The 141,139-nt window shown below is 42.1% G+C and overlaps 5 protein-coding genes across 6 annotated transcripts; 4 read left to right on the top strand and 1 right to left on the bottom strand.

The window, feature by feature from the left end:
* The first annotated feature begins 31,641 nt into the window (after positions 1–31,641).
* On the top strand, positions 31,642–43,999 carry esr2a (estrogen receptor 2a). Of its 2 annotated transcripts, none has more exons than XM_087805494.1 (10): positions 31,642–31,769; positions 38,162–38,356; positions 38,455–38,895; positions 39,615–39,763; positions 39,830–39,946; positions 40,063–40,371; positions 40,454–40,592; positions 41,035–41,168; positions 41,800–41,983; positions 42,205–43,999. In XM_087805494.1, the coding sequence occupies exons 2-10, from the start codon at positions 38,313–38,315 to the stop codon at positions 42,380–42,382; spliced, it is 1,695 nt and encodes a 564-aa protein (XP_087661620.1). In that variant the 5' UTR covers positions 31,642–31,769; positions 38,162–38,312; the 3' UTR covers positions 42,383–43,999. The 2 variants fall into 2 exon arrangements, with proteins under 2 accessions (XP_087661620.1, XP_087661619.1); XM_087805493.1 differs by having other exon boundaries at positions 39,612–39,763.
* A 148-nt stretch (positions 44,000–44,147) lies between these two features.
* Positions 44,148–107,907, bottom strand: syne2a (spectrin repeat containing, nuclear envelope 2a). The gene is made up of 74 exons (XM_087806430.1): positions 107,830–107,907; positions 106,729–106,849; positions 106,085–106,671; positions 100,654–100,797; positions 100,447–100,597; positions 100,168–100,326; positions 99,952–100,092; positions 99,782–99,883; positions 99,509–99,701; positions 98,195–98,294; positions 97,856–97,946; positions 97,676–97,789; positions 97,508–97,603; positions 96,581–97,114; positions 94,769–94,897; positions 93,077–93,220; positions 92,808–93,016; positions 90,078–92,058; positions 88,546–88,880; positions 87,615–87,759; positions 87,354–87,554; positions 87,052–87,296; positions 86,729–86,987; positions 85,973–86,104; positions 85,717–85,899; positions 85,525–85,662; positions 84,661–84,846; positions 84,132–84,254; positions 83,413–83,595; positions 83,196–83,249; positions 83,047–83,127; positions 82,420–82,485; positions 82,282–82,344; positions 81,341–81,567; positions 81,186–81,276; positions 80,672–80,755; positions 79,864–80,037; positions 79,639–79,797; positions 79,442–79,579; positions 78,815–79,014; positions 78,648–78,762; positions 78,402–78,584; positions 77,456–77,593; positions 76,290–76,466; positions 76,050–76,205; positions 75,857–75,982; positions 75,001–75,174; positions 74,435–74,568; positions 73,859–74,042; positions 72,179–72,352; positions 72,036–72,119; positions 67,122–67,258; positions 66,872–67,010; positions 66,523–66,596; positions 65,882–66,089; positions 64,717–64,878; positions 61,614–61,718; positions 59,661–59,816; positions 57,968–58,126; positions 56,704–56,870; positions 52,103–52,265; positions 51,797–51,987; positions 51,030–51,180; positions 50,778–50,960; positions 49,485–49,622; positions 48,838–49,029; positions 48,367–48,646; positions 46,851–46,957; positions 46,673–46,793; positions 46,431–46,609; positions 46,202–46,378; positions 45,997–46,125; positions 45,128–45,319; positions 44,148–44,421 (listed from the first exon to the last, which is right to left on the bottom strand). The coding sequence occupies exons 2-74, from the start codon at positions 106,846–106,848 to the stop codon at positions 44,212–44,214; spliced, it is 13,827 nt and encodes a 4,608-aa protein (XP_087662556.1). The 5' UTR covers position 106,849; positions 107,830–107,907; the 3' UTR covers positions 44,148–44,211.
* Positions 107,908–109,765: 1,858 nt separating this feature from the next.
* atp5mj (ATP synthase membrane subunit j) lies at positions 109,766–111,436 on the top strand. The gene is made up of 4 exons (XM_087806095.1): positions 109,766–109,846; positions 110,503–110,623; positions 110,787–110,807; positions 111,321–111,436. The coding sequence occupies exons 2-4, from the start codon at positions 110,503–110,505 to the stop codon at positions 111,332–111,334; spliced, it is 156 nt and encodes a 51-aa protein (XP_087662221.1). The 5' UTR covers positions 109,766–109,846; the 3' UTR covers positions 111,335–111,436.
* A 771-nt stretch (positions 111,437–112,207) lies between these two features.
* On the top strand, positions 112,208–123,741 carry garem2 (GRB2 associated regulator of MAPK1 subtype 2). Its single transcript, XM_087806093.1, has 7 exons — positions 112,208–112,778; positions 115,210–115,350; positions 118,774–118,904; positions 118,973–119,138; positions 120,130–120,968; positions 122,791–122,960; positions 123,094–123,741. The coding sequence occupies exons 1-7, from the start codon at positions 112,667–112,669 to the stop codon at positions 123,650–123,652; spliced, it is 2,118 nt and encodes a 705-aa protein (XP_087662219.1). The 5' UTR covers positions 112,208–112,666; the 3' UTR covers positions 123,653–123,741.
* Positions 123,742–124,976: 1,235 nt separating this feature from the next.
* Positions 124,977–129,730, top strand: hadhb (hydroxyacyl-CoA dehydrogenase trifunctional multienzyme complex subunit beta). The gene is made up of 16 exons (XM_087806211.1): positions 124,977–125,069; positions 125,900–125,972; positions 126,078–126,119; positions 126,241–126,337; positions 126,643–126,687; positions 126,811–126,910; positions 126,983–127,070; positions 127,300–127,487; positions 127,552–127,732; positions 127,934–128,055; positions 128,123–128,202; positions 128,263–128,310; positions 128,375–128,462; positions 128,544–128,618; positions 128,681–128,845; positions 129,485–129,730. The coding sequence occupies exons 2-16, from the start codon at positions 125,906–125,908 to the stop codon at positions 129,518–129,520; spliced, it is 1,422 nt and encodes a 473-aa protein (XP_087662337.1). The 5' UTR covers positions 124,977–125,069; positions 125,900–125,905; the 3' UTR covers positions 129,521–129,730.
* The last annotated feature ends 11,409 nt before the right edge of the window (positions 129,731–141,139 follow it).

The following is a 141,139-nucleotide window of genomic DNA, read 5'->3' as shown; positions in this document are numbered from 1 at the left end:
TGTTTCATGATGCCACCCGGTACCGCTTCCTCCGCCGGCTCCCCGGGCGCCGCTCTAATGGGACCCTCCATTTGTCGGGAGGCCCGGCTCGACTTACGCCGCATTGTGGTGGACGCGCTCCAGGGCTGCCGGTTAAACGAGACTGGGATTGAAACGTTTGTCTTTTCCCTCAGAGACGTTTCTCTCGAGACCATGATGTATCTCATCGTCTTCACGGTGACGGACCCGAGTCTCTCCAACTGTTGACCGGGTTTAACTTCACATCGTTAATACATAGGTGGCGCTACTTTCTAAATATTTCACTTTTGATGGGATGATATTCATGATTTTATAAGATGATAATTCAAAATGTTTGAACTTCACGTCAACAGATCTGGTTCTCCTTGACAAAAGTTCACTCACGCTCTTATTTTGAAAGAGGAAGTGATGGTCGCTAGCATGTAGCATGACGCTAGTTGGTGAGAATGACAAGAAGAAGCAGCACGACTGAACCCATGAGGAGTCATTGCGTTGTGTCCTCGTCATCATGACAACCCAAGTTCAGTTGGTGCTGCAGTAGATGACCAGGTGGTGATTGACGGTCTGGACTCACAAAATGACTGAATCCTGAAAGTTTCTCCTGATGTGAAGTGCCCCCCCCCCCACCCCAGCTCCAGCTCCTCTGCTGTGGACCACAACAGTAGTAGTGAGATGCGACACCGCCTCGTCCCAGACTGCGCCCGAAAGCTGACACCAGAGTCCAGATTTGGCTCCTTCAACCCACCAAGGACACGGCGCTCCTCCCGACACACACACACACACACACACTCTTCCCCCCCAAACACACTCCGGTGTGTGTCCGTGAGCCTGGTGTCCCGACAGCGGCGGCAGCTGTGGGACACGGTTTTAAGTCTTAAGCCTTCGGCCCCTCTAAACACACACAGACCCACAACCTCTGAGGGACACGCACGCTCACGACCTGCAGCTGGTGGTTCTGGACCTTCACCGACCAACTCTACCGAGGACCGTTCCATTTGCAAGTGCATGTCCTTGTCCACCTGGAGGCTCCTCCTGCAAAGGTTGATATCAACTTACATTTAAATCTCAACTCGTCCTTTAAGATCAACTCGTGAATTCATCAGATCCTGTGAAACATTCACGAGACATTTCCGGATTTAAAATCCGAGACCAGAGAATCTTAGTAAGAAACTGATTTAAAACTTTGATCTGACAAGAAAACTGTATAAACATTTTCAGGGAAGTAAACGTGGAAAAGTTGAAGTCATGGGAAAGAAAAGCGTTTTAAGTGGAAAATACGTTAAAAATATATATATTTCATTAGAATGTCCAAAAAAAATGAAGAAAATAAACTAATTTTTAAAAGCTCATGAAGAAAATGTTGGCTTAATGGTAAAAATTAAAATGTAAAATTGTCATTAAAAACAAAAAACATACCATTATAAAAATCCAATATTGAAAAGAGTGAAATGAATCGTTAAAAATTAAAGAAAAAAAGCATAAATATGTTAAAATATTTACAAAAAGGAAGAAAAAAAGAATTAAAATGAAAAAAAAGGTTTTAAGGTGGAATATAGACAAAATAAAACGATGTCAAGAGTAAAACAAGTAAAGAAAAAGTTTTTATTGTGAAAATAATTTATAAATAAACAAGAAATAAATAGGGAAATACAAATGTACAGCAGAACATTAGACGTAAAGAGTCCAATCACTCGAGAACAAAACCATTCTGTCGCTCTGCAGAAAGTATCTGAGTCATTCAAAACACTTGTAGATGGAGAAGTCAAAGGTCAGCAGAGGGTAAAAAAAAGTATGCATATACTGCGTCATCACACGCACACGAGCACAGTGAGATACACAACTTTTCATTCAGGAACAATAACGTGTGTATGTGTGTGTGTCCTGCTACATATTTCATGTTTGCTTTACTCAAGTGTCAGCGTCGGTCGTAACCCGACACCCGGGGCCGCGAGTCTCGGGTCACTCTGCACCTCCAGCCCCGGGTCGAGACCCGGTCCAGAGCCGCGTCTGTGCAGGTTCTGCTCGGGAGAGGGGGTTGAATATTTGATGAGCCGTGACGTGAAGTGTAACATGAGATTCTGCTGCAGAGCAAAAATAGCTGTAAGTTTGTTTGACAGCTGATATGATGAGACTCTTGACATTTCTCCGCCAGAGTGCAGGACTTCTCTCGGAGACACCGACATGTTTCGTGCTTGTGTAGTTGTGTGATTGTTGTTTCTGTCTTCACGTTTTACCAAAATTGTTTTTTTTTTGTATTTTTATTTTATTCTATCATCCATGTCACCTTTTACAACCTTTAGTTTATAGTTTGATTGACATTTTTATTCTTGATTATTTTAACATATTATTAGAAGATTTTAATTTTCTCACTTTTTCTTAATTCTTTGTATGAGTTTCTTATTTTGAAAGACCATCAATTAATTAATCAATGCATTATAATTATAGCTAATTTATTTTATTAGTGTAGTGATTATATTATTGTTTAAATTATTATTTTTTATGAAAATCAGTAGAAAAATATATTATTTTATTTCATATTTTTACTAAATAACATGATGCTTTATTTTTATAAAGCAAGAAAATTGTTTCATCATTATTGACAGAATTTGTACCACAAAATAAAAATGTTTTTACTCTGTTTCACTTCCATCCACGACTCAGAGACACAAACGAGCAACAACTGACGCACAAAGGCAGCTGGACACACAACCCTGAGCGACGAGTGATGAAGTTTCTTCTTGCTGTTGGAAAAGAGAGAAAATCAATCCATCAGAAGCTCATTTGCTCCAAAGATCAATTCTTCCACCTCAACACTTGACCCGCACGACCTCTGCAACCTGACCCCGGGGTCAGATTGTCCGGGTCACACGGGTCAGAAAAAGATAACCAACACGCCGATAGATTTTGCTCGTTTCTCATATTCTTTGTTGGCGACTCCTCTTGATGAGCCGGGGGTCGCGGAAGGTCGCGGCGGGTCAAGCCGGCGCTGAGCGACGCAGCTGCGAGGACGGCGAGGAGGCTCGGCCCGGGCCCAGCGCCGAGGCGACAGCTGATTTGACTGGAACAGACGTTTATTCAGCAGCGCGAGGCCCGGGGTGAGTGACGGCGCCAGCGGCGGGAGACTTGATGGTCATGTGACCCGCGGCTGTCAGACACCTCCACCTGTCAACGCCGAGTGGATTTTTACTTCCCAGTAATTTATGATTTTGACACGACAAGATGGATGTCTCCAGACAGGGATGTGTTGGCAAACAACCGTCTTCAAGGATGTTTGATGTTCCGGCGTTTTGACCACGAGGCTCCGCAGGAAACCAACATGGAGGAAACAAACATGGAGGAAACAAACATGGAGGAAACAAACATGAGTAACAAGAGAACGACAAAAAGACTTGTAAGCAGAGGAAAAATTAACCAGAAAGACACATTTAACCAAAACAATTTGGGTTTTTTTTGGTTTAAATATCAACACAAAACTAAGATTTAACCTAAAGAAATAGCAAAAAAAAAGTTATAAATAATTTAAAAGATTTATGTTTGTTTAAATTGATTTTTTTATTTTTGTTCAAAAAACAAACACCGTATAAATGATAGATATGATAAAAAAGAAAATGTTAAAGGGTATAAAGGTTTGCAAGAAAAGACACTGGACTATATATATGTATATTTATAATCCAGTGTCTTTTACAAAAAGATAAATAAAAATGTAACTAGTAAAATTGTAAAATAAGAAAAATTGCGGCAACAATAAAGTGGAATGAAGAGAGAAAACAAAACCAAATGTAGTTTATTTTTTAAAATTAAACAAACAAAAAAAACACTAAAAAAGATAATAAATAATGTGGTAAATATTTCAATTACATAGATAATTGTTTTTCCTGCCCTGAAACATTTACAGGGAAAAAAAAGGCCTCTGGACTATTTATGTACTAAAAAAAACACACAAAGCAAGGATAAGGCTGATGATTAAAAAAAAAACAACATAAAAAATGGCATGAAAAAAAAGGGAATAAAAACAGAAAAGCGTGATCGCCTCACAGCAAGAAGGTTGCAGGTTCTCTTCCCGGTCAGTAGGGACTCAACTCCATGACCTTTCTGTTTGGAGTTTGTATGTTCTGGGTTTACTCCAGGCACTCCGGGCACTCCGGTTTCCTCCCACAGTCCAAAAACATACAGAGGTTGTTGATAACTGGGGGATATTGTCTGTAGATACGAGGGTGTAGCCTGGAGTAGCTGGGATAGACCCCCCGCCACCCCCATAGGAGATTAAAGGGCAGAAAATAAAGTGAAAGTGATTGTGCTGCAGAAAAATGTTTGTGGAGGCTCATAAAAGTCCATCTCCATAAAGATAGAATTCAAGGTCAGCGGTGCAACAAAGTTGTTCGACGCTGGTGGAAGATATATTTGTAGGAAGATTTAAAGAAACGTCCGGTGAAGTCGAGCTCTGTCTGCACCAGTTCCTGTTCCTATCACAGAGAAGAAGAACCTCTCTTTGTTTTTCACTCAAGACAGACAATCTTGTCACGCCGCTCTGTGTGTGTGTGTGTGTGTGTGTGTGTGTGTGTGTGTGAGTGAGCGTGTGTGTGTGTGGGGGGGGGGGGTGGGGGGGGGGGGGGGTGTGTGTGAGTGTATGTGTGTGTGTTTCCTCGTTTGATAGTTTGATGGGGAAATTGGATCTCGGACCTGAGAGGAGATGTTAATGTGGTTAAAGGAATCATGAAAAGCTGCTGTAACTGGATTTAACCTGCAACTGACTGCTGCCGTGAGGCTGATCATTAGTGTGTGTGTCTGTGTCTGTGTCTGTGTGTGCATCTGTGTGCATGTGTGTTGACACTTTACATCATCAGAAATATTTCTGAAATGTAAAAATGTCTAAAATTATGATTTAAATGAAGTCATTTAATATGGTGTCAATAATTACAGGAATATGTGTGTGATTTTTTAAGAAACATCAATCTATAGCAGCTAGCAAATGTGCAGCTAGCAAACCTGCATTTAGCAAACCAGCAGCTAGTAAACCTGCAGTTAGCGAACCTGCAGTTAGAAAACCTGCAGTTAGCAAACCAGCAGCTAGTAAACCCGCAGCTAGTAAACCTGCAGTTAGCAAACCTGCAGTTAGCAAACCAGCAGCTAGTAAACCAGCAGCAAGTAAACCTGCAGTTAGCAAACCAGCAGCTAGTAAACCAGCAGCTATCAAACCTGCAATTAGCAAACCAGCAGCTAGTAAACCTGCAGTTAGCAAACCTGCAATTAGCAAACCAGCAGCTAGTAAACCAGCAGCTAGTAAAAATGCAGTAAGCAAACCTGCAGTTAGCAAACCTGCAATTAGCAAACCAGCAGCTAGTAAACCAGCAGCTAGTAAACCTGCAGTTAGCGAACCTGCAGTTAGAAAACCTGCAGTTAGCAAACCTGCAATTAGCAAACCAGCAGCTAGTAAACCAGCAGCTAGTAAACCTGCAGTTAGCGAACCTGCAGTTAGAAAACCAGCAGCTAGTAAACCCGCAGCTAGTAAACCTGCAGATAGCAAACCAGTAGCTAGTAAACCAGCAGCAAGTAAACCTGCAGTTAGCAAACGTCAGCTTGTAAACCAGCAGCTAGCAAACCAGCAGCTAGCAAACATCTATTGTGATTAGCTTCATGATGGCGGATCGCAACTTTCAAACTTTTTATCAGGATCGATCATTCTTTGTCCTTTTTACTCCGACATAAACACAACGTTTTCGTTTGATTAAATAAAGTGGTCGACCTGCTGTGACTGGTAAACTCCAGTTAAGCTAGCTAGCGTCACAATAGCAGCCGTTTCTCTTTGAACGCCCTCGACTTTCTTCTTAGTGTTTTCTAATGTTGCTTTTTGTGTATATAATGTAAATATGGAGTTCAAGGAAGTGAACTATCCATAGTTCTGTGTGTTTAAACGAAGAAAGGCAAACATTGAGGTGGTAAGTCAGAATGTACTCCAACAGTGAAGTGAAAACTTCTATAAAGTCTGACATTTAGGGTTGAATGAAAATCTTCTTATCTAAAACATAGCAATATTATTTATTTACAATTAATTATTATTAATGTTTTCACCAGATACCTGCCAATACTTATAATGTTGCACTGAAGTCACATGGTCCTGGAACAATGGTTAGATACTTTGAATGCTTGTGGTTTGGCTTGTTTCCTCTGGACACTCTGGTTTCCTCCCATAGTCTGAAAAAGTTGGTCCATAAAAAAACAAAAGTATGCACCGACCTGTCAGATCCTAAATCCCCCAATAAAAGTGACACTGATGGTGATGATGACGAGATTATGGATGTCGAAGAACACGAATAAAACAAGAAATTGTTTAATTGAGCTTCAAGCAATGAGCAGCTAGCATATGAGCAGTAAGCAAACCTGCAGTTAGCAAACCAGCAGTTAGCAAACCAGCAGCAAGCAATTGAGCAGTTAGCTAACCAGCAGATAGCAAACTAGCAGCTAGTAAACAAGCAGCTAGCAAACCAGGAGTTAGCATACGAGCAGTTAGCTAACCAGCAGCTAGTAAACCAGCAGTTGGCAAACCAGCAGCTAGCATACGAGAAGTTAGCAAACCAGCAGTTAGCAAACCAGCAGCTAGTAAACAAGCAGCTAGCAAACCAGGAGTTAGCATACGAGCAGTGAGCAAACCAGCAGCTAGCAAACCAGCAGTTAGTATATGAGCAGTTAGCAAATGCCAGCTGGTAAACCAGTAGCTAGCAAACATCTGTTGTGATTAGCGTCATGATGGCGGATCACAACTTTCAAACTCTTCACCAGGATCTATTTAACTCATTTATTTAGTGCACGTGTTGTGACCCGGGGGCCAAATCCGGCCACCAAGTCATTTTACGTGGCCAGATGAGATTATGGATGTCGAAAAAACCACGAATAAAACAAAAAAAATGGTTTAATTGAGCTTCAAAAAATGAATTGAAAAAAAATTGTACTTCCTGTTTGTTAAACACACATCGTGATTGGCTCGCGACTTATTAGCAGGATCTGTGTTCACGTCCAAGGTGACTGTACACATGTGTTTGTCCATCGAACAATTTTAATGGCACCTCGTCAAGGTCGGCGCATTCTCTGTGCTATGCGTGGAATGAGCGAAGGTCCTCGCTCGCCCGAGCTCGGCGACTCCAGAGAGTCGCGCTCATTGTGTAGCGGCCGAGAGGGAACAAAGACTTTTCCACTAGAGGAACTTTAGGTTCCTGTCGATAAGAGGCCGTCGTTGTGTGTTTACACATGTGTTTGTGTGTGTGTGTGTGTGTGTGTGTGTGTGTGTGTGTGTGTGTGTGTGTGTGTGTGTGTGTGTGTGTGTGTGTGTGTGTGTGTGGCAGAAACAAGTGGTGGCGGTAAAAATAGAAGCATCAAAGGCCGAGAGAGAATTCCACCGCGGGATCAAGATTCTACTGCTGGAGTGTGTTTACTCCACAGATCTCTTCTGTTGCAACCAAAGGTCAGGTTGTTGAAGCCCTGCCGGGCGAACCTTCGCTTCCTTCGCCGCTTCCTCGTTTTGTTGAGAGTTTTTCTTTTTGTTCCTGATCGCCCCCTACAGGTGGAGACAGCTTTGACCAACAGATCAAGATTTATTGATTTTTTTTGTACCTATTGACAATGACAAGCTGCATTTAAATCCACCCGGAACTCAAGCATACACATCAAATAGAGGATGTAGAAAAACTCCAAAATAAAAGTTCAAAATAACTGGTTAAAAAAAAACAGGAAGTTCGACTCTGATGATTGTTGTCTTCATCTATCTTTATTATCTTCACGTTTCAACTATAACATCATTATTTTTACAGACAATTTTTTCAGATATCATTAGTAGATAAATATCATTTAAGTATTAAATATTTATATTTTAAAAGCCAACACATTTTTTAAAATACATTTATATTTAAAAATAAATTAGCATACAAAAAGTGCTTAAAATAATTGTAACAAAGTTTGAATGGGAGAATTCTTAATGACCTGATATTTAAATTCTTCCTAATTTGATGGTGTATTTACAATAATGTCAACCAATATATGAATATTATATTAGGACTGTATATGAATAACAAATGTTTTTCTTTAAAGATATTAAAGGTTTTTTTCTGATGTAGTTGAAAACACGGTAAAGGAATACATTAGAAAGTTCAAGGGAATATAGAAAATAATAATAATATTAATATATATATATAATAACTGCTCGTATGGTAGCTGCTGGTTTGCTAACTGCTCGTATGCTAGCTGCTGGTTTGCTAATGGTTGTATGCTAGCTGCTGGTTTGCTAACTGCTCGTATGCTAGCTGCTTGGTTGCTAACTAATATATATTTTGATGATTGAATGCAATTGCAGATGAAATTAATAAATAAAAGGTAATAAAATGACTATAATTAAACTGTTTTTAATCATCATTTCATAAAAATACTTAAATTTAAGCGTGAACCATCGATGATTTGAAGATATTTAAGAGACTAAAGGTTAGAAATGTGCTCCGTGAAGACTCGACAGAGGTTTGTGTCTCTGACTCGCGATGGTTCACACAGTGTCTGCTGTCTTTCCTGCTCACTGATCATAATCAACAACAATGTCTGAACAGTTCATTCACTTATCCCGAGAACCTTGTGCAACATTCCCACGCTCGGCCGGCGGGACTTTCCCTGCACGGTGCAAACGGTTCCCTTCGGTCGGACTGAAGCATCGCTAACACGGGGAAATCCTTCACAAATAAAAGTGTCTTAAGATGTTTCTTAAAGGATTCAGTAGATCATCAAACACAGAGGAAGATCGTTCCAAAGCTTAGGAGCAACAGCCTGGAAGGATTTCTCTCCTCTGGTCCGGAAGCGTGTTCAGTCTTAAGTCTGGATCAGATCACTGATAGAAGGTCTGACCATGAATAGATCTGAAAGTAAGAACCATAATTTTAAAATTGATACTGAAAGAAACCAATGAGTTCTAAGGATCGGAGAAATGTGAGTTCTTCTACTAGAGCGGCTCAGAATTCTCGCTGCAGAGTTTTGTATTATCTGCAGGTGAGACAGATCCTTCTTGAACCTAAATAAACTGTCACAATAGTCTAAACGAGAAGACGCAAACACATGGATTATAAACTCCAGATTCTGTTGTGACACCATTTTCCTGAGTGTGGTCCGATGTGTTTCAGACCCTTTGTATAGAAATACTGTAGGCCACTTCAATAGTTCCCTTTACTTATCTTACCAGTTTATTACATTCTTAATGTTTTTTTATTTACTTGAACTATGTTATGTTTTACATCGTATCTTTACTGTTTTGTGTTTTTTACCTTCTTATGTTTTGTCTTTTTCTCCTGTTATAACACTGTTGTAATACATTTAAACAAATATTATTGCACAGAAATCAAGTGAAGAAATACCATTTTTGTTCGACACATCATATCCCTCCAAGTGCATAGTTAGACCCTCTTGGGAATTCAACGACCCACCTCTGTTCTTGATGTATCCATGCCTCTCTGGATCTGAGGTCTTGAGGAAAGTCCTGATCCACTCGAAGACTTTCTTTGCTGTAATTACGATACATTATCAATGACTTGTAGAGTTGATATAAAGTTGATTGACAGGTGGTTAGAGCGAGAAAAGGCATTCATGTTAGTAAAAAAATAAATCATGACACAAAATTAATGTTTCATTTTTCCGAGTGCGTTGTCAGAACCGGCTCCGTGAGTCGTGGAGGAAGTTGATCTTTATCTCGGTGATGAAGTTGTTATTACTGGACTTCACAGCTGAGGTGTCTTGCTTTCATTTATTAGCTTCCTGTAATGCAGCTGGAAAAAAAAAAAAGCTGGGGTGTGAAAAGAAATGAACAAGAGCGAGCGACACCCGACCCACGCCCGACACCTGATAAGGAGCCGAGGCGTCACACGAACACCAGCGCCGCCAAATATACGCTCGCGGCGAGAGGCCCGAGGTGATAGACGCGTGGAAGAGCTGTCTTCACTTGTGTCCTCGAGCTCTCATGATGCTTCATGATGAGTTTGACAAGACTTTGAAACACTTAAAGTTCAACTAATGTGTTGATTTAAGTGTGTCTTAAATAGATGTTGGACTCTATTGTATCACCAGTGTCTGTTTGTACGAAACTCTCTTTTCCTTCAAATTCCATTTGGTTATCATAACCCCGCCCACTCTGCTGTGATTGGTGAAGCACAGAGATCTGTCACCGCGCGTCATCAATCCCAAAGTCTCCACCTCCAAGGGACTCGTTGCATAAACAAAGCGGGTGTGATTACAACTGGATGGAGGAGGAGTGAAGCCATTATTATGTCATAATGGACTCCGCTCTCGTATCCTCTTGTTCGCCCCCAAATTTCAGAGCAACTTTATACAGTAATAAGTTCAAACATGGTGAAGACTTCAACATTTACAACATGTGAGTCACGAGAGTTGAAGTTACTCATTCTTTGACCTAAGAATTGAGTGATTGTCGTAGTTTCAACACTATTTTAAGTTTTGTGAATATCAAGAGTTTCTTAAAACCAAATCTACAACAAATCAGAGATTCCAGATAAATTGTTTACATTGATAATCACCACTAGTTGAAAAACAGGTTCTTACATATCGTTACAGCTCTGTTAGTATTCAATTTAAAGTCATTTGAAGTCTGAAATGTAAGAAAAATCAAAATATAATTCAGTGTTGTATCCCTTTCTTTGCCTTATTTCCTTTCATCTATGTTTTATATTTTCACTTTATTATCCTTTGCAGTTCGTTCTTTTTATTAGCACTTTGTTCTTTTTTTAATGAAACTATCGTCTGCTGTGAACTGGAAACCCAATTTCCCAAAGGAGATCTCTAGAGGGATTAATAGAGGTCTAACTAATCTAATCTAATCTAAGACCCACAAAAAGGTCACAAGGAGTGAGAAGCAGAGAACTACTAATTCCTTGGATTTTGAGTGGCGTCGCAGCATAATCTGAAGTTAGGGATTGATTTCTTCTCCTTGGTTGCCCGGATTTTAACAACGAATTTCTCTTACACCCAATTTCTTACACTCTTTACATTGAAATCTTTTACTTAAATGTTTTATTTTATACATTTTTTTTACACAGATAATATAAATATTAATAATAATTTTACACATTACATTTTAAAGTGATGTATTCATATGTATTGATGCATTGGAAAAATATATATATATATTTGACAAAACCATTCTATTAAACACGGCATGAAATTTGACCTTTTTTTTAAATAACAGTTTGACTTTGATACTGTAAAATATTAGTCTCAGGAATTCATAGAAAGTCCGAATGCACACACACTGATGAGTACAGTAGAGTACAGTAGAGGTCCAAGATCCCTTTAAGACACTTAAATCAACACACAAGCTTCTAATGATGTCGTCCCCCGCCTCTGAGTCGACTGAAGATCGAAGCCTTCACGGCGTCAGAAAGACTTTAAAGCAGCATCAATCTGTGGAACATGAAGCTCCAGCAGCTCAACATCAGCCCATCAATCCTCCTCCCTTCACTGCTGCTATCGATTCTTCCTCCACAGAAGGTGAAGCTCTGCAGCGAAACAGGGTCAGTAAGTTTAGAGCCAAAAACGAGGGAGGAATTCTCCGACACGCAGAGATGAAGAGGAGGCGAGAATTCTAGGGTTTTATTTTTACACGCCGGCCCGGGATGTTAGAGCACGGTGATGTCTGTGGTTGTAGGCTCTCGTGGAGGAGATCCCAGTTTCTCAAGCAATGACTGAACAGAGATACAAACGATGGCTTTTACAGGCGGTTGATCTGAACTCCTTCATCCTTATGACGCTCTGATCCTGTCAGAAAAGGTTGTTGTTTCTGTGTCTGACTTCAACGGTGGATCACGTTATGATGGATGATCCACGCTCGCTTCTAAAGTTTCCTCCCTGTTGCTTCAGATTCTACAGTCTTGTCGATCTATTTAAACGATTCCCAGATGTGGACTCGACATAGAAACAGGACATTCAACGATGAATGGACAGAAAAATCAATACACAAAGCAAAATAATAGAAGTGGGGTTGAGCAGTCTCTCATCATGACCATGTTTTCAATTTATTACTTTATAAAGTTCGTCTGGAATCTGGGCGAACAAGAGGTTACGAGAGCGGAGTCCATTATGATGTAATAATGGCTTCACTCCTCGTCCATCTATCTGTAATAACACCCCGATTTGTTTATACAACGAGTCCCTTGGAGGTGGAGACTTTTGCGATTGATGTCAAAAACTGCTGAAAAACACCTGTGTTTTGACAGAATACCACAAAAACTAAATATCCATGAAAATGAATCTTGACATGAGTTTTAAGGCCCGCGAGCTCAGACGTAGTAACGTCTACACTCACGACAAACTGCAGCGATAGGAAAAAGCAACATTGATTCACAGATTTCTCCAGACACGCCTGACTTGTTGCGTCTTGTCCTCACTCGTCCTCCTCCTTCACGTGCACTTAAAAAACCTCTCAAAAGAAAAGCGGTGGTTTCTACGACCTTTAAGTGATTGTTCACAATCCTTGTTATTATAGTGGTTACGATGAAGAGCGTCCCACCGCTGATGATAGCTTGTCTACCCTGTCATTACGTATTAATAACACCTCCTGCGGAGACTACACTACCCATCATGCACCAGCTGGAAGTCCCTCGTATTATTAGATTACAGTAATGTGATCTCTTCAATTGTGAGTGTGTGTGTGTGTGTTTGTTGGTGTCCAAACAGCTGGAGTCAACAAGGAGATCAGATGCCGATGAATAATTCGATTCTTGTGTCAGTGGACGTAAAAATAGCAATGTTTATTCACCGGAAACAGCTGAGACACACACACACACACACACACACACACACACACACACACACACACACACACACACACACACACACACACACACACACACACACACACACACACACACACACACACACACACACACACACACACACACACACACACACACACACACACACACACACACACACACACACGATGAGACTGTTGTTTGATTGTTTGGGAACATCAGCTTTCATAGACCATGGTTCTCCTTACTCTAGGCTTACACTGACCCCTGCTGTTTACAAGTGGGTACTGCAACCGTACCTTCCTTGTGGACTTGTTCAAACCATCAGCGCCCTCGACTCTAGAGACTTTCTACACGTGACATTAGATCAACATTTAATCTCTGCAACATTTTATAAAGAAATGCTGTGAAAGTTGCAACAATAAACTGAATATTTCCTGTAAGAATCTACTGTCGTTTCAAATCAAAGCTGAGTTCAACTTTTCAGTTTCCTCCGGGAGTTAAACATGTGACCTTTGAGACTCCAGGTCGTGTTCTAGCACCATCTTGGTTCTGTTGTCTTCAGTGACGTCACAAGAAGGACTAAAAACACAGGTTCAGTTGCATCATAACAACTCTAGCGAGTGCTAAAGCTAACTAGAGAAACCATCCTGCGCTTCGAATAGTGAATCCTCGTGAGAAAGAAAAGTCTCAGGAGAACATACAGAGTTTTTTTTTTTGTCTTCATGCTAATCATTAACAACGTCTCTGTGCAAAAAGCACAACAAACGACTAACTCGACGGAGCGTGCGACATTCCGGGCCTTTCTTCTGAAGCACAATGGAAACCATTTTGTGGCTCCGTCGTAAATCACCGACGGTCGTCGTCCGCGAGTTAGCTCCACGATGGCGCCGCGTCAGAGCATGTGCCGAGTGAACGATGCACTCGTGCCCGAGAGCGACTTTCTGCGACAATATTCCAGCTGCGGCCATTTGAACGTGGCTTCAATTATCGCGCACCTGCAGGTGAGACGTAAAGTGCTCTCGAGAGCACTTGAGCAGGCAGGTCGGCGCCGAGCCACGGCAGGTCGTAATCGGGCCTGGAGTTAACGAATCACACAGACCAGAGGAGACCGATTAGACCAAAGCAAACAAAGACGAGTGCAAACATTTATTCAGCTTAGAAACCGAAGAGATGTGAGAATTTCTGGATCAACTCAGTCCCGCGTGAGACTAAACCGTCTTTAGAAAACACATCAATCCATCATCGAGAGTCTTATCATCACGTTGAAAACCCTCTGCTAACATGGCCGCGACAACAATGGATTAGCTTGCGCGCTAATCGAAGATCGGGGTTTTAGACCGACAAGTAGTTTGTTAGAGCTGCTGACTCGTCAAAAATATTAATTTCTTTCCATTTCTTTACATGTCAGAGTTGGGTCTGTCATCCTCATTAGTTCATTACATAACAGGAAGAAAGTGGCATTCAGGAGCAGAGACAGGGACGCCATGAGGTCAGCTCAGCAGGAGGTGAAGCGATGCTTGAAGGAGGCAAAGGACACCTACAGGAGGAGGTTGGAGGAGAAGCTGAGCCGAGAAGAAATAAGAGAGGTCTGGGATGGTGTTAAAACCATCACTGGACACAAGACCAAGGCCTCTCTGACTGCAGTGGACACGGTGGATGAGGCAAATGGACTGAACAACTTTTTCAACAGGTTTGAGCAGGTCACCTCACCCTCACTGCTGCCCGCCTCAGGACCTGCCCCACCTTCTTGTGCCCCCCCCAGCTCCACAGAACCACTTCCCAGCTTCACCTCACTCCAGGTACAGGATGTACTTCGGAGGATTCGTCCAGGGAAGGCTGCTGGTCCTGATAAGGTGTCTGCTCGACTGCTAAAGACCTGCGCTGCTGAACTAGCTGAGCCACTCCAGCATGTCTTCAACCTCAGTCTACGGCTGGGGAAAGTACCAACTCTGTGGAAGACTTCCTGTATCGTTCCAGTCCCTAAAAAGATCCGACCGAGTGTGCTGAACGATTACAGACCGGTGGCACTGACTTCGCAGCTGATGAAGACACTGGAGCGGCTGGTCCTCAAACATCTTACGCCACAAGTCCAGCACGCGCAAGACCCCCTGCAGTTTGCCTACCAGCCAGCAGTTGGTGTGGAAGATGCCATCCTTCACCTCCTGCATCGGACCTACTCCCACTTGGATAAAGGAAGCGGTTCAGTGAGAATCCTGTTCCTGGACTTTTCTAGTGCCTTCAACACTATCCAACCCACTCTGCTGCAGGACAAACTGACTAAGATGCATGTGGACCCTGGTCTGGTCTCCTGGATTACGGACTATCTTACTGATCGACCACAGTATGTCAGGCTGAAGGACATCAAGTCTGACACTATGGTGTGCAGTACAGGAGCACCTCAGGGGACAGTACTGGCCCCTCTCCTCTTCACCATCTACACTTCAGACTTCTGCTACAACTCAGAGCTGAGTCTCGTCCAGAAGTATGCTGACGACACTGCCATTGTTGGATGCATCAGGGACAATAGCGAAGACGAGTACAGGAGTCTGATACGTGACTTTGTGGACTGGAGTGAGAGGAACCACTTGCAGCTGAACACCTCAAAAACCAAGGAGCTGGTCTTGGATTTCGGGAGGTCCAGGACAAAGCCACGTCCAGTGTCCATCAGAGGCGACGAGGTGGAGATAGTGGACAACTATAAGTACCTCGGTGTGTGGATGGACAGTAAACTGGACTGGTCCTGCAACACAGACCATGTGTATAAGAAGGTTCAGAGTAGACTGTACTTTCTGAGGAGGCTTCGTTCATTTAACATCTGCAAGAAGCTCCTCTGCATGTTCTACCAGTCTGTGGTGGCCAGTGTCCTGTTCTATGCTGTGGTGTGTTGGGGTGGAAATGTGTCCAAGAGGAGTGTCAACAGGTTGGACAGGTTGATCAGGAGGGCTGGTTCTGTGGTTGGAATGAAGCTGGACTCACTGGTGACAGTTGCTGAGAGGAGATCATTGAACAAACTACTGTCCATCATGGACGATGACAGTCATCCTCTCAGCACTGTCATCAGTGAGCAGAGAAGCAGAATGAGTGCACGAATGCTCCTACCCAGGTGCAAAACAAATAGACTCAGGGACTCATTCATCCCTCGGGCTATTAAATTGTACAATTCTGAGTTCGGGGGCAGGAGTGGAGTGAGAGTATCTGGATGTTCTGTTCCATGTTAGTCTTTGTATCTTTGTCTTTGTTGTTTTTCTTTCCTTGACCTATGTTCTTTGTCTTTGTCTTTAGACTTAGATTGTGTCATCTTGTTCTTCCTCTTTATGTTCTTCTTATTTTATTTTTTATGTATTATTTTTTATTGTTTATGAAAAATTGCTGGCTATTGTAAAAAAACAATTTCCCAAAGGAGACCTCCTGAGGGATCAATAAAGTTTTACCTTACCTTACCTTACATTGTCACAGATTATATCGTTCATACTTCACTGCTCTGATTCTTGTTGTTATCTGTGTGTGTGTGTGTGTGTGTGCTTTTGTGTGTGTGTGTGTGTGTGTGTGTGTGCGCGTGTGTGTGTGTTAGCGGCAAAGACTTGCACTGTTATTGTGTCTGGAAACATGGTAACATGTCGAGGAGCAAACAGTCATTAAAGTGGATCAGAGATCAGATCAGTTTTGCTGACTCAATAGACCTGAGGCCGGATATTTCTACTTCCTCCACAACAGGTACATCTCTCTCCCCTCCGGCTCCTCCAGCCAGTTGCCAGAACAACAACACACATCAACATGATGGCGTCACTGAGCAGCCGAGACCTTTACTAGATAGTCATCCACCTCTGGCGACTGTCTGGACCTCACACATCTATAAATATATACAAATATTATAAATTCAGAGGCCATGTACATTCGTTTTATTGTAGTTAAAGCAATAATATTTGTATTTATTTAAGTTTTATTGCGTCAATGTTATTTTTATTTGTGTTAATTTGAGATTAAGATGAACTTTGATCTTATAAAAGAAACGTCCTATCGAGTAAAAACAAACAATGTAATTGACAGAAGTGACCACTAGGGAGCAGTGTCGGTCCGCTATTCCGTGCTGTAACCGGGTTGTACAGGTTGAGGCCCTTGAAAAACAAAACGTACATTTTTAATTCATTTTAACAGACGAATGATTAGTCTTGTTAGTGCTGGAAACTCCTCACCCTTCCTTCTGATGGTTTCACTCCATCATTACGTCACATTACCTCTTGTTATTTTGACGCCCGTGTCACAAAATCATTTGCTAACCGGGTCAGAACATTACGAGGCTTATTAACAAGACAAATATTTTTTGTCTTATTTAACAGGCAAAAAAAATGACAGTTAGGTCAAACATTCACAAGTATACAAGGACTGAGTGACGTGTTTTTATTAAACAGAATCTTCAAAATATTGTTCAAGGCAATTATTGTAATAATACAATATTTTTACCATCAAGAGTTTTTTTTGTGTTTGATTATTCGCTCCTTTATTACGAATCAGAAAACGTTTGTTGCCGAATGAAATAAAAAGAGATTATTAAAATAAAGTAAACACTACAATAAATTAAAATAAAATTGGGAAAAAATCACCATAAAATATCTTATAAATAAGTAATGAATAAATGAATATTGTTTACTTAAATCGAATTTATTGTATTATTTCTTAATCTTTATTTACATTTTATTTTATGGCAATGTGTCTTTTCTTATTTTATATTGTGCAAATTCACTGCAACAAACTCCTGTGTTATGTTTACAACGCTGGCAATAAATGTTGAAAGTCTGATTTTGATTTGAAATGATCTCCTTAGCGGAGGTATGTACTTTATTAGTGATTTTCTAGCTTATTCTTTCACATCGACAAAGATACACAGTTTACTTATAGATGAAATATTAATGACAATTGAAAGTGTATTGATTTCTCCTGAGAAGGAGGAAATAATAAGTCATTTCTTGCTGGAACACGACGTCTTCTTTCTTCTCTTCCGTGAGCTAATGTTGTTTTTTTCTTCCACTGTCACGTCTTATCTGCCTTCACTCCGATAAAACTCTCTTGTCCCTTGTGGTCCACACACTCTCGGGGAGTACGAGACTCTAATTCTGACCTCTGCTTGAGATAAACAACATATAGAGAATTGATCAAACAAATCTGGCGCACATGTCCTTGTGAATCACGTCCAAGCGGTGGAACTGCAGCTGGCGATCTTTTAATCTGCCAGAGAGCCGTAAATCCATCAGGAAAATCCAACCCTCGTAAACCCAATTGTCTCACCATTAAATGGCTCTTAATTCTCAGACGTTTAGTAACACAATCTTTTGATTTTTATGGGACTCTTTGAGCCGTTGAAGAGGAGGCAGATGAATCCGACAGGTTCGCTCATACGTGACTTTTAATTCCGACTTTATTCGAGTCTTTCATCGCTGCTGAAGACGGTTTTGTGTTTCATCTGTGAAGTTCATCCAGACACAAACCATCTGTGATCGTTTTGTATTCACTGCCATCTCCGCGCATTGGTGACCCTGGTGTGAGAAATCCTAATTTCTTACTTACATTGTTTTCGTTAGTAGGTCTGTAATGAATTATTATTTATAACACTCCTTTCTCAGACCAGGATCACTAAGCACTCATGGTGGAGCCTGACCATGAATAGATCTGAAAGTAAGAACCAGAATTTTAAAATTGATTCTGAAAGAAACTGGCAACCGGTGAAGAGTTTTAAGGATCGGAAAAATGTGAGTTCTTCTACTAGAGCTTCTCAGAATTCTCGCTGCAGAGTTAATGTAGCAGAACCACAAGAGTGTTTCAGTCGATCATAGAAGAACCTTCACTTACCCAGTCCAGGTCTGTGATACATTTATTACTAGATCGCACAGACAGAAAACAACAACTAATAATAATCTGTTCTATTGAATATAAGTGCCTGAAAAGTAATTCATTTAAAAAAGGGAAAAACAGATTTTACCTAAATAACATCAGCGTGTGACTCTTGCATACATCGATGCTAAACACACAAACAACTTGTGTGTTGTATATACAAGGCATCTCTTCGGAAAGCCAGAGCCAGCTACTACTCTTCACTTATAGAAGCAAATAAGAATAACCCCACATTCTGTATACCTGTGTATTGTATACATTTGTCCCAAACCCACACCTTTTTATTTCTCTCCCGGAGCCCCAGGGATCCACCTCCAGAGCTGCTGCTGATCCAGGGATCCATCTCCAGAGCTGCTGCTGATCCAGGATCTTCACCACGTCATCAGATCCCGAGTTCTCTCCAGCACCCCCATGGACCCTCCTACACTCTCCTCTTTTCTCTCACTATATCCTCCCTCACTCCTCTCCTTATCCATCTGTCTACCCCCCCATCCTTCCTCCCAGCCGGTCAAAGCGGCAGGCCGTCAACAACCGTCTGGTTCCGCTCGAGGTTTCTGCCTTCTAAAAGGAAGTTTTTCCTCGCCATTGCTCACTGTACAGCTCACTGTACAGTGTTTTGTTTCTTGCTCTTTGTTGAATTGCTGGGATCTATTTTTCCTTCAACTGTAGTCTTATTTCAACTGTATAGTGTCTTGAGATAACTTTGTTATGATAAGACACTTTAAATAAAATTGAATTGAATTGAATTGAATTGTTGTAACCAGTCCAGAGCTCCTGCTGAGTCAGCGTTATGGTGAGATGTTTTATTTGTAGTTTTTTTGCAGGTCATGCTGTTGTATTTTTTACTTTTTTCCATCTGAACCGCGGTACCAAAGAGTTGAGGACCGGCTGCCTTCATGGATCTTTCTAAACCTCTTGTGACCAGGAGAGGTTCCTATGCTTGCTACTCCAGGGGGTCTCAGACTTCTTCAGCACTTTCTCTGGCCCGTATGTCGAGGTTGTTCTTCGTGTCCATCAAAGTACAAACTATCTTCAGCCGTCCTTCTTAGAGAGAAATTATGAAGATGTCGCCTGTTTAATGGAACTGTTGCCATTTGGTGTCGTCGCTCACGTAGAAGATGAAGTCGTCTGTAAGAGACGAGACGTTCATCTGAGAGCGTGTTAGCTCAGCTCACCTCTTCTTCAAGGACACGGCATGAGGTTCCTGGTTGATCTGATGAACAAGTGTGGTCATTGAACCATCACTGATGTTGTTTGATTCCATAGTTCCTTAATAACTGACCCTTTGTTTGATCAAGTCCTTGAATCTTCCACGGCGCCTGTTGCTCTAACAGCAGCTCCAGCTCTCGTCACACAATCACCACCTCAGCAACAGAGCTTAAAGCCGTCTCTTCTGCAGCAACAGGCTGATTACAATCGTCACTCCCTGGTATGTACGTTCTCTACACTCTCCTCTTGGATCACAGTTCTTTCTTGTTTTCGTTTTGGTGTTTTTGTCTATCTTGTGCCTGAGCCTACTTTTTGCACTGGTTGAGCACTCATTTTTATAGATTATTTAGTCCGAAAACGAAACTAAAAACGCATAAAATCAGATAAAAGACAACAAAAAAATACAAATTGTGAAAGGTTCCAAAATTTGTGGCAGATTCTAACCAAGGGTTAGGATTATTTTCAGAGTAATCTTCTTTTTTTTTAGAGTTGCAGGCAGAAATGTATGTCCTCCCAGTGTAAAGTACGAGCTCACGCAAGATTTACCCAGAATACTTTCTGTCTGAGTAGCATGTTAGCCTTTTAGCTTCTGCTACAAACATGATTAAATACAGACTTGTTTACATTCCTGAACAGTTTCTCATGTCGAGGCTTTAATACAAGATGGACGTTACAGACGAGCAGTATTTGGATGTTTTTAAGAGTCTTTTTGGACGAAGATGAAGACGAAGACAACTGAGCTCCAGTCGCTACATTAAAATGAACAGCATTTTGGTCAATAACAGATTACTCTAAAAATAATCCCAACCCTTAGTCGACATGAGGGTGAGTAGAAAACAAGTGAAGTTTTACTTCAGAAACTTTCTGGCAGACGTCGGTTCCTGGTACCACAAACCTGTTGCTCTCCTGATCTCGGGATTCAATCTTTCCCTGATAAATTGCCGTCTACTAGAAATGTGAGGAACAAATGTTGTTCATTTTCTACCGCATTATTTCAAGTTCCATTTCTGAACATCACTAATCGAATGCCAGAATTAATCCAGTCTGCCAAACAGAGGAGACATAATTAAAGAACCGAGTAACCTTTCCCTGAATTCAAAATCATTCTGTGGGCTTTTTTTTTTAATTGCCTCTCTGCAGAGCTGCATTACTCCCACATCACGATGTGTACCGGGAGAGAATGAAAGGAACGGAGCTCTGCAGCAATAAATAACCTATTCAGTCCATTTCAGGAAACCAGCATCAGAGAAAAATCCACCCAAAAAATCGGACACACAAACCTCCTCCCGTCTCCCTCGCAAAGACATTTAGTTCCTCACATACGGCAACCTTTTAGTTTCTCTTATTACTCGCCAGTTCCTGTTGTTATGAGATTTTTCAAAAGCAGCTCGTGTGGTCTTGCCTCACATTTTGGAGAATTTGTTCAGTCCAGCTGCAGCTAAAAGCTTCTCTCAATGGAAAACATTGAGGGACGGAATCTAAAAATGGTTGAAATACTTTCCTCAAATTGATACAAGTACGTCAACTGTACCATTAAACTAACTGCACAACTAAATGAACCAAGATAAATGAGGCTCCGAACGGCCTCGACCAATGTCTGTCTGAGAAATCGAATCATTTTACTGGATTTCTTAAACAACTACGTGGCAATGAGCAGACTAACATGTTTCTTTAGGTGGTTTAAAAGTAAATACGTTTAAAATGTTTCAGGTTGAAAAGTTGTTTAAACTCTGTAGGATCTTCACTCTAAAACTCAGTTCAGAATAATAAAGAAGAAAAACAAGTAACCGGAACTGTAAATTGGGTTTCCAGTTCACAGCAGACAATAGAAGGTCCAGAGGTTTCATAAAAACAAGAACTAGAACAAAGTGCAAATGTAAAGAATATAGATCAAAATGCATGGAATCTAAACAAGTGACAATTATTAATACCTCTTTTTTATTGTAACTTAATATTCGACACTTTCATGATCAGATTTGTTACTGAAAAATGAAAGTAATTTTTAGAGATAGAATTGTTTCCATTTGTCGAGTAAATAAAGCATTATGAAGAGTTGGTTCCTATTTTTGAGGTGTCCTTGAATGCAGCACGGTTGTTTCTCTCTGCTCTATAAAAAACTAAAATGTGACACTTCATATTCCTTCATATTTTTTTACCCAGTATTCTTGAATAATGCAAACTTCAATTGTTTATTTTTCATCTATTTTTCCTGTCTTTTCATTTTTGGGTTTGAGTGCACGTTACGGTAAAAACATAAACTTTTACATCAATCACCCTCAAGAAAAAGATAGATGGATTTTATTAATCTCTCTGGAGATCTCCTTCAGGAAATTGAGTTTCCAGTTCAGAGCAGACGATAGAAGGTATACAGGTTTTATAAAAAAAAAACACAAAGACAAAAGAACAACGTGCAAATGTAAAGATAGATCGAAATGCATGGAATCTAAACAATGGACGATTATTAATACCTGTTTTTATTTTATTTTAACTTAATATTTGACACTTTCATGATCAGGTTTGATAAGAAATATATCGCAAAACCTTTTTAACGACTAAAAATAAATAAATATTTTTTTCTGTACATCGTCATAGCAACTTAATTAAGAGCAACAATATGTAACATTTTGATACTAAATAAAATATATCAGTTATTAAATAACTCTTATGAGCTTTTAAATCTTTTTTTTTATCATCACAACACATTTAGTTGTATCAGCCATTAGAGATAAAGAGAAAAGAGAAGTAAACCCAGCTTACGTTTAAAGATTGTATCTATAACTGGTTATATAACTGGAAATATAGAGTGTTTAACTTTAATATGTTCATCCTTAAATACGTGAACATATATTTAGGATAAATGATTAAATAAAGACATAGAGCAGATGCTTTTTTCCATTAAACACGTGTAATAAAAAGAAGTAACAACTGTGACAGGTCCTTGTGTAGTTTCCTCCCGTGAGGTAGTTTCCTGTTTCCCTGAGTGTCTGTATTAAATCATCTTATCACGTTTCAAGGTAATATCTCTATCACGACTCACTCCGGCACCAAGGCTTCGATCCTTCACCTCGACAAGCTTTTTCCCTTTTGTCCGTTGTTAGAAAGACTGAGATTGACTTGTCTAGAGTCATGGTAATATAAATACTCTCGTGCAAATATAATAAACATTTTATGAAGAAAGAGACATTTATTAGAAAATAGATTAAAATGAGATCATTTGATTTTTTCTTCTTTTTTTTAATCCAAAAAGTAAAGAAAAGTTTAGGGTAAAAATGAAGTGTTTGGTCGTGAATGTTGTTCGTCATCATGACAGTCGGTGACTCTGCGACGTTTCCTTTTTGTGTTCACTTCCCCATTTCTGCGGTTTGGTTTTTGGTTTTGACGATTGACTTGTGTATTTCTCACACTCTCGACCCCGACCGCGGCTCCGCTGCAGGATGAATATATTAGAAAGTACTTCATCAACTATTTAAATAGAAAAAAAACTTGATTTCTTTTTAAATTACTTCAACTCTCAGATCAACAAAACTCTACCAGGAGCTGCAGCTGCTCTACACTGAGTCTCAAGCTGATGATTGAAGTGTAAAAGTATCTCCTTCTGAAAACTCCTTCATCAACCTCGACTTCTTTGTTTCTCTCTCAGCTGTTCATGTCTGTGTGTTCATGTCCTGGTTTTTTATTCTTCTTCTTCTTTAGTTTAGTTTCAGTAAAACTAAGATTTTAAACAATCCTACACTAAGATCAGGGGTCCCCAAACGTTTTCCTGTGAGGGCCACACAACTTTTGCCATCTCTGATGATGCTGTGTTGTTTTCCAGAAAGCCACAAATAACCACAAAACTTTTTCTTGGTTTTCGCCTGCAGTTAATACAAAACTCTGCAGCGAGAATTCTGAAGAACTCACATTTCCCAGATCCTTCTTTCAGGATCAATTTTAAAATTCTAGTTCTTAATTTCAGATCTATTCATGGTCAGACCTTCCATCAGTGATCTGATCCAGCCTTACACCCCAGCTCGGGCTCTGAGGTCTGTGGATCAGAATCTACTGATGGTTCCTGAACACGCTTCAGGACCAGAGGAGAGAAATCCTTCCAGACTGTTGCTCCTAAGCTTTGGAACGATCTTCCTCTGTGTTTGATGATCTACTGACTCCTTCAAGAAACATGTTAACAAATTTTATTTGGCTTTCCCTGATTTTCTGTGACTACTGTGTTTGTCTTATGTGTCGTGATCTTTTAAAGTATATATTTAAACTGTGTATTGTTTTGATTGTTAAAGCGCTTTGTGACCCTGGTCTAGAAAGATCTTTACAAATAACTATTACTTACTTACTTCTGTTAATAGAATAAACAATAAGAAAAGGTTCATAAGATTTCAGAATTGCAGGTTCTAAAAAATGTTTATATCTTTCAAACTCAGAGAGCAAAACACGTTTAGAATATAACAAAAAAAACATACTCTTGATTTTTAACTTTAACGAAGCCTTCATGGAAAAACGTTGGTTTCAGTCGTCCAGTAACAATAACCCCCAGATATTAAAACCTGCATTTATGACATTGATTGATTGATCCAGGGGCTTCAGAGAGCAGGTGGAGGGGCCTCAGGTGGAAGCTGTGCAACCAGCTTGTTTTGAGGAATTAAAAGGATTATAAAGAAAAATCAGTATCACTGATCAAAACGTCAGCCAAGAAAATAATACAGTTGTAATATTCAGTGTAACTGTGGTAATTATAATTTTTAATACATCTTTTGTTATTTTATTTCTTAAGTTAAATCGATTTATGCTTAATATGTACAATTGAAGTGGCTTTAATTGTTCGTTTGTTAAGATCTTGTGGGTGATTGTGTGATTGAAGTTGAGCCACAGATAAAAGAACTGAATTTACAAGAGTCAAAGAAGAAAACAACGTTTTCACCGTAAGCACACACAGACACAAGTGGTTTCCTAGCCACTGATTTACTTGTAGTTTGATCTCCACCGTGAACACTTTATATAACAGAAAACAAGAAAAGTAAACATGTAAATGTAACAACAAACACAACAAAAACCTTGTCGAATAAATGCGACTCCACAGGTTCTTACTTTTCACGAGTTGATTTCTTCTCCTTGTTCTTTGATTTACTTGAACTCTTATGAGCGTTTAACTTTAATCACGCGAGAACCCATGAGATCTCAAGAAACCACGAATGAAATCAACTTAAACTTAACATATTAAACATGAATAAACGACTCAACTAAATAAATATAATAACTAAATAAAAAAAAATTGAATAACCACAGTTACATTCACAGACCCTCAATGAAGGAAGTTACATCACGCTAGACAATACTAGAGATTCTTCAGTCCGGTGCTTCTACTCTGGACGCTCCACAGAAGGAGGAGGACAGAAGGGGGCTTCAGGTGAGGTCATCGCTGAGGTCAACGCTAAGGTATTCAGCGTTCATATCAAATGCAGGTGAGTCAGTTAATTTAGGCTGACTCACCACTTTCTTGTGATGCCAGCGCTGTGGGAAAGTCTCACCTCATGTGCCAATAAGGAAAATCAGGGCAAGAACTTCCCACTCTCACTTCTACAAAGCTTGCTCAAAGGTCAGCGTGAACCCCTGACCCGGACCTGACCCTGCCAGGCATGGGATCGCGGCCTCTCCAGGCTTTGCCGTCGCGAGCCCGGTCGAACGGGAAAGTGACTTGATTCCGGTTCCGGCTCTGAGCTGGGCTGTGCCCCGGCCAGCCGGGGCTATAGGTGAGGTGACGCTTGTTAGGGATCATTTAAAATTGGGTTTTTCATCTCGTGTTCCTCTTCGCAAGGATTTCGGGCACAAGGACTTCTGCTTTCTGAGTGCCAGCTGCTTCCGCCCACCGAAAAAAAAACACTTTTCACAACGTGACGTTACATAAATAAACGTCCTGGACAACAACAACAGAGACTCAGGGGGTCAGTGACGGAGCTCTGTCGCCGTCACAGAGGGTTTGTGATAAAACAAGAAGGCCTTCATTAAACAGGTCTTGAAAACTTTTTTTTTTTTTAGAATCTTCTGGCACAGCCTTGGAGTCAATAGCTGAGTCATAGTCAAAGAATAAAATAAATGTTTCTCACGTTTAGACTGTAAGTAAACTCTAGTTCCTTTGGCTTGAGACTTACATCAAGTCAGAACCGGTGCCAACATGATACCCATATAACTATAAGAGATGTGTGGGATCAAATAATTATTATATTGGGGCCACACACGGCCCTTTGACTGTATCAATGCGGCCCTCAAATGTTGTTGACAGCTTACAATTTTATTTTGGATTATTATTGTATTTCCTGTTATTTTAACTTTAGTTATTTTCCTGGCATTTTTTTCTGTCATTTGTCCTTTTTATGAATCAATCGATCTATATTGAGATTATATTGGTTTAATGTTGTGTTTTTTCACCATTTTTCTTTGTCCTTTTTGTGAATATTTATGGCCCCTCGGAAACATTTGGTTGGTTATAGATATCATATTAAAATGTAATAAGTTATTTTATATCATTTTCAATTAATTTTTTTTAAATATGTTATTGGCATGATTTGGTTTACTTTTGTTGCTAAAAGTTTTTTTCTTTGCCTGACAGCCCCTCACTACGATCACACTATATAATATGGCCCTTGAAGAAATTCAACTGCCTGCCCCTGGTTTAGATGTTGGCATTTGGAAGCTAATGCTAATGGTTCCTTTGAGAAAAGTACTCACTATATTTCTTCAGCTCTGATTTTGTTCATTTAAAAGGTCATAGGGAGCTTCGTTCAAGTTCTGATACGTTACAAATACCATCATATTGTCTTTTATTTCATCGTTAAGCAACTTGTTTATGGATCCAGCTTGTTATAATGGGAAGAGTCTCAAAGCCAAGGCAGTTCTAAACTGTAGTGTCCAAAGCTTTTGTTGACCTTAATAACTTGATGCCTTTTGTCAAACATGTTCACACAAATGAGCCCCCCTGCTGATGTTGCCCCCTCACTCGTGATGAAATGAGTTCCTTGTAAACCCTCTCAGTAACTGCACCAAACACTAAAACACTCAGAGTCAAACACTTTCCCCAGGTGGGGCGACCAGTAATCCTCCTTAGCTCAGGTCCTCTACCAGGATGCTGTGCAGTTTTATTGGCTGTTCCTAGGACTGCACTCCATTGTGGTGGTCACTGATCCGAGTGCTCCAATGACCACCATCACTACTGTTGCCTTCACCTTCCATGCTGGCTTCTTTGAGCTCCTGGTATTGTTCGAGTTTCTCAGGTGCTGTCGCTCGTGATTCAATTCAATTCAATTTTATTTAAAGTGTCTTATCATAACAAAGTTATCTCAAGACACTATACAGTTGAAATAAGACTACAGTTGATTAAGGAAAAATAGATCCCAGCAATTCAACAAAGAGCAAGAAACAAAACACTGTACAGTGAGCTGTACAGTGAGCAATGGCGAGGAAAAACTTCCTTTTAGAAGGCAGAAACCTCGAGCGGAACCCGACTCATTGTTGACGGCCTGCCGCTTTGACCGGCTGGGAGGAAGGATGTGGGGTAGACAGATGGATAAGGAGAGGAGTGAGGGAGGATATAGTGAGAGAAAAGAGGAGAGTGTAGGAGGGTCCATGGGGGTGCTGGAGAGAACTCGGGATCTGATGACGTGGTGAAGATCCTGGATCAGCAGCAGCTCTGGAGATGGATCCCTGGATCAGCAACAGCTCTGGAGGTGGATCCCTGGATCAGCAGCAGCTCTGGAGGTGGATCCCTGGGGCTCCGGGAGAGAAATAAAAAGGTGTGGGTTTGGGACAAATGTAGACAATACACAGGTATACAGACTCCGGTGACGGGTGAAGATATATAGAGGGGAGAGGGGGGGGGGGGTTGAAATAGCCAGGCCAGAGGGCACATACCTAGCACAGCAGATCCAGACACAGGGGCCCAAGCCGCGGCAGGAACCCGCGGGAGACCAGGACCCGGCAGGCGAGATAACCACCAGAGCCGACCCCAAACACCAGCGAGAAGGCGGACCACCACCGGGGGCGCGAGAGGGCGAGCACAGGCGAGGACGACCGAGGAAGCAGAGAGGGGGAGGTACCAGGCGCAGGCACCGGGGCAGAGGGGCAGCCAGAAGAACCAGTCAGGGGATAGGGCCCCGGGGCCAGGCCGGGCGACGGAGGACCCCCAGACCGTCAGGCCGCCACCAAGTCCATAGCAGGGGACCGAGTCAAGGAGATGGGGACCCACCACAGCAGCGGCGGCGGAACCCCCCCCAATACCCTGTGGACACGGCCAGTAGCCGGGTTGAGTGCCACCGCATGAGCCTGGGGGAGCAATGGCCAGGCACCGGCCCAGGTCCCCCGGGTCACAGGGGGGCCACGGTTGTGCGGGCAGGGCGGGGGCAATGGGGCCGCAGCCGTCTGGGAACGGCCCCCAGTCTTTGAACTGTAGACGGTCCCCAACAGCCGCAGCCCACCTCCCCATGAGGGAAGTTTGGGGGGCCAGCAGTATTCCATGGGCAGTCCACGGTCTCTAAGGTGCCGAGGCCCCGCCCATCACACGTACTGACCCCCAGCCACCGCCCCCACCCACCATGCAGCACCCAGGGGGACAGCAGCACTTGCATGGGCGGTACATGGTCACTACGGTAACATGGGTCCGCCCAATGCCTCCGCCGTCCCCCCAATGCGGCCCCGCCCAGTGTGGCCCCCCCCACCCGGGAAGCCCCCGAAAGACCGACCAGCCCGGCCACGAACCCCCAGGACCAAGGGCGACAAACCCCCCGACCACGGCACATGCCACACAGGGCGGGTAGAGGACCACAGCCACCGCTGCAGCAGACACCCACCCCAAGACAGGCCCCCCACCACAGACCAGGTGAAGCCATCGGGGCCGGAAGGTCATCCAGAACACCCGGCCAGCCCCAGCCCCACCCCTGACGGTTCACCCGCCAACCCCGTCGGCGGGACCAGCAACCCCCCAGCCCCAGCACCGCCCCCAGCGCAGAGTTTAGGGATCGTAAGGTCCTTGAGGGTTGGTAAGTTTGGATTAAATCTTTAATGTATGTTGGTGCTAGACCATGTAAGGCTTTATAGGTTAGGAGAAGGATTTTAAATTGTATTCTAAATTCTACAGGAAGCCAATGTAGGGAAGACAGTACAGGGGAAATGTGTTCGCGCCTCTTAGTCTTAGTCAGGACACGAGCTGCAGAGTTCTGAATGAGCTGAAGAGTTCTGAGAGACTTTTTAGAACAGCCTGACAGAAGAGAGTTACAATAGTCCAGCCTGGAGGTAACAAAAGCATGGATGAGCTTCTCAGCAGCATCTAAAGGAAGGAAATGCCTAATTTTTGAAATGTTACGAAGGTGGAAATAAGCAGTCCGTGAGATTTGTTTTATGTGTGAGTTAAATGATAAGTCCTCGTCAAAGCATACACCCAGATTCTTTACAGTGGTGCTAGTAGCAGGAGCAAGTCCATTTTGTAAAGCTAGATCATTAGTTAATAATTGTCTGAGATGTTGCGGACCAACTAGTAAAACCTCAGTCTTTTCCGAGTTCAGTAGGAGGAAGTTTTTGGTCATCCATGACTTGATATCTGTGATACAGGACTGTAATTGTGTTAGCTGAATTCTTTCATCTGGCTTCATGGACAGGTAAAGTTGGGTGTCATCAGCATAACAGTGAAAATGTATAGAGTGTCTTCTAATCAAGTCCCCTAGTGGGAGCATATAGATTGTGAATAGTATTGGACCAAGAACAGAACCTTGTGGGACACCATAGCTGACCTTAGTGTGTGTCGATGAGAGGTGGTTGACATGTACATAGTGCGTTCTATCCGACAGGTAAGATTTAAACCAGTCAAGAGCAGTTCCACAAATGCCTAAATGGTTTTCTAGCCTCTGTAGAAGGATTTGGTGGTCGACAGTGTCAAATGCAGCACTGAGATCTAGAAGAACATGGCTACACCAACCACGGTGGCTTTTCTCTGCTGCTTGTCTATGATCATTACCGTCTGTACCTTGAAGCCTGGTCATTCTCCATCACCTTGGTAGAATCCCTCCATCTTAACCAAGAAGTCTCCAGTTAGAAGTGATGTTCCTGTACACGTTACCGGTTACACACTGTTCCAGGAATGCTTTACCTGCCAGCATTGTACACCTGCAGTAAGGGACTGGACGGTTTCAGGGCCATCTTTGCACAGCCTGCATCTGCAACCAGATGCTTTTATTTTGTAACTGCGCTGAACTGAATTTATGAGTTTTTGGAATCCATTTTGGGACGGATATTGATCCAGGGAACTTTTGGAACTTTTGGCTTAAGTAGAAAAAAACCCTACAAAGAAAGAAGTCACCCTTGTGATGGCGGCAGTGAGCTGAGGCCCCGCCAAGACACGTGACCGCACCTTTGTTCGTTACGGGCCATTTTCTTAACGAGGGGTTAAAAGCTCCAATTTGGGGCAAATTACTGGCAAGACCTCCGGAAACCTCTGAGACGCTGCCGCTGCATCTTCAGGCGCAATTTGCACCTCGACTCCTGCCGCTCGCCTGCAAAGACTCAAGTCCATTACTGGCCCGGGAAACAGGGGGCGCCAACACAAGATGTAATCAGCAAAATGGGATTCAGAAGCGAGACACGAGCTGTCGTCATTTCACGTGATTATCTTGGCAGGTGAGGAGACGTGACTCCTTTCTCGCTCGAAAATTGCTGCTGGTTCACAAAGATGTCGACTCTGACTGGCAGATGTGGATAAAATGTTGCGGGCGACTTGAGCGGGTGTCGGAGAGTGAACCTCATGGACTCATTTGCATCTGTCGGTGCCTTGAACTTCTCTCCAGCAGCCGAATGTGTTTTCCTGTAAATGTCATCTAAAACAAACACCCGGGACTGAAAATGGGGTTAAAATGAACTGAATGATGGGTCCAGGAAGCACCAGACACATCTTAGCACTCACAATAATAAAAGCAGGTCACAAATATATTGTCATAAACAGTTGAAGAAACAAACGACACAAACCCAATAAAAGGTTCAGTCTGTAAAATAAAGTATGGAAATGATGAAATGAATGTTTAAGTAATGAAACAAACAATAAATATTCAGGCAACATCAGAACTATATGATCTTAAGTCAAAAAATAAATAATAAAGACAGAAAATAACACTATAAACATATACAGTATATATATATATATATATATATATATATATATATATATATACTGTATATATAAACATTTGATCCGTCATGGATGGATGGATGGGTGGGTGGATGGATGGATGGATGGATGGATGGATGGATGGATGGATGGATGGATGGATGGATGGATGGGTGGGTGGGTGGATGGATGGATGGATGGATGGATGGATGGATGGGTGGGTGGGTGGGTGGATGGATAGCTGGATGGATGGATGGATGGATGGATGGATGGATGGATGGATGGATGGATGGATGGATGGATGGATGGATGGATGGATGGATGGATGGATGGATGGATGGATGGATGGATGGATGGATGGATGGATGGATGGATAGATGGATGAAAGATGTATAGATAGATAGATGGATAGATAGAGAAGGATAATGTATTTAATTTGATATCTATGTATAAAGCAGATCTACTGAAAGTAGCAAAAACCTAAATGAATAAAATAAATACTACTACACTAAATAACCAAAACTAGTTAGGGTGAAGTTATGTAATGATTTTTTTTTTTTTTATTCAGATTGTTTTATTTTGAAGGTCGGACCGGATGCAGCCGCCGTCACTCCTCACTTCTTGACGTCCACTTCCCAGCCTGAACTCGCACAGAGTCGTCTTCGTGATCTTCAGGAGAACTTGGACTCGAGCTTCGACCTCAACTCTCCGCGTCTGACTTGAGCTCGACTCAGGTGAGAAGCTTGTCTCGCTGCTGTGGTGCCTCAGGTTCTCAAGGCTGTTACTGGACAAATGTTGTTGTTCCGCGTGGAGGCCTGCGGGGTTTCATCTCATAATCTGGGTCAGATTAGTTCATAAACATCACCTGAGAGTTGAACCAGTGACGTCGTCACGGTTAGATGATGTTTGTCGGACTTTAACTTGACACATTAAGATTTTTAAGTCTAAAAAAAACCCCCATTATTTTTATTATTAATTTATTGTTCTTAGACTAAAAACGTATAATTTAAAACCTGTAGAAGCTAATTAGCTCTTAGCATCAAACTTCAATACTTTATATATATTTTGATTTGATAAGAAGATGATTTTTGTATTAAAACAAACTATTATTTAACTCTTAAATAATAAAACAAACTTCGAACTCTTGACCTGCCAACAAAATGATATTCTAGGTTTAAATTCTTTCCTTTTTTTTAAACTAATATCTTTGACAAATGTAAACTGAAATGACTGAAACTCAAATGTTTGGAGCCAAAATTCGATCAATAAATCCAAAAGTAACTGAAGAGTTTCATTTAATAATTAAAAATAAGGTAAATTAAGTTGTTATTATCGTGATCATTAAATGCAAATATATTCAGATCTTGTTGACAATATTTTCCGTTTCGATGGCTTGGATCAATAAACGACAATTATTTTTATGATGTTTAACTGTTTGTCTCTCTTTGAGATTGAGGTTGACTTCCTCCTTTGTGTATTTAGTGACTCTGGGGTGTCGGGTCTCGTAGATCTAGTCCGCTCTGGTCCACTTCAGGGCTCTGGTCTTTGTTTAACTGAGCTGCGACATCGACCAAACCAGAGCTCGAAGGAAGAGATTCTCTTCTCCGTTGTCAACGTTTGTAAAAAAAAAAAAAAGAAAAAAATGGACGAGACACACTTTGACGTTGTGTATGAGATAGTTGGACCATCTTGGGTCGTCGTCGAAGTGACATTCTTCATCTGGTCTTGTCGGTGTGTTGAACATGAAGGAAGATCTTCATCTCCTTCAAGTGGGGAAATGAGGAAAAAGGAGGATTTTGTTCTCTCGCTCTTATCAGCTCGTCCAGATAAATGCAATGTTTACATGAACACAACTAACCCGACTATTGACCCGGTTCTGGAGCCGGCTGTTGTTGCAATGATTATATATCTTTGTCATCGTTGTAAACAAACACCATATGTTTCTCTGTATGAATCTTAAAAAAAATAATTCAAATGATTGTCTTAAATACATTTATTTAATTGCATTTCATTATGACTAGGAAACCATTTTAATTTCTGATCGAAATCTAATGTCTTCAGGAGATGATATCAAAACGTGTTTTAGTTCTGATCTGGTTCTGCCAGGATCCGAGGTCTTGGTCCACTTGTGGGTGTAACTCCGTGCACGTTAAACGTTCTCCCGCTGACTCTGAATTCCCTAATATCTCAAAAACACAGGACATCTGTTTGAAGAGTTCTTGTTGTTGTTGTTGCCAACACGGCTGGTTCTGACCTGGTCCCAGATCCATATTCACATTGGATCTGACGTACATAAATGAACGTCACAATGTTCACACAGAGGGTAGGAAGAAAAAGAAAAAAAAGACTTTAAAAGTAAAATGTACAGAAAGATACAATTTATTTTCCATAAAATCGATGGTACTTGGGTAAGAAACACAGAATCAGCCGATGGAACGTTAAAAACCAAACTCTTCTGTTGTCAAGACATAAATAACGTAAGTAAAGTTCGTCCCTGAAGTAAAAAAGAGGCTCAGTTAGTTTTTTTTTAACGTGTTCCACCAGAACAAACTTTCCAAAAAGCGAAGTAAAAAACGAGTTTTTTTATTAATTTTTTCCCCAATGAAGACGTCTTGGCACGAAAACTTAAACCGATTATAAAGAATCTGTCGACATAAATCGAAAGCTTCAGTCGATGGAAATCTGTGTTGACGATGCTACGACTGACCTTTTATGCTACTTTTAGAAGCTGCAGGTGCAACAAGTGTCCACCGGGGGAGGTTAAAAAAAAGAAAGAAATTAACAAGATTGAGTTCCCAAGTGTGAATGAATGAACTGTGCCGTGGAGAGAATCATGGACATTTTTTTTCTTCCATTTCTATTCACGTGGACTCATTATTTAATTCCATTCATTCCACCATTTTCCGTCTCGTTCCTTCCGTCGCTGTAAATAGTCGACTTCTTTTCCGCCCCCCCCCACCCCCCCGACATCCGTGGGACTCGACCCCACGTCTGCTCTGCTGTCCTTGAACCTCCACGGAAGTCTTATAAATAAAATGCTTTTTTTTTTTTTAATTACCACATTTCCTGCAGGGAAGTTCTAAATAATTTTAATAGCAGTTTAAAATGTAGTTTTGTGTTTGAGAAAAATATATATTTGGGGAATAAAGTCAATCACATTATTCTGTAAAAGTTCCAGATTGATTATTAACAAATTTAAACTGAGAAAAAGGTAAAAACAAGTGTAATGAGAAGCAAAAGTTAGATTTAAACGTGTTTAAGTCAATGGAGTTTGTGTAGCTGACTACAGATGACTACTAATAGACTCAATAGAATAAACAAATAGACTCTAGAATAAACAAATAAACTCAAGGACTCATTCATTCCTCAGGCTATTAAATTGTACAATTCTGAGTTCGGGGGCAGGAGTGGAGTAAAAGTATCTGGATGTTCTGTTCTATGTTAGTCTTTGTATCCTTTGTCTTGTTATTTCTTTTGATTTACGTCGGTGGATGTTGTCGTTATTTATGAGCCGTCGCTAACAAGCTAACACATTAACTAGATGACCGTAGCGCTGCGGCTACATGAGCGTTTATCGTCATTGACCAACAATACGGATCCACACCCCAGAACAACACATCGGAACACACGACGACATGTGTTGCTCGCGCACTTTAACACAGCACGGGTGGTGCGTTCAAGGAACCGCTGTAGGCGTAGATTGTGAAAATTGATTGAATCTTCAGGGAAAAACTAAATTATTGTGAACATTTTTACGGTGTTTTAATTGTATATTCCCAGTTTTCCACTCGTCCTCCCTCCACCGTTCTCTCACTTCCTCCTCTGTCCACGTTTTAGGGAGGCAGAGAAGTTTTTTTTACTTTGTTTCGAGGGGGGGGGGCAAGTCGACCTTGAGCTTTTGTGTAGCAGACATGCACTTTTGGCTTGACGCCGGGAACACTTGTGTCATTTTACTGTGCGTCGACCTTTGTGCAGCGTTGTGTGTGTGTGTGTGTGTGTGTGTGTGTGTGTGTTGATATTTACGATCCTGAACTTTATTAATCCGACGTCCGTACGCCCAGAAGTTTTCTCAATACCTCAGATTTAAGGCCTGACGTGGAGCTCCAGATCTCTGACATTTATCCACCAGATAAATTAGTTAAAAAGTCAACCGTCGGTAAAACTGTCACCAAACTGAACCCGGCGTCGCGAACCGGTCGGACCTGGTGAGAGACCAACTAGTAAAACAATAATTTACTGTTTTTATTTTATCTGCTGCCGTCATTTTTATGGTCGTCTTTTATGGCAAGATCATGAAAGTGTTCGGTTTAACACACGACTAAAACATTAAAATGCATTTATGTCATGTTTTTGTTTTTTCTGGTCTCTTTTTGGTCTGTAAATTCTGCAACACCAGAGTCAAGTACTTGACAATATTACAAATATATATTCAGGCCACGATTCGATATTATATATTCTGCTGATATATATTTTAATACACTCGGTTAGATTTTATTGACATATTCTTATTGTTCCACTCCATTGTTGAAATCCAAAATATGTCAAAACATCATCTTTACAAAGCCACTGGAGTCGACTATATCCTCTCGTCCTCAGTCATCGTCGGAATCTTATTGTTCCTTGAGCTGCGGAGGACATAATAGCAGCTTCCATCTAGCGACTAAAAGTGTCATTGCAACACCAAATTAAACAAACACCGCTGTTAAATGTAAATAAAAAATTAAAAAAATCGAATTACCTTATTGAACACAAACCATAAAAGTATGATTAAAACATAACCGAAAAAAAAAAATATATATATATATTTTTGTTGATCTATTTTTAAATAAAAAAAACCATACAGTGCTGTGAAAAATTAACAAGAACAAATGTCGGTTAATAGTTGTTTTTTTTCTCAAAGTATCGTTATACATCGTATCGTGATGCGTATCGTCTCAGAATCACCAGGTTCTTGCAGGACTCGCTCCTCAGTCACCAGAGAAGTCGCTGGTGTATCGGAACAGCTTGTGTTTGTAGAAACAAGTCTGTTGTCAGTGGAAGTAACACTTCAACTATAATCTCTACACACTTTCTGAAGCTTAGCTAATGCTTTGGTGAAAGTCATTCTGGCGGCTGCTCGGTGCGTGTAGAGCCTCTGGTGTGTTTCTCGATCCGGCGCCATCAATCGGACCCGGTGCTATAACCTCGTTCTGTAAACCCGACTTTAGCGCCTCATCAGTCACGGTGTCGTAAACCAATTGATAATCCCGCCGAGAGTGCGAGTCTGTCAGCAGCCGTTCAGAGGAACTCTCCGGCTCTTTATCGGATGCGGGCGCCGGTTCTGCCTCACAGAGTAACGACCCGACCCGTTTGGAACGGCCGTTGGTTCTGGTTCCAGGTGAACGGAGGCTCGGATAACATCTGCTTTAATTAAAACCCTAATGCTGGTGGTAGAATTTGAACTTCTCTGCTTTAGTATTCTCGCTGGATTCCAAGATTCTGATCCAGTCTATTAAAGTTCTGATCTCGCTGCCAAAGAGTGCTCCATTAGGCTGACAGGGCTCTTTATTTGGCACCCCAGGAGCCTCCGACATGATAAATCTTTGAAGTTCGCAGAGGCCGATCACAATGAGAGTACGACGTATCATGCACGCACACATTTGAAACAAACTACACACCTCGTGCCAGGAAGCACTATAACTCAACATACCTCTGCCAATGGCACGTGACTATGTAAAAACACCACAATCAATAAAATCGTTTCACGACTATAATAAAAGTTTCATAAAAATCATTTTTTTTAAGTGTTGGACGAGAACACGAGCATGAACACCAACACGATGTGTGATCTTGGAGCTCGACTTCACACAAACACACACAAACTTGTAGTTAATCTTAAAAGGACTGCGTGATGGGACTTGAACCCACAACTATGTTTTGGGTTCTACCCTCAATTCATCTTTCCGTGTCACGTGGTCGTCCGAAGGTTACTTACAGCTGCGCTCATGGCTACATACAAACACGTTTCACAGATTGCGCGTCATGAGTAATGACGACGTCACGTGTGAATTAATGCGGCAGAGGTCGCTCTCCAGCGTTGTGTTACCACACAACACAGACTCACAACAAACGTCGTCAACAAGTCAGCGTTTCATCTTTGACGGGTCAGAACCGAACGCTCTCTCTCACGGTCGGCTACGATCCGCCGAACCTTCTGCCAGAGAGACGGACTCCTGCCACCCAATGATTAACCATGCGAGTGTGTGTGTGTGTGTGTGTTTATTGATCTAGCAGCTGCGTCTGTCTACGGAACATCATAAATCCTGTTGCTGTGTCTGTGCAGCGATGATATACGTGCGGTGAATTCCCCTCCAGCTCTAATGTTTTAATCCAAATAAAAGCCTGGATTTTCATTTGGCTGCACCACACTCGGGCTCCGTGGTCATGTGATCGCAACAGGGCGTTAACTGGTGTTACTTTAGGTCATGTTTGACTCCTGCAGGTGTGTGATGCCTTCAAGTGTTCTTGAGTATAATGGAGACTCGAGTGCTTCAAAGTATAATTTAATACATGTTCAAAATCAACCCATTGTTTTATTTACACAAAGAGTTTGACTTCATAATAATAGCCATTCACAAATATACGTTCTATATTCCTTACTTTTTCATTTGTAGCCTTTTAAATTCAATAATAAAATGTTTATGATTCATTATTGGCCGAAAGTAACAAGGTCGATACTCTTTGGGAATTTTCTTGCGGCACTTACACATCAACATATTCATTTTAAAGTATTGAATTTAAAATGCTATGAATGGAAAATATATATATATTTTTATAATTTAAATGATCATTTCATTATTGGACGTAGAAAATCAAACTTCATGTAAAACAAGATTAATTCATGTTGAAAATGTTTTTTTACTCAATAAAACAAATTCAACCTTTTTAACATATAAAGTATTGAATCAAATGATTCCAGAAATAATTTTGTTTAAAAAAACATAATATTCTGATACAAGATCTAAGTAATGGTTGAGTTGAACGGGTCTGTCTTCTTACAAAGTTAGCTGCTAGGTGGCGCTGTTTCACAGGAAGTGTCTTCTTTGTCTCACACCTGAGATTCATACAGTTGTTCCTCCTCCTCCAGGCTTCTTCTTCTTCTTCTTCTGCCCGGGGTCCTGGACCTCAGGATGTGAGCCTCATGGTTGGACTCAGATCTTGCTCAGGACCACAGACTCTACCGATCCCACGCTCTGTAGCTCCGGACCTCTCGCTGTCGTCATGACGACGGTGTGAACATGTCTAGTTCCGCAGCCATCTTGGACCTCTCCAGCTCGGGCAGGTAGTTCTGGTGCTGGTGTAGTCCGTTGGGTATCCGGACCGACTCTAATAACGACAATCATAATAATAATCGCAGTTTCTCCAATGACGACGATGTAGTGTTGTCACCGGCCCGTCCTGTCTCGCCGTCATGGCCGCCAACACCCCCCTGGAGGACGAGCAGCCGCTCCTGCAGCTCCAGGAGGTGGACTCCAGCCGAGTCTGCAACCGAGTCCTCTCCCCCATCCTGGCCTCCTCCCCCCCGGTGGTCCCCCTGGACCCCGGTCAGCCCATCTGTATCCCGTCCCCGTACACCGAGCTGGGCCACGACTTCACGCCCATCCCCTTCTACAGTCCCACCATCTTCGGCTACGCCGGCGCCGGGATCGCCGAGCACCCGTCCGTCCACCAGTCTCTGAGGCCCTCGCTCTTCTGGTCCGGTCACGGACACATGGGCGCGCCGCTGACCGTGCACCCCTCGCAGGCCCGGCCCCAGCACGGCCAGCCGGGCCAGAACCGCTGGGCCGAGATGTCCCCGGGAGACGGCGGCTCCAGGACCAGGTGGGTTCATCTGCGGTGATACGGTCGGTCTTTGAACTGGCTCTTGTGATGTAAGTGACAACAGAGTAGGTCAAAGGTCACGGCAGCTGTTAATCGTTGAACAAACTGTCAAAAAGAAAAACTTCAAAGGATTATTAAGCCTTTAACCTTTATCTTAAACAAAGAGAAAACGTTGAATGTTTGAAAATCGACAGTGGAAAGAATAAAAAAAAAAAATTGAAAAATCTGTCAATAAGGTACGATGACGATACCATGTACTGCGATACTATAGGAGCAGTATATTTGTAGTATTGCACCAGTACTTGACTTACTGATGAGTCGATACTGTTTTAAAAAAAAAAAAATCATATATATATAAATATATATCCAAGCATGAGCTTTATATGCTGCCGGAGTCGACTGTATCCCCTCGTCCTCAGTCATCTTCTGGATCTCATGGGATTTAATGTTTTGTGAACCTGGTCTAGAAAGACGCTTTAAAAATAGCTATTACTTACTTACTTCCTGTAGCTGCGGAGGAAGTAATAACTGCTGCCATCTAGAGGCCAGAAGATTAATTGCTGTTAAATAACAATACAGTATCTTGGGGGGGGGGGGGGGGAAGCGATATTTATCTATATTTTTGTCATCTCTAATAAAGGTACAACAAAGTAAAATGACTTCAAGTATTTTACTATAAAAGCATGTGTATAATTGTGTGGACGATGCTGGCGGAGGAGGTCTCAGGAGAGCGACGAGCTGGTGGTGTCGTCAGGCGTGAAGACCGACCTGCACTACTGCGCCGTGTGCCACGACTACGCCTCCGGCTACCATTACGGCGTCTGGTCCTGCGAGGGCTGCAAGGCCTTCTTCAAGAGGAGCATCCAAGGTGAGACCTCCCCGACTGTACGGGACACGTTCCAACGTTCACGTCGGCCATCTTTTTTTTTTCCAGGTCACAACGACTACATCTGCCCGGCGACCAACCAGTGCACCATCGACAAGAACCGGCGCAAGAGTTGTCAGGCCTGCAGACTGCGGAAGTGCTACGAGGCCGGGATGACCAAGTGCGGTGCGTTCTTGACCAAACTCTGTTAAATGCCACCATGGGCCGGACGTTCGTTGTTGGAGGTCCGCATGTGGCCCACGGGCTGTCCCAGAAAAGCTGACTCGGCGTTCCCTCCTCAGGGATGCGGAAGGAGCGCGGGAACTACCGTGGCCAGCAGAGCCGGCGAGTGTCCAGGCCGGCGGGTCAGAGCAGGAGCTCGGTGCCGAAGGTGATGCCGGGACCGCTGCCCGCGACGCCGGGCGACCCGCGACCTCCGTCTCTGACCTCGGAGCAGCTGATCAAGCGGATCATGGAGGCCGAGCCGCCGGACATCTACCTCATGAAGGACGTGACCCGCCCGCTGACCGAGGCCAACGTGATGATGTCGCTGACCAACCTGGCCGACAAGGAGTTGGTCCACATGATCGGCTGGGCCAAGAAGATTCCAGGTGTGGCTCGAGGGTTTGAAACCCTCTGAAGAACCCGTGAGCAAGTCTTCACTTCTCATCCCCGTGTCCCTCTGGCCTGCAGGGTTCGTGGACCTGAGTCTCCTGGACCAGGTCCACCTGTTGGAGTGCTGCTGGCTGGAGGTCCTGATGATCGGACTGATGTGGAGGTCCGTGGATCATCCCGGGAAACTCATCTTCTCTCCAGACCTCAGTCTCAGCAGGTACTGCCCGAGAAACACCTGGAACCAGTTTTAGAGAAACTTCGTGTCTAGTGTGTGTGTTTTTGTGTTTTTATTTTGTGTATGTGTGTGTTTTTTGTATTTTTTGTATGCCTTTCTTCTGTATGTATGCGTGTGTGTACATGTTTGTTTTTTATTTTGTGTGTGTGTTTTTTATGTATGTCTGTGTACGTTTTGTGTGTGTTTTGTGCGCATGTGTGTGTTTTTGTGTACATGTACGAGGAAAAAAAAGTTATTTTAAAAGGCAGAAACCTCGAGCAGAACCAGACTCTGTGTTGACGGAGAGACCAGGGAGGGTCACGGAGATGGATGTGTGTCTTAGATGAAGGATTACACTGTTGCTCCGTCAACAGAGATGCTTGTCATTCAACTGTCATCCCACTGTGTGTGCGTGTGTGTGCGTGTGTGTGTGTGTGTGTTGCAGGGAGGAGGGCAACTGTGTTCAGGGCTTCGCTGAGATCTTCGACATGTTGATCGCTGCCACGTCCAGAGTGAGAGAACTGAAGCTGCAGAGAGAGGAGTACGTGTGTTTGAAGGCCATGATCCTGCTCAACTCCAGTACGTCACACACACACACACACACACACACACACACACACACACACACACACACACACACACCAAACGCATGTATGCACCACACCTACACACAAAAAAACACACCACACACATGTACACACCAGAAACACTCACAATAGTACACACAAGTACACACCATGCACACACAATTACACATCGCAATAACACATAAGTACGCACCACACACACTCACACTAGTAAACACCACACATACACTATAACACACTGCTCATACACACTACGCAACCCACACAAGTACACATCGCAAAAACACATAAGTACACATCGCAAAAACACATAAATACGCACCACACACACACACACAGAAGTACACACCACACACACTCGAGTACACACAACACACACACACAAGTACACACCATGCACACACACACTATTACACACCATGCACACACACACACTAGTAAATACCACACATACACTTTAACACTGCTCATACACACAAGTACGCACCACACACACAAACAATACACACACGCACAGAAGTAGCACCACAAATTACAACACAACCACATGAGTAAAAAAAAAACCTCAAGTACACACAAATACACACACACATCAGGTTCACTGGCTTGTGTTTGTGCGTCAGACATGTGCCTCGGCTCGACACAAGGGGGCGACGAGCTGCAGAGTCGCTCCAAGCTGCTGCGTCTCCTGGAGGCTGTGACGGACGCGCTGGTCTGGGTCATCGCCAAGACCGGCCTGGACTTCAGGCAGCAGTACACCCGCCTGGCTCACCTGCTCATGCTGCTGTCGCACATCCGCCATGCCAGGTAGCGTCGCCGTGGTAACGCATGCTCTGGTAGATAACCATAGCAACTGTGTGTGTGTGTGTGTGTGTGTGTGTGTGTGTGTGTGTGTGTGTGTGTGTGTGTGTGTGTGTGTGTGTGTGTGTGTGTGTGTGTGTGTGTGTGTGTGTGTGTGTGTGTGTGTGTGTGTGTGTGTGTGTGTGTGTGTGTGTGTGTGTGTGTGTGTGTGTGTGTGTGTGTGTCAGCAACAAGGGCATGGACCACCTCCACTGCATGAAGATGAAGAACATGGTTCCTCTCTACGACCTGCTGCTGGAGATGCTGGACGCTCACATCATGCACAGCTCTCGCCTCCCGCAGCGACCCGCCGACGCCGCCCAGCCCGACCCCCCCGACCAGGACCAGGCAGTCGAAGCTCCGTAGCAAACAGTCGCATGGGCCGCCAGGAGGTGTCGCCACCGAGCGAGAGGCTCACAAGGGAAGTTTCTCTCTCGGAAGCAAATTAGGGAACAATTGAGACATTTTGAATTCTGGACCGATTGTTGGGAGGTTCTGAACCACTGTGACCACAGACGCCCCCTGCTGGACCTAGTGTTGCGCGTCACTTAATCTGCCTTTTTTTTTGTCTGTATTGCAACTCAAGTGCCATTATTCCCTCCACCCTCTACTGATGGTGACCCGCATCCTGCTGGTCTGCCTGGACGCGTAGAAGTCCGGTCTTGGTTCTGACCAATGAGAAACGTAGAGTTACGTTGCGCCTTATAATCATTTTCGTCCTTGAAAACCAGAATCAGAAAAATATTTTGATCAAGAATCCGAGCTTAGTTCCAGCACCTTCAGGTGCGTCGTTCCCCTCGCCGCATGACCGCTAGCTAGCCACGCTTTAGCATGTTTGCTAGCAGCTATGACATCATTGGTACATGAAGTTCTGAATGAAGGTAATCCTGCCTCTATTCTGAGGTCGAGGGGGCAGCAGCTGAAGTCAAGACACCAAATTCTCCTCATCATGCAACTCTTTCGAGGTTATCCTAGTGAGGGAGGGACAAATTATTTCTAGCAAGTGCTGGGTCTTTCCCAGGACCTCCTCCTAGTCCAGGAGAATTACAACCTTGATGACTCTCCTCTCTGAGGATCAGAAGTTCTGCTGCAAGTCTCTCCTGGGTGACTTCTCTCTATTAGAGTCCTCTCGACCGACGACACAGATCCGTCCGTTTATCTTCATTCTTCCCTCACTCGTGAACCAGACCCCAAGAATTGCCTTGTTAACCAGATTGACGACCACAAAAAACTAGTTCTAGTTTTGAACCCAATGATTTTAAACGACGACTTTCTAGCAAACGTGTTGATTGTTTACACAACTAGAACACAGACCTTCGATTGTACTTTCAAAACGTATCTCCACAAGTATTTTTCTACGTGTCTCTTGACAATCAGGATCTGGTACCAGATCTCCTGCTCTTCACTCGTCTCGTCCTCCGATGCAGTTTTGAGTCAACTTTTGATTCAAGCTAGTTGGACTCACACAGGAGGTCGGAAATGCTAACGTAGCCTAGGTGATTCTGATCCAATCACGTTCACTCAGAACCCCCCTCCTGGTTCCGAACTCTTACCGGGTCTGCCCGGTAACACATAATCCTTCAAAGGACGTCCAACAAACCCGACCTCCAGCTACCCTTAGACAGAAAGTGGTCAGAGACTCATTGACCCGTGTCGTAAATCCCGCTCTTGATTTGTGACATCCCTCTGGCTCCACCGAGCAGGAACACCTTCAGTCCAGATCCACCAAATCAGCAGAAACACCGACAACTATTTCAAAACTTAAAAAAAAAAGTTTTTTGGGGGGAAGTTTGTTGAAGGATTTGAGTTTTGTTCACTCAGCATAATTACGTTTTGATACTGTGATGTTCTCCTGAAACCTCGTCGTGAAAAATCACTGACATGTCGACGTAAAAATTCCGGCAACAAAATTGTTGACACGCCTCAATTGAAAAAAGGACTGTTGGAACTTTTATTTTGAAATAAATCTCGAAAGTTTCTTGAGTCAAGTTTTTTTTAAAATTACTGAACCCATTTAGAAAATATATATACGTATTCAAAATACTCGTACGTGCTTCACGTTTTGGATTTTTCTTTGAGCTTAAAAAAAAAAAAAAAAAAATCAAATTTAAAGAGTCAAAAATGTTTGGACGTGACTCCAGCAGGTAGTTTTGTTGTCATCAATAAGTTAAGGTGGTTGAAGGGGGCCCGTGGCATCACGTGGGCGGGGGCCCGTTGGTGTAGCGCAGCATCAGGTGGAAGGAGCGAGCGAAGTTGTTGGCGTCGGAGCAGCCGGACTCGCTGAGGCACGCAGGCAGCAGACACGCCAGCAGGAGTAGCAGGAGCAGCAGGAAGTGCAGCGGCAGCGCCGCCCAGAGGACGCGACTGAAGAAGGACGGAGGAGGCGACGCGCCGTTCGCGGTGTCCTGCGAATAAAGTTGAATTGAAGCTCAGACGTGAGGACGGATATGGCAGAATGTCTGTGTGTCGAGTCTTCAGAAGGATTGAGTTACTATTTTGGTGACACTATTAAACCAACATGTTTATATTTAATTTAAATAAATGAATATTGTTTTTGTTTAATCTTATTTTAATAATTAAATGTAAAATGTATAAATGTCTTTTTTACATAGTTTCTATTCTAATTCCAAAAATTCAAGATTCTTTAACTGTAAATATATATTTCTTTAAATAACTCAATGATCAATATTTTCAAAATGTTTTCTTTTATTTACATTGAGTTTGTTATTGTTATTCCAAAAATGTAACTATATATATATTTTCATTGATTATTCTTTTATTTGTAGCCATTTAAATTCAATATATAAATGTTCATATAATCGAGTCACCAGACTATACTAATAGAGCACAGAGCTACTTGATCCAATTTCACGGTGACCTTATTATATCAACATTTTTATATTACGTTTAAAAGGCTACAGATGACAAAATTAAACTATTAAAACTATATTGCTGAATTTTTGGAATAAGTACGTAACAAACACTAATTTATTTTGAAAATATTTAAAATTTGATATTCGAAAAACAAACAAAGAACAATTTAACTTTTCATTATAAATTTGAATTAAATTATTAAAAAACAAAAGATCATAAACGAAGAGTTTTCTTTACCAAACGCTGTCGCAGCTTCTGCAGGTCGTCCTGCACGTGTGTGAGCAGAGACGTCACTTTGCTGCCAGTCACGTGGATTTTCTCCTGCGACTCTTCGCTGTCGTCCGCCGCCTCTTCAGGCTGCAACTGCGTCCACAGAGCCTGCAGCGCCTCCTGCTGGACACGACGCTCCTGTAGCTCCCCCTGTAGGTCCTGTGGCACAGATGCAGCATTTGAGACGGTTAGCATGATCGATGGAGGTGTGTACTAGTGTGTGTGTGGTGTGTACTTGTATTTGTATACTAGTGTGGGTATGGTGTGTAATTGTGTGTATGTGGTGTGTAGTTGTGTATGTGGTGTGTACTAGTGTGTATGTGGTGTGTGCTAGTGTGAGTGTGGTGTGTAGTTGTGTATGTGGTGTGGACTAGTGTGTATGTGATGTGTGCTAGTGCGAGTGTGGTGTGTAGTTGTGTATGTGGTGTGTACTAGTGTGTCTTCACCGTCAGTGTGAGGCGGTGTCGTTGCAGAGCTCTAACAGGCGTCTCTAGCTGGTGGATGTCAACAGTGACTGTGTGTGTTGTGTACTTGTGTGTGTGTGTGATATGTACTTGTATGGGTGTTCTAGTGTGTGTGGTGTGTACTTGTATCTGAGTACTAGTGTGGGAATGGTGTGTACTAGTGTGTATGTGGTGTGTAGTTGTGTATGTGGTGTGTACTAGTGTGTGTGGTGTGTAGTTGTGTATGTGGTGTGTACTAGTGTGTATGTGGTGTGTGCTAGTGTGAGTGTGGTGTGTAGTTGTGTATGTGGTGTGGACTAGTGTGTATGTGGTGTGTGCTAGTGCGAGTGTGGTGTGTAGTTGTGTATGTGGTGTGTACTAGTGTGTCTTCACCGTCAGTGTGAGGCGGTGTCGTTGCAGAGCTCTAACAGGCGTCTCTAGCTGGTGGATGTCAACAGTGCGGCGGCGACTCTCGGCGTCATCGAGCCACAGCAGCAGAGAGTGAAGACTCTGATGGAAGTCCTGCCCAGAGACGGGAATCAAACCTGTGACTCAGCTCAACAGCTGACAGGTGGTCATAATGTTTGCGAGTCCTGACCTTGCAGTGCAGCAGTCCAGTCCTCAGACTGGCATCCCACTGTTGGAGTCCAGCACAGACGCGACTCCAGGCCCGGTTCACCAGAGCCAGACGCTCCTGCTGCCCCGGCTGGCTGGGACCTCTCAGGTTGAGGGACAACATGATGGACTTGTAGTACGAGAAATCTCGCTGCTTCTCCTGCACACACGGACCATCAGAACCGACCCACTACACACCAGGACTCCGGTACCTTCAGGTCCACGGCCGCAGCCGTCAGCGCGCTCAAGTGGGCGGGGTCTGACTGCAGGTGGCGCTCCAGCTCGGGGACGGCAGCCTTCAGCCAGGAAGTGACCTCATCGAGGTCAGTCAGTCGGGAGTTCTGCTGGTTGCTGGACTGAGCCTGGATCAGCTCCCAGCGTTCGATCACACCTGCAGACGTCAACGCAGAGGGTCATGTGACGCCTCCGTCATCGTGACATCATCGAGACTCACCCGCCGTCTGCTCCGAGGCCCGCAGGCCCGTCAGACCCGGCTCCTCCGGCTGCTCCCGGTCCTCCAGCGCCAGCGAGACCCGCCTGAGGTCCTCCAGGCTGCAGCCAGGCGTGAGACTTAGCTGTGGACACAAGGGCGTTGGTGGCCTGTGGAGGTTGCGGGTTCTACTCCGGCTTACGTAAGCGGGTTTGAGCGGCATGCTGGTCAGAGTGGGCGGAGCCTCAGACTTCACCGGGAGGTCCTCCCTCTCTGGGTCTGGGTCACCGGCTGGACGCCATCTTGGACCTGAAGAATATGTGAGGATGTTGAGGTTCAAACCTTTGAGCAGGTTTTTAATTCAATATAAAAATGTTTCCACTGATTGGTCGGTTGGCAACATTTTTATATTGAATTAAAAAGGTTACAGATTAAAAAAAAAGAGACTTTAGTCAATTTATTTTTGAATTAATGGAATGTTAATGTGAAACACTATGTGTCAATTTTTGTCAAGAACACAGTAAGAAAATGTGTTTGAAAATGTGTTTGTTTTAGTGTGAAAATGTGTTTGTTTTAGTGTGAAAATGTGTTTGTTTTAGTGTGAAAATGTGTTTTAGTGTGAAAATGTGTTTGTTTTAGTGTGAAAATGTGTTTGTTTTAGTGTGAAAATGTGTTTTAGTGTGAACATGTGTTTGTTTTAGTGTGAAAATGTGTTTGTTTTAGTGTGAAAATGTGTTTTAGTGTGAAAATGTGTTTGTTTTAGTGTGAAAATGTGTTTGTTTTAGTGTGAAAATGTGTTTTAGTGTGAACATGTGTTTGTTTTAGTGTGAAAATGTGTTTGTTTTAGTGTGAAAATGTGTTTGTTTTAGTGTGAAAATGTGTTTGTTTTAGTGTGAAAATGTGTTTTAGTGTGAACATGTGTTTGTTTTAGTGTGAAAATGTGTTTTAGTGTGAAAATGTGTTTGTTTTAGTGTGAAAATGTGTTTGTTTTAGTGTGAAAATGTGTTTTAGTGTGAACATGTGTTTGTTTTAGTGTGAAAATGTGTTTGTTTTAGTGTGAAAATGTGTTTGTTTTAGTGTGAAAATGTGTTTGTTTTAGTGTGAAAATGTGTTTTAGTGTGAACATGTGTTTGTTTTAGTGTGAAAATGTGTTTTAGTGTGAAAATGTGTTTGTTTTAGTGTGATAATGTGTTTTAGTGTGAAAACGTGTTTGTTTTAGTGTGAAAATGTGTGGGTTTGTCAGTTTGAAAATGTGTTTGTTTTAGTGTGAAAATGTGTGTGTGTAAGTGTAAAAGTGTGTTTGTTTTAGTGTGAATATGTGTGTGTGTGTCAGTGAGAAAATGTGTTTTTTTTCGTGTAAAAATGTGTGTGTGTCAGTGTAAAATGGGTTTGTTTTAGTGGAAAATGTGTGTGTGTGAGTCTTAAAATGTGTGTCAGTGAGAAAATGTGTGTAGGTGTGTGCGTAAATATGAAACTGTGTGTGTAGGTGTGTGTGTATGTGTGTGTGTGTGTGTTACTTCTCAGTTCAAAAATGAAGAGTTAAATTTTCAATATTCTGAAGGCTGGACATGGATTCCAAAGAAAACGAGGTCTAACACGACTGAGTCTGGTCCAGAATGATGTGGTTCTGGACCAGTGGATGTGGTTCTGGACCAGTGGATGTGGTTCTGGACCAGTGTGATGGTTTGGACCTCACAGGTCTGGCGTGGTGTGCTCACCTGACAAGGTGCTGAAGTACGAGCCCTCGTCGTCAAGTCCGTCCTCGTCCTCCTCGTCCTCGTGTGATGAAGACCCGCCCACGTCCCCGGTGTGGTCCCACTCCAGGGGCAGAGAGTCCACGCTCACGGGGGTCTCTCGCCCGGACCGGGACAGGGGGGAGGTCAGAAGGTGAGAGGGCGTGGCCGGGAGGCTGCCCAGGCTCCGCCCCAGCCACGGCCGGCCAATCAGCTCCAAGCTGGACTCCAGGGAGAACCCGGAGAGTTCCGGTTCTTCCCTGATCTGAGGAAGTTGAAATGTTCATGAGATCAGTTTGTTCATTCGTTTGTAAAAATACACTTTGATTCTCTTGATGTTTAAAGTGATTTTTAACAGGATTTTAAATCATCTTTTGTGTTTATTTTCATTGTCAGACAAGTCCTCTCTTCACTGCATAAATCACTGAGAGCTTCAGAATGATGGTCCCAGCTCACCGGGGGCTGGCTGAGTCTCTGGTGGAAGCGGACCAGTCTGCTGAACACCTCCTGGCAGTAGGAGTGCAGCTCCTCCAGCTCCTCCTCGATCAGAGCCGCGTCGTCTGGAGAACTTTTCTGGATCAGACCTTCTCCGAAGACGATCAGGCCGTCGATGCGCTCCGTGTTGAGAGTTATCTCCCTCTGGAAGCTCTGCAGGGACACGTGTGTGTGTGTGAGGGACTGTAACAATGTGTGTGTCAGTGAGGAAATGTGTGTGTGTCAGTGAGGAAATGTGTGTGTGTCAGTGACGAAATGTGTTTATTTGAGTGAGAAAATGTGTGTGTCAGTGAGAACATGCGTGTGTCGGTGTGAAAATGTGTGTGTGTGTGTGTGTGTGTCAGTGTGAATTGTGTATATGAAAATGTGTGTGTGTCAGTAATAAAATGTGTGTCTGTCAGTCATAAAATGTGTGTGTTTCAGTAATAAAATGTGTGTTTCAGTAGTAAAATGTGTGCAAGTGTGTGTGTGCGTAAAAATGTAACTCTGTGTGTAGGTGTGTGTGCGAGTGTGTGCATGCGTGTATGTCTGTGTGTTTGTGCATGCATGTGTGCTTGTGTGCATGTATGTGCACGTGTGTGTGCATGCATGTGCGTGTGAGCACTCACGCTGAGCTGCTGGATCTTGTGGTGCACATCACTCTCACAGAAGTGCTCCACGTTGGTGAGCTGCAGGTCCAGCTCCGTCAGCCAGACCAGCATGTTCTCGCGGGTGCTCTCGAACTCCTCCCTCTGACTGGTGAAGTGCTGCAGCAGAAGAAGATGATTTAAACAAACAAACTACTGTGTTTCATTACATTTGACATCAAACTAATGTCATGGATGAAAAACTAAATCCATCAAGTTTTGTTAAAGAGAAAACAAAACAACAAAGACATATTTTTTTCAATTAACTTGTTGATGATAAAAGTCAAAGAAAATGTGATCAAATATTTTACATTTAACATTTGTGATTAAAACTAACATAATTATCATCCTCATCTTCATCACCATCATCATCCTCATCATCTTCTTCATCGTCCTCACCGTCATCCTCATCCTCATCTTCTTAATCATCATCATCATCATCATCCTCATCTTTTTCATCACCATCATCCTCATCATCATCTTCATCATCATCTTCGTCATCACTATCATCGTCTTCTTAATCACCATCATCTTCATCTTCATCATCAAGACAATCATCCTCATCTTCATCCCCTTCATCAGCATCACTATGATCATCTCCTTCATCATCATCAACTTCATCAGCATCTCCTTCATCATCACCATCACCTTCATCATCATCTTCACCTTCGACTTCCCTGTTACCTCATCATCTTCATCCCCTTAATCATCATTAATATTTTCATCCTATCCATCATCATCCTCCTCCTCATTCTCTTTATCTACATCATCATCATCATCATCATCATTACCATCTTAATCATCATTCTCATTTTCATCCTTCTTACCTTCATCCTCACCATCTTCATCACTCTTACCATCTTAATCATCTTCATCATCCTCACCATCATCATCATCATCATCACCATCTCAATCATCATCAATATTTTCTTCCTTTTAACCTTCATCCTCACCATCTTCATCACTCTTACTATCTTAATCATCTTCATCATCCTCACCATCATCATCATCATCATCACCACCATCTCAGTCATCATCAATATTTTCTTCCTTTTAACCTTCATCATCATCATCATCATCACCATCTCAATCATCATCAATATTTTCTTCCTTTTAACCTTCATCATCATCATCATCATCATCACCATCTCAATCATCATCAATATTTTCTTCCTTTTAACCTTCATCCTCATCCTCATCCTCATCCTCATCATCATCACCATCTCAATCATCATCAATATTTTCTTCCTTTTAACCTTCATCATCATCATCTACCTTCAGTCTCCTCAGCACAGCAGCAACGCGGCGGTGCAGGACGTCCCAGCGCTGGTTTCCCTTGTTCACCATGGCTCTGATCTGGCTGGCCCGGTCGGTGCGGTTCTCCCGGGCCAGGCGCCTGTACTGGTTGTTGACCAGCTCCAGCTGGGTCAGCCGCTCCTGGACTTGTCTCTGGAAGCCCTGAGAAGACCACGAAGGACACGGTGAAGCTCGACTGGCTCTGCCGAGCTTCCGGCGCCGGCGACTCACCTCAAACTTCTTTAGTTCTTCTCGGGCCGCCGTGTACTGGACGTCCGAGGAGTTGGGGTTGGCGGCCATGACCTCGGCCATCTTGAGCCAGTCCTCGAAGCGAGAGTAGTCCTCCAGGAACTTACACCAGAGCCTCCACGTCTCCTCGATCCTGAGCCCAGAGAACCCTGTTTATCTTTATTTCCTCTCTCTCCTTTCTTCATCCTTTCTTCCTTTCTCAAGCCGATGTTCCTCCACTTTTCAACTCTAAACATCCCATTATTCTCCAAGTCCTTTTCTCTCTTACATATCAAATCCTTATCTTCTCACCACATGACTTCCTTAACCCACCATCCTTTCTTCAATCTTTTCATCCTTCCTGCCGTCCACCTCCTTGTTCCCCCCCCATCCTTCTGTCTCCTCCCTCGTTCCCTCCTCCTCTAGTTTCTGCTCATGTGGAAACAATTGTGTCGTCATAAATTATTCAAAAACTTCTATTGAATTTTTTTTGTTATTCAAGGTTTCGATGAACATGAATTAATCTTTCAATGAAAAACTAAAATATTAACAGAATGTTTTTCCTCTTCAGTAGCTCCGCAAGAATTATTACATTAGAACTAAATGTTTCAACGAGTGCAAACTTGTTTTTCTTTAAGTATTTTTTAAACTTTTATTCTTCTAATATCTGTAACTAATGTTTAAATGATGAATATTTTCGTCGCCCCTAGAGGTCGCTATTCCCGTGGATTTTGACATGGTTAAAAAAAACAACTCTGATTTGGTCCCACCTGAGGCGGCGGTCCAGGGCCAGGGCACAGATGGCCCTCCAGCGCTGGTCCAGGCTCCGGCTGGTCTCCTGCAGGGAGTCGCTCTCCGTCTCGGCGTTGACGGCGGCGTCCTCGTCCCGCAGCAGGACGTTGCAGAGGCTGAGGACGGAGGCGACGCCCTCCGTGTGCTGGTTGATGTCCCTCTGGAGCTCCTGGACAGACATGAGGACGCGTCACCAGGGGAACCACCAGATCCCAAAATTCAACAATAAAGAGTGAATAATTCAGAGGTGGGCGGGGCCAAGCGAGTGATTGACAGCTGCTCACCTGCTGCTCGGCGAGCCTCTTCTGGATCTCCTGCTGGTGACACACGCTGTAGGTGACGGGTCTGGACAGGTCGGCCTCCACGCGGGACAGCCAGGAACGCAGGTTGCTCATGTTCTTGTCCAGCTGCTGCACCGTGGCCAGAGTCTCCTTCAGCTTCTTCACCCTGAAGACACAAGTGGGTCAGAACTTCTCCAGAACCTCCAGTCGTCTGTCGGTGTGTCGTCAGCGTGAGATGTTTTTATGTTTGACCTTCAACATCAGGATTTTTCCTTCACAAATACCATCTTTTTCAACTCACAAATATGTTTTTCTCATCTTGCAGCTTAAAATTCCACATTTTTAGAATGAAAGAAATGAAAAAGGTAACTTAACAAACAAGAACAGAACCAAGGTCATGTCCTCACATTGAATTCAATCATTTTTGTCAGTTTTTTTCCATTGACATTTCAAATTTTAATATTTTTTTATTTAAATGTTTTTTATTATCACTAAATATATTTTTTAAATAAATGCAATATGTTTTTTTTGTATAATTTATATAAAGAGAAGTTCATTTTTTTTATTAATTTAATTCAATAATGTATGTTTTGAAAGGTAAACAATTTTGATTAAATCATTTAATTGAACAATTTGATAGTCAGGTTGATTTTATTTTAAAATAATATAATTGTATGTATTTAATATATATAATGTAATTTTAAAAAATCGAATATTTTAAAATTGTTTAAATAGTTTGATTAATTAATTAAAACACAAAAATATTGGTACGTCACTTTAATAATGTAAATTATTGAATTTTGAAAAATCCTCTTTATTGAATATAGAATATTAAAGTCTGAAAATATATATAAAAAATGTAATTAATTAACAAAAATGTAATCAATTGTTTAAAAAAAATGCAATCCATCAATATAGAAATGATTGTATTAGTAAATTAAAGTAAGTAAATAAGTAAATTATATATATAAAAAATATATAATGCTTGAAAAACAACATTAAAAAAAGAAAATCAAAGTTTCCAGTTTTTGAACCGTTGAATTGAAACATTGAATATTCTAATGGAACTTCCAAAGAAGCACCAAAATAAACTCAGTTGTGAGTTGGATCCCATCAAAACAGGCAGATATAATAAAATATACAACAAACATGTTGACGAACAAGGATATTCTTGAACATCGAGGTCTAATATTCTGGGAATGTTTCTAATTAACGAACCTCCTGTCGGTGAAAACATTCGGTTCAACTTGAAAATGAACCTCCTGCTCTCGACCTACAACTCTCAGGTGACTCAGAGTCCTGCGTCGCCGTGGCAACCAACCCTCCTGCTCGCTGGCGTCATGGAAACCCGCGGGACAATAGAAGCTCTTTCCTAAGCCTCCAATCCTGAAGTGTGCCCCTTTTCATTTCCTCATTTCATCTTCCTCTGCGAGGGTCTTCAGCGGGCCCATCAGGACCGGGGAGAGGGGGGGCAATGAAGGTCCTGGCAGATCCAGCAAATGAAACTAATGTACAGCAGAGATTTACACTTCGTACCAAACAGGACTTTTATGTTCATGGACTTTGGAGGAGGCGAAGCATGAAGAGTCCAGGAAATGAACGTCTTTGTCACAGAGTATTAAGAGTTCAACGGAACAGCTGCCTGACGACGAGCTGATGAGTCCATGTCCAAACTGAACCACGAGTGTCCTCGCCAACACTCACCATGGAAGAAATGATCTCAAGATCTTAACAGTCCTTTTTATCAACAACCATTTCTCTCGTCAGTATCAATGTTTTATGATTTTTTTTTTTTAATCATGTTAAGGCTGGTTAAGGTTTGGGGCTTTTATTTTGGAATGCACCCTCTCCGAAATCCAGCCAAAACCAGACCATCATGTTTCCAGACCCACAATAAACATGTTTTGGTATCTTTGGCACTGATCAAGAGAGATAAGGTTCGATGTGAAACTACATTTTTAGCTTTTACTTTGTGTATTTTTTTCTTCTATCACCATTTTACAATATACAGAATAAAATGTTTTGTCAAGTTGATGTTTTTGTATTTTCTCAAGGCTGACATAGATTTTTATCTCTACATTTCACGTATTTTTTTAATCATATTTCAACTATTTATTTGCTTTCCTCATGATAATACAAACAGAAGAACTGAAAAAACGCTGAAGTGTAAAGAAGAACATTTTTACAAATGATTACTGACGGAGCAATATCTGGTGATCCTAAAAGGTTGGTAAAAAAAATCGAATACATTGAAAAAAATCCTAAAATAGGATATTTTAACAACCAAAAATGTTTAAAGAGAACTTTAAAATAAGCAATATGATCAACACTATAATTAAATAAAAAAAGAAAAGTAGAGTGGTATGAAGGTATTAAATATTTTATTGTAACAAAAACTAGATATGAAACTATGGGACATAGAAAAAACTTTACAGGGAAAAGTTGGATTGAAGCAATGAAAAGTAAAAGAGTTTGAGAGGAAACGAAAGTCGAAAAGTCAAGAGTAAAAATGTGCTCAAAAGACACAATTTAGTTGTAAAACGAGTCAACATCGATCCATAAACTGAATGAAATTTCCGTCATAAAAGTGTCAATATCCTGACGGGGGTCAGAGGTCAAGCGCGGTCACTCAGGTGTGTTCGGAGAAGTGAAAACCTCTCGCTCGCCTCCACGAGGTTTGTCTCTCCCTCCCGCCCGTCGGTGGCGTTGACGGCGACACAAAAGCAGCGGCGGCTTCACGCTGGGGTCAGACAAAGAGACAAAACCACTCGAGTAAAAGGACACTGAGCTGCAGAGAATGGAGAGAAGAGAGAGGGAGGACCGTCGGTGGAGATGTGGGGCAGCTGGACAGTCTAAGAGGTAAACGATGCGGTGGAACCAACAGAAGTTAAGTTGATCAAGAGATGTTGTTTGAAATGATGTTGACACCAACAGTGTCCAGGCACGAACACTCAGCCACGAGCTAGCTGAACTATCCACAGTTGATCTTGAGCTCCATGATTCGGGATGTTGAGCTAAGAAGCAAAATAAATGTAATGTAAAGAGACTATAAGTGAAAGGAACTTCCTGTTGAGGCATCAGATTGAACCAGGGTGCCCTCTAGTGGAAACTGTTCCCACTTAAACGGTCAAACAATAAGGGCAAATGTTGAATTTTCCTCTACCCGTTCACCAGCGTCACTTGGCCTCCAGAAAATTGTTAAAAAATCCTCTATTGTTCCCAAATCAAACTCTGTTGATGAGTCTTTATATCACAAGACGCTGAGGCTCAGACTCCGCCTCCCTCAGGAAGGACACGAAGGACATATGGCTGCGTCTGAGACTTAAGCATTGTCCCACATGGCGGGGGGAGTGGGGGGGCGGGGGGAGGGGGGGTGGGTGGTCCAGCTCTGGAGCAGGACTGCCCATCTGTCCGCAGGAGTCTGTAATGACCGGGGGCTTAACTCGTCTTCCTGACAGCTGCAGGCCGACGCAGCAGCAGGTGAACATGCTTGTCTGTTTACTGCTGCTGGTTCGATTCCTTGACCACGCAGGCGTCCACAGGGACTTCAATATTTCAGGGATTTACTCATTTCATTGTTCATGTTTTAACAATAATATTTTTTCAGTTTTCAGTGCAGATTTCAGTTGATTAAAGCATTTTTTGCTCTAAAAATCTGCATGTTTTGACTTGTTTTTTACTTCCGTCTGTCGTGTCACGGCAGCAGCTTTAATTGTTTTTTTTGCAATCGATTATTCACTTGTGTTGTTGAATTTTACTTGGATTTAAGGGACTCTTTTTTACAAGACATTTGTTTGCTGGCCTATCAAGCACCGTTATCTGATGCTTGTTTGACCAGGTTAACTTACTTTTGGCAGTGTGGGTCCGTGCCGTATCCTGTTGGAAAATGAAGTCAGCATCTCCATAAAGCTTGTCTGCTGAAGGAACCATGACATGTTCAATGAAGCTCAGTGGTCCAAAGTCCTCTTTTCTGATGAGAGCAAATGTTGCGTTTCATTTGGAAACCAAGGTCCCAAAATGGAGATGCAAACAATCCAAGATGCATGAGGTCCAGTGTGAAGTTTCCTCAGTCTGTGTTTGGAGAGACATGTCATCTGCTGGTGTTGGTCCTCACTTGATTTAAACGTCTTATTGACCTATAACAGTACACGGTCATATCTACGTGGTCTATGGATAACCTTAAAGTGTTTTTTTTTATTTTAGTTTAAGTTTGAGTAATAAATATTAGTACAAATAATACAATAATACAAATATTATTACTTATTTATGACTTTTTGAAAGTTTGTGTTTCTATTGAAAATAAGCTTTATGCCTACAACTTCTGTTTCTGAGAAGAAAAAAGGTCACACCATATCTTCATTCTTCAGCATTTTTCATATTAATAAAATAACCCCAGATATGGCTGATGAATGGGTCATGATGGTGAGATTTATCAGATCTTGGTGCCACCTTTTAATTTGCCGTCTAACTTCAACTGGACTGAAGAGCTGCTGGACTCCTCGGGGCCTCCATTGAACAACCAGATAACATGATCACGAATCATGTCTTTAAGGTCAGATTTGAAAAAAGCTAACACGTGAAGAAGAGAGAGGAGCAGGACTCACCGCGCCTCGATGTGATGGAAGAGATTGTGCCAGCGCTGGTGGACCTCCTGCAGGGAACCGTGGACTTGGGTCTGCTTGGCTTCATCGCTGGCCATCAGCAGCTGCTCGCCCAACTGCTTCAGGTGACTCTTGTTCTCGCTGAACAGGTTGATCTCCTCCATGCAGTCCTGCAACACCACGATGAAGTTAATTTCAAAAAATACTTGTCATTTCATGTCATTTTTAAATAAGCAACATTTATTCTATAAACATAGCAGCTGACATTTGACCGTTACAGACTTTTTTTCTGAATTTGAGTAAAAAATGTGTCTCGTACAAATAGTAGGCATTAAAAAAAGAAGAAGAAAAGTTACACGAGGCAGAAGAAGACTACCGATTGATTGGAAGTCATAAACTTAAAAACAATGAAGTGACTTTAATACACTTAAATGAACTTAAATGTTTTTAAAAGAAAGAAGGAAAACCAAAAAGTCAGTTGCACATCATTGCAACATCAATAAATAATTCACTTTAAAAAATAAAATTAAAAATTAACTGACAGATTAATATTTCAAAGGCAAATAGAGGAAAAAGAAGTTGACTCTCAAAAGTAAAACCCAACATATAGAGCTGGACACAAACGTGATTTCTAGAGAATTTTGAGGTCAGACCTCGTACGTAACTGCTCCAGAATTCGTTTACACGTCAAGATATTTACTCTAAAGAAATAATGAACTGTCAACGGATCCATTCCAAACCGCCGTCGTCAAAACTCTCCTTCCAGTGAGAAAGATTCAAGCACCCTCAATATCAAAAACATAAAAGAAACCTCAGGAGCACCGAGCCACTGCATACTTCCACCAAGGAGCTCACTCCACTTAATAATAAACACAGCAGACAATAAAACAAGTAAAAAAAACTTGATTCAAGATTCAAGAAATGTGTTGGATCATGATAAAAACTTCCTGATGGGGAATAAAACTCACAACTCTGAAACATGTTGTTAAATTAACAATAACAACCTTGAAACCTTTAAAGTCACCAAAATAACAGTTTAAACTTAGCGAGGTTCAAGCTACAGGAACAGTTGATGAGTGGACAGCTCAGTTGTGACGTTAAACTAAAGAGTCTTTTCTCAGTTCTCAAGTCAATTGTGTCATCATGTCAAAGCAACACGTACCAGACAATCAACGCCTCGTGTAAACGAGGTAGACATGACAAAAGTCATGCAGCAGAACAAAAACAAGCAGGACTCCAGGTCAGCGCGGAGGTCGACTCCTCTCACCTTCTTCAGCTTCTCCACCATCTCCTCCACGCTCAGGTCGCCGCGGTGACACGCCTTGTTCTCCATCTGCGTCAGCCACTCGCAGAACTCCTTGTTCTTGTCGTTGAAGATGGTCCAAGCGCTGAGGCGGTCGGCGATCTCCTGCTTGCGCGACGACACCTGCGAGAGCCCGCAGAGGTCAGAGGTCAGTCTGAACATGGGTTTCTGCTGGACCAGCATCACGACCCCGACACCAATCAGATTACAATGTCGCCGACTCTCACTTGTTCCTCGCGTTATGAACATTTTCATAGAGGGTATGAACGAGACCCAGACCCAGCAGGATCACATAATCTCTCCATAATCTGGGAGGATTGGAGCCCATCCAACAGATGACAGACGAACCAGAGTGGAGGTCGTCGCTGCTCTTTTGTCTGCTGCTGTATTTTAGCAATAAGTGGCGTTCATGAGCTTCTAATGAGACAAGCTTTGCTTTTTATTTACACCCTGTGGACCCTGGATGGTCCAGGAGGGCGGAGAGAACCTGTCAGCCAAGTCAGGACTCCATGTTTCCCCCCGGGACAATAGAATCCCTCCATCTCTGCGGCCTTGCCGGACCATCTGCTTGCTAATTCCTGCGCCCCCCGACCCCCCTGCAACCTGTTAGACCATGCAGTGGAACCAACAGAAGTTTAAGTTTCCAAGGTGGATTAGTTTAGTGTTTTTGTAAAATGAGGATCAGAGATTACAGATGTCAACAGTTATGCTTTCAACAAAAGTGATGTTGGGTAACAAAGTTTTGTCATTTTAAAACATGGGTTTATTAGTAAATGAATCAATGAATTGCATAATCAAAATAAATCCAACTTGTTATAACATTTTAAGATTTGTTTCCCATAATACAGTATATTCTTTAATATACATATTTGCTCAATTTCTTCGGTAATAAATGTTATTGTTTCTAATAACACAGATTATTTACAAAATAGTATTTTCTTGTGATTGTTTTAATTTCCTCCATTATGTTAATTTATTTTGTAATTTATTCGTCATTTGATCTGAGAAACGAGTACAACATTTTTTTTTTATCCTCATTTGAATCCATTTTCCTCGCACTCTTCTATCTTATAAACAACTTTTTGTCTTTTCAACAGGAAGTTGACAACAGTTTGTTATTGTCAACCCAACATGACAGACATTATGTTAAGAAAACTATTTTTAAAACGTTTTTTTTTCTTCCACAGCGAACAAACGTGTGTTTAATCTGACGCTATTTTTAAACTTAATCCCGGGAGATTTATTTTCTGTTTTCGCCGCTTCTGCGAAGAACAACGTCAGAGGTTTGTTTATGACTCGTCGAACAGTTACTGATGTCATGATGTGTGACGATCCAAACATGGCCGCATCATTACAATAGTCTCTGAGGTCGTGTGTCGCAGGTGGACTTAGACCTGGTCACGTGACCAATTAGTATCGCCGAGTCCTAATTACTTCATAACTGCAGAACAAGAGCGTGTTTGTGTTCCTGCAATGACCTCAGGAATGTGAGACAACAGAGCCGATGAATCAGGGAGCAGCATCATGCAGGATTTCCAACTCGGATTTGGTCAAAGAGTTATGGGATGATCACTCAGCGGAACGACTGAGACTTTCACTTTCCTCAACATCTTCTCTGCTTCCCCTCAAAGTCTCCTCCTCCTCCCCAGCGACTCACCTTCAGACATAGCTCTTCCCACTGTCCGTGCAGCTGCTCCAGCTGCTGCTCCAGCAGGGCCGAGTCGCCGGTCATCATGTACCCGGTCAGGTCGGCCTTCAGCCCGCCCGCGTCCCGCAGCCCGCAGGACAGCAGGTGCAGCGAGATCTCGGAGTCCTGCATCGCACACACAACAAGTGGGTTAATGAGGCGGCAGTCCGGCGGCCAGGAACATGCTTGTCTCGTCCTCGCCGTCCCTCACACTGAGCGTCCCGATTAAAGGGCTGTGGACGGGACAGGGGAGGGGGAGGGGAGACGGGGCGCTCAGGGGGAGGGGAGTGAAAGCATGGGGGTATGAAACAAGGGGAGGGGTGGGTATAATGAATGGAGGTGGTGGGACAGGGGGTCAGGGGCACGAGGAACTTTGTCCACCGATGACCACCATTTGAAATATTTGGCGCCTCTGAAGGGCGTGTGTGTTGTTAGTGTGTTAGCGCCGACAGAAATGTTCCAGGCAGACGCTGAGAGAGCAAAATTCTTGTATGATTTTAACGTGTTTGTGACGACTTCTCCTGCTATAAATGGATATATATATATATATATACATATATATATATATATATACTTATTAAAGTAAGTCAATAAAATAAAAGTTAAAAGTTGTTATTCATTCTTGTTCACAATGAAACAGCTAATTCACCTTCGATACAAAGTTTAAACTGGTTACATTTTTTTAACTTCCCGTGTTCTTAGGCAGAAAACGTTCAAGTTGTGTCCATAAATATGTACGTAAGTGTGTATTTGCTGCATCCGGATATTGTCAGTGGTGAATTAGCAGGTTTAACATATGATTGCGTGACTTGAATATAGTTGGGATTCCGAGTCCAACTGCGTTCGCAGTGTTTTTGTCAACACTATACAACAAAACTGACGACGTAGAACACAAGTCCTAGTTCATCAAGAATATCAACATTTTGGGATTGAACAAGTACACGTGCCACAAATCTCGAGAAACTTTCCCTCACAAAACATCCAAGATGAGAAAAACATTCATTGGAATTTCTATTATATTATTATTTATAAATGTATCTGCGAATCCAGCAAATGTCTTTTAAAATGATCGATACACACTGAGTTTAACTTTTGATAATCTCATAGTTTTAATCAATTACAAATAGTAACTCATGTTTCCATGTTAACTTTGTTCAATCTGGGATATTTATTGGCCTTTTCTTTGCATATTTTGAGAGACAAATTAATTTAACATGAATTATTGATTAAGAATGAATGACATTATTATTATTACATAATTAAACTTTGGTTTCTATGTTATGCAAGCTTTTCCAATGATATCACCGTAAAGTGGGGTAAATATTAGGCAGGTTATCACATTTTGAAAGTCGGATTTGTTAAAAAAAAAAAACTAAAATATTGAACCTATTATAGAAATTAGTTAATTTGGGTTTTAATAATCCATAACTATCCTAATATTTACACAGTAAAATGATTTCTATATCACTAGAATCGTCTTAAAATGTTACACACATACCTACAATGTGTAGCGAAAAGCTGTGTAAGCTACATGTTGTTTAGCTGATGCTAGCCAGCTATATGCTCTGCTAGCTAGCTTTGATGCTAGCTAGCTTTATTCTAGCTGAATCCCCTACATTCTCTTAAAGTAATTTCTTATGTTGGATTTTAACAGAATGAACTAGAGCCCAAAGGTTTACCAAACTAGGTATTGTTGTTTGGAGCAAAACAAATGTTTCTCCTAATAATAAGTGATGGAAACTTGGCTGAGGAAAAAAAGCGTTAGCATCAGCTAATAAACACAGAGCTAGCACATATAGCTACATATTTATGGATTAAACTTTAATAAATAGAGTTTGAAATTGAATCTGCTGGTGTTTGACTTTGTTTTGGAGAAACATTGGTTTATATTTGTAGTTTATTAACCCGACGGGAGCTTCTCACCTGGACCAGCTTCTCCTCCTCAGACTCCTGCGACGTCAGAGTCGTCTTCAGCTCGTCCAGCTCGGACCCGACGCTGCTGACGGACGTTTGAAACTCAGTCCATTTCTGTCCGAGAGAAAACAAGAGTTGAAACAAATTGTGAGCTGGGACTCCAACACAATCAGGTGGTCATAATGATATGCAACATTTTTATTATATATTCATTGTATTTTCTCAAGAGGACTCCATCACAGATCCGGCGTCGGCCCGGCAACGACTCGTCCATTAGTACTTAGAAGCGCTTCTTCTGACGCCATGTTTCCCGGAACAAGGCTGAGTCAGTGTTCATCGCAGCGTGACCGGAGCTTTTATGAACGTTTGGAGATTTACGGCGTTGTAAAAAACCATCTCCAAAAAACACTCCAAGTCGAGAAAATAAAGAATAAAAAGTTACGGCCTGGACGCGACGGCTTTTAATCCTAATGTGCTGGAAATGTTGAAGGACGGAACCGACGAAAGGAAGAAAAGAAGGAAACGCAAGCACCGCCGTCGTCCACTCTGTCGGCCTCGGCTCTTTATCTCGGCCAATTTCAATATTCTGGTTGGAAAGAACATTTCAATTCTATGTTTTTTGTGCCACGGATTATGAATTATTCATCACAACTGCTGTTATTCTTTCATTCAGCTTCAATTTTGTCTTCTCCCAATGATTTGCTACGATGCTTGTTAAGTAGATAACCTGCTACAAAATATAGTATTAAAGCTCTTATTTCTGCTTTAGATTTCTTTATTTTACCAATTTATTTCCTGATGTATACAATTATGACGCATTCAACCATCATTTCCAGTAATTTCACCACAAAAATGATAAACATTTAATTTCCCTCCTAATTTAACATACAAAGAAATATTTCTTATTACCCTTATTTCTTAAAAATCACTTTTAACTAATTATTAATTTCAGATCTTTGATAAATTATATTTGTCATATTTTCATATTTAATACCATTTCCACTTATGTGGTGTTTTTATTTCTTTATTTAACAAACTTCCTCTTATTATTTATTTACTCAAAAAATGTATCTTAATTTGAAAAAAAGATTACTTTGATTAACTTATTAACTAAATAAATGTAATATTAAATAAACGATCAATCATTTGTTTTAAGATTTTTCCCCCAAAGAATGTGTGTCAATTAATAATAATAATAACTAATAATCAGTTTTTACTTAAAGTTCAAAGCAAATTTAATTACACGTCTTTCTTTGTCTTTTTAATTCATGCTTTGTTTCATTATTTCAATTATGGACATTTACGTGATGCAAATACATGCAAGTATGTAGGAATATTCACTAAAAAACATGTTAAAGAAAATAACAGTTATAATATTTATCCAATGTTGAATAATTAGTTCTTAGAATTAAATATAATATAATAAATTAAATATTAAACTTTAATTTAATTATAACATAACGAACACTTGACTTTCAGTTAAATAATTGTATTTTTTATTCTTTAAATACATGAAAAAGTGCAAAATATCCTCAAAAAAGCAAAATTCTGATTAATTGTTTTTTGGGGGAAAGTTGTGATGACTCGTAAAAAGGGGAGAATGTTGTGCGTTTTATTTTTCTACAGTCGGTCCAGGAGGAGAAAACCAGCTGGGGATGTGGATCAGCGCCGGATTGCGGCGGCTCTATGATCCCTCGCCACAGTCGTGGGATCAAACCCTGGATGTGGGTCACACCGAGCGTGAACGATAATGCGGACGCACACGCCGCGTTGCGGGTTCTATTCCCTCTGAGCTTCATTCACTGGTTTAAGGTTGTAATCCCGGTGGTGAAACCTGGACTGTCCTCGGATCAGGTTTAATCAAAGCCACTCCAGGGAGAAGAGAACCTTGTATTGATTTATCTTGAATCAGGAGGAACTTGCAGCTGATGTTTGTAAAACAAGTCTTAAAATCAACGCAGTGTTGAGGCTGTCGTGGACGCGTCCCACTTGTGCTCAGAAAGAGAACACTTTAGAATCGCCTTAACCCTTGCGTTGTCTCTGGGTCAAGGTCACCCATAGGCCCAAAAACAAATGTGTTTGTGGTATCCCTTGTGTTGGCTATGGGTCAACGTGACCCGAAGGCCCGAAAACAAATGTGTTTGTGGAAGGCCTACAAATAAATGTGTTTGAGGTATCCATTGTGTTAGCTCTGGGTCAAGGTGACCCATAGACCCGAGAACAAATGTGTTTGATGTATCCCTTTTGTTGTCTATGGGTCAAGGTGACCCAAAGTCCCGAAAACAAATGTGTTTGTGCTATCCCTCGCGTTCTCTGGGTCATGATGACCCACAGGCCCAAACATAAATGTGTTTGTAGTATCCATTGTGTTGTCTCTGGGTCAAGGTGACCCGAAGGCCAAAACATAAATGTGTTTGTGGTATCCCTTGTGTTGTCTCTTGGTCAAAGTGACCCAAAGGCCTGGAAACAAATGTGTTTGAGGTATCCCTTTTGTTGTCTTGGGGTCAAGGTGACCCGAAGGCCCGAAAACAAGCGTGTTTGTGGTATCCCTTGTGTTGTCTCTGGGTCAAGGTGACTTGAAGGCTCAAAAACAAATATGTTTGTAGTATCCCTTGTGTTGTCTCTGGGTCAAGGTGACTTGAAGGCCCAAAAACAAATGTGTTTGTGGTATCCCTTGTGTTGTTAAAGAAGATGAGCAGATATTTTCTTAAAAATCAGATGGACACAGACTATGTTGACATCATCAGGCATGAAAGTGTTACTGTTTGTTAATTGTCGCATTAGAAAAAAAGTTTTTAAATTGAAATACTGACAATTACAATCTGTATCATGGGAAAAAAGTGTTGTATACAGAATATTTGTTTAAGATGATGGCTGTACAGAAAATAAAATAATTAAATAAATCCAAATGAAATGGAATTAGATGAATGCAATAAAGTAAAATATATAAAAAGTAAATAATAACAAAGACAAATAAAAAATAATTAAAAACGAATCTTGATGATTTTCTTTTAAATGTACATATAAACAGAGATAACTATTATCATCTTCAAATAAACAGTGATTCTTTGGTTGTGCTGGTTAAACATCAGGCCAGAGAGGAGTGAGTCACCTGAGCAGCCGAGCGGATCTGGACGCTCCTCTGTTCCAGCCTCCGGCTGGTGCGACTCCAGGCGTCCTGCAGCTCCTGCAGCTCGGCCTCACACACACCCCGGCCGACCGGCAGCGTGACCGAGAGTGCGCCAGAGTGACGCGCCAGAGCGTCCGCCGCTCCCTGGAGACACACGGAGTGAAGTTTGCAACGTGTCGAGTGAAGGAAGGATTGCGAAAAGGAAACCAGATGAAAACCAAATGTTTGACCTCATTTTAAAACTCAAGACATAAAACCTTACGAGCTGTTGTTGATGCAGCGAGACGGAGCGTCAGCTGAACCTCATCTCAAACCACATGATCCTTCTGTGTCTCAGTGAAGACCAGGTAGAGGTCATGTGATCTAAATTATTATCCTAGAATGATGAAATGCATGTTGGGAGTTTTCAGTAAATGAATGAGTTTAAAGTTTTCCTCTTTTTAAAAACGGGATTTTACAAGGAAGGGCGAGTGCAGCTACGTTTGTACTGGATTTAACACATTTTGATTAGGGACGTGAGAAAATATCCATATAATTTTGGTCTTTGAATCATATATTTTTTGATGGTTCTTTTATGGTTTAAATAAAGTGTTTAAAAAAATTTGACAAATTCGTTTTTTTTTTAATTTCAAAATAACGTGAAGATGTTCACAGCGTTTGTACATTTTTGTGTTGCAATATAATCAAAGCCACTAGATGGCAGCATCCATTATGTCCTCCGCGGCTAAAGGAACAATGAAATCCCGTACAATTATGGACTCCAGCAGCTTTTAAAGCTGATTTTTGGAAATATTTAGGTTTCTAAACAATATAAAGTAGTTACGACTTCGTCAAGAGTCGTGTGGTCTGTAAATTCTGCAACACCAGAGTCAAGTACTCGACAATACTACACATATATACTTTCTTAACAATCTACTTATGATTGAGATTAGAATATTTTCATACCTAAATTTGTTAATTTGAGGAAAAATAGAAGCTAAACAAGTCAACGTTACAAACACGTGAGGGATGTTGACGACAAACCTGTATCGAACAAAATCAAACCACAGGAAGTAAGAATTATGTTTTTTTACTCGTCTTATTTTTGTCATTTTTTTTCAAGCATGTGGTTTGAATAAAGACTAAGAAAATACAAGTCAGAACGGACCTGGTAACGGTCCACACCAGTCAGCAGCTGCTGCAGTGTCATCTGCTCGGGACCAACAGGGGGCAGCGCAGAGTCCACTTCCTGCAGCAGCCTCCGGATGTGCCTGCAGCGCCTCCAGTGGTCGAGCTGTTGTTTAACACGCTTGTGATGCTGCAGCGCCGCGACCTCGCACCGAGTCCACGCGTTTGTCAGCGACATTAGCTCGGACCTGAGGAGGAGCAGGAGTGAAGCATCACGACAGGTGGGAAGAGAAAAGTCATTGTTTAATATTTAAATTGAATAATTTTGTATAAATAATGGTTTATTTGTTTTTATTTAATAATTTGATTCAATCATTTTGTATAAATAATGGTTGGATTTGTTTTTATTTAATAATAAAATTGAATAATTTTGTATAAATAATCATTTGAATTAGTTTTTGTTTAATAATTTTGTTTAAATAATGGTTTTATTTGTTTTTATTGAGGGTCGATTTTCTTGTTTTTTAATAAGTTAATTAAAACGTTTTTTTTTTTTTTATCCAATTCATATAATTCAAAATACTTTTAATTGTTTTCTTCGCAGCCTTTTAAATTACATAAAAATATATATGTTAAAGATGTTGCTATAAAAGCTCCTCCATGACTGGATGAAGAACTGACCTCTCGTCCTCAGCAACTCGTCGGTGAAGGAGTCGAAGAAGAAGTTCTCCCGTCATCAACTCTAGTCCCAGTTCCTGCATCAGAAACAATGGTTCAATAACATTTTTAAAATAATATTCAAAATATTTGTTTTATATAGAGCAGAAAAACTTTTTCAATGTTCCATTTCATGCTCCTAATACCAGCAGTTTATGATGTTTGCTGATGATATTGTGATCTGTTGTGAGACGAGGTGAGAGAAATGGAATGAATGTGTGAATGAGAGGAGAGACATGAAGAGGAAGTATATTCATGTACTTATACCATATATAGACATATTACACAAACAAGGATAAACGTAAATACGTACGTGATGCTCTGCGACCACATCCTGAATGTTAGCGTCTCTTCTGGACGAAACCATGTGATGGATCTTCTCTGTGATCGACTGTAAGGCCCGACACTTGTGAGGGAACTCTAGTGAACTCAGACTCTCCGTCTGTAGCTCCCTGTCCGAGAAAACATTGAAACTAAATTAAACAGATCTAAAGACGTCGGTCGTGAGACACTCGGAGGAGATGAAGTGAACAATCCGTCCTCCGATCAGGACAAACTCTCACCTGTAGGTGTCGCACAAGAGCGTCACGCTGCTGCTCCAGCGTCCACTGAGCGCGTGCAGAGTCTGGTGGACGCTCAGAGGAAGATCCTGCAGGTGGAGCAGAGACGGGAGGAGTCCAGAGAGCTGCAGGATCTGCTGCTGCAGGAGGAGAGTTCAGGTCAGAGCATCTTCTACGGTGGCTGGGACGTACAAAACTAACTCTGGAGCAAATAGCAAAGTCAATAAACAGAGTAGTTTGTGATTGTCTTCCACGAGTTTGTAAATAAGTTTATTTTATCGACATTCGGATAGATAACGTAAATATAAAATAACAGATCTTAAATAAAGGAAAATAAACATAAACAATGAGTAGAGTAAGTAATAAAGTTAGATTATTTTTAATATGTTTTTTTTTACCCATTAAACATAATAATATGCTTTTTTTATTTTTATTTTAATCCATTAGCAGCCCTTTAGGACCATATCGTTCAACTAGTAAATGTATTATACACTAAATTAAAAAATTTATATCATAAAAATGTTTAAGTCTCAGATCTTTGATCCAAACTGACACTAAGATGTGTTAATGCTAACGAATGTTGATGCTAACGAATGTGATGCTAACAAGTGTTGATTGTAACAAGTGTTGATGTTAACAAGTGTTGATGCTAACAAGAGTCGATGCTAACAAGTGTTGATGTTAACAAGTGTTGATTGTAACAAGTGTTGATGCTAACAAGTGTTGATGCTAACAAGAGTCGATGTTAACAAGTGTTGATGTTAACAAGTGTTGATGCTAACAAGTGTTGACGCTAACAAGAGTTGACGCTAACAAGAGTTGATGCTAACAAGAGTTGATGCTAACAAGTGTTAATGTTAACAAGTGATGATGCTAACAAGAATTGATGCTAACAAATGTTAAGTAAGTAAGTAAGTAAGTAATATTTATTTATATAGCGCTTTTCGAGACCAGGGTCACAAAGCGCTTAGACAATCAAAACAATACTCAAAACAGTACATACTTTAAAGATCAAGATAATACTGAGAACAACACAGGAGTTCGAGAAATTCAAGGAAAAGCCTGAACAAATAGCAACGTCTTAAGGTGTTTCTTAAAAGAGTCAGTAGACTCCATCAAGCGCAAAGAGAGAGGAAGATCGTTCCAAAGCTTAGGAGCAACAGTCTGAAAAGATTTCTCTCCTCTGGTCCTGAGCCGTGTGCGTGGAACCATAAGTAGATTCTGATCCACAGACCTCAGAGCCCGAGCTGGGGTGTAAGGCTGGATCAGATCAGTGATGTAAGGAGGAGCCTGACAATGAATAGCTCTGAAAGTAAGAACCAGAATTTTAAAGTTGATCCTGAAAGAAACTGGAAGCCAGTGAAGAGTATTAAAGATCGGAGAAATGCGAGTTCTCCTACTTGAGTGGGTCAGAATTATCGCTGCAGAGTTCTGAATCAGCTGCAGGCGAGACAGATCCTTCTTGTTAAGACATGAAAACAAACTGTTACAATAGTCCAGACGAGAAGAAACAAACGCATGGATTACAAGCTCCAGATCATGTTCCGACAACATTTTCCTAAGTTTAGAGATTTTTCTCAGTTGAAGGAAACAGTTTCTGGTCAGTTTTCTGCAATGTCGAACAAGAGACATGTCTTTATCAAATACAACACCCAGGTTTCTCAGGCTCAGTTTGACAGACTGACCTAAGTCACCCAAGTACTGACTCAACCCTGGGATCTTATCATCAGGAGCAATCACCAGAGTTTCAGTTTTGTCCACATTTAGCTGTAAAGTGTTTTCACTCAGCCATTGTTTGATTTCTAGCAAACAATTGACTAAGCTGTTCAGCCTTTGGGGCTCAGTTGGGTCAAAAGAGCAGTAGAGCTGGATGTCATCAGCAAAAATGAGATAAGAAACATCTGGAAATCTCTGAATGATTTTACCGAGGGGAATCAAGTACAGCAAAAACAATAAAGGACCCAGAACAGAACCTTGAGGGACTCCACACAACAGATCTGCCGATTCAGACCTCATTTGATTGGCAGATACACTAAAACTGCGCCCAGAAAGGTAAGATGAGAACAATTCTAACACAGACCCAGACAGTCCCACTTCATCCCTTAGTCTTCTCAGCAGGATCTGGTGATCAACTGTGTCAAAGGCTGAGGACAGATCCAAGAGAACCAGAACAGTGAATTTACCCGAGTCAGCCGACATCATGATGTCACTGGACACTTTCAATAAAGCTGTCTCCGTAGAGTGATGTTTACGGAAGCCAGACTGAAACTTCTCATGGATGTCGCTCTGATCCAGGAACAAAGACAGCTGCTCAGACACCACCTTCTCCAAGATCTTGGACAAGAAAGGGAGCTTAGAAATAGGCCTGAAATTACTGAGGTCAGTTGGGTCTAAGCCTGGTTTTTTGAGCAGAGGCTCCACAATGGCATGTTTAAATGCATTGGGAAAAACCCCTGTGGAAAGGGAGAGGTTCACCATATTGGTAACCCAGGGGCCAATTACATCAAATACTTTGATAAAAAGCCTACAAGGAAGGACGTCATCTGAGCAAGAGGATGGTTTCATCTTGTTCACTAGTGCCGAAATATCACCCAAAGATACAGCAGTGAAGGAGGACCAAGAGGAGGAGATGGGCTCAGAGACAGTAGGGGTTCCAAACAAAGGGGGAGAGATTTTCTCTTTGATCAATTTAATTTTGTCAATGAAAAATCTCAACAATGCATTGCTGTCAGCTTCACAGAAGACAGGCGTGATTTGAGGAGCAGGAGACACAAGAGAATTAATCGTGTCAAACAAAACGTTGGGGTTTTTCCTATTTGCTGCTACCAGTTTTCTGATGTAATCAGATCTAGCAGTTTGTACCATCTCATTGTAAGAAGTCAACAGATCCCTGAGGTGAAGTCTGTGCACCTCAAGTTTAGTGGACTTCCAGAGACGCTCAGTCTTTCGACAAAGTCTCTTCAGACTCAGGAGATCTTCATTTGTCCAAGGGCACCGTTTTTTCTGAATTTTCAAGTTCGATTTAACAGGTGCCACTTGATCCAGTATTTCAACACAATGACCAGTGAAACAGTGAATCGAACTGTCCACGTCTGTGCAGTCATCAAAGGAAAGAGCGTCAAACATAGCAGAAAAACTGTCTGCAGTATCGGCTGAGATGACACGCCTCTGAGACCTAACTTTCAAAGGCTTAGGTTCAGGGATGAAGTCCAGGTTAAACAAGACAAGAGAATGATCACTCAGATGGACATCATGTACAGATACATTAGAAATGTCCAGGCCAAGAGTAAAAACTAAGTCTAAAATGTGGCCTTTTTGATGAGTGGGTTCAGAAACATGTTGCTCAAAATTAAAGGCTTCTGTTAAAGTTAAAAGTTCTTTAGCAGAACAAGATGTGACGTCATCAACATGAAGATTAAAGTCTCCAAGAATAAGAACAGATTCCATTTGAATAATGGAAGATAAGAAGTCACTAAAGTCTTTAAAGAACACCGCCGCAGGACCAGGCGGGCGGTAGATTGACACACAATAGAAAGGTCTTGTAGAACCAACCAAGATCATCTGAGATTCAAAAGAAGTGAATTCCTGTGTCTGAATCACTTTGCAAGAACAACTCTCCCTAAAAACAGTAGCAAGACCTCCCCCACGACCAGAGAGGCGAGGCTTCCCCAGAACAGCGCTCTCTACTGGACAGAGTTCGTTCAGATGAATAAACTCTTCCTCTCTCTGCCAAGTCTCAGAAAGACATAATAAATCCAAATTAACTCTTGTGAAAAGATCATTAAGAATAAAGGATTTATTAGTAATGGAGCGAACATTAAGAAGTCCCACATTCAGCACCGATGACGTCACTGACGACGCCGCGTCACTGACAGGCGCGCAGAGCAGGATCTTTTGAAGCGAACAGCGGTCACGTGGGAACCAGCTGTCACTGAAGTTCAACTCGGTAGTAAAAGCCGAATTAAAGAGAGGAAATGAAAAAATCTTACCACCTTTCGTTGAGGTCTGGACAGACGGCAGTGCTGATGTGTCGTCAAGCTCTTCAGCGAGAGGAATGTCGATCAAACATCGATGACGTTCGATGACGTCAGAGTTGTTCCGAGCGATCGCGACTGCGCGTCTCATCCTGACCTGAACTCCAGCCCGACTCAATCGCTTGAGGAAATCGCCCGGTACCCGAGAGATCAAACAATATTCCACAGAGTCCGAGTCGATGAGAAGCGGAGCCGGAAACACGTTCACCGGACGTTGGTAACTGTCGCGAGTGAAGTCCTCCATCGACTCTCTGATGTTGAAAAGAGCATCACGATCATAGATCATAGATGCTTGCTACATATCTTAAGTGATATGAGCATAAAATCCGGACAAGTAGTCGTTAAAACGACTGTTTTTGGCAATTATTGCAGGAGCTTACGTTCAAGCAGTCGATCAAAGGCTCACCGGAAGCGGAAGAGTTAACAAGTGTTGATGCTAACAAGTGTTGATGCTAACTCATTAATGCTATAAAGGTTTATTTTTCTGTTTGTGAAAGAGTTTGAAGTTTAATTTCAAAGATCCAATATAAACATTTAAATAAAAAATTAAAAGGCGGTTGAAAAAAACCCCAAAAAACAGAAATAATATTTTTTAATTATTGGAAAAATAATATCAAACTGTGTAAATTGTTTCATGTTGAAAATATTCGTTGAAAAATATGAATCCAAATTTAAATAATAATAATAATTATAATAATACCAATACAATATATTCAAATACAAATTTGAATATAGAAATGATTGATTTAAATTATTGAATAAAAACTAATTAAATCGTCCAATTTATATATTATTAAATTAAATGTATTTATATGTTGGATTTCTCAACAAGATCATCTTGGAATGATGTCACCGTTCAAAAAAAAACAAAAATGTTGTGAACCTTGGTTGAGTCGTGGTTTGTCTGGTGATCCAGAAGAATCTTCTCCATCTGACTCTCAAGATCCCGGACCGACCTCAGCTCCTCCTGTGAAACATCAGACGTCATCGACCAATCAGAGCGAGCGTCGTGTCAGAGGAACTCACGAGAGAGCGAGTCTTCCTGTCGGACGCTCGTTGGATCAGCCGCGATACGTCACGCGACAGAAGGCGACTCTCGGACTGGATCAACCCGGCGCCGAGTGGATCCAAACGCTGCTCCAGAGAGCGCGATGACGTCAGGGCTCGATCCAGGCTGTTCTGCAGCTCGTCTGTGGAGGCCTGGACACGCAGGGGAGACTGGGATCAGAACATTGGTGCAGCTTGTGGTGTCGTGCTAGTATCAGCAGGTGGTTCTGGTTTTGACTTGAGCTAAACTCAAAACACCTGCTGAACTCAGGTAGCTGCAGTGATGGGTTCACTGAGAGGGAGTGTGACGAAGAGAGCTCAGTGAGTCGGAAAACTAGTCTGAACTTTTTAATTCAAGTTGTGTGGACATGTTTGGTTTTAGTTGCACAGTAATTAAAAACATTAAGTCATTTACTAAAATATTGGTTTATTAAATAAAAAATGTATTGAAATAAACATTTAATTATTATTTTTTGAATTCAATCATCAATATATATATAAATATCATCATTCTATATTAAAAAATATATTTTTTAATACTTGATGTGTGTGTATATATATTTTTAAATTGGAGTTTGATATTTTTATCTCAATAATTTAAAAATAAATATTATAATTCGTAGCTTTTTCATTTCAAAATGAAAATGTTGAATTTAACTTCTGAGATGTTGAAACTTTTTTAATTTAGATAATGTTGAATATTTACATCTATATTTTTTAATATTGAATTTAAAAGCCTACCTTTGAAAAAAATGTAATTTAAATATAGAAACGATTTAATTTAATTTTTCAATAATATTTAATAAAATTACTATAAAAAAATAAAATAATTCCATCGTTGTCTCTGGGTCAAGATGATTCGGGCCTTCGGGTCACCTTGACCCAGAGGTAACATTTTGCAGCAGAGGTTGAAGCAGAGGTCAGGGCAGAGGTGGTTCCAGGCGTGAGGAGGATTCACCTGCACTTGTATGACTCATGTGTAACACGGAGGAAGGTCTCGCTGCAGCGACTGATCCGCCGCTCGTTAAAAACTTCAGAGAACATTCTTTCATCATATATCAGTGGTGTCTGCTGGTGAAGTTTAATCTGCTCATCTGTCACGGCAGTGATGGAGTTTGTCTGACAACTCCTCCGTGTTACTCTCTTGAAGCTCATTTATTAAATTATGATTTAAAACATTTTTCTTTTTTTAATTAACTTTTATTTTACTGCTTTTATAACACATTTACCTCTTTTTAATATTCATGATTTATGTTATGTTTATTTCATGTGATGTTTATTTTAGTTGAATTAACAAAACGTTTTTTTATTCCTTTATTGACTTTTGATTCGTATTTTTATTGTTTTAATAAATGTATTCTAGAGTTTAGATTCGATCCAATCTTGGGAATAAACTCTTGAAACTGTGCTTATATTTCTGAAAATGGAAAAAGTGTAAAAATTACTATTACTTTTTAAGTTATTAATATTTAATGTTTTTTCCCTCTTGATATTTTTCACACAAACGCTTATATTTCATTTTGTTTCAGTTTTTATTTATTTTCTCATAATATTGGTTTGTATTTTTTTTATTTGACTTCAACACAAATACATTGTTTTTAAATCCTCAGGATTCATCAAGAAACTTTAAAGCCAAAAACATTTGTCTTGTCGACTCACCTCCAAGGATGGAAGTCCCTCCTCCGTGCTCCGCTCACAGTCCGACAGCGCCCTCCACTGGTCGCTCAGCTGCATCAGGTGGTTGCGGCAGATGACCGAGCAGTGATTGTGCTCCTGCCAGAGCGAGAGAACGTCTGAGGTTCGTCGGACGTCTCTGTTGAGCTTCTGCTGCGTCTCGCTCCACCTGAACAACAACCATCGACTTACTTCCCTGAAAACATCTTTATTATGTCGTGTTTTCAGAAGAAAAACATGTGAGAACATGTGGAGAGTTTCATTATTGAGAGATGAATTGTGATGTGAATTGTTGGATGAATTGTTGGATGAATTGTGAGGTGAATTGTGAGGTGAATTGTGATGTGAATTGTGAATTCCACGGCGAGGGATGAGCACAGATCTATCGTTCACACTCTGAGGAGCCTCATAAATGGACGACCCGTCAACATTAATCTCAAACGGCATCTTCTCCGTTCTTCTCAGCTGCTGCAACATCTGGATAATTAACGCTGATCTTCACGAGTCACAGTAGCTTCAGGGAGGCGTTCAAAGAACCACTTCTCATGACTTCATGTTCACCTTCTGTGCTCCTCGTTCAAGTCGCTGCTCAAGTGCTGAGCGACGTTCTGATCCAGAGACGACTGGAGTTCCTGGAAGGATCCGAGCGTGACCTCCCACTGACCTTCTCCTTCTGCAGACTGCTCCTGGAGACCCTGCACACACATGCACACACACATGCACACATGCACACACACACATGCACAAACGTTAATGTTACGTAATAATTAGTTTAATACTGTGCGACTCATTTTGTAATTATTTTTATATATGTTTTTTTTGTCTTTGCACAATTGATTCAGTTTTACTTTACTTTTTTTAAAATGTTAAGCAGCTTTTCTTCTCTAATGCATTTATTTACATTTACTTTATCAACTGTCTTATATTTGGATTTTATTTTATTATTTTTTATATGTAAACAAATAATTTAATATTTGTTGTTCTTATTCTTTTCTATTCTATTCTATATATTTTTTGAAATTAATGCATTTGAAAAAAAATGGTTTTGTGTTATTTTTCATCATCGCCCATCGATTGCTTTGATCTCCAGGTATATATAAATACATTAACATGGAAGGAAGACTGACCTGCAGACACTTGAGCAGTTGGTCAGTTTGTCGCAGAGACAACAGAGGAGCTTCGGTCAGTTTCTGCAGAGAACAGCGCAGCCTGGTGGTCAGAAGATAAACTTCACGCTGACTTTCCTCGAACTGCTCCCAGTCGTGTGTCGTCTGTTGCAACGAGGTCTTCAGAAGTTTCATCTGCAGATCGACGAGAGGATCACGTCACAGACGAACACGAACACATTCCAGGGCGTTCATCATCGATCGTCGTTTATTTATGGGTTATAAGCAGACTTTGTTTCAGTTCAGACTAAGAAAGTTCCAGACATTCCGAAGCCCAGAACATTTTCATCTTGTCCAGCACCGATGTTTCCTCTCAGCTGGACGAGCCTGGAACACACAAGCGAGACTTCCAAAACACTAGAGGAGCCGCTCTACTCCGAGTCTCCGACGACTGAGCTCAACTGGTGTAATTCCAGCTTTTGATGCGTTACTAAATAAATATGCAGAAGAAAAACAATATTTTTATTTATCCAGTTGTAAGGAAGATTTCAAATCTAAAATATTTTATTTCGAGTGAATAATTAAGAAAAAGGAACATTGAGTCATTGACCAGTGTCATAATTAAGAAAACTGTAGGAAAAAAAATTGCAATTAGAAAAAGTCATATATATTTTTTAGAGAAGCTTTAAAACAACAAGCTTTACAACAAAATACATTAAATATATAATGCTTAATTATTATTATAATAACTGCCTAATTTAAGAAGAAAAAAAAACATTAAAAAAGTAAGTGGTTTTTTTTTTCTAATCTTCATCAAACTCATGTAAAGAACATTTTGATGTCTTGCTTCTTATTGGACCACAGGTGTGTTGTGTACCTGCTCCATCAGACGGTCACATGACCCTCTGAGCGTCTCAGTCCGTCCACGCCGGGGTTTCACACACAAGGTCGTCTCCAGCTGCTGCAGCTCCGCGGACACTTTCACCAGACCTCCGACCTCAACCTGGAAGTGACATCATCATGATCAGACGGGAGACAGGAAGAACCGAGACACTCTGGCTCACGTTTACCTCCCAGTTCTGTAGGTCCCGGCGAGCCTGGGATCGACTGTGCGGGCGTTTCCTCCGACTCAGCAGCTTCTCCTGCTCGTCCAAGAATCTTTGAAGACGCTGCAGCTGCTTCTCTGCGTCCCAACACGTGTGGAGGATCAGTTCCAGCCTGCAGATCTGAACCAGACACGTTCTTGTGAGTGGGATAAAAATTTACGAGTGTTGTTCGGTTCCATCCTGGTCCAGAGGCGTAAATCACACCTGTTGCTCGACGTCCCTCCGCTGGTTCAACCACGTCATCCTGACGTCTCCAACCCGCTCGGCGAAGGTCGTTCTCACGGAGCGCGACGACTGCCCGTCCTCGCCCGACACCTGAGGTCCGGGCTGGGTCAGGAAGTCCAGCAGCAGCTGCACACCGACCAAACCTGCCCGCGACTCCTGCGAGGAACGAACGAGATGAAAAAGAGAAGGAGGAAGAGGTGAAGAAGAGAGTGCAGGTGCGGTGGTGGAGAAGAAGTTTTTATTATATAGTAGCAGTCACTAGATCAAAATAGAACTGAGCTACTTGACCGAATCTTCAGCCAATCATGGTGACACTATTATACCTTATTATACCTTTTCAAATTCAATTCAAAAGGTTATGAAATAAAAAATCTTAAATTTAGAAAAAAAAAATTGCATTATTGTAAAAGGAATAACAAACTCTTTGTGTAAAAAAATAATTAATTTAGAAATTAAATTTTGGAATTATTGGAATTATAACATCAAACTCTATGTGTAAAAAAATTCTTTAATTTTAAAAACATTTCAATTTTGTAATAAATAAAAAGAAATTTAACCTTTCGAAAACAAATGATACATTTTCAATTATTAAATAAAAATGAATTCAACATTTTATATGTTGTATCTTAGATTCTCTTTAAAATTGAAATATTTTTGTTGTTTTTTAAGAATTTCGTTTTTGGTATAATAGCCACTTGATCGAATTATCATGGTGGATCTATTATACCAACATTTTTATATTGAACTTAAAAGGTTATAAATAAAAAACTATTACAATTAGAAATTTGTAAATTATTGTAATTAGAATTTAAAAAAATTAAAGAAATGCATTCATTTTGAAAATATAAAAATGTTGAAAAACTAATTCATTATGTTCAATGATTTAATAAAAACCGATTCAACATGTCAATATAAAAAATAAAAAAAACGTATTTAACGTTAAAATGCAGAAATTAAATTTAAAAAATATATAAAAAGAAACTCAAAGTTTGAACCGAATGTCGCTGATAACGTTCTATAGAACTCTGTATATAAATATAATAAATGTAATGCAACTGTAATAAATGTTGATGAACTTGAGCTTGCCGCCCCCTGCTATCTCGACTGAATACATGCGTTCGCAAACTCTAGAAGAACATCTGAACCTTGAGTTTCTGCAGACTCGTCCTGATCTCAGCTTCATCTTCAGCGAGCGAAGACTCTCTTAGCCGGTCCGAGGTCTTCTGGATCCAGACCTCCAGGTGTGCCAGCAGCTCCAGAGGAGGCCAGGAGAGCAGCAGACGCTACAGAGAGCGATGATGTCATCAACACGAGTTACTGTATCGAATAGATTTAATCTGGTTCCTTCAGTAAAGTAAGATTTTATGTGTATTTAAAATTTCTACTTTTTAAAAGTCTTGAAAAATAAGCTTTTATTTGTATTTCTAATTGCAATTTTGTGACATTAAGTTACTTTTTAAATGACTTACATTTAATAAGGTCTTTATTTTTGCCTGCTTTTTTTTAGCAACCAGATTTTATTTTTCTTCTTCTAAAATAGTTGAATTTATGATTTAGCCATCACAAGTTAAACACCCGAACATGGAATTTCTTTTTTTAATCACAATTTCTTTAGTTTTTATTTTGCCTTCTTTTTTTAACAACCATGTATTTTTCTATTCTTAATCAAAATATTTGTTCTTTTAACATTCTTACCCCCTTTTCTTAAAAAAAAGTTACATACAATTTCTTGCCATATTTACACTAATCTCTGATGTATAATATCCTTTTTTATATTTCAAAAACCTTTTTTTTCTCTCATTTCTTTCTTTCAGTTTTACATAAAACTTGGACGAATAAATACGTCCATTTTTCTTTCTTCTGGATATTTAGCTCAGTCATCTGAGACTCTGTGTAGAGCTAAGGTTTGAATATGCATTTTTAATTATCTACATTTTTTAAGTCTTAAAAGATACATACATGTTTTTTATTTTGTGACATTCTTTTTAAATGACCTACTTAACCAGGATGTTTTGCCACATTTGTTATATTTTTTACTTGAACATTGTTTTCAGATTTTTAAGTAATGGTTCAAACAGTTTCTTTCTGAACCTGCTGCAGCTGCTCCTGAGTGTCGGACAGGTCAGAGGTCAGCTGGCTCCAGTCCTCCTCCAGCTGGTCACGCCAACGCCTCAGCGACGGAGCGTCGGTGTCTCTCAGAGCGAGCGCCCGAGCCGCGTCCCTGGAGGCGGCGGCTTTCTGGACATCCTTGGTGTTCATCTCTGAACTCAGGTCCTGCAGAGAAGAAGAACCCAGAGGAACATGTGGAGCAGGTCTTCTTAACTAGTCTCCACTCACCAGCAGCAGGATCAGACTCCTGCACACAGAATGCTGGTCAAGGTCAGAGGTCAACACCAGGTGTTTCCTGGCCTTCAGCAGAAATTCACTGACCGAGTCAGACAGAGAGAGGAACCTGTGAGGAGCAGCAGTGAGTCACAGTATCTTCTCGCAATTGGGCTCCTCACCTGGTCTGACTGTCCTTGATGTCCCTGCAGCGCTTCACCTCCTGCTCCAGCCACCGCCGCAGTCTCCTCCAGCGCAGCTCCAGGGCGCCCCCTGCCTGTCTGGCCGAGGAACCAAACGACGGCTCCGCCTGCAGCCGTCCACGCTGGTCCAGGATCAGTCCCAGGGCGGCTCGGCTCTCCTCCAGCTGGAGCAGTGCTTGCTGGGAGACAGACATGAATTCAAACGCTGACAGGAAGAGGATGTTTTATTGAAACGGGAAATGTCGACGTGGAAATACCATAAGCTTCAAACTTTCTCCAGTTTCTTAAGAAGCAGGAATGGAAACAGAACATTTGAACACACAGACATGTTTTTAATTGAAGTTACATGAAGAGATTTAACCTCACATTTCTTTAATATTCATAAAAATGTTTGATGAACTTTAACATCTGCAGTTATTTAGAAAAAACTTCATTTAAAACTTTCCTGAACAGATACTAAAGACACTTTTCGTCATGATGGTTTTATGATTCAATAGATGAAACAGTAAACTTCCGAGTCCACTTCTCGTCTGAGTCCCTCTCAGTGAACTCATCGCTGGATTTTGACCGCCATCATTCCTGACGGTTCCACAGGTGTGTTCGTACCTGGCAGGACTGAAGCCGGTGTCGCCTCACAGCCTCCTCCTCATCGTCCTTCTCTGGATCTTCCGCGTTGACGACGACCTCCAGCTCGTCCAGGACGCAGTTCAGTCGCTGACAGTCGTCTTCCCATCTCGTCCAGTCCTGCAGCAGGTGGACCGTCAGGACTTCGGACCCTCAACGACACACAAGGACACACTGACCTGCAGTTTCCTCTCAGAAGCCACTTCCTCTTCCTGTAGAGCTCCGAGTCTGACCTTCACCTGGGCCAGGGCCTCCTCCTGAACCCGGAGAAGGTCTGGCTCACGTTGGACAAGGTGCTGCACAAAAGCCAGCTGGGAAGCGAGGACCTTCTGCAGCTTCTGTGAGTGAAAGATGAGATTCAAACCAGAGATGAGCCTGTTGTTCTAACTCAGACTCTGACGAACCTTGTGTCTGCAGACGGCAGCGAGAAGATGACTGCGGCTGTAAATCTTCTGCTCAGCTCTGTCCTCGCTCAGGTCCAGCAGATTCAGGACTCCCTGCAGCAGCGACTGTGACGTCTCCAGCAGCAGAGCCTTCTCCTCTGGACCCTGCTCCTCCTCCGAGTCCACCTCAAGCTGCTGAGTCACCGTCAGGTTAAACACTCATAAACTGGTTCAATAACTTAGAAAAGTAGCCTTGATAGAAGCTGATGGACTTGAGAATGTTTGAGAGGAGTCATGGGATGAATCATTAAATGAGTCAATCATGATAAGAGTCATGATAAAAGTAACGAAAAGAGTCAACATAAGAGTCATTAAAATAGTTAATAAAAGAGTCAGGAGAAGAGCGATGAGATTAGTCACGAGAAGAGTCATAATAATAGTTAAGAGAAGAGTCATGAGAAGAGTCACAGGAAGAGTAATGAAAAGAGTTAAGAGAATAATCATTAAAAGAGTCATGAGAAGAGTTGTAAAAAGAGTCATGAGACGAGTCATGAGACGAGTCATGAGACGAGTCATGAGACGAGTCATGAGACGAGTCATGAGACGAGTCATGAGACGAGTCATGATAAGAGTTATAAAAAGAGTCATGAGACGAGTCAAGAGAAGAGTCATGAAAAGAGTCAAGAGAAGAGTCATGAAAAGAGTCAAGAGAAGAGTCATGAAAAGAGTCAAGAGAAGAGTTAAGAGACGAGTTAAGAGAAGAGTCAGGAGAGGACGTAAAAGGGTTATGTTGTGGCTCTCCTTGACTCACGGCTGAACTCAGTCTCACCTGAGAGCTCAGGTGAGTCGGACTCTGGAGCGGCTCACTGGTGTGTCCGAGACTCAAACCACAGATCCAGCTGGAGAGCGAACACTGTGTGGGAGAAGACGAGTCAGTGGAGACGAGAACATTGTTCATATTTCAAATCTTTCTTGGTGGAGGAGGAGTGGCTCTTTAATCCGGCTGACGTGATTCATCTTTATCCGGCACTGAGCCTGCTGTGACCGACCTTCAACTTATTTATTCTCCTCATCAAACTGACTCATTCCTACCACCGTAAGGAACAGAACTCTCTAAGTGGAGGAGCTTTTTGGTCTCATTTAACGAGGAGGATTAAACTGGACTGCTCCCGTGATGAGCTAATAAGACAGCAGTGGTCCAGATAGATTCAGCAGATGAACAGACATGTGTTTGGCTCATCGTGTTGCTAAGAAGGTCCAGGAACCAGAGGGACTGAGGAGGAGCTTCACTCGAGGCCACATGGAGGAGTCACTGACTCGTCTGAGAGCTGAAGAATCATCACCTGATCGTCTCCCGTCCACTCCTCTGCAGGTGGTCCGTCACACGGCGAGTCCTTCAGGTCCAGATGGACGGTCCGGTCAGATGTTGAGGCCCTGAGGAAGCAGAAAGATCAGAGCAGCACACGAGAGTCTCCTGATGTTGTCCCGACTCTTTTACCTCGTCATCTCCGCTGAGGACTCAGACAGACCTTCAGTTCCTGGACCAGGATCAGAGGATGAGTCCAGACTTGTGGTGTCTCTCTGGTCTGCTACTTCCTGCTCTGACAGGAAGTGAGACGTAGGTGCGTCGTCTATCTCTGCGACTTCATCAGGTCGATTCAATTCTGCCGTCGGTTCTACTGGATCCTCCGTGTGACGAGTGGCTTCACTCAGGTCCGTGTCGAGCTAAAAGATAGAAATTAAATAGAAAAACACCATAAATAGTTCAATTTCTAACTGAGTTTTTTGTATGTGTCTTCATTTATACACAATGACACGACACAACGAAACATAATTCATATTTTATTCAATGGTGTGTTGGAAAAAAGTTATAACATCCCATTATCTGTAGCCCAGTCTCTACAAGAAGAAAAAGTCATACAGAAAATAAATAGTCCAAGAAAAATTGTCAGAGAATTATCTTTTTAAAATGCTTTGTAACTATTATTTAACTTAATTAATCTGACTCTGTAAAACTACCCTTTTTTCTTAAAGAAAAGAAGAGATTAAGAGACGTAATAGAAAAAACATTTAAACGGAGAAGAAGATTCGACTGGATCTGAGTTGGACGAGAACCAGACGAACGTTGCACAAAAAATGTTCTCTTAGTAAAACATGGACGATTCTGTTTCATATTCATCATGTTGAGTAACTGAAGACACAAAAGAGGACATTTCTTCACTGCGGACCTGTTTCATGTGATAATATATTGATAAAAACTGTCCAAAATAAATATTTTCCATTAGTTTCTTGGTCTATTTTTGGAGTGAACTGGAGTGAATCGAACTTCCGAGTCAAGAGTCAAAGAAAAGACCTTTCAGACAGTAATAATCGATCAGAATTTACACCAGTTATTTTTCACAGACCTCTGGTCTAAACCAACAGAGCAAACAAACTCACCACCACGTCGTCGTGCGGAGCCTTCACTTCAGTCACGTCCTGACCTTCAGTTTCTTTGGACTCCTGAGACGTGAGGACGCAGAGAAGATTCACATTAATCCGTTGTTGCTTCTTCTGTGCTTTATTGACAACATTTACCTTCACAACCGAGACCATCTTCATCGCCGCTTCATCCTCGCCCGCACAGAAGGTCTCCTCGGGATCCTAGGACGGTGACGGAGATGAGTGTGTGTTTGTGTGTGTGTGTGTGAGAGAGAGTTTCTGTGTTTCCTCAAGAGCAGCTGCCTCTGACAGAAGATCCACAGCTGATGAATGTTTAGTAGCAAAAGAGCTGAAAACATTCACTTCGATGAATTCCCTTTACAACCAATAAATAAAAACCATGACTCCCCATCCTTACATCGTTTCTCTGCTCTTGCATCGTCATGGTAACAGAAATGAAAAGATAAAAAACACTTTCGCGAAACACAATTTAACCCTTTGAATGTTAAAACTTTAGATTTTAAAGCATCACTTTTTTTTTTAATGTTAAAAGCTTAATAATTGAATAAACGATTTTCTTACTGATTTTTATTTTTTTTTAGACAGAGTTTAATATTATTCTTACTCCAAAAATTCAAGCTATATTTTTAAATTTAAATAAATAATAAATAATATATATATATTTTTTCTATATTTAACCCTTTCAATTCAATGTATAAATGTTGGTTTATTAGTCTCACCAGACAATACCAAAGGAATTTAAACCAATCAGGAGTGAGTTACCTCTGGAGGGCTGCAGGTCAGAGTGTCAGAGCTTCTGTCATCTTCATCGACCTCTTCTTCGTCGGCCTCCACCAGAGCGTCCTGGGGTCAAAGGTGAGAGAGAGACTTGTTAAACACAGCAACATCTCTGGACTCAGAAGAACATTTACCAGACTTCTGCCTGAAGACGCTTCACGTTCTTGCGTTTCCTCCGTCGTCTTGTTCTGAGAAACACATGAATATTTTGTATTTTTGCTTTTATTTAGGGGTCAGGGGTCGATGTTTAGCTGGTTATAAGTTTGACCTTCATCTCTGATCGTACCCGTCAAACTCCACCAGATTTAAATCGGGGAAACTCAAACGTCTGACGGCAGAGACTTGTCTCACCTGCAACAGCGCCACCTGCTGTTGGGTCAGCTGCTGCAGCCCCGTGAGCGTCTGCAGGAGAACCTCCACCCTGGAGAAGACCTGCAGACTCTCGCGGGCTCTCGGAGGGAGGCGGAGCTCCGCCCGGCAGCGCTGCATCTCCTCCAGGGTTCTCCGCATCGACTGCAGGTTGGCCAGGATCACCTCCAGATGCAGAACAAGACATTAGATTCACCAACAACACACGTTTTTACAAAGAAAAGAGCAAATGTAGCACGAAAAGAACATTCTTTATTGCAATTAACATGTCTGACATGATGGGAAAATGTCCAAGAAAACATTTTTATAAATGAAAAATAGAATTAAATTTAAATAAAATATTAAAGAATAAAAACAAACCAAAACAAAAAAAGATTATTTTCCAAAACATTATTTTAAGTAATATTCCGACAACATTCATACCATCATCGTTTACCTCTCCATCTTTTTGTTCAAAAAAAAGATTTAACATATTTGTTAATTAACATTCCCAGGAAAAAGAAGGAAAAAGAGTATTTTTAAAGATCATATCTTCACTGAAAAAGGTGGAATTTTTTTCGGACCAGTCTGATTAAAAAATACATTTCTTGAAGGATTTTGACTCCCTGCTACAAACTTTGACCTTTGACCCTGGGTCACAGCTAATAAAAATTCAGTTTAACGTCAACAATTAACCTTCTTAACCGTCTTCCTCACGTTACCTGTCGGTTGTTGAGGTGTTTGCTTGCTCGGATGCCGGGGTTTTCCACGGACTCTAAAATGGCCTGGATCTTCGGAATGTTCCTCTCCAGAGTCTTCAGCTCCATTTCCATCGTCCCCACCTCCTGGAGAAACCAAATAGATCCAACATTGAAAATTATAAATTATGTAAAGACATTTGATGAGAATTAGGGGTCACAGGAAGTGAATTATAATAGGAATAAAATATATATGTTTAAAGGAAATGTGACAAGAAATCAAGAAAAACAAAGATGTTAAAATATATAGTTATGTGTTTTAATATTCTGGTTAAAGACGACATTTTAGAATGTCTAAAATTCAATTTTCTTTTACTAAATAACCTTATCTAACATTATTAAAAATAAATGATGTTCCGTGATTGTCTGCCTCTGATATCTGAACAGGTAAAAGTGATGGAAATATAAAAAGAAAATGTCTTATTCCTCCCACATTACTGCTGGTTTCTTTCACACAAGTCTAGAGAACTTCTTAATCCGGTCCAACACGCACCAGCGCCGCCTGCTGCAGCAGCTCCAGCGGCTCCAGGATGTTGCTCTGCATGGTCCGGACCAGCTGCACGTCCTGTTCCAGACCCGTCTCCTGATCCGTGATGTCGCACACGGCGGATACCTCGGCCAGAACCGGCCTGAAGTCCTGGAATTTGTCACGGATCCGCTCGGAGTCTTCCAGAACCAACTGTGGATCAAATAGAAACAATGAAAGCTCGACGGACAATTTATTGTATTTAATTTTTATATGCAATTTAGTTTCAACAAGAAAACTATATGTATAAATAAATAGTAAGAAATAATATAAAAAATATATAATAATTTGTATTACTACGTTATCTGTTTTTAAATAATTATTTAACTTTCAAAATAGAATATTATTACTATATAAAAATATTAAGATTTTAAAACATATTTTTTAATATGAATCATATTATTTAGTATTTTTTTTGGGGGGGGAATATACTGTATATTATTATGTAAAATAACTTATTCATTATTATTAAATTACATTTAAAATAAGATTAAATACTAAAAAATAAATAAATAAAGATTATATATATTATTTAAAACAACACATGTTTATACAAAAACGAATTAATATATTAATATTAAAATGTATTTAATAAAAATATGATCCACAGTTTCTTTATAAAACACAATATAAGTATAATAACATGTTATTATTTCCCTTTTTTATAGTTCAAAATGATGCAGAAAAATAAAATCATTTTATATTTGTATTATTTACAAGCTTTAATGTGTACTTCATTATATTAAAGTATGTGATGTAATTTCCTTTTCTTTTAAATGTATCGTCTGCATTATTATTATTTTTGTGTGAGAGAGAGTGTGTCTTTTGGACCTGCAGTGCATTTGCATAGTTCTGGAGACTTCTGGCGCTGGTGAAGGAGCTCGGCGCACTGATCCAGGACTGGGCTTCATCTAACCAGCAGGCGGCGCTGTGTCGTTGGTCTTCGAACTGCAGCAGCCAGGCAGGGATCTGAGATAAGGGGGATATGTAAGGGTGAGACCACGGCGAGGAGCTCACGCTCACCTTGCCGAGGAAGTTGGTGCGACGTTCGGCCATCTTGGCGACGTCCTGGTAGAGCTGCAGCGGTCGCGTCAGCTGATCCATGAACAGCTGAGCCTGCTCCGGCTGATCCTCCACCAGGTCCTGGGCGTCGCTCTCCAGCAGCGTCAGGCGATTGTGCCAAGTGTCCAGCTCGTCCCAGACGTGCTGCAGAAGAGACAAGACCTGCTGGAACCAGAACCAACGTTTGGACCGTAAAAAAACATGCATGAGTCGAAACCTTCAGAGCTTTCTGAGCGACTGCGACCGAAGAACTCTTCAGCTCCAGAAGAGTCTTCACTTTCTCCAGACCAGAACCCAAGTCCTCCACTCGACTGACCAGCTCCCGGACCGGGCCGGACCTCAAGAGCATCTGCAGGGTCAGGAGAGCGACATGAAATGATGAGATTTTTTTTTCACTTAAAATAATGATGAATGTTTGTCACTCTGGTTTAACTATTATAGTAACATTTTAATAATAATAATCAATATAAAAATAATTGATTTCATTTGTTTTCAAAAAGTAATTAAATGTTTAAAAAAAAAAAAAAAATTCCATGTTCAATATTCTGAAGGAACTAGATACTCCCATATTAGTGACAAATATTGATGTTAAATTAGTAGTAATATAAGAAACAACTTCAACCTATAAAAAATATTCAATTAAATTATTAAATAAAAGCAAATTCAAGCTTTCGATGAATAAATTATCCCACACACGCAAAATAAATCTTTAAACAGCTCCCTCTAGTGTTGGAATGGGGCAATTGCAAGCACACTCGCTACAGTCCACATGTACTTATATTTTTCCAAAACAAGATAAACGTTTTTGCTGATTCGTTTTCCTTCTGTTCTGGGAAGTCGAAGGAGTCGTCTCAGTACTTTTTATCAAAACAAATGCTGTGTTTGACCCACTCTACTGTAGTGGAGCACCGTGATGGTTCAAAACGACTCATTCATGAATGTTTCTGAGACATTTAGATGTTCTTCATCAAACCTCGTCCTCCGCTCGCTGCAGTGATCGATCCAGTGTTGTCGCGAGCCGGTCGATCTCAGATGGAAGTCCACGGTAGCGACTTCTCGCCGAGTCCATGATGCTCTTCAGCTCTGCCCTCTCTTCTCTGATCTCCTGAGCATTTGAAGAGTCCTGAGACTCGACTCTTCTCAGCACCTGGACCAGCTTCTCCTCCATCTGCCTCCGTTCCTCCTGCTCGGCTCCAGCTGCAGCCGCCACCAGCATGTTTCTCACTCTCAAGCTGCAACACATGAAGTTCAGACCACCAAAAGTTTGATAAGAAACCTGGGGGTGAGGACACCCACCTCCTGATGTCCTCCTGGATCTTCTCCAGAGCGTGGACCACTGGTCCAGGATCATGGTGACCACACGAGGCTCGCTCAAGTCGATGCTGAAGAGAAGCAGCAGCTCTCTCCTCGTGCTCCAGCCTCCGCTGCCGTTGCTCTGCCTCCTCCAGGACCTTCTGAGGGTTCTCCTCGCTGGACCTCACAGTGGAGGGGTCCGGTAAGTTGGACTGAAGGCGGGACAAGGAGCTGCGAATCTGATCCATCTAGAGAAGAACATCTCAATGCATCATCCTGGTCAAGATCAGAGTCTTCAAACTCACGGTCTTGTGGATGTCCTTCCATTCTTCTAGTCTTTGATCGGTTCGAGCCTTCAGGACACTGACGTGCCGGCGCAGGAACACCCAGTGCCTCCAGAGGACCCCAAGCTCAAGATCCTTACCAACTCCACAGCCGAGCACCGGACACCCAGGCTTGAGGTCTTCGATCTTCCCGGCCAAGTTGCCGAGATCCTTCACAAGAACCTTCAGGTGGAGACGACCTTGAATCGAGATCCCCGTCGATGGAACCTCTAGTCTTCTTACCTGGACGCTGGCATGCTGGACGCTGGCTTCTTCCAGTGACGTCACATGTTCCTCAGCACGATCCGACAGCCGGACCTCGAACCCAGAGAGACTTTGCTTCATTTCTTGGTGAGAAGATTTGTGGTGGTCCTGATGGATTTTGCATCTGTGAACATGAACCGTGAGAAAGTGAGTTTGTTTGTTCCAATGACTCGTCCAGAACCAGCTGCAGGTCCGCCTCATAAAACAACCGCAGTGATGAGTTCACTGAGGGGGGTTGAGTCAAAGATGGACATTTAAAAAAAATATATTTTACTGAGTGTTTTTAATTCAAGAATATAAATTTTTGTTTAAAATGTAAGTCTGCCAGTCGACGATTGTGTCCTGATGTTTCTGTTCCTGACCTCAAATCATCTTCATGAAAGTCCGGTCAGAGAGAGTGAATTAGAAACACAATGTAGTGTTAAATATGACAAACATTCATCATCTTAGTTTGACTTTCTTCCCACTGCACGCTTTTTAAATTAAAAAATATAAGGTTTAACTGAGTCTTTATCTGTAGTGTGTGAGCGTGTCCTAATGTTTATTGTTGTTGAGGTATTTATCCTTTTATTTATTATCGTGTCTATTTAAAAAATAAATATATAATTAATATTTATTTTAGTTATAAGTTATTTTTTTCATTTATTATTATTTATTTTCTTTGTCATTATTTTCAATATTTGTACTGAATGTCTGAATATAATGTAATGTTTTTTTGTGAATTAAAATTTCCACCAAAGTAGGAAGAATTAAACTCTTACGTTTTAATTAAGTTGTTATGAAGCTAAAAAAACTCTTAATGAGGAAATTAAAAAAGTGAAAACTAATGACTAGATGTTAAAAATTCTAGAGCCACAGAAAATCCACATGTCCAGTTTAAAGTCATCAAGTGTTGGTCCCGGGTCAGTACCTCTGCAGAGACTCCAGTCTGAGCTGGGCCTGAGCCTCCAGCACCGCTCGACCCACCAGCAGCTGACTGAGGACGCCGATGTGAAGCTGCTGAGTCTCCTCCCCGGACAGGCAGGGGTGTCCCGGCACCAGCTGGTCCAGGTGGCAGATGTGAGATCGGAACTCTTCCTCAAGAACTTCCAGAGCCTTCCGGGTCTCCGCCTGCTCCTGGGTACAGTCCAGGAACCCCCCGTGAGCAGACAGGAAGGTCGTCTCGGCGTTATGGAGGAAACTGATGGTTCCTCGAGCAGCCCACTGGTAGTCCTTCAGGGACTCCCTCGCCTGGGACAGACTCTCCTGGTGAAGAGACCAGGAGGATTAAGAAACAATTCATGTTCCTGTCGCTCAGCGCTCGATTAGAACATCCTCTGTGACTCACACTTGTACTGGACCTACAGGTCCAGCCACACCCGGCTCACAGTCCTGAATACGTTCAGTAGAAATAACAAGAAGCAACTATTTAAAGTTGTGGCTCTAAGATGTTCATCAGAACCAGAACACTTAAGGTGAAGTGATCTTCTCTCTTCTTTTTTAATGGTTACAAAGAAAAAGTCTGACTCGTATAAAAATGTTTTTGATGGACCTTCAAGGTCACTGATTCTCCTGACAGTGGACAGTGTTATTTGAAATAAAACATGCTTTTATTTTGAAGAGAATGCTTTTGTATTGACCGCAATGAACATTGAGCTTCTTCCTGTTTAGGCTAAATTCAGCCGATAAAAGATAATATTGTGTCTTTATTGTCAATAAAAAATATATTATTTGTTCCGTACAAAGTAAATTAACTTGTCAAAACAGATTTTTCTGCGACGATAAATGCAATAAAGATCTACACAGTTCAGCCAATCAGATCAGATTTGGTTTTTTTATATACCGTGATAATTTTTTTTAAATGCTCAGTTTTGCAGATTTGTTTTACGCCTCAAACATTTCTCAAGGTCGGCACGTTCAAGAATTTGTTTTGCTCGTTTCGTTTAATGGGAATTTAGAGCGAGAAAACATAATAAAAATAATCGTAATTATGCAAGCACATGTTTTATGTAATTATATGTAATTATGTAATAATGCGAGTTAATTCTTTTTTTTACATACAAAATATTTTCTGTACTTTTAACCATTCGATTATAAGGTCAGGGCATGTAAACAAAACATTTAATAAAATATTTAGACAAGAAAATCCTCAAATATTGAATGTTATTTTTGGCCATACATTCAAAGCAGGAGATACATGTGTACGTTTTAACGTGTTTTCAGCATAATGATAATAAGAATTTGTATTAAATTGAGCGACCGTCAGATAAGTAACATATTATTACACGATGGGTTGAAACTTTTTTTTTTCTTTGACAATATTTAATTGGATTTTTAATTATAATTTGGATTAAAAATTAACCATTTTAAAGATAGTAAAGACACAACAAGTCAATTCTATAAAGCAAATCCATCAAACCTCACACAAGCCTTCATCCGTCGACCAACATTCAATCAACGTACCATCCGACCTCGGCATTCCTGCAGAGCAGCGTCTCTCAGCATGTAAAGTTCACCGAAGTCACTGCGTTTAAGCTTCTGCTTCCTCGCCAGAGCCTCCAACACTCGCATCCCTGAATCCACGTTCCTCCAGAGAATCCAGCAGCGTTCCAGCGCGGCGTCGATGGCGTCCTCGTCCGGGCCGACGGGGGCGCTCCCTCTAAGCTCGTCTCCGGTTTCTCGGAGGAACCGGGTCAGAGACGGGAGCTCTGAGGCGTGACGCAGCCCCAGGAGAAGTTTGGCTTCCAGCGCTTTGATGTCCTCCGTGGCAGAAACCTCGCGGATCACCAGAGCGTCCACCGTGCATTTGATCCTCTGCCTCTCCGAGTGCAGGTCCAGCGGGTCCAGCTCCTGACAGACGGCTTCCAGCTGATCTGCCACCTCCTGACACAGCGTCTTCACCGAAGGAAGCTCCACCAGGAGCGCCTGGCACATTCGGAACCTCTCGCCGACGCTGACCCACTTGTCTTTGGAGCGTCTGGCCTGGTCTTTGGTGAGATCTCTAGAGCTCTCCATCCGTCTCCGCAGGTGAAGATACCTCTCCTGCTCGGAGGCGTGGACGCTCAGAGCTTTGCAGCGATCCTGAAGGTCTCCTACGACACACAGCAGGGAGCTTCTCTGGCCTTCCTGGCAGTGCCGGATCTCTTGGACCCGACACTGGAGCTCCATCAGCTGGTGCTTCAGACCAGCCAGGTGGGTTTGTTGCGCGTCAGGAAACTTCTGTTGCTCTAAACGATAAGATATCTCCGTCAAGCTTTCCTCCAGAGAAGCGAGCTCCTTCTCAGACGTGCTCTTCTCGTGGATCAGCTCGTCCAGTTCCCACATCGTCGCCTTCTCGTAGCCCAGCATCCGGTCCAGCTCGACCCACAGGCCGGACAGTCGGTTCACGAGGTAGCGGCTCTCCTCCACGCTCAGACCGGCCGCCCACTTCTTCAGATCCTCCTCCAGCTCCTCGACCAGACTGATCCTGCTCTGGATCTCACGAGAGGCCAAAGTATGAGCTTCCAACTTCACGGTCAACTCGACCGTTGGCTGCTTGGAGACGTCCTCGAGGTCGGAGTGGGAACGTCTCCTGGCGAAGGCCTCGGCCAGCCACGCGTCCACGCCGGCCAGTCGACACAGCAGTGTCTCCCTCTTCTGGAGACCCTTCTTCATCGTGTCCAGAACCAGACCCACATTCCGAGCGCCTCCATCAAACATGTCCGCCAAGACTGGCGAGACTTTCCCGAAGTCGTCCGAGTTGTTCAATTCCACTTCCATCTTCGACCTTCTGCTCGAAACGTCCTCCTGAAGCTTCTTCATCCGCATGATCTGGAACCGGGCTTCGTCCGGGAACAGAGACAATGTCCTACCCGTCCATATTTGGACTTCCGCCTGCTTGAGCCATTGGATGGAGTCTCGCAGCTGCTTGGACAGTTGAGATGAAGGAAGGACACTATGGAGAGTGTAGCTGGTGCTGCTGAGTGTGGAGTCCAACTCTTGAAGCATCTGCTCCACCTCGTCCTTCTCGCTCGAAGAGAAACACTCCAGCGCATCAGCCTGAGATCGAAAGTGCGAATACTGGACCTGGTGGAGCTTCACGTCTCCAGCGATGACGGCCAGGTCCACGCAGCCGCCGACGTCACGAGGTTCAGCGACAGAGTCACGAGTCTTCTTCACTTCGTCCTGCAGCAGTTTCACCTGCGACACCAGCCGGGCCACGTGGAAGATGGAGTTGAGCGTTCGGCAGAGATCTCTCTTCAGACTTTCTTCCAAACATCTCCATTTCTCCTCGACATCCCCGACCTGAGCGAAGAGAGCGCCGGAACTTTCCGAGCAGGTCAGGTGGATGGACAAGAGGCCCCCGAGGTGTCGGAGCTCCTCCAACATCTCCTTCTTGCTCTCCACGGCTCGACGGAGAACTTGGAGTTTTTCTGCTTGCTCAGCTTTCATCGCTGAACCCAACCTGTTTGGACACAGAGTTGACCGAGAGTCTGAGTCAAAGAACAATTTTGTTTTATCAAATTAAACCTGGAAAATAATAGAACACAAGTCAAAATGTTACGCTTTTATAAAAGTATTGTATATCAGTTCCAACATTTATTGAATTTTATTTATTGAATTGTTTTTCTAGTTGAATTAAAAAACTTGGTTGATCTTGATTTTATAGAATAATTGAATTTTAAAAATGTAATTTCAATTATAATAATTAAAAAAAAAAAAATTCAAAATGTAATATATGTTTTTATTTGTAGCCTTTTAAATTCAATATAAAATGATGGCGTTTAAGTCAATCCTTTTTTAATATATTACACCAATTATACATCTGTATATATGTGTAAAAGTATTTAATTTATTTTTAGAATATTCAATTCTCATAATGGTAATTATTATTAAAAAATATGCAAATTCTGCTTTCAATTAACAAATGATTTAATTAAATGATTTAATAAAACATATGAAACCTTTGGAAATAGAATTAGAAATAAATCCCTTGAAAATAACTCAACAACATTTGAATTAAAAGATAATAATGATCAACATTTTCAATTTTACATTCAACCATTGAATATTCTGATGACACGTATAAACTTTAAATTCTTTTCATGATTAAAACGAGGTGACATCATCTAAATTGTTCATTTCTGACAGTTTTTTCTCTTTTTCTGTGTAAAAAAAACCCAGGTGAGGTAAAACTCTGACATGTTTACTTACAAAGTAGTCTGTTGCTCTTCAGAAATGACGTCCAGGACGGCTTTGATCGTCCTCAACTGTTGGTGGAAGTGTTTGACCTGATCCAGCTGAGCCGCTTTCACCTGCACTGTAGCGGAAGCATCCGTGAGAGCAGCGGAGCGGAGCTCTTCCATCACAGGCTGGGAGCTCTGCATGCGAGCGACCTGCTGCTCCACGCACGACCTCAGCTCCTGCAGGACAAGAAGCAGCATCTGTGTCTCTTCTGGACAGGAAGGGTTCGAACTACCAACCTCGGCCTCCTGCAGCTGACCGGCAATCGCAGCCACGTCAAGCTGTGCGGGCTGGTACCGACACACCAGAACCTTCTGAGTCAGTCGTACCAAACACACCTCAGATTCATCTGGACGGCAGTGATGCTGCGGGATTAGTCGACTCTAGTGATGAAAAGATCTTACTTCAGTCACACGTTTAAAATACACTTCATAAAATTGATACTTCTTGATGTCAAGATCAAGGTCAAGGTCTCCAGTTAGTTTTATAATAATCAAGTTTTTTAGTTTTTATCATATATATAAATCTGAAAGCCTTTTTCCAAAATAACATTTAGACATTAGACATTAATTTGTCTTACAATATGATATATTTAGAAATAATAATATATTTTATATACGTTTTCTGTTATTGACAGTATATGATGTATACAGATATGTTTCAAATCTACAAATATTTAGAAATAAACATTGTCAAAATAGTATGTTAGCCATCATTAACCTTATAGATATAAACAATGATTTTTTTGTTTTTGTTTTAAAAATAACTAATTAAAATAAAGATTATAATTTAAGAATTTGTTAACATCGCTCCAATTTTTCAGTTTCGTTTGCTTAGAATAGACGATGAATGTCATGAAGAGAAACAGATTTATTACTTTTTTTCTATTACGTTTGGTTTCATGATGTGCAGGTGGGTTTTTGTCGGATGTTTCAAACACAATATGCTCTACGAAGGACAATAAATTATATTATCATCAATAAATTAAATTAAATGCACAATAAATAAATATGTGAATAAATGTCAAAATGAATAAATTAATTCTTTAAATTATTTTATTTTGTCCAGGAATTACACATTTGAACTTTTATTTATTGGTTAATTTAATTGTTTATGTATTTCATTGTTTCAACATTTATTTATGTATTTAAACATTTCGTCTTTGATTTTTTTTGGCATTTTGTTGACAGTATGCAAATTAAGAAGGTGGTACGAACATCCGTCGGACATCGATTTGCTTTCGTCTTTTTTGCTTCGTCTAACCAATCACAGGTTCAATGTCTAAACTATCACGTCTGCAGAAACTCAGTCTATGGTGATAATGAACGTCTGATGCTGGTCAAGGCAGTAGTAGTTGATCCAGCGACGGTAACCAATCGCTGCTCGGATGCTCGGCCTGCCTACTTCATTTGCATACGGGCTACGAAATAAGGGAAAGATGAAATGTATAAATAGATAAATAAATACATGTTGAAATAATCGAATAAATAAATAAAGTAAATGTAAAAATTAATAAATGTCAAAATAAATATATATGTAGAAAAGCACCATTCTTCAACAAATCAAAAGTAATTTTATTTTGAAATGTATTCCCAGATTTATTTATTTATGTATTCATATTTTTGGTTATTTGTTTTTCCATTTATGATTCATCGTCCTTCATAAAGAATCGAGGTTTAAAGTCTCAACTTCTTTTCCCTGATCAGTATTCCAAAAGGTTGCCTGCGGAGCAGCAGGAAGTCATTACCATGATCCCATCACGGCTTCCTGCTCACTTCCTGTCTGGATTTCTGTGTATTTCTCTGTACTTTTGCAACAACGTCATGACTCATGTCGTCTCATCAGAAACACAGAGTCAATAAAAGGTCTTTAAGTTCTAATAATGTTTTAAATCATCCTTCAAATCAAATCCGACATTTCAAAAAACTCACTCTCATGGTGTGACTCGTCTCCACCGCGGAGGGAATCTCCGACAAAATGTCCTGCATGGTCGTCTGGTGGCGGCGGGAGCGAGCTCCAGGTGAGTCCTTCATCCCGTCCTCCTCCATGTCTCCTGCGCTCTGAGAGGATGAGGGTGGTGTCAGTTTAAGCATTCCTCCCCATGTTTGTCCACAGATAATAACAGAGCTTCCTGTTCTCTCTGGCGGCGAACATGACCATGTCGGCGAGTCGTTAAGACAGGAATGTGCCTGATTCTGGGAGCAGTCTGCCCCGGGGAGCTGGGACCCGAGCCAGCTTCTTTTCATCCACAAAACCGCTGCACCTTCTTTTCACAGACTAATCTGACGCTTTAGAAAAGCCATTAGAAAAGAAACCGCAACACGTGACACGACAAACCATCAGGAGGGAGTCGCCGTTAAATACCTGGACCTCAGCTGAAGGTGTGTTCCTGGTCGTCTGCGGGGAAAACACCTGAGCAACAGTGTTTACGACTGTATTCAGCAACGCTTTAAGTGACGGGCTCGCACGTCTGCAGCAGGTGTGACGGACAAAATGTAAAAAATATAAACCTAAAGCATCTTTTTGATTTGAGATTTTCCTTCAACACAATTCGTCCTTCTGTACATTTTCCCATTTATCATTTTTCCTGCACAAAAACAGCCTCTTGACATTTACTAACGTTTCCCGCCAACTTAAATCTCACTCAATCTGAAGAGAAACTCAAGTGAACACAGTTGTTCTTGCAATAAAAACGATTCAACTGAATTAAATAACAAACAATTGACTCAAAACACCACATTGAAAAGAAAAATAAGCCTTTTTTTGCCTGTTTTTTGCAATCTTCAAAAAATGTTTTACTCTCTAGAAACATTGTATTTACTAAAAAAGAAAAAAGATTCATTAATTTGTCATTGGAGGAACCAATTAAGATATTACTGTATAAAGCAAAAATATAACCTTCAATATATATTATCTTCAATCCTTTTTTCCCAAATTAATTTCCCCAAGAGATTAATAAAGTAAAATTAATCTAACTAAATATAAATTAAATTGGTAATATCTTTTGGTAGCATAGTCAATTTTTCCCAAAAAAATACTCATGGAAAAAGGTTTTTTATGAAGGTCGATCAGTGAATATTAAAATAAAGGCTCTGGGTAAAGGCATCATGGCTCTGGAGCTGCAGCCGCTCTAGAACCTCAAAAGATGGATCATTACATCGCCATGAGTTATGACAGCAACATGTGCTGCAGGTGAACTCGTTTTCGATTAACTTTAAATCACCATTTAGTCCGTATAGAACCAACTTCACGTCTTTAAATGTCATGAAAAAGTTTGTTGACTTGAATAGCAATTGCAACTAGACAATTTCCCGCCGGGAGTGGTCTGTGCGCTTTGACCCGTGAGTAAAAATCTATGATATCTACAAAAGAGTCAAATCCTAAGTTGAGCATTTGGATTTTTATCTACATTTTAAAGTTTGAATGGTGTTTCTACGTGAACGCAGAGCAGAGCAGGAGATGTTTGAAAAACGCGTCCCGTGTTTGACCTCGTTCCATTCATTCCTCATGTGAAATTTATCCCAGTTTTAAGCAAAAAAGATTTTATTCTGGTGAGCAGAATAATTACAGTGCGAGTCCCATCGAGCTGCACGATTTGATTTATTTTTTGTTTGTATGCGCTCAGCGACGCGGTTGGGAAAAGAGCCAAAAATGGAAGGAGGATGAATAAGAAGAGGCGTTAATAGGTACACAACAACCCACTAATTACAATGAAAGAAAGTAAACAAGGACATCAAACATACCAGACTTTCTTGACTCTTGTCCAGTGAAGAGTTCATCCACGGCTGCTCTGGTTCTTCATGACTCTTGGAATCTGACCCTTGCAGGATCCTCGAATCACCCTGAAGGTCCTTCACCCTCCAGTCCTGGTCACACGCGTCTGCGGCTCCATCGTCTCCGGCGCCAGAAGCAAACAAGTCCGACCCAGAGACGCCACTCGTGGGTGAGGGGAGGAACAGTTTGGACACTTCTGGAATCCCAGATGAGCTACGACCAAGTGATTCGACTCCGGTCCCGAAGGGGTCGAAACTGAGCTTCTCGTCCTCATCTCGAGGATCTGGCGTGATCACGATACGGATGGTCGAGGGTTTGAACGACGCATCCGAGCATCGAGCCTCTCGTGGAGAAGGTTCTCCGACGCTCATCTCCAGAAGATTCTTGGAGAATTGACTCCCCAACACCTTCAGCCTCTGATCCTCCTGAAACAGTTCTGGTCTGCTGAAGCTCGGAGGGTCTTTGAACACGTGAGGAACTCCATGGTCTGAATCTTTCAGTGACTGTAAATAAAGAAAGAAGACACCAATATGAAGACAGTGTTTCTATGAAAGTGCCAGACTATACCAACAGAGCACCGAGCTACTTGAACCTCCAGCCAATCATGGTGACACCATTATACCAACATTTCTATGTTGAAATTAAGAGGCTAAGAATGAAGAACTATAGATTTTAGAAAATGTATTATTGAATTAAATTATAAAACTAATTAAAAAAAATATATGATTTTGAAATTAAATTATATAAATCAGAGAACAAGTTCAACCTTTCAATGTACAAATAATAACATATAAAAATTACATTCAATTAGTCACAAAAGTAATTCAATGTTCAAAACAGCATTTGAAAAAGTTTTAACATTTGGAATGTTAACAATGTCAACAGTACTTCTGTACCTGAACACAATGTTTTTTATCATCCTTTCCAGAATCAGGATCAAAGATGCTCCCCGTGTCTCGTGAGTCTTCTCTGGGTCTTTTTCTGGGGACTTCCTGGAGCGACGGATGAACAGGAAACGATAAAATCATCAAATTTATTTACATTTGTTGCTTCAAGGAAGTTACCTCCTGAAGATCAACGGCACGACCAGACTCTTCTCTCCGTCCCGTTGATCTGGGCAGCAGACTTTCCTGGTAGAGCTCAGCGAATACATCATCGTCTTTGTCAGCGCACGCTCCCTGTTGATATTTTACATAAAACCACACGCACTTCATTTCATTTTTAACGACACAACCGGGACTCACAATTGGCTCTTCCATCCGTGGTGCGCTGCAGGTATCTCGCCAGCAGAGGTCAGTATTGAGCCGAGATGATTCCCCCTGCTGTTTAGCCGAGCTGGAAACGACATAAGAGAATAAGAGAATGAGACTTTCAAGAGCTTCAACTGATCCTTTATGAGGAGTCTAAGATCCACAGTGTAAAAATATGGGTTCACGCAGAAAAGAGACTAGATCAACAGTGGGTCGAAGATGAATGGATGAAGGTATGGTCTCAGTGGAGGTAAGATTTGAAAGACAGATCCACATGATGAGTCAGCAAACACACCCGAGTCTACCTTGTTAGCACAGACTTAACGGAATTACCCGTGTTGAGCGCCCGGTGGCGTCCCTGAGCCTACGTGTAGCTCCAGACGAAGCTCGGTCCTGAAACACGAGGGAAGTTTGAATACCGGCGCCTGTTGCGCTGCAGCAGCAAACACGAGTGTGTGTGTGTGTGAGTGAGAATGACTGTCCTGCAGAATACACTCCAGAGAACAAGTCCGACTTGTTACGTTGCTTCTCTGCACTGCTATCCAACCTGAGCTGACTCAGATGTAGGTCAGTGATGAAGGAACTGTAAGTTAGTCATAGTTATTTGTAGAGATCTTTCTAGACCAGGGTTACAAAGCGCTTGAACAATCAAAAACAAAACATCGTAAAAACTATAATATAAAAGGCCAAGACACATAAGACAAACACAGGAGTCCCAGGAAATCAGGGGAAAGCCTGCAGAGACAAAGGAGAGAGAGGAAGATCGTTCCAAAGCTTATAAGCAACAGCCTGGAAGGATTTCTCTCCTCTGATCCGGAAGCGTTTTCAGGAACCATCAGTAGATTCTGATCCACAGACCTCAGAGCCCGAGCTGAGGTGTAAGGCTGGATCAGATCACTGATGGAAGGTCTGACCATAAATAGATCTCAAAGTAAGAACCAGAATTTTTAAATTGATCCTGAAAGAAACTGGCAGCCAGTGAAGAGTTTTAAGGATCAGAAAAATGTGAGTTCTCCTACTAGAGCAGCTCAGAATTCTCGCTGCAGAGTTTTGTATTAACTGCAGGTGAGACAGTTCCTTCTTGTTTAGACACCAAAATAAACTGTTACAATAGTCTAAACAAGAAGACACAAACGCATGGATTACAAGCTCCAGATCGTGTTGTGACATCATTTTCCTACCAACTCCTTCTAACTGATGCTGTTTTTTAAAGTTACAGACAAAACTTTCATTATCTGTTTCTGTTTCTTCCTTTAAAAACATATTCAAGATTAATCCGTCTCCTCTTTTTATAGCTTCAGACTTCAAACCTAAGCACTTAACTTAGCCAATATAAAAATAAAACAATAATCCTTTTATTTTTCTTAGAATGAAGAAGTTCTGATATATTGTTGACATAATTTTACGTCCACATGGACATCGTGAACAAGTTATTGAAATTAAATATATATATATTTTTTAAATCTAACGGTTAAAAAAACATTTTGGTGAAAAATTAAATTCAACATTCAAAACTCTGCTTACACTGATCTACTTACATACTTCTATACTTCTGTTAACATGTTTTGAACATGAGAGATCTTCAAATGAAGAACCCCACAAACTGAGCAACACCTCCATTGAAGGCACCAACCAGGTCGCACTCACCCATCAGGTCGCAGTTCCTCTTGTATCTCCTGCTGGTGTTCTTCACTCTGAGGGAAAAGAAGGAGTTTGAACTCTCATAAAGTCTGCTTGAGTGTTGACTTGCCTTCTCCTCTGTGTCCTGATCAACCATCTTTCCTCCTGAGACAAACTCCTTCAGCTGCTCCATCTTCTTCATCATCCGAGTCTCCACAAACTGTGAACCACACCAGAGTGTTCCTCCACTCGTGGCAGCGAACCTGAGGCTGAACTTTGCACGTTTCTTATCGTACGCACCTGCAGCTCCAGAGGAGGCTCCGAGCTCTGCAGCAGCGCCTGGATCTCAGCAGACGTCCTGTGGAAAACCCTCACCATCTCCTCCTGGGTCCGGAGCTCCCTCTAGTGGCCGTGAGAAGACCGACACTTGTAAACACAGCCAACTCAGTGGTCGAACACAACGGCGCCACCTTCAGGGCGTGTGAGGAATCACACTCGGTCGGTTTTGGGCTGGTTCTGGACTCGAGCTCGACCCCCAACTGGAGAGCGTTTTCCCACAGAGTGAGGACCCGACGAAGGATTTCCAGATGAGTGTCAGTGCTCTCGCAGATCTGCAACATAGCATCACGTTCTTCTGACGATCGTTTTTGAATTACGATAAATCTTCACAGTCGTTCTTGACTCACGTCCAGCCACTGGTCCATCAGAGCATCCATTTCCCTCTCAAACGGGTCGACAGAGCATCCCATAATGTGGCGCAGGTGAGTGTGAAGCTTCCGGCAGGTGGACCGGAGATTCCCGATCGAGGCGACGAGGCCGACCAGCTCCGACTTCGTCTCGTTCGCCTGGAGTCGCAATGATTTAATCACAGAAACATTCTGTTGAACGTTACCAAACCGACAGATCCTTGCTCCCAAGACTCACTTCACTAACCCATGAGTCACAGAGGACAGTCCACTTCGTACCTGCGAGTGCATCTCCTTCAGGTTTTCCTTGCCCATGTAGGACTTCTGCACGCCGACCGTGTTCTCCGCCCTCAGCAGTGCGGATCGCAGCTTGTTGCTGACGCTCTGAAACCTCTGGACCAGCTCGGTCAGAACGGAACACTGGTCCAGTCTGGAAGACGCTCCTGTCAGATGAGTCCTCCTGTCCCGTCCTCCCGCTCCACTCACCTGTCCCTCACGGCTCGGGTGGTCTCCTCCCACAGGTCGCTCAGTGCTCTGGCTCCGCTCTCCTGCAGCGACGGGTCGCTGAAGGCGTCCAGTTCGGAAAGATGATCCGTCAGCCGACTTTGTAAAGTCGTCAACACGCGCCGCCTGTAATTATAGGAGTCATGTTGGTTCATATTTCCAGAGTGTCTTGACGCTCATGAGCAAATACATCAGTGACACAGAGATGAGTTCAATGACCTAATGACAGTTGTGACCTCAAGACTCTTCGGCTTCTTAATATGATTTATTGAATTGATTGAGTCGTGAAAAAAAGTTTGTGACGTCTCAGTGCTTTTAACTTTTTTTTTTTTCCTGCAGTTGCATTTCTGCTTAACTCTGGGTGCATTAGGAAATAAATACATTTTTCTCTCCAGTCCTGGGCAAAGTCAGGACAGTACAGGATCTATTGTACGCTTGTTAAAATACATATATATTGGGAATAACAGAATTAAATTGATAGTAAATGAAACTATGTGTAATTTAAAAACTTATTTTCGATTGTATCTATAAGTTATTACATTTACTCAAGTATTTTTTTTAACACTGAATGAAGGCTTCTTTTTCTTTATTCCATCCATCTTTCAGTTCTACGTCATTGGTGCTCCGCCCTCCAACGGCTTCGCTATGGGTTTACCCCGAGGCACCGCCTCATCTCTGAGAAAGCTTAATGAACTCGCCACCCAGCAGGGGGCAGTACCTTCCTATAAAGGCGGGAAGCACCCGCCGCACTTTCTCCATTTTCAACTCAGCGAGAAAGCTCCTGGATACAGCATGGCGGACGTGAGCATGAACGTGGACGTAGATGTGTCTTTGTGTTTAACGTGTGACACCCCCCTGGGGAGGGGGGACACACACGCTCTCTGCTTCGTCTGTCTAGGCCCAGATCACGCGTTTGCGGATTGTGGGGCCTGCCGTATGCTTCCCGAGGAGGTCCGGAAGAGACGGGGAGCATACGAGGCCCGTCGGCGCACGCCGCGTCCTCCAGCCAGGTCGTGGGCCGACTACGACGAGGAGGACGACCGGCGGTGTTATGAGGCGGATCCGAGCACCCTGTTCGGTTCCGAGCCGGGGGACGTCGAAGCGGTCGGGGGAGCCGGGCCGGTTCCTCGCTACCCGCTTGACGTCCTGCCGCGCATATTCACCGCCGCGGCGAACCGCATGGAGGTCGAGCTCCCCCCCGTACCTCCACTCGCGCCACCACCGTTTACATGCGGAGTGAAGGTCGGGCGGAACGAAGCGCGCAGGCCTGCTGTTCCGGGGGTTATTTGTCCTAAGCTGGACGAAATCTGGGGCTACGTGCGGCGAGGGTCTGCCTCTCCCATGGCTTCAGGGCCTCCCGTAGGATCCTACGGACCCTATTGCCGTGTGGACGGGGTGGACTGGCGGCGCGGTGTCCCGGAGCCCTCGGATACGGTACGTGCCGCCCTCGACCCGGGGGCTCGACTGTGGCCAGGCCGCCCTGTAGCTCTGCCTAGAGCTGAAGACAGGTTGACGGCAATGTTGTTCAACCGATCCTACTGCGCTACAGTTTGCCCGTCAACCCCCGCGTTTTTCAGGGATTCTCTGGACGCGTATGGCGGAGCAGGAGAAACTATCCTGTTTGAGAAACGAGGTGTCTACTCTGCTGCAGAAGGAGGTCGTAGAACTGGTCCCTGCAGCCGAGATGATGACAGGGTTTTACTCCCGGTACTTCCTCGTGGCGAAGAAGACCGGGGGTTGGAGGCCCATTTTGGACCTCAGCTATTTGAACAAGTTCATAGCTACCCGCCCGTTTCGCATGTTGACGGTCAAGAAACTGCTTTCAGGTGTATGTCCAGGAGATTGGATGACATCTATCGACCTGACCGACGCGTACTTTCACATACCGATAGTCAAGAGACATCGAAAGTACTTGCGTTTCGCCCTCGAGGGTCGGGTGTTTCAGTACACTCGACTTCCGTTCGGCTACTCTCTGGCACCCAGGACCTTCACCAAGTGTGTGGAAGCGGCAGTGGAGCCTTTGAGAGTGAGTGGGGTAAGGATCTTGACCTATCTGGACGACTGGTTGATCCTTGCCAGGTCAGAGGCAGAAAGTTACGCTCACACACAGAAGGTGTTGAGCCATATTGCCACCCTGGGGTTCACAGTGAACCTCAGCAAGAGCGCTCTGACTCCAGTTCAACAGTTAGTTTACCTGGGGGTACTGTTGAACTCGGAGGAAGGATACGCGCGCCTCCCGGACGTGCGTATCCAGCCCATTCTCCGACTGACAACACAGTTGCTGGAAGCTCGGTGTCACGTGACAACAGCAGGCACTGTTATGTCCCTCCTGGGGCTCATGGCGCCAGCCCACACGGTTGTTCGGCTGGGCTTGCTGCACATGAGGGAGCTTCAGAGATGGTTTGGTCGTCTCAAGCTAGACCTCAAGCGGGAAAGAGGTCGGAAAGTGCGCCTTCCCGCTCGGGTTTTGCAGGACATCCAGTTTTGGAACTCTCACGCCAACCTCAGGCGGAGAGTTCCATTGGGTTGCGTCCTTCGTTACACTCAAGTGTTTACAGACGCTTCCCTGACAGGTTGGGGAGGCACCTCGGGTCAGGCCTACGCCAGTGGGGTCTGGAGCAGTCCGGTGCTCAGACACATAAACTGGCTAGAGCTGAAGGCGATTCACAATGTCCTGCTTCACCTCTCTCCCCAACTGTCACAGTCCAACGTCCTAGTATTTTCAGACAGCTCCACCGCCGTGGCGTACGTGAATCGCCAAGGTGGAGTCAGATCCCCAGCCCTTCTGTGTGTGGCAAGGAAGATTTGGCTGTGGGCGGACTGTCACCTGCTTTCGCTCAGAGCCCAGCACGTCCCGGGCGAGCTGAATGCAGTAGCGGACAGACTGTCGAGGGGGGCCGTCCAGGACGAATGGGGTCTGTCCGAGGCAGTGGCAAGCGAGATCTGGTCTCGATTCGGTCACCCGGTTGCAGACCTCTTCGCCAGCAAGGAGAACTTCAAATGCCCTCTTTGGTTCTCCCTCAGGGCTTCGGATCGCCCCCCACTAGGCGTGGACGCTTTAGCCCATTCGAGGTGGCCGGTCGGTCTGCTGTTCGCCTTCCCTCCTCCGCGGCTCCTTCTCCCCTTGATTCGGAGGACGAGGCGGGGGGGGCTGAGGTTAATTCTAGTGGCACCAGACTCCCCGGGGGCGCTCTGGTTCCCAGAGCTGGTGCGCATGGCGGTCGGGGCCCCATGGGCCATCCCTTGGGGCCCCGCTGCCCTGTGTCAGGCGGGGGGGACACTGACAGCGCCCCCGGTGCTGGGCCGGCCTCTCAAGGTGTGGCTCCTGCACGGGACGAGCTGATCGGGACCTTGGACCCGGACGTTCTCCACACGCTGGAGAACGCCCGGGCCCCATCAACACGTAGGCTTTATGCCTCAAAGTGGGGGATATTCTCCCGCTGGTGTTCAGACAGGTCCTTGGACCCCAGCTCTTGTTTGGTCTCCGCTATCCTGTCTTTCCTGCAACATTTGCTGGATAACGGGCGGACTGTGGCGACACTGAGAGTGTTCGCATCAGCCATAGCGACGAGGCATGTCGGTTTTGAGGGTGCTTCGGTTCGCGCCCACCCCTTGGTGGCGCGTTTCCTGCGGGGTGCCTGCAGGCTTCGACCTCCTGCAAGGCCTTCCAGCCCTCAGTGGGATCTCCAGTTGGTACTGGACTCTCTCACAGGCCCGACCTTCGAGCCTCTTGACCAAGTCCCACTGGATATCTTGTCTTTCAAGGTATCGCTCCTTCTGGCACTAACAACCACGAAGAGAGCAAGTGAGCTTTGTGCCCTCTCCATTAGCCCTGAGTGTCTTTCCTTTGGCGTCGAGGAGTCTTCGGTGTCTTTGCGTCCTAACCCAGCGTTCCGCCCGAAGATTCTGAGTTCCTTGTTCCGGGCGACGACCTTCACGCTGCGGGCCTTTCACCCGCCGCCTCACTCGGACCCGGGTCAGGAACGTCTCCACCTGTTGTGTCCAGTGAGGGCGTTGGCCTGTTACTTGCGGCGGGTGGCCGAGTTTAGGCGCTCTGATGCCCTTTTTGTCTGCCACGGTAGATGCCGGCGGGGAGAGGCGGTCTCCCCCCAGAGGTTCTCTCATTGGGTGAGATCGGCCATTATCCGGGCCTACCGAGCAGCGGGTGGATCCGCTCCTAGCGGTCTGAGGGCACATTCCACCCGTGGCGTGGCAGCCTCAGTGGCTCTTTTGCGGGGTGTGGCAGCAGAGGATATCTGCTCTGCTGCCTCTTGGGCGTCCACGTCTACCTTCGCTAAGGCCTATCTCCTCGACGTAACGGCGGGATCAGTAGCTCATACTGTTTTGAGCGCTGTTGTGCCCCCCTCAGGGCCCACGGCTCAAGTGGGTTTGGACCCTGGGCCGGCGGGGCCCTAGTGATGCTGCTCCAGGAGCGGCGTCCAGCTGGGGGTACATTTATCCCGTCAGGCTTCGACTTTTGGGTAAACCCATAGCGAAGCCGTTGGAGGGCGGAGCACCAATGACGTAGAACCCCTGAGTTATCTATCATAACCTCAGGTTCTACGAGTTGGTGCGAAGCCCTCCAACCTCGTCGCCCAGCGGCCGCCCTTCTCGCTGAGTTTTCAGTTGGAGAAAGTGCGGCGGGTGCTTCCCGCCTTTATAGGAAGGTACTGCCCCCTGCTGGGTGGCGAGTTCATTAAGCTTTCTCAGAGACGAGGCGGTGCCTCGGGGTAAACCCATAGCGAAGCCGTTGGAGGGCTTCGCACCAACTCGTAGAACCTGAGGTTATGATAGATAACTCAGGGGTTATTCAGCCCTTTGACTGTATTTATGAGGCCGTAATGAGAAGATGGAGAAAATGTTTTCTGAAAACTATTTTATTTTGTATTTTTCTTTGTATAAACAACTTTTTTGAACCCTTGTTTTATCTCAGGGTCAAGGTGAACGACCTCCACCACTGCATATGTATTTACGGAAGCCACAGAGTTTGGGGATAGTGAGGGATACTACAAACACATTTGTTTTCGGGACTTCTGGTCATGTTGACCAACAGACAACTCGAGGGATACTACAAACACATTTGTTTTTGGGACTTCGGGTCACCTTGACCAACAGACAACTAGACAACTCGAGGGATACTACAAACACATTTGTTTTTGGGACTTAGGGTCATGTTGACCAACAGACAACTCGAGGGATACTACAAACACATTTGTTTTTCGGGACTTCGGGTCACGTTGACCCAGAGACAACACAATGCTTAAGTGCTTTGTTCACAACATTTAATTCAGCTGTATCACCTCGATCTCTAAATCATAATTGAACACCAAAAGAAGAAATTAATTGTTTACTTGGAAGACGCAGTTATAACAAGATAAAGTCTCTAAATGAAGGACCAAGATTTGAACGTTACCTCTGCAGCAGAGCAGGAAGAGTCGCCTCCTGTAACTGCAGCTCTTCTGCAGATCCTCGTATTTCCTCCAGGATCCTCATCAAAGAATGTCTCCTCTGGACTTTCTCCTCCATCTCTTCTTCTCCCAAGATTGTTCCTCCCTCGACGTCCCTCTGTGCCTCCTCTCCACAGAGCTCCGCTTCTTCTGGAAGAAAGACTTGATCTTCGTCCTCGTCGTTGATCAGGTCTGTGAGTCTTTGCGTGGACATCATGGTCAAACAGCAGCAGTCGACATCCACTCCGTGAAGACTCAAACTCATGCCGGCGGCTCTCAACCTCACGTCCACTTCCTGAGACTCTTCCACCAGTGTCTGGATCCTCTGCTCAATCTCCCTCTGGGTCTTGTCGTTCGGCAGGAGATTCTCCGCCTCGACCTCCCTCAGTGAATCCAAGAGGCGGCGCAGGGATCGTAGCGCGGCCTGAACTCTCTCCAGTCTCTGCCCGAGCTGCTGCTCTCTCCTCCGGCAGGAAGACGAAGAACCTCCGACCTCCTCCGTCTCGCGTCTGGATAGTTTTCCAATTTCATCCTGAAGGTCGTCGCTCAGGTCCTGCTCGAGCGGATGTTCGCGTGAGCGACGTGTCATGTTGTGTTTCTCATCTACTACCTTCAAGTGTGATCCCAGCTCGTCGTCCTGGAACAAAGACACGTCGAGCGGTCTCGAGATGATCCCGTCCAGCTTCTCAGCGAGAACCTTCAGCTGCTCATCCTTGTTCCCAGACGTCATCCTGGTTGAAACATCAGCATCAAAATATGAGTCAAAAACCGCTCAATACATAATGTGGTGTTCAGGTGAATGACCTGAACACCACATTATGTGAGAGAAATCTAATGTATTTAAATCATAAACTTTATTTTTTCTTTTATGCTTAAGATTATACTGATTTAAAAGATAAAATAAGATAAAATATTTCTTTATTCTTCCCACAATAGGGAAATTTGAGTTTTCCTAGCATAGTTTTTAAAAAGGATTAAACATACGTACACATCATATAAATATACAGAGTACACAACAATAATTGTTCATATGTTCATTTAATTTAATTTGTGTAAAGAACCTTTTTATTTTTATCCTTTCATCAAGATGTATTCTGTTAACAAATATATAATGAATGTTACATTATATTTCATCTAGATGACTTAAATCAACACAATAAACATGTGGATTTCATATAGATTATAGTTTATATAATCTACATAAATACATTTTACATTCAATTACTTTAACACATTACTATAATCATGTATGTTTTTGTGAAGTGATGCAAAATACTAATACTTTAAATAAATAAATGTTAAATACATTTAAAATTAATCAAATAGTTAAATGGTCTTAAATACTTTGTTTCACAAAATTAAAAAAAAAAAACATTTTTAAGGTGAAATGATAAAATACTTACTAATATTTACTATAAGAAACACACTTCTACTAATAGTTTTACTCAATAGGCGCCAGGGGTACATCTTAAATAAATAAACAAAAAGAGGTCAACAAGTGTAATAACTGAATGAATGAATTATTGAGTTGAATGTTTGATCTTTATGAACCACTTTTACAACGTATTCAAGAAATGAATTCAGACTTCTGTCGTTCCTGACACATGAATAGATGTTCCTGAGCAGGTGAAGCAGATGAAGCAGATGAAGCAGAAGATGAACGAGTGAACAAAGAGGCAGATAAAGTTCACAGGTACAAACGTAAACTCACCTCTTCACCTCCTGCTCAGTAGTTCATCTGTGATGTCGCATCCATGACGAGGGTCTGGTGTTTGTGAGTCGCCAGGACTACCTGCTGTAAGTGGACGAATCATGAGTCAGTGAGGAAGTCGATCCCATTACTGAGGATTAAAGTATTCATCTGCTGCTGTAGCGCCTCCTACTGTCCGTGTCTGATGCCGCAGGTCACGATGACCAACAGGCTTGATGTTGATGACGTCATCACCACCTGCCAAGTTTGTTTTTCTTTTGGGGCTTTTGGCTGGACGGTCCTCAGCGGGGGGTGCTGCAGGCCCCCTGCTGGGTCAGTGCAGGTGGGGCTCAGACTGGCGGACCCACAAACATACAATATTGGATTAAGTCCTCCTTGGATCAAACTTTGTTTTAAGACTTTTATAGATGAACCTTCAGAATTATTTACACGTGAACGATTGAGACAAGCCCAGGTGCCCACGTCACATGACTCTACCTTCTAAAAAGACGTGTCTTACTTCAGACGTCTATAAATTGCATGTTGTGCTTTAGTGTTTTATCAAGTTTTCTTTGGGGTTTTGTGTTGTTGTTTTTTTGAAAGAGAAGGTTGAGTCAGCAGAATTCTAGTTTATAATGAAACATTCCATCAAACCTTTGATTTAATGTCAATTCTTACCTTAATACTGTGTTTTAGCTCAAAAGATAATAGAAGTCACAGGGACCTTAGACGTCTGGGCTAAAATCTGTTTCACACTAACAATCTAATAGTATTCCAAAAGACGACTACTTATATACGCCTCGTCCAACCTAAGGCGTTTAAAACACGGTAATATTCATAGTATATGTATAGATAGATAGCTTATTTAAACGTCTAAGATAAGACTATAGTTGTCTAATAATTGTCTTAAAGATGGCTGCTGGCAATCTGTCAATCATCCGGTTTCTAACTACGCTGGACTTCCAGAGACCGACGTCGGCTCTTTCGCAGTTCTTCCCGATACGACGTTGGCTCTCCCTCTCTTGCATTGTTTCTTTGGACCTGTGTTGTCTTGGAAATTTTAATTATTCCTGGATTATTTCTGTTTACTTTTAATGTTTAATCTCCTCATTGTTTCCCTCTTTTAGTGGTTAGTGTGTCTAGACTTTAAAAGTCAGACGTCTCTTGGATGACGATGAAACGACTATTAGCCTTTAATCTAAACTTTACTGTGTATTGGTCGATGGCTATTGAAATTGTTTATTATATGAAACACCAGTTGTGCATTTTAGTTTTTTTTTTGGGTCAATATTCAATATTTAATGTCTTTAATTCAATCGTTTAGATTTAGATTCAAATAGAAGGTCTTGATTTAAACGTCTAAATCGAGTCAAATTCTAAACTACATTGTTGGTCAATGGCTTCTAAAAATGTTTGAATCTAACATTTTGCCATCATTAATACAACTTGAAGTCTAAAAAAAAGAGTAAATAAATAAACCATTAATGGATTAAAGTCAATAATCTGGATTTAGGTTAAAATAATGACTAAGGAAAAGTTTTATAAATCTTAACTAGCAAATTTAAAAAATACATATGCATGTTGAAGAGCCAGCCTTGACATGGCCACATATATGTCTTCAAAACAAATATTTAAAACGAAATGTACTTTTTTTTTAATTAACTATTTCACATTTGGAGTTGATAAAAAAATGCTGTGTATAGCTTGTGTTATTTGTGTGTTAATAACGAATTATGATTTTTAAAATATTTTTACATCTCGCAGATATTACTTAAACCCCCCACAAATTTGACACAAGTATTTGAAAGAAAAAATGAATATTAAAAAGGTCAGCTGGATTTAATTCGGTGTTGTTATGTTTTTTTAGTAAAAAATATAACTATTGTTGAAATACTGAGAGAAATATGCATATATCTCCACTAGATGACGCCCTTTTTGAGAAGGTAACAGTTGTCGGAATCGTAGAAGAAGTAGCAGCGACAGCTCTGACGACCTTGCCTTGCTAGCTCCTGCAACTCTCCTGACTCCAACCACAAAGGTAACTTATTCTATTTTCTTAGACTTTAAAAACCGTCATCTTTATAAACGTAACTTAAATGGTGTCTCGGTGTCTGATCCTGTAGTTAAAGATTTTAATCTGTGCGTCGAATCAGCAAAGAAGTCACGTAGCATGTTGCTAAAACGTTAGCCGACTTAGATCCATTGAGAGATCTTAGACATTTTAAACATGCATTTTAACGTCTTTTTTAATCTAATATCGCGAGTGTCTATAAACTCTTGTAGTTCAACGTGTTATTAAGTATACGTGCTACTTAAATGAGGCCATTATTTTTGTGATGCTAGCATTAGCTTCCTGTACATTATCTGGGCTACTAGTTTATAGCATTTATTACCGTGATTGACAGGCTACATGCTCTGACTTATTAAAACGCATGTTCTATTTGAGAAGAGAAGGTGTCACTTTATTTCTAACGAGTGTTGAAAGTCACCAGCAGAGCTTGAGCAGCTGAGGTCACGCTAGCATGTGGAGGTTTTTGCAATATAGTGTTTTAATTGTTTACAGAAAGTTGATCAACGAATATTTTAATGTTTATAATCTAATAACCATGTGTTGAATGTAGATACTTTTCACCTATTTGATGAGATGCTGTCAATATAGTCTGTTCACTGGAGCCTGGCCTGTGTCCTCCACAGATGTTTAGACGTGCGGCTACAACCTACTGGGAGAAGATGGGCCCTTACTACAAGGGGTTCCCGGAACTGTGGGTCGCTATTGGAGTCACGTCAATCCTCTTCTACAAAATCTCATATGGAGGTAGGGCTGAAGTTCAGAAGCCTGCGAGTGTGTTGCGTTAGGAACGACACAAGTTCAAGGATACACTTCGTAACCTTGTTGTGATCATTTCATATCGTGTGGTGTCAGTCAAAGGTATTTTAATGATGTTTTCTGAAATAAATGTCTATTTGTTTCATTTCAGGCAAGAAAGCAGTGACGGACAGTGAGTATTCTCCCAGACACCATCTGTGTTTTAGTTGTTGATTGATGTAATCCAAGTCTACTATTTTTATTAAGCATAGAGTTTGTGATGTTAAGATTTATGTCTTAAGTTCATTATTTATTTTAAATGCTTTTTGCAGTTTTATTATGCATCTTTACACACATCTGTTCTGCAGTCATATTCATAACAGAATAACTCTTTTTTTTTTTACCATATATGGTTCTATATTTTCTTTAACAAACGACAATTAGATTTATTATTGAAGGGTCATCTGTCGAGTACATCGTCACGTTTATGTTGCGGACAATACTTTTAAAAGTAGTGCAAGTGTCCACTCACTTTATTCATTTAAAATATCACAATTTATTATTTTTGTTAGTATTTATTACTTTCCTTATCAATTCTATTTTTTAAACTGTGTTGTAGCTCAGTGTTGTAGAGCAGTGTTGTGTCCACTAGATGTCGTCGTCTGTAGAAACTGGCCTCAGAGTTTCTTTCTCTTGTCCTCCACAGAACCTTCCCACTGAGCCCCCGACGTGATGACACGCTGTCCCCGCCTCACCCTGTCTTCGGTCCAGATGTTAAATTTCTGTTAATATGGAACAAATAAAAATTAATCTAGAATATTCTGATCTTTGTCTAATTTCTTCTGGATCTGCTCACTCGCTCTGTTGCGTCACGCTTCAGCTCTGCCGCTGCAGGATCAATATGAACTGAGCCAGTTTGTGTTTGGCTGATTGAACAGTGAGTTAAGCGGACGCCCCGGGGCTGGACCGCCTCCGCTCTGGACTTTGCTCACTCTGTTTCCTACATGGCTAATGTTTTTGGTAGCATGTCCATTTTAGCAGGTGATGGTTGAGGTATTGTCAGAGCTATGGACTGGATTTGGAGCGAACTAACAAAACTGTTGCTGTGAAAGAAGACTCAAGATGTGAGTATTCAGTCAAAGTTGAATGGGACTTAAAATAAAGGATCCTTCGAAGAAAAAAATGGGATTGTTCTAATGGTCTGACTTGACTCTTATAAAAGGGACGTAGCCCATCGTTTTAATGCTAAGTTTAGTGTACCCTCTAATAGTTTTTGTTTGTTCCCTCTTCCCCACAACCTCTCTGGTAACCCACGAGGGTCTGGTCAGTTATGAACCCTATGGTTGACCATCAGTAGACCATTAAATATCCTCAGGGGCAAAATTATATACTGAGACTGTCGTGAGGGGTCTTCAAGCCAAAAGAGAGGAGCAAAGAACAAAAATATATGGTTCTCTGAGACAAAAGAAAGTTCCTTGAAACCAATTTACAAACTAGTGAGACATTTTTAAAGGTATTCAGCATTTCTTGGCTATTGAAATATACTGTTTATATTTATATGTAAGTAAGTAATTTTTATTTGTATAGCGCTTTTCTAGACCAGGGTCACAAAGCGCTTAAACAATCAAAACAATATTCAATAAAGTATATATTTTAAAGATCAAGATAAAACTGACCTTTTTTTTAATGTTTACAACTTTCATTTAAAAAATGGCAATACAAATTGATCTCTTGTTTTATATTTTTTCTTTTTTTTTTAAAAAACGTTTTCTTCATTTTCCACTTGGAGCTGTCGCCTTTACGACTGGCTTGTCCAGTTCCAATGCGTCACGTGACCACGATTTGACGTCGTCGTGAGACGGCGGAGAATGAATGAGTGTGTGCGAGAGAATGATGAATGACGGGGGGAGGAGGAAGGGGAGACTCCGCTCCCTCGATCCCCTGCTCGCAAACATGGCGAAACTCTTCTCGCCTCCATCACCTCCGTCCTCCTCCTCCTCTCCTTCTTCCTCTCCTCCAGCGCGCTCTCCGCTTCAGTGATGACCCGGGAGGATGGAGAAGTTGTCGGCGAGCCTGTCGGAGATCACCTGGAGCCCGCTAGCGCTGCCCCTGGACGCCGTGGTCAGCAAGTTCCGTCTGCCGACCCTGGTGCGCCTGTCTCACGGTAGGAAAGCCGACGGTGGGCAAAGTGCAACTATTCGTCGAGCTTTTATTTTTTTTTAAATCTCAAAACTAATCCAGTCTGGCAGTAGAATTGAACTTTTAATCCAGAACCATTACGTTCACTTTCCGAATGTTTTAAGACACAAATGGTGAAAATAGTGAATGTGTTACTGCGTCATTTTAGAAAGTATGTTTGGCGTTTAGAACATAAAATAATCCGCAATTAATCGTGTAGATTTAGAAAGAAGCCACAAAAGTAAAACGAAAAAGTTGTCTATGATTCAATATTTACCTGGAAATGTGATCAATTTGTAGGTTTATATATTTTTTTGTGTTGATTTAAATGTATACTTTGATACAGATTCAACGAATAAATTAAACGGATTTTCAGTTATTTTGTCGTTTGAAAATTGTACTTATTGGCAACATAATAACGCAGAGTTGAGAACAATAACTAAATCCATATGTTTCATCTCAGCATATTTATAAAAATATTTGATACAAATTTACAGACTAGTTTATTAAGCTGTTTATTTGACTTTAAACTTAAAAAAAGCTTTTCATATGAAGGCTTCACTCGCCTCTCAACCTGATCCAGGTTCTTTCCAGAGAGTTAAAAGTAAAAAGAACAGATCGCAAGAGTCTCAAATGAAACGATTTTTTTCCCGACGAGGTGTTCGCTTCGTGGGCGGCACCGTCGCGTCTCGGAACCACCAGAGGTTCGAGTCCGGTGCTGCCCGGAAAAGCCACAAAGTGTCTGTTGTGTTGTGAAAGTGCTGCTGGTGTCTTTTCACATGGAGATTTGAGAATGTGTCGCACGAGCTGCTGAATACTAACAAGTCTGGGAGTCCAACTGAAGCGCGCCCCCGAGAACGTGCGCGCCTCCGGGAGAACTACACCGAGCGTGTGCGCTGAAAGTTTCGTGTATATTGTATTTACATCGACATTGAAACGTGTTTTGTTCGTTGAAAAGTGTCAGATCTTTACACTGTGGACTCTCGAGGGATCGTGGACCGGACACGAACCTCACTGGTACCATGACCCAGATAAAAACTCCAGAGGTCACGTGGGTTCACTCGCCTGGTTATTGACTGACTTCAGTTACTGTCAAACTTACAGTTCAGGGGTCACAGCTGTGTGTAGCTACAGTGTTATTGATGCTTGAAAACATGTATGTATGAGAACATGTGTTTGTGTGTGAATGTGTTTGTTTTCTGTGTGTGAATGTTTTTTGTGAACGTGTATTTGTTTGTGTAAAATTGTGTTTGCGTGTGTTAGGGTTTGTTTGAACTTGTATTTTTTTTTATGTGTATCTGTGTGTGTGAAATTGTGTTTGTGTGTGCGAGAGTGTTTTTGTGTGTGCTGTGATTGTGTGTGTGTTTGTGCATGTGAATGTGCATTTTTTTGTGTGTGTTTTTGAATGTGTATATGTGTGTGTTTTTTTGTATTTGCTTGAGTGTTTTGTTTTAATGTATGTGTTTTTGAGAATGGTTGTTGGTGTAAGTGCATGTGAATTCATTTGTGTTGTTTTTGTGTGAGTGTGTGTCTGTGCTCATTTTTTGTGCTTAAGGTTTTGTGTGTTTGTTTGTCTGCATTTATTTGTGTGTGTTTTTGTGTAAAAGTGAGTGTGTTTGTGCTTGTAAGTCCGTCTTTGTGCATGTGAGTGTGTCCAAATGTGCATTTTATTTCCTTTTTACATGTCAGTTTGTGTCTGTCTGTCAGTTTATTATGTGTGTGTTTGTCTGAGTGTGTGTGTTCATGTGTGTGTCCATATGTTTGTGTTTTTCTGAGTGTGTGTGTCTTGTGTGTATATGTATGTGTTTTGTGAGTGTGTGTCCATGTGTGTATCCATATGTTTGTGTTTGAGTGTGTGTTTGAGTGTTTCTTGTTTATGTGTCCATATGTTTGAGTGTGTATGTGTCCATATGTTTGAGTGTGTGTGTGTTCATGTGTGTTTGAGTGTGTATGTGTCCATATGTTTGAGTGTGTGTGTGTTCATGTGTGTTTGAGTGTTTCTTGTGTATGTGTCCATATGTTTGAGTGTGTGTGTGTTCCTGTAATAGCAGGTCCTCAGCTGTGAGTCGTCTTGTTGTCATTCCAGCGGCTCATTCTGTCATTATTCACACAAGAGATAAACACTGACGTGACTGATGTGTGTCATGTTGTTGTTGCCGTAGACTGTATGTAAGACACACCTAGTGTGATGTCATCCGCCTGTTACTGAACCACGTTCTTGCAGGCGGCCATCTTGGTACCGCAGTCTTGTTGGTCAACGATGCCTCTTGTTAAAAATGAAGTAAAGAAACAAACAGGAACATCATCGTTTGAGTTCAGGCTTGTTTTGAAAATGTTTTGGTCGCACAAGTCCGTTGTTGTTTTATCGGTTCAATGATCTGCAGGTTTATTGTGTTGTTGTGTCGTCGTCGTCGCAGGTGAGTGTGTGGAGGGGCTGGCGGAGGACGATGTGGTTCTGCTGCACTCGTGTCGACAGTGGACCACCGTGACGGCCCACAGTCTGGAGGAGGGTCACTACGTCATTGGACCCAAGATCGACATCCCGCTGCAGTACCAAGGTCAGCCAGTAGTCTCACTGTTCTGACACTAACAGTACAGTGTGTTGAACTGCATCACACTTACTCGCCCCCTGATTGACTGGAATCACGGTTTAGCCATTAGCAACTAGCATTTGTTACAAATATGGCTTATGTGTTAGAGCAGGTCAGCATTTCTATATTTTCTTTGTGTTTTCTGTGATACGGTTGCTTCAGGTTCGGTTGACTGCAGCTAACGTGATTGTTATGAACTACAGCTGCGAGTGAAGATGTTTGAAGCCGGTTTATAAAAACAAGCACACATACACACAGAAACAAACATACACACACAAACACACAACCACATACACAAATGTGCACAACCACAAATACACACAGAAACAAACATACTCAACACACACACATTCACAGAAACAAACAAACACCCACGCACATACACAAATGTGCGCAAGCACAAATACACACAGAAGACACACAGCCAACTCACACACATTCACAGAAACAAACAAGAACACATAAACACAAAAACACATAAACTGACATTATCACACTCACTAAAGAACACACACACACACACACAAGCACTCACACACAAACACACACACACTCACACAAACACACTCACACACTTAACACACTCACACCTAAACCCCTATACACAAACACACGCACCAAGGATCACACAAACAAACACACAAACAAACACACACTTGTACAAAACATACACAAACATGCATAAAAATAAACAAATAAAACACACAAAACAATTTTATACACACACAAACCCACAAACAGAAAGAAACGCGCACTGACATTAATAAACAAACACACACACACATACACCCCCCCCCCACACACACACACACAGTTCATTCACAGAATGTCATTGACTCGTCTCCTGCTGACTTCAGTGAGTGACTCAGGTCACTGTAAGAGGTTCTTAATGTCTCGCCTCCTCACAGCTTCCTCTGCTGATGTGATGATGTCACCACCAGCCGCCGCAATGACGACTTTTAGTCGAGCGGGCGTGAGATCATGGCGAGTTCAGTGGTCATGTGACCTAATCGGCATCATAACATCACTGCAGAGAAATAACATTGATCAACAACATTATGACCAGAGGGAAGATTCTCAATGAGTCTGGTTCTATCAAGGTTTTTGGTCTAGTTCAATTCATTATATTAATATGAATAATGTTTTGATGAAAAGAAAATTAGTTTCAAATTAAATAAACCTAAAATATGAATTATATAAAGAATAATAAAAAAGACATGTTTTTCTATACCAACATTTTATATTGAATTTAAAAAGCTATAAAATAAAAAATATAGATTTTAGGAATTGTATTTTGCAATTATTAGAATTAGAATGCAAAACTTTACTGTGTAAAAAAAAGATACATTTATTTAGAAAAATTAATTTCAATATGAAACAACTTGACACTATTATGTCAACAATTTTATATTTAATTAAAATAAATCTGGGAATGAAAAAATACAGATTTGAATTTTTTTTTTTGTGATTACAATATAAAACTATTGAAATGTTGAATTTAATGTAAAGAAAATAACCTTCTCAGTATACAAATAATTGTATACAATTATTCACTCAAATAAATGTAAACTTTCAATATATGAATAATTTAATTTAATTATAAAATATATATATTATATACTGTCTCACCTGGAGCTCCGAGATAATCAATCGGTAAATAAATAATTACGTCAGGTTCATCCTCACATGGACCCTTGATGAGCTCATGTCTTGGTGACCTCACACAGGAAGTCCAAATAAGAAGAGAGTGATGCAGGTTTCCCTGGAGGACGACCAGGAAGCTCCCTCCTACTCCTCCTCCTCCTCCTCCTCTTCCTCCTCCTCTTGTATCATCCCTCCATCTCTGAGAAGCTGAATGACTCGCCTGCATGAATGGACCTCAGTGGCGCCACCGTTGTTCTGGTCACGTGACCCGGCTGGCGGCGAGAGGATCCTTCAGACGAGGTTTCCGAGAACGTGGTCACCTTTGAGTTCCCGAAGACCTCGACTGTAGTTTAGAGTTGTAGGTCAGGACAACACAACCAGTCTTCAATATAATTGATGATAGTTATTGAATGATTGATATATGAAGCGACCACAACTCAAATTAATTATTTTAAATTAAACAATTATTTTATATATATATTTATATATATATAAAATGTTTTGTGAAATAAAAAGCAATGATAAACACAGTTCAAATTTAATCTAGGGTAAAAAGAAACACAGAAAATTATAATATTACTTGCATTAAAAAAATACAAAAATGGTTGGTATAATAAACATTTTTAAATTGAATTTAAAAGGCTAGAAATACAAATATATTGAATTTATAAAACCTATTTCTCAACATTTGGAATTACAACATCAAACTATATGTGTAAAAAAAAATCATTCATTTCTTTTAATTATTCAAATTTCGATTTTCAAACATTTAAATGTATACAAATTTCGAATTATTTAAAAAATACTGAAATACTTCCCTACACTTCCTGTAAACCCTTAGATAATTCGATTTTTAAAAAAAAATAAGAACGAAATAAATTACTTGTATTAGTAATTAAATAAAAATATTTTATAAATCCATATTGGTCTGTGCTATCGCCTCACAGCAAGAAGGTTGCTGGTTCACTTCCAGGTCAGGAAGGAGACAGCTTGTGACCTTACTGGCGTCCTGTCCAGGGTGTCCCCTGCCTCTCGCCCGATAAAACTGGGATAACCCCCCCCACCCCCCCCATAATGGATTAAACGGCAGAAAAAATGAACTGATAAATAAAAATGTTTATTAGAAAAGTGAACTTCAACACTGACTATAAACGTGTTTATTAATATTTATATAAATGAATTCTTTATCTACATTTATAGGCATTTATGATTTAGAAATATATATAAAATGTATATAAAACTCCCCATAAAAGGAAAAGTTGAGGCCACACTTGTGAAGTTACTGAGAGCAGGTGAAGGTGATGTTGCTAAAAGTCTCGATGGTTCTGGTGCGAGGCCCGGGCACTGGGAGGGGGGTCGAGAGTTTAGTATTCCACTCTCCTCCCAGACCGAGCGTTCACACACACTCTGGCTGAGAGACGGAGACTCTGAGGGTGGAGGCCGTCGCTGAAGAACGCAGACTAAATGTTGTTGTGCACGACAGTGTGATCCTCGAGCACACAAAAGAGGCTGAACACACACTTCCGCCTGTGAAGTGATTTACAGAGGCAGGGGGGGGGGGGCAGCAGTGAATGGCTGAGAGTGGAGTGTGTGTTTGTGTCGCCATGGTAATGTGCCGCTGCGCTGCGTGAGAATCGGGGTCCTTTTGTGGTCACCATGGCAACCTGTTCAGCTGGTGCCAGGTCAGAGGTCGCGAGGTGTTTTCCCTCCCGTGTGCTCGTCTCACACTCCTGCTTCCGTCCGCAGGCAAGTTCAAGCTGCTGGATGAAGACCGTGACATCCGGGATCCGGTCCAGTACTTCTCCAGCGTGGAGGAGGTGGCGGCCATCTTCCCCGACCGCGTCTTCGTGCTGGAGACCATCACGTTCAGTGTGAAGGTTCGACGCCAGCGATCCTCACCAGCTGTCAATCACGCGACCTCAGAACCCCCATGACTCTCCCACAGGTGGTGTCGGGCGAGTTCAGTGAGGACAGCGAGCAGTACAGCTTCACTCTGCAGGCTGGAGATGAGCTGTCACTCATGGGGAAGGCGGAGCTTCTGTGTGCCATGCCCACCAAGGAGAAGACGGGCTTGAGCGCGCTCTTGAGGCGCCTGGGAAAGACCCCGAGAAGTAAGATTCAAAAAATAAACCGGGATCAAAAACCTTGAACCTTTTTCGGTGCTTGTGCTCTGGGTCAGGGTGACCCGGAGGACGCAAAAAACAAATGTGTTTGACGAAAGTCGTTCACCTTGACCCGGAGACAAAACAAGGGATACCACAAACACATTTGTTACAGGGCCTTCGGGTCACTTTGACCCTGAGATAACACAAGGGATATCACAAACACAATTGTTTTCATGTCACTTTGACCCTGAGATAACACAAGTTATACCTCAAACACATTTGTTTCCAGGCCTTCAGGTCACTTTTACCCTGAGATAACACAAGGGATACCACAAACACATTTGTTTTGCAGGCCTTCGAGTCACTTTTACCCTGAGATAACACAAGAGATACCACAAACACATTTGTTTCAGGGCCTTCAGGTCACTTTGACCCTGAGATAACACAAGGGATATCACAAACACAATTGTTTTCATGTCACTTTGACCCTGAGATAACACAAGGGATACCTCAAACACATTTGTTTCCAGGCCTTCAGGTCACTTTTACCCTGAGATAACACAAGGGATACCACAAACACATTTGTTTTTCGGGCCTTCGGGTCACTTTGACCCTGAGATAACACAGGGGATAGCACAAACACATTTGTTTTTCGGGTCTTCAGGTCACTTTTACCCTGAGATAACACAAGGTATACCACAAACACATTTGTTTTCCGGGCCTTCGGGTCACTTTGACCCTGAGATAACACAGGGGATACCAATTTATAAATTATTTGATTCATAGCTTGGGATGAAAAAAAAGAAATGCTGAATCTAAAAAAAAAGAGAATGTCTACAGTATAAAACACGTAAAAGGTTGTGATGTCTCTCTAGCTTGTATCACAGCTGTGTTGTGCGACTGCACTTTCTAAAGGGTACACATTTCGTCCAGACTTCATGTGATCATCACGATGTAGACTCGTCCACCTGTCACTCAAGTGCCTCTGTGCTCTCAGGTAAAACTCCGTGCCTGGTCTGCATGAACCACCGGACCAACCAGAGCGTCAGTCTGCCTTTCGCCTGCCGCGGACGATTCTGCACCCGCTCCCCGCTGGAGCAAGGCATGCTGGGAGGGGAGCACACGGTGCGCAGCATCATCGAGAGGGTCCGTCTGCCCGTCAACGTGTCGGTGCCGTCCAGGCCGCCCCGGAACGCCTACGACCGGCACGCGGTGCGAGAGGGTCACCGCTACAAGCTCCTCAACATCGTCAGCAAGACCGTGGTGCTGTGCCTGGTGCTGCGCCGGCAGGAAGTGTCGCCGTCCCACTTCCTGCTGCTGCGATGCATGCCCCGGTTCAACGTGGCCGAGGCGTCCCTGCACGCCGCGGCCCTGGAGAGCTTCCTCCTGAGACACGCCTACGACCCGGACGCCTACTCCCGGGCGGTCCGGGAGACCCGCCCGGAGCTGGAGTGCATGACGGAGGAGTGCGTGAGTCCGAGGCGCTCGCGGGTCTGCGTTTCGGGCCAGGACTCGTTGGCGCCGGCGCTGCAGCGACTCTCCATGTGCGGCTACGGCGACGGCCTGTCGCAGCGCTGCAGGGACTCCCTGGGGGAGCAGCTGGGCGAGGGGTCGGTGGAGGAGCGCGAGTACGTGACGCCCGATTGGACCGAGTCCGACCTGAGGACGAGCGAGGAGATTCCTTACGAGGAACTTTGGACTAACCAGGGACCGGAAGCTCTGGGGAAGGAGCAGACCCTCGTTTCCTTCCACTCGTCGACGGCCATGGACGGGTCGGTGGGCACCATGGTGGCCCGGGTGTCCACCCCCCCACCTGTACCTCCAAAATCCGATGCTGTGAGTGCTGCTGCTCTTCCTCCGCTTCCTGCTGTTAAGAGGCTTGACTTGAATAATTCATACAGACCGAACACACAAACACACTCATGCACACGCACACATCCTTGACCCCAAATGACCTGTTGGTCGAGAGTTTTCCCACTGAAACCCGCTGTTCTATTAAGCCCAGAAAATGGCGCACATGTGTAATTGCAGACACGTGGGTGTGTTAGTGTCTCTGATGTGCACTTCTCAAAATAACCACTGGGGGCCACTCAAGAGTCGCAGCAGCAGATGTTCGCTACGACCGCGCTGATGACTTTTTGACTTTTTCTCTTTTCATTCTTCATGAATCTGAACTTTTGCTGTTATAAAAGTATGTTCGCCACGTTTATGAGTGAACGCACTGTTAATCATTTTTTTATTTATTGATTTAAATATCTTGACCCAAAAATGTTTCAATTAAATTAGCCTTTAGAAAAACATTACTTCAAAAAATTAGTAAACCAAACAAAATAACTATAAAACAACTAAATCAGCTCAACAGGATAAAATAAATCCCAAATCTTGAGAAAATATGACCAATTATTATTATTAATTAATAACGTTTTATAATAGATGTACAGATGAAAACGTATCCTGCAACCAAATACAAAAGAATTAGTACAAAATAAGTCAAAGTAACAATAGCTTATGCAGTTTTGTATTCCGAAACAAACGGACTTGGGCTAAGTTTAGTGAGTTTGTAGTAGTCGTCTATACATGTGATGACATTATATTACACCAGGGGGCTCCACCGAGCATTTGCTAAACCTTCAGCTGACTTTTGGTCTGAATCTTGTTTTGTCTTATAACTTCTCAGTAAGTCTAAGATCTGTGAGTTGATGTCCAGGAAATCGTATGTAGCTTAATTAGCACCATTTCAACACGAGCACTCGACAGTTCTAGGACCTCTTTATTGATCCTTTATTGATCCTTTATTGATCCATAATTGATCCATAATTGATCCATTATTGATACTAAGTTTCTAGAACATGTTCGTGAGTAGTTTGTAGTTTCAGTGTTTTTTTTCACTCGACTTGATGATTCGTTTCATGTTAAAGATATTTATCAGCAGCAAATTATACACACTTGCTTTGTGTGTGTGATTTGTGTGTGTGTGTGTGGGCATGCGTGTGTGTGTGAGTGTGTGCAGGCGTATGTGTTTGAGTGTGTGTGATGTGGACGTGAGCCATTTTTTCTGAGGTGTGAAGGTCAACAAAGCTTGACATTTACCACCCAAGACTCACACAAATGTGCACACAAACACTCACACATGCCCGCGCACACACACATGCATGCGCGCAAACACATACACACACAGAAAAACACTGAGCAGGCTAAATATCAGGCAGGAAAATGGTGTATGAGTGAAAGGGTATAATCAAATTGTTATGCAAACATCACTTCCTCCCACACACACACACACATACATACATGCGCACACACATATTCCCTATACAAGTCTTTCACAAACACACACATAAACACACACAAAACTGTAAACTGTAATTCTGTCCTCATAGAGTAAACTGCAGGCACTTGTTTGTCTCAGACACGCAAAAGCAGTATTTAAAGTAGACAATTAACTTAAGATGACAACAACAACAACAACACACTTACACTAAATCTGTGTATGTTGTGTCTCACAGGAACTGGTTGAAAGACACAATGACACACACATGACACATGCCAGTCAGAGCGTCACACAAACATAATGTCAAGTTGTAGATGACGAAAATAAATATTTATTTTTTTAACTTCCAAAAAAACCCCCTCATTCTCATGTGTGTTGTGTGTCCAGGTGAGGGAGGAGTGTCGTTACTTGATCGCCCCACCAGTGCCCCCCCGCTGCTCTAAGGGGGGGTCCATTTCCAGTCCTGCCCCGAGCCCTCCTGTGCCGCCTCGCTTCCCCAAAACCTGCAGCTCCCCCCGACCCAATATGTCCTTCTACTCGTCAGGCCTGCAGGACAGGTGAGGTACTACACTTATAGAACAGAATATGTGGCGCCACCGTAAGATTATGACGGCCTGCTGCAGTGGTCAGTAGCCACAGTTATTGGATGGTCATGATGTTTTTATTAAAGCTGTTACTCTTTTGTTTCAGCTGTTTTCCGTCCCCGGACGCGTCCATGTATTGCTACCCCTGCTCCTGGACCGACTGTCCGGCCCCGACCTCCCCTGAACTGACACCCGCGGACACGACGGTCACGCCTCAGCCGGCGCAGGCCACGTGGTCCGAGCCCTCGTGGGTGGACTCCTTCTCCTCCGGACCCCGACTCCGACCCCCACAGAGTCGCTTTGCACCTTTTGGCGCTTTGAACCCTTTTAACCGCCAGTCGCCGTGTCCCTCGCCAGAGCCGGAACCAGAATCCTCCAGAGGTGCGGAAGGGGGCGGGGCTTCCACCGAGGGGTTGTCCGCCCCCGCAGACCCCACCTGGAGACCCCCCACCGACCTCTCGGCCCTGTCTCTGGAGGAAGTGTCCGCCTGCCTGCGCTTCATCGGGCTGTCGGAGGCGGCGGTGGCGGTCTTCCAGAGGGAGCGCATCGACGGCAGCCTCCTGGTCCAGCTGACCGACGACATCCTGTCACATGACTTTCACCTGAGCCGGCTCCACGTGACGAAGATCACACAGTTCATACAGGGATGGAGGCCCAAGATCTAACACGTCAATGTGCCTGCACCGTTGCTGACTTCCTATCTAATCTTGTTTACTAACACATGACCACAGCAGAGTCTTATCATGAACGATAAATCTTCCATTTCTTTAATACAACTGTCCACAAGGGGGGGGGGGGGGGGGTACAGAGTCATATCAGGGAAGATCACCTCTCCTGGTCCCAGTTTTGTTTTGGAAACACTGTGTTTTTTAACCAATTTCTGTTCTTAAGAAATTAAATACAAATAAAAGTTAGTTCTTATGACGTCAACACGTGGGAGTAAAACAGCCATATCATGCTTCATGTTGGCACTAGTTGTTTTCTTTATCACACGTTGGTAAGTCATTGTGGTTCTATGTTTAAATCACTTCTCACTCGACAATCTCCAGAAAGTTGTCGAAAGCTGCTGGAACAACTGGTGAACAACTTCTATGCTAGACGAATAAACAGCAGCTCTATTCTGAGTCTCAGATAGTATTTACAAAGTATTCATATTTTAACTTGACAGTAGTACAATTAAATATTCTATTTAAAAATGAATGCAACGTAATATTTTTAGCTTAAATATTACAATATTTATGTTCTAAAATATAACAAAGTCTAAGTTAGGTATATATAGAAAAAGGAAATATCTGGGTTCAATAAAACAATTACAATTTAATCACAAAGAGCGACTGGGACTTCATCAGCTACTTTTTTTTAACTTTTCAACAGTCAACATTGAAGACAAACCAACAGGTTTTACATGTACATGTGGGGGAAAAAACGCTAAACTCTGACCTAATGTCCAGGTAGCTCTGCACCCTTTGTGGTCACGGATGAGATGAACGTTGAAGCAGCTGTGACAACGAAGTTTTCGGCAAAAGGAGAAATGAAGAAATAAAAACGTAATGACCTCAGAGAGAGTTTCCTTGTTCTTTTTTAAAACGACCTTAAACACCTTAATACATTCGAAAATGTTTTTATTTTATTTTACAGCAAATATAAATTTGGTCAGAACTCTGACTTTTTCATTATATATAATCTATAATATTTTTGTAAAATTAAAAAGGTTCAAAAATAAGTCTTTTACGAAGTTTACGAAAGGTAAATACGATACTGCCACCTAGTGGCGGTCATTTCTTGTTACAAGCTAATACCTAAGTAGTACGTGAATGATTTGAAGGTGTGGGTGAAATATTTCTTATCAATAAGAAACCTTTCGAAATGGTTGAAAATCGAAACCAAAAATACCTTTCTGATTATAACAGTAACTTTAAATGAACAAAACAAGCTAAATGTTCATAAACATTTTTACTCAGGCACCGTTTGGCCGACTAATGGAGGGACCCTCTCAGTGTCAGTGGAACTTGTAGTCCAGTAGCACCGTGGCTCAGAGTTTGACAGGGAAGCAGTGACGCCGGTGACTTTACACAAACACAGGTATATTTTATAACTTCTAACATTGCGCAAAATGAATTAATTTGATATCACCAAATTGTGTTTGTGCAACACGTTACCGTGTTTAGTACGTAAAGCTGCGACTTCCTGAAAAACGCATGTAATTGTATGTGAGTAGCTCAGTTAGCTTGAAGCTAGCACTGGTATGTTGTCTAAGTCCTCATATTTGGGTTCTTTTTTGAAGTCGCTTTAAGTTAGAGGTCAAAATGACACGGACTAAAATACAACAGGATCTCGGAAGGTTGCTGGTTTGATCCCCAGGAGCGGAATGTAGGTGAAGGGTCACCGCTGGGTGGAAAGAGGTGACCGTCAATGTAAAGTCACACATGCGTTGGCATTATAACACATTATTTAATCTAGACTTCGTTTTTATATATTAAAAAAAAGTTCCAATACTCTGAAAGTATATTTAGGTCCGTAGTTATTACATTGACGACCGTTTAGAAGGAATACTTTTGCTCAGGAGCTGTCAAAATGTTAACGCATATTGTTATACAAACTAAAACGTGTCAAAGGTTACCTTCTCTCTATTCTCGATGTCATCGTCATAGAATGATTAATGAAGCTTATTTAACTGTTATTTTACAGCACTATTAGACGATTTTATTGGTTAAACATTACATTTCAAAAATAATATTTTCTATTAAACAATAACAACAGACACAGGTCCTGTTATTATATTATTTTTGGAAGGTTACCCAAATGACTTATCCAGTTTTAAAATCAAATCTTGATCCATTCGTTGGCTAACAAACATTTTACAACTTTAATAGACGATTAAACCACTAAATTGTTTTTTAAAACCATTGTAGATCAAAATGGCAGCCATGTTGCTGAGGTCAGTTCGGAGCAGCTCGCTGAGCCCATCCTGGGCTGTGCCTTATGGTCAGTAACCCTTTATTCTTAATAAAAATATTTTCATTTTGATAAATGCAAACACTGTTTTCAAGATTTTACATTGTCCTAAACATACGTGTTCTATTGTTTCAGCTGCTCGCTCACTCAGTTCAACAGCTCAACTTCATGCACAAGGTTTGTTTCTACCATGATTTAATTTTTTTATTTGTTCACCTTAAATATCTATCAAACAATGAGATGCTATTTTGCTGCTGCTGGTCATAGTCAGTCATCTTTATGTTTTCTTTGTCGGCAGTCCAGACAAAGAGCAAGAAAACCCTGGCCCGGCCCGGTGTCAAGAACATCGTGCTGGTGGAGGGTGTACGAACACCCTTTCTCCTTTCTGGAACCACGTATGTCTGTTTGTCTGTTTCACGTATATATTTCTGGAATGTAATCAGTGAAGCCCTAGATTAATTTAGTTCTCAGCAGTTTTACTCTTGACTTCTGTGCAGTTGAATGTGATCTCTGTTTAGGTGGTCCTGCTACAGAAGTGTAGTCAGTTATGAGCAGGTTCTCTACTGTCACGTGGTGTTTGAGGTTTGGAGATGGGATAGACATTTAAACTGTTGCGCTTTATTGAAAAGAAAAAAAACGATTAAATCCCACACCGTTCCTTATAATAAAAAGCTGTGCTGACCAGACTTTGTTTTGACAGTTATGCTGACATGATGCCCCACGATCTCGCCAGAGCTGCTCTACAGTAAGTTTGAGCTTAAAGACACTTAAACGAAGCACAATTTAATAATAAACAAGTCTAGAAAGCAAATATTTAACCATGCAGAAATTATTCATGAGGTTGGGGTTGTGTTTTTTTCTTCTTTAGGGGTCTATTGAGCAAAACTGGAATCCCAAAAGATTTGGTGGATTATATAATCTATGGAACTGTAATCCAGGAGGTGAAGACCAGCAATGTGGCCAGAGAGGTACAAACGGAGTTATGACTTGTGTGTGTATCAAGGAGATGTCATCATAGCTCATGTTCATGTGATGTCCAGGCGGCTCTGGGTGCAGGATTCTCGGACAAGATCCCGGCTCACACTGTTACCATGGCTTGTATCTCATCCAACCAGGCCATGACCTCAGGTGAGTTTCTTCCTTCTTCATAAAGTTGTAAACCAAATTTTACACCCTAGGCCTGGGAGACAAATCCGGTGTATTCACCACCTTGCTATTTATCTGTTATTGGTAAATAAAAGTGTTGATTAAATAGCAATTATGTTCAGAAGTTGGCATAGCCTTCTTGGCTGGTCCTGCTAGCTGTACCAACAGGTATAATACTAGTTTAAGAGGATTCTTTTTTGATGTTTCCCAGCTGCTGGTATGATTGCGGCGGGACAGTGTGACGCTGTGGTGGCTGGTGGAGTGGAGTTCATGTCGGACGTTCCTATCCGTCACAGTCGCAGGATGAGGAAGACCATGTTGTCCTTGAACAAGGCCAAGACTCTGGGTCAGAGACTGAGTCTGATCGGCAGCATCAGACTGGCTCATCTGGCGCCTGAGGTGCGTGCGGATCTTTGAAGACCAACTCTCTCGACGGATGTGTCCTTACCTGTGTCATCTGCAGCTTCCTGCCGTCGCAGAATTCTCCACCGCAGAGACCATGGGTCACAGCGCCGACCGCTTGGCTGCCGCCTTCGGAGTGTCCAGAATAGAGCAGGACGAGTTTGCCCTGCGATCACACACGCTGGCCAAGCAGGCCCAAGATGCCGGTCTACTGCAGGACGTCATCTCATTCAAAGTCCCTGGTGAGTTGACGTTTCCCTAAACTCATACAGAGGTCAAATAATGACCCAGTATGGTCTTTGGGTATAAATGTGTGCTTCAGTGATTGTCGATAAATTTCCTAAGATGAACTCCTCCTTACCCTGTGTAGCTGGGACACATTGATCGAAAAAAGGAAATAACTTGTAATAACGGCAATTGTTTTTCTCTTGTCGCTGAATCAGGTCGTGACATTGTGTCCAAGGACAACGGCATCCGTCCGTCCTCCATGGCGCAGATGTCCAAACTCAAGGCAGCCTTCGTCAAACCACACGGAACAGTCACGGCGGCAAACTCCTCCTTCCTGGTACACAGTTTTGATCAGTGAAGTTTCTCTCTGGTGTTAACCTGCATCGGGTGTGTGTTTTTCTCAGACCGACGGTGCCTCCGCCGTCCTCATCATGTCGGAGGAAAAGGCCTTGGCCTTGGGATTCAAACCTAAAGCCTATCTCAGGTAGCTGCTGCTGTATGCCTCATGTTCCTTCTTCTCACAGTCTGATGTGTCTCCCCACAGAGACTTTGTCTACGTGTCTCAGGACCCCAAAGATCAGCTGCTGCTGGGGTGAGTGTGTCTGACCTCTCTGTGCTGGACAAAAACTATTTATAAATCTTTAATTTTCTCTCAGGCCGGCTTATGGGACACCTAAAGTGTTGGAGCGAGCCGGGTTAACCATGAACGACATCGATGTCTTTGAGTTCCACGAGGCGTTTGCTGTACGTAACTCCGAGTCTGACCGTGAAGAACTGTGCTCAGATCTAGGTATCCATGGTAACGCTGGACAATTGTCTTTCTAGGGTCAAATTATGGCGAACCTGAAAGCCATGGACTCCGACTGGTTTGCACAGACGTACATGGGCAGAAAAACCAAGGTAAAAGATGATCAATCATTTAACAAGGTGCGATCTGAGGACGGTAATAAATGTCTCGTCAGGTGGGGACCCCACCCATGGAGAAGTTCAACCTGTGGGGCGGTTCTCTGTCGCTGGGTCACCCGTTTGGAGCCACCGGCTGCAGGCTCGTCACCACCGTCGCTCACCGATTGCAGAAGGAAGGAGGACAGTACGGACTGGTGGCCGCATGTGCTGCAGGAGGACAGGTGAGCGTTGACACCTGGACAAGGACGACTCCTGCCGTCGTCTCATCATCGCTTACTTGCGTCGAATCACAGAGTTACCGTGGATCCATAAAATGTCTTTAAAATGTCAACACATAAGTATAACTTGATGTTGGTTTCAAGTCACAAAAAATTTGGTAACATTTATTTATCTATCCTTTGTGTTATCTAAGGGTCAAGAAAAAGTCATAAAAGTTAACAAATGTGTTTTTGCTGTATCCCTTGTGTTATCTCTGGGTGAAGGAGGCACGGAAACAAATGTATTTGTGGTATCCCTTGTGTTGTCTCCGGGTCAAGGTAAACGGCCTCCACCACTGCATATGTATTCATTGAGGCCAGGGAGGTCGTTGACCTTGACCCAGAGGCAACACAAGGGATACCACAAACACATTTGTTTTTGTGCCTTCGGGTCACCTTGACCCTGAGATGACACAAGGGGTTAAGAAAAAAAATACAGATTGATGTTAAAATAAACTTTTGATTAAAATTGTTATTGGTTGATTGTCGAGTTGTTACTTATTGAATATTACATTGTGTTAAAGATGATCGTTTTTAACTTTCCTGTAACTGTAGAAGCCCTGAGTCGATCCTTCCTGACTCTCTAACCGTCTTCTCTTGCAGGGACATGCCATGGTTGTGGAGGCCTATCCTCAGTAGACCCGCACACTGAACCACTTTGCCTATCGAGCGCCGACTCTCGCCCGCTCCAGGAAGTATCTCAGCCTGATTGAGGAATGTTGCTTTGCTTTTATGACGGTCAGTTAGACAAAAGATATAGTAGATGAAGAAAAGTGACGATTGTGTTTGTACAAAAGCTGTAATATTGTTTTTTCTAACAAACTATTGAAATTAAAAGATGCAACTATGTCGCGTCTGGAGTCACTGTTAGTCGTGGAACAAGAGCGAGAAGGTTTCGCTGGAAAGTCAACATGAACTAAAGTTTGGACTAGAAAAGCACTGATACCATAATAATAAAGACTAAGAACTAATCTATCAAACGACTCGTTTATAAATGATGTTTTACAGTTTATAAAATCATGTTCATAATGATCTTGTAATTCTAAAGGAATTGTTTGTTAAAAAAGTAAACAAAAGAATCTGGTCTTTGAGAGTCTGTCGACAACATTATAAACAAGTGGTCTGTGGATTAAATGATTGACTCTAATGAGAGAAGCCTTCTCTGATGATGATGTCATGTTTTATTCATTAGCATCAAAAGTAGACTTTCAAACACAAACATCAATGTACTGTAAAGATTCCCGACTCAAGCAGATATTTTGATATTAAGATATTACCATTTTTTTGGTGGGCCGTTTTCACCCAGGGAGGGTGTCAGCGTGATTTTGGGTTTGGTGCTAATTGATGGTGAGATCTGTCTGCTGATTGATGTTAACGAGGATGTTCAGGGGCGTCCTGGTGCTTTAAGGAACATGAATATGGAACGTCAGCGACATGAATGGCAGCTGACTTGAAGGATGGATGGAGGAAGGGAGGAGGGGGTGTTTATGCCTGATATTTGGCGGGAACTTAAACGTGCGCTCAGGTGTTTGACTAATGACTGCGTTTATAAGATACACACTCACACTCACAAACACTCGCTCCTCTCCTCCGCACCCACCGGGGAGTCCCGCTCCACGAGCGAGCACCCTCCAGTCAACCACCTCCTTTTAAAACGCATTTAAACATTTAATTCTCCACTTTCAGGGGCTCCTCAGAACAGGAAGACTTGATTAATGCGAGCAAGACGTCGTGTTTTACCGCCGAAGTGTAAACATCTTTAAACCTTCACCCGCGAGACGGCAGACACGCGCCGCAGTGGCGGGCCGCCTCCCCGCCACTGCGGCGCTTTGATCACGCCGAGGCTTTGATGGCAGGCGAGGGGCGCGCGCGCGTGCGGCTGTCACTACAGATGTGCCGCGGAGCGCGCGCGGAGGAGGAGCGGCGCTTTCATGTGCGCCTCACGCGGGGCACCTGCTGTAGCGTGACTTTCACCTGCTTCCCGCGCTGCATCCTGCGCGAGAGCGCGGGAAGTCTGGCGTGTTTGTGTGCGAGTTGAAAGAGCCGCGGAATGTATTTTCATATGTTTAAATTGTTCTCTTGAGTGGAAGGTAAGTGAGTGTCTGAGGGGAGAAACCAAATATGGTTTTATCAGCGACTGTGTAGTCTTTTATTTAGCTATAGCTAGCAACCACCAGAAGTAACCAAAGGCCCTGTTGTGTTGAGGAAATACTGATGACCTTTAAACATTTCAAGGGCACCTGAAAACGTTCAATTACCAAGTTCAGGTTCGTCACACTGCGCCATTAATCAAAGTTTTCTGAAACAGAAGTCTCAACCTCCAAGGGACTCATTGTATAAACAAAGCGGGCGTGATTACACCCGATCGGAGGAGTGAAGCGTTTATTGCGTCTTAATGGACTCCGCTCTCGTAACCTCTCGTTCACCAAGATTTCAGATTGGGAGAACTTTAGAAAGTAATAAGTTCAAGACATGGTCATGAGAGATTTGCCGCATCTTGAAGACTTTAACATTTGAAACAAGTGAGTCCAGGAGAGTTGGAGTTTGATAAATGTCAGTAGGAAGTGACGATGAGCACGAGATGAATTCAGACAGTAACATAAAGTGTGGTCAGTTGACCTCAGTAGAGAATCAGTTATAACCACACAATAGAATATAAATAGTTTGTTATCATATTAGAGGTTTCGATCATTTGGAGTTTAACCTTCAAAATAAATAGATGCCAAATGTAACTTACATTTGAATTTTACAAAGGTTTTAAGTGATAATTTCGGTTTTCTGTGACGTCACTTCAAGAAACAGTGTCTTAATAGTAGCAAGAATAAAATAATGTGGTATGGTGTTTTGACCTATATATGACAAATAATGCATTTATTTATTAAAAAAAATAACGTAGCAAATATCGAGGGTTTTAATAATAAAAATATGTCCATGCGCTTTAATAAGATTAGAAAGTGTATAATTTGTATTGACAATGAAATTGATGAATCCTTTATGTGATTCAAAACATTTCAGAAAATTATATTGGAACAAAGTTTACGTTACATTTAAATCACGTGATCGCTCAAACGTTATTTATACGTATATCTTCAGAGGAGACTCATAAGTTGACCCGTGGCTATTTTACTATATTATTTGTTAAACCAAATATTCGTTCTTTCATTCATTTTCTACCGCTGTTGCAATAAATATTAAATAAATAATAATTTAATAAATAAGTTCTACTCGTTGGTCTTGCAACTTCGTCAGAGTAAAACAGCGCCCCATGGTGTCGAATAATGTTAAATCACAATAATAATAATAATAATAATCTCTATTTATATACAATGTCAAATGTTCACCTGTAACTTTTATCACCGTTAGCATAACATAAAGTATTATCTACAACAAAAAAATTGACTAACATCCGTAACTATCCTCTTGATGTCACCATCGACCTCCTGGTAAGTTGACTTGCTGGTTCTCAAGTGGTCATTTTGTATGTTAGGATATTTAAAATGTAAAATGTTTACTTATAGCACTAGCATGTAGCAGCTACTAGCGGTAGATAATGCTAACACTGTACAATACAAGTACTGAAGATGCTAATGTACGTTTATTGCTCGCAGGAACTTTTTAGCAGATTTTTGGAGGTTGTTAATGTACTTTGTGTTTACACTGTAACGCAGTCCTATTTTTGGTAATAAAATACAATTGTGTTCCTTAAGATAAAATAAACATCAACTTTATTCAAAGAATGGGGAATTTAATGATAGGAACAGGTGGTTTACCTCCAAATACTACTTTGTGCATCATTAAAAACGAAATGTTTCCTGTCTCTATGTAAACCCATGGAGAAGCGTTCCAGTTCTTGATGTTTGACCGTTTTTTGTTGACACATCTTTGTGTTGCTTTTTCCTGCAGGGCGGTAAACCCTACGACCTGAAATGGGTATTTACTTCCTGTCGTGTCAACAAGTTTGGCGGCGCCCGTCCCCGCAGGTACGACTCAATAAAGACTGTTAAACATATTCGCAGGAGCGCTGAACCGCAGACGCGTCTGAACGCCGGGGCGGAGGGTTTAAAGCTTAACACTCGTCCTCAGCAGAAACACACAAACACCGACAAATGCATGTCGACGTGTGTCGGCGGAGCAGCTGGTGTAGGTGTGTGTGTGTGTGTGTGTGTGTGTGTGTGTGTGTGTTTCTGGAGCGGATTATGAGCAACGGTAATTGGGTGTCCAGAGAAGCGTGAGTGTGTGTGTGAGCGCACTGTCCGGAGTTCATCATGTCCTCATAACGGTCAGTTAGGGTTGTCCGCCAGGATGCATCTCCTGTCGGGGTTGTAAATGTTATTGATCAGATGTATTTGCAGCATCTATAATGAGAGCTGAGACACACACACACACACAAACACACACACACACACACACACACACACACACACACACACACACACACACACACACACACACACACACACACACACACACACCCCACACACACACACACACACCACTCATTAGCAGCCGACACACTCTTCAACACATCCTCATTAACAGTCTCTCGTCATACACACTAAACATCCACACTGACTTGTCACACACTGAGTGAGGTGAGGTGTGGGGTGGGGGGTGGGGGGTGGGGGGGGGGCAAAATGTGGACATGATGTGTGTGTTTGTATCGAGCATGACATTTGTGTTTGTGTGTGTGTGTTCAGGTGTGTGTATGGCACGTGTCAGAGTCTGTCAGCCCCAGCGTCTGTGTCAGGGCGAGAGGCGAGACATTAACAACTTCTGTCATTCTGCTGACAAAATGGTGGCAGAAGATTTCCCATGGTGCCCTGATGACTGCTGGCGTTTGTCAACAAGCCCTGTCACCACGGCGATGGGGAGGTGCAGAGGGGGGTGATGGTGACAGGCACCGGACCCGTTCCCATGAGCACCGGGTTGTGTGTGTCTGCCGGTGTGCGTTTGTGGGAATGTGTGTGTTGTGGGGGGGTGCACGACTGGGAGTGGGGGGGCGAGGGGTGTCTCTCAGCAGCTTTCACACACAGACGGAGAAAAAACCAAAATGAGCTGTCACTGCAATTCCCAGGATGCCTTGCTGCTTAGCATAGCAGCAACAGCAGCAGTAGTAGCATGAAGTGTGTGCGTGTGTGTGTGTGTGTGTGAGTGTGTGTGTGTGGGCCAGTAAACTGATAAGTCTCTCTCTCTTTCACACACACTCTTAAACACACACACTCGGATAATTAAGCAGAGCAGAAGCTCCCCCTGACGCGAGCCAGAGCTCATCTGCATTTTGGCCTCCGGCACGCAGTTAGGAGCAACGCCTGATGGAGGGAAAGAGAGAGGGCAAAAAGGGAGGGAAGGCAGGGGGGGAGAGAGAGAGAGGGAGAGAGGAGGGGAGGAGGGGAGGAAGAGGGTGAAGGGGGAGAGAGGGTGAGGAGCCAATTAGCTATCTGGATGGATGAGTGATTGACAGCTGTCTTGACACAGCTGTTTTCCTGCAGAATGAATCCATCCATCGGTTTATCATCCATCCATGTTTACCATCCATCCATCGGTTTACCGTCCATCCATCGGTTTATCATCCATCCATCGGTTTATTATCCATCCATCGGTTTACCATCCATCGATCGGTTTACTGTCCATCCATCGGTTTATCATCCATCCGTCGGTTTACCGTCCATCAATCGGTTTACCATCCATCCATCGGTTTATCATCCATCCATCGGTTTCCCATCCATCCATCGGTTTATCATCCATCCATCGGTTTATCATCCATCCATTGGTTTACCATCCATCCATCGGTTTATCATCCATCCATTGGTTTACCATCCATCCATCGGTTTACTGTCCATCCATCGGTTTATCATCCATCCATCGGTGTACCATCCATCCATCGGTTTACCATCCATCCATCGGTTTATCATCCATCCATCGGTTTACCACCCATCCATCGGTTTATCATCCATCCATCGGTTTATCATCCATCCATCGGTTTACCATCCATCCATCCATCGGTTTACTGTCCATCCATCGGTTTATCATCCATCCATTGGTTTATCATCCATCCATCGGTTTACCATCCATCCATCGGTTTATCATCCATCCATCGGTTTACCATCCATCCATCTGTTTACCATCCATCCATCTGTTTACCATCCATCCATCGATTTACCATCCATCCATCGGTTTACTGTCCATCCATCGGTTTATCATCCATCCATCGGTGTACCATCCATCCATCGGTTTACCATCCATCCATCGGTTTATCATCCATCCATCGGTTTATCATCCATCCATCGGTTTATCATCCATCCATCGGTTTATCATCCATCCATCGGTTTACCATCCATCCATCGGTTTACTGTCCATCCATCGGTTTATCATCCATCCATCGGTTTACTGTCCATCCATCGGTTTACCATCCATCCATCGGTTTACCATCCATCCATCGGTTTACCATCCATCCATCTGTTTACCATCCATCCACCTGTTTACCATCCATCCATCGGTTTACCATCCATACATCGATTTACCATCCATCCATCGGTTTACTGTCCATCCATCGGTTTATCATCCATCCATCCATCGGTGTACCATCCATCCATCGGTTTACCATCCATCCATCGGTTAATCATCCATCCATCGGTTTACCATCCATCCATCGGTTTATCATCCATCCATCGGGTTACCATCCATCCATCGGTTTACTGTCCATCCATCATTGTATCATCCATCCATCGGTTTACCATCCATCCATCGGTTTATCATCCATCCATCGGTTTACCATCCATCCATCGGTTTATCATCCATCCATTGGTTTACCATCCATCCATCGGTTTACTGTCCTTCCATCGGTTTATCATCCATCCATCGGTGTACCATCCATCCATCAGTTTATAATCCATCCATCAGTTTATCGTCCATCCATCAGTTTATCATCCATCCCTCGGTTTACCATCCATCCATCAGTTTATCGTCCATCCATCGGTTTACCATCCATCCATCGGTTTATCATCCATTTATCAGTTTACAATCCATCCATCCGTTTATCATCCATCCCTCGGTTTATAGTCCATCCATCGGTTTACCATCCATCCATCAGTTTATCATCCATCCCTCGGTTTACCATCCATCCATCAGTTTATCATCCATCCCTCAGTTTATCGTCCATCCATCGGTTTATCATCCATCGGTTTGTCATCCATCCATCGGTTTATCGTCCATCCATCGGTTTATCCTCCATCCATCGGTTTATCATCCATCCATTTACTTAAATGTGTTCCAATCTATCGCCTTGTCTTCTTTTCGCTTATCAATCCATTCCTCTCGTTCTTTATGTCCTCACTCTTTCATTCTTAACTTCCATTCATCCGTCTCTTTCACATTCATTCATTCGTTGATCCTTCAATCAAACTGATGATTGATAAAAATGTGTTTCAACCTTCTGTACATTTATCCGTCCTTCAGTTCATCACTCATCCATTAATGAATTTACTTTTTTCCTTTTCTTAAATCCACTCGTCCTTCTCCACACACTTCTTCCACCTGTTCATCCCTCCTTCCTTTTCTTTTTTTTGTTTCTCTTCCTAAGACCATCATTGATTGACAACAACAAGTGTCATTAAACATATGTTTGATTTCATTGATACTTTTAAGAATTGAGAGAAAGAAAATAATAAACACCAAAAGCAGAAAAAGTGATAGACAATTTGTCATCTGTGAAGTCAAAGCTGATACAGAGCTCTCTTTATTAATTACCTTGAAATATTTTGACATATATATATATACAGTATATACTTTCTTATATTTTCTCTTTGTATTCTCATAATATTTCTGTTTTTTTCGACCATGTATTCTTAAAAAATACATCTAACTCTTTTTACAAACTATATGAGATTTGACTACAGAGATATCCTGCAACGTGTTATTTATTACTTATATTGTATTTTTTTTAATGTTATTTAGTGGCTTTTCTTCAATACCTGGTAAATGGGACAAGAATAAAACGACCTTTAATGCTACTATTGTTTAACATGCTTTAAAATGGAAACATTTTATTTATTAATATTATTTTAAAACATTTCAAATGTGTATTTATGTATTTTGTAATGTTTTAAATTTTATTTTAATGCATTTGGATAATTCCAATGACCATCATGCTTCACTTAAGCTTTGAACGTTTAATCAAACAACCAAATTATAAGTGAGATAAAAGTATGTGTAGTATATATCTATAGGTAAGTGAGTCCACGGGAAGTAACCTGGTCCTCACAGAGCAGCGTATAAATAAAGATTAATAACTTCTGCTCAGTTTGTGATATTTAACAAACGTTTTTTTTTCTGTATTTATTCACTTGCTTTTAGGTAATTTTATTCCTATTCAACTTTATATAAATACTTAATTTCATTTTGTTGTTTATTCCCCCCATTTTGTTATTGAAAAAAATCGATTGAATCATGTTTTTTATTAAGAATCATTTAAGAATTCATTGTCCTTCATATTTGTAGCGTCCTAATAAATATATTAAAGTAAAAAACATGTTTTTTTAATGTAATGTTGAATCTTCAAATATTTTCCCCCTAAATTTGACTGTTTCTGGGGACTTTCTTCTCAAAAGTATTTTTTTAATTTGATATTTTTTCCCACATGTGTTTTAGCCATTAACGTTTTAAATATTGCATATTCAAACTTAATTATTACAAAATTGTATTACATTTTTTACATTTATTTTTGCTTGTTTGAACATTGATTTATTAACCTGCATTTTTTTTATTTTTTTTATTGGCCCCTCACAATATTGCTGTCATATAATGTAGTCCCTAAGAACATTTAGTTTTCCCCCCGACCGATGTATCGAGCACCAAAAAGAACTTTGAAACAGGAGCAGTAGAGAAGTCGTTGTCTTATGACATTAAAAGAATAAAAGTAAATTCAATCCCATGCACAGACTCATGGAGTCTCTGATCCAAACTCTTCTACAGGTTCTTCAGCTCTCGTATCAACATCACAGACTCACAATCATTTAGCTGCTATAAAAGCAACATTTGCCATCTCCATGGCGACGCCGCTAAATGTCTTCCAAACGACGCAAGAGAAGCGCTAAACTAGTTAAATGACACTTTATTTCATTAAACATGAAACTGTCTGACACTTTCACAGCTTTCACCCTCCAGCTTCTCCTTCTGTCCTCGCGGCGGTTTGACTTGACAGTAAACACGGCGGCTGTTTGTCTGAGCAAATTATGGAGCGTCTTGTTTGTGTCTTCAGCTCCACAGACGGCGGCAGAAGCTGTACGTTATTTCAGCTAGGATGCTGACAGACGGAACAAACACAATCGGGGGGTCTGGAATTCGGGGTAAGCAGGTGTCTGGCATGTTTTACCCACCTGTAGGTAATACATTGAATTATTGATATATTGATATATTATTGAGTCATTTTAGATTTCGACACAGTCCCACAGAACATGGCTGACTCAGCACACCCTCAGAAAACTTTACTTAGTTAGTAGTTCATCAGGTGAAGTCAATAAACTAGTAGTAGTCAGTTTTTATAGTAACAAGTGGAAAAACAGTGAGGAAAAAAAAGGATTTTAATTGGTATTTTAGTTCGTTTTCACCCACTTCTCCTGACTTACTTGAATATTCTTCTATTTTTACTACACTGTAAAAGCAACCACCTTTCGTGAATTAATATAGTTAAATTCACAATATATTTCATGTTCCCTAAATATTATTCTTGTTATTGTTTGACTATTGACTATTTTGTTTACACACTGATCATTTATTATATTTCCCAGGTATATACCTGAACTATATCTATTAAAATGTGCTTTATTAGTTCAATATATATATATATACGTATATATATATATATATATATATATATTTATTTTACCGCAAATGCTTTACTTATAATTGAAGACTTTATCACTGCTGGATTGAGACTATAGTAACCTTTTAAATGTTACAAGCGCCGATGTGAACTTGTTACATTAGTGGGTTGTTAGATAGTCCAACATACAACAATACACGCTTAAAGATTTTATCACTTAAAATTTAAACAATATTGACATTTTAACGATAGTACGCTTGTGTGAACTTGTTGCTTGAGCATATGGTCTACAACAATACGTGTTTGTAGTATAATAAAGTTTATCTAGTCTAAATTTTTCTACATACCTGAGTTAGATCCTGAAGTATGACCATGTTTCTAAAACTCTTCCCTGATAAATATTTTCTGCATCTGGCAGCTGATTATCGTAAAAATACAGCATAAGCTCAAGATCAACGCCGTTGCTGGCCCCACTCTCGCAGGTTCTGTTGTTGTTAAACGTCACGTCATATTGCGTGGATGGAAACGGACGACGTGTGATGACGTATCTGCTTTAAGATGCGTTGTTAAGTGGGCAAATGAGCTTCGTTCCTTATTTTGAGGACCAGCTTTGAGGATTGATGTTGAGGACCGAGGCCCGTTAAGGAGATAAATGGGATTGGCCCTAATACTACTTCTCCGGGTTTTACTACTACATTTGATTCTGCTTCTATGTCTACGGCTCATAGTAATTATTTTGCTATCACTACTTTCATACTATTACTTTGCCTCGACTGGCTACTATGCGTATTGGCTAGAATCTGGAGATACGATAACTGTCACAATATAGAGGCATCAGTACGATACATTGTGATACTGTAGTAACAAGGATATATAATTGTAGTATTGTCGAGTATTTGACTCTGGTGTCGCAGTTTACAGACCACATGACTCTTGACAAAGTCGTAACTGCCTTATTTGTTTTGAAACCAAAGTATGTCCAGACATCAGCTTTAAAAGCTGCGGGAGTCGACTGTATCCTCTCGTCCTCAGTCATCGCCAGGATCTCGCAGGATTGAATTGTTCCTTTAGGATAGTCATGACTGTAGGAACTGTAAGGATGAATGACTATTGGTCTAACTTCTATTGGTACTAAATATACAAATGCTACGACAGATACTCATGCTCCCTCTACCTTTAGCAACAACAATACAACTAATACTATCCTCGATCAACCACAACAGGTTCTTTCGACACAATCTTGTAAGTAATGATGATGGTGAACTTCACATACTACCTGTTGGAGTCAAATGACGGAGAGTAACTTCCAGTGCTGGTTAAATGAATATAAAGTCGTTTAATGACCAGATCATTAAGTGGTCGTATGGTTTCACTGAGACGGAGGACAGGGCGCGAGGGAGGAGAGATGAAGGCGAGGAGGTGAAGGTGTGAGGATGAAGAGGTGATGCTGAGATGGAGGGATGGAGGGAGTAAATCCTTTTCTTCATCATTACCTCGTCTCTGCCACTGCCCTCACCTTAATTAGTCTCAGAGCAGCTCGCCCGGCCAGGAGTCGGCCTCATCCCCGCATCCCTCCTCGCCCCGACAACCCGCCCTCCTCATCCCTTTCTTCCTCCGCTTTCCTCCAGCGATTTCCCCACTTCCCGCGTCTCTCTTGTGATGCTCTTCATCTTCATCTCGCTGGAAATTGAGTGAAATACCAACGCCCCCCCACCCCTTCTTCTCGCCACAATATCAACATCTGTGCAGCTTCACACACACACACACACACACACACACACACACACACACACACACACACACACACACACACACACACACACACACATACACACACACACACACACACACACACACACACAAACACACACACACACACACACACACACACACAGACACACACACACACACACACACACACACACACACACACACACACACACACACACACACACACACACACACACACACACACACACACAAACACACACACACACACACACACACACACAATGAGGAGTCATGCTGGTAAATACCAAACACACACACACACAGCTGCTTCAGGCTTGGCAGCTATAAATACAGAGGATTGCAAAGAGGAAGAAACTCGGTTAAAAAGTTAAGTGGGGAAAAAAGCGGCGTAGTGAGATTGACACCTCGACGCCTCAGCTCTCTAGAGGCTAAATTAGGAGATCCAGCTCTGCACACACACTCGCACACAAGCGTACCTGAAAGGATACACACCCGCAGAAACTCATCGTGTTGTAGGGTGCACACAGCTATGAGTGTGTGTGTGTGTATGCGCATGTGTGCGTGTGTGCGTGCATGTGTGGGGGTGTGCGTGTGCGTGTGTGTGTGTGTGTATAGGCCCCCGCGATGTCCCTGTTTCCCTGCAGCAGCTGAATGTTGATGGCCGCTGGGACCTTCATTTGGAGGAA

This window comes from Callionymus lyra, chromosome 13 (genome assembly GCF_982586985.1).
Source record: "Callionymus lyra chromosome 13, fCalLyr1.hap1.1, whole genome shotgun sequence".
Taxonomy (NCBI): Eukaryota; Metazoa; Chordata; class Actinopteri; order Syngnathiformes; family Callionymidae; genus Callionymus; species Callionymus lyra.
Note: the sequence above shows the minus strand (reverse complement) of the source record. Positions and strands in the feature narration are given on the sequence as shown.

Bases quoted from the DNA above. Each gene is read 5' to 3' on its own strand.
- atp5mj (XM_087806095.1), top strand. From the start codon at position 110,503: ATGTTTAGACGTGCGGCTACAACCTACTGGGAGAAGATGGGCCCTTAC. The intron at 110,624-110,786 runs GTAGGGCTGAAG...GTTTCATTTCAG, and splicing joins CTACAAAATCTCATATGGAG to GCAAGAAAGCAGTGACGGAC.
- esr2a (XM_087805493.1), top strand. From the start codon at position 38,313: ATGTCTAGTTCCGCAGCCATCTTGGACCTCTCCAGCTCGGGCAG. The intron at 39,764-39,829 runs GTGAGACCTCCC...TTTTTTTTCCAG, and splicing joins CTTCAAGAGGAGCATCCAAG to GTCACAACGACTACATCTGC. The intron at 39,947-40,062 runs GTGCGTTCTTGA...TTCCCTCCTCAG, and splicing joins GGCCGGGATGACCAAGTGCG to GGATGCGGAAGGAGCGCGGG.
- syne2a (XM_087806430.1), bottom strand. From the start codon at position 106,848: ATGACGTCTGGGAACAAGGATGAGCAGCTGAAGGTTCTCGCTGAGAAG. The intron at 87,297-87,353 runs GTGAGTTTGAAG...GTTCTTCTCTAG, and splicing joins GGAAGGACATCCACAAGACC to ATGGATCAGATTCGCAGCTC. The intron at 80,756-81,185 runs GTGATGATTCTT...TCTCCCACACAG, and splicing joins AGTGGACGGGAGACGATCAG to TGTTCGCTCTCCAGCTGGAT.
- hadhb (XM_087806211.1), top strand. From the start codon at position 125,906: ATGGCAGCCATGTTGCTGAGGTCAGTTCGGAGCAGCTCGCTGAGCCCA. The intron at 126,120-126,240 runs GTTTGTTTCTAC...CTTTGTCGGCAG, and splicing joins AGCTCAACTTCATGCACAAG to TCCAGACAAAGAGCAAGAAA. The intron at 128,311-128,374 runs GTGAGTGTGTCT...ATTTTCTCTCAG, and splicing joins AAAGATCAGCTGCTGCTGGG to GCCGGCTTATGGGACACCTA.
- garem2 (XM_087806093.1), top strand. From the start codon at position 112,667: ATGGAGAAGTTGTCGGCGAGCCTGTCGGAGATCACCTGGAGCCCGCTA. The intron at 112,779-115,209 runs GTAGGAAAGCCG...TCGTCGTCGCAG, and splicing joins CCTGGTGCGCCTGTCTCACG to GTGAGTGTGTGGAGGGGCTG. The intron at 118,905-118,972 runs GTTCGACGCCAG...ACTCTCCCACAG, and splicing joins CCATCACGTTCAGTGTGAAG to GTGGTGTCGGGCGAGTTCAG.